Raw genomic sequence first — 144,179 nt, 5'->3', positions numbered from 1 at the left:
GCTTTGTTAAAGGGATGTTATGGTTAAGTTGAAGAATGATTATGACAACTTTCGGACAGCAGTGCATATGTCTAATTGCAGCAAGATCCAACATAAGCAATCAAAAAGGAACTAGAAGCAATACTAGATAGAGCTGTTGATGAAGAATGGATTACCAAAATAACAAGATCATATTTGCTCACCACTCACCCTAAAATGCCTCACCTATACACTCAACCTAAAATACATAAGTGACTTGACACTCCACCAGGGAGGCCGATTGTGGCCGCAACTGAAAGCATTCTGCAACCACTTGGGACTTGCATTGATTTATTTTTGCAACCCATCATCCAAGCCACTCCCACATGCGTCAAAGACACCACACATTTTCTCAAGATAGTTGACAGTATTGAATTAACAGCAAACGATATACACTATTCACATTGGAAGTTTGTACACCAGTATCCCTCATGATCTGGGACAAGAAGCGGTTACTGCTAGAAACAGGGACAATTGTGGCAAATAAAGAGTTTTTGATGATTCTTTTGGATTTAATTTCTAAGCATGCATGCTTTGAGTACAACCGGAAATATTACTCACAAGTATCTGAGACAGCTATGGGCGCAACCATGGCGCCAGCATATGCGAACTGCTCCAGGTACCAATTTGAAGCTGCACACATCCTTAACAACGAGAGAGGGAAACACCATTTTAAAATATGGGTGCGTTACATAGACGACATCTTTGGAGTGTGGACAGGAAATAGGAACGAACTGGAAGAATTCTTGATGCACCTTAATAGCATTGACAGACGGATACAATTCACATTGGAAATAGGTAATCCAGACATACATTACCTTGATGTACAAACAGTGATTGAGAACATCAGAATCAATACTACCCTCTATATGAAACAAACCGATCGGAACAATCTTCTACATCGGATGAGTTTTCATCCTCCTAATACCTTACGAAACCTTCCATATGGAAAGATGTTAAGGATAAAAAGGACCGTCAGCGATTCCAGAGATTGTCAAATACAGTTATAAAAACTGCAAGAGAGGCTACAACAGAGAGGGTACCCAGAGACTGATCTATCGGTGGCTCAGACCAAAACAGATTCACACGAGCATGATCCACTTCTAACCAAGAACACCAAACGCAAGAGTCCTGAGTTTGTTTTTTAACAACATTTTCTATTCAAAGCAGACAAATCAAGACAATCATACATAACAGATGGAATATACTCCCCAGCGATGCAAGAACAAAAGACTTATTCCCACAACCACCTGTGTTTGCATACCAGAAAAGTAACAATCTGTGCAATATGCTAGTTAACATCCGAGGTAAAGAACTCACAACAAAACCAGACAAACAGCCAGGAACCTAGCCATGCATGAGTTGTGGCAACTGCAACACTGTCATTAAATGTAATGTAGTGACGCATCCCAGAACAGCAGAAAGAATTAAACTCAAACATCACGCCACATGCTTATCTGAAAACACGATCTATACGATTAAATGCCCTTGTGGGAAGTTCTATGTGGGCGAGATTTCACGTAAGGTTCAAATATGCATGAATGAGCAATAATCATGCATTAGAAACAATAATCAGGCCTCAGCAGTTGCAAGACATTTTAAAGACAACAGACACTCAATTACGCAGCTACGGTTTCTAATATTGGAAGTGATACAAATCAAGGGACAGAACAGAGATATGAAGAAATGGCGAGCACAGAAGAAAGCCTTTTGGATTGAGAGATTAGACTCTTTGGTACCGAATGGAATGAACAAAGAACTAGACTTGAGCTGTTTCCTCTAACTAAGCAAGGGACACGCCAACCTACATTTGGAATTAATAAGGATTCAGCAATGTGTATATCAAAGTTTGTGTACCCGATTGCAAAAGTACATCAAAGTTTGTGCACCCTATTGCAAATGTGTTAAGATTAACGACAATGGGTATCGAACAATGGGTATGGGTAGAAAGGAGGGATCAAATAACAGTGAGTTGGATACAGTAACATGAGTATGTGAACACCAGTGAGGATGATGTCGACAGAAGGGGTTTTATTACAGACAGAGAACCAAGAACGTGAGCCTTTTTAGTAATCAGTTCCGTTTAACTGAGTTTATGCTACAGTATAGATATGGCCAACGGCGTATGATACCAAATGTCCATAAACAATCCAATATGACTTTGGGAACTACACAAGATTATGATTATAGTGGTAGCCTATCATATTTATCACTACATACCAGTATGATTTCTTTATGAGCATTAATGGCACAAATATCTTTATTAACCAGATTAAGCTTTCCAAGCAGTGCTCACCTACGATACAGTGCTGATGAAACCTGGTGACACAAACAGGATAGTATGCAATACGCATTACTTCCGAACTATGATCATACATTTTTCACTAAGTCCTGCCCAAATACAATAATAGATTTACTTTCATTGCAATACGAGGATGTTTTAATCCATAGAGTAGTACTGTAATCAGTTATTCTCACCAGTATGAATATATGCATTAGATAGCATTGTGTTAACTAGTTTAAGATGGCCGCTGTCTTTACATGCCCACAAGGGTACCCATGACACCCATCCAAACACTTTTTTCAATGCAGCGGCAAAGCACGCGCACCCGTGGCGTCTCTGCAGACAGCAACCAGTTGTTATGAGATAAGAGAGCAACACCGAACGATAGTACCATCGCAGCATAGAACGAAATTAGCATTCTCAATCCTATTTTTTACTATTTTTTTGCAGCGCCTGGTTCACGCTACTAACAAACAGAATCCCAATTTGAACAAATCCATGCTTGATACATACGGGTAAGACACTCCACATATCTATCAGCACATTGGTGTTACGCAAGTATAAGGTAGCAATCAGGATTCACTGTGTCGGGGGGAAATTCTGCCGGGGTCGGCCGGGCCGTCCGTAGACCTCCGGGCAGGGAGGCCCCAACTCCTCCCGTATATATCCCAAAAGAGATAGAGTATGAGACACACGCAAGAAGCAAGGTGACTCTGCTGTTTATTAGACAAACTGGCAGGGATGGGTCAAGGATCGTACGCGTCCGTCCTGACACACACACAATCGTGGGGCTCGCAGGCCCTTTTTACCTTAGTATGACGCGCTACCTACGTCACCTTAGAAAGTTTAGCAAAAAACCTATTTCCACTCTGGATTGGTTACTCGAGTGGTAGGGTTAGTATAGCATACATATAGAGAACGATGTTAGTGGTTGAGGGTTAGTCAGGTGGTATACCTGGGCTGTCCCTTCAATTTGATACATGAAAATTGTTACATGAAGACCTCTGAGGATTGGTCAATGTTAATGGCGTCAGTGATAAGAGCCCCATGTTCTGATTGGTCCGCTCGCGAGCCTCCCAGTCTGAGACTATCGCTGTTCCCAGCTCGCGGTGCACCTGTCATTTGCAACAATGTTTTACTATGGGTAGGTGTAAACAATGTGAGGATTTATTCATATGTGGGGAGGTCGACTACTCCCACTGCTGCAGATGTCCAATGAGTCTTTTAATTGTATGTGCCTGTGTCTTGAAACGTGGGATTCAGGCGTATCCTTCCTTCTGGGCTTGGCATCCTGTCAGGGTTGGCTTTGTCACGTGAGGTGGGACCGTGTTTGAGGCAAAATTCAGCCCAATTAATATTGTTTTTCCCACTGTGTGCCTGGTTTATCTTGCAGGTGCGACCTTGGCGTCGGCTTGCAGCGTGCGAGATTGCAACATCGTGCCCTTGGCGGTGTGCTTTCGCCGGGCTCATTCTGCAGGGTCAGCAACCAAGCTCTTGCTCATTCAATGTTCATGGAAGCTTTTGCTTGTGGCCTACTTGGGCCTGGTGCATAGGTGGAACCGTTTGATGCAGAGCGCTTTAGGTTACGGTATCATATTGCTCTATCCTCAGTATCGTGTCTCCGTTATATTCTTCATTATGATACATGGTTCTTAGAAGAAGCGTGAGAAAGCCTTTTTAGATAAGTTCATTATGCGTCTTGCGTTTCTGCATTTTGAGAGCCTATGTGGAAAATAATAAAGATGCACGTCCGTGGGTATGTCTGTCGCCTACGTCATAGCACTGAGTATGTTCTTCGTGTGGATTGGTGTGGGAGTGTCCGGTGTGCATGTTTGCACAGGTGTGCTGACTGTTGGCTAGGTCGTCATGGCATCTCTAACGACATGTAGGTTTAGTCGAGTTGATCCATGTCGCAGGCGTCGGCATGGACAGGGCGGACTGCTGGGCAGGTAGGTGGGCACATCCGTATGTTCCTGTACCAGGGTATTTGGTCATCTGGTAGATAGGCAAACTCCTCTCGTGGCGGGTGTCTAGGCCGTGATCCTCTAGGCCAAGCGCGAGAGGGGAAGGGCGGGAGCCTGTTCTTCCATTCTCCCACTTCAGTCCCCCCTCTGGTCGACTTGTCGACCACAAACAAATCCTTTTCGTTATCTCCTCTTACTCTCCATATTTTAGTTATTCCTCCCAAATGTCCATAGTGGTTAACATGGTCTTCAAATGACCAATACATATATGCACAGGTTCCTCCAGGAGTGCAGTATACCCATTTCCCTATGTAGCTCCTTGGGTTTCTTGGGTTTTCGAGCTTCACAGATGGTGGGTCCAGGTGGTTGGTGATAATCTGGTTGCGCAACTTCTCTCTCTTTTATGATTGTGCCTGTGTGTTTGCCGTCATCTGTTGGCATCAAGAGGTGCATACCAACCATTTCGATCATCTCGTCTGTGGTGCGTGCCTTCCGGGCCTTCCAAAATCTTATTATGATCAGTGTAGCTCCAGCCAAAATAGTACATCCAACTATATTGCCCACGCCTATACATTGCCTTTGTTGATTTAACTCAGGCTTTCGATAAGGTGGATCGGGAAAGACTATGGAAGAAACTGGTCCAATGGAAATGTCCCCCAGACATACTTAACCCCATCAAAGCCCTACATGCTAACACTTCTATGCGGGTACGCCTGAACAAACAAGGACTGTTAACAGAAGAGATAACAACAGCCAGAGGGGTCAAACAGGGCTGCCCCCTGGCCCCAGCCCTGTTTTGGTCCTATTTAGGTGACTTCCAAGACACAGAAAAAGAGATTCGAGCCTTCCCTCCTAAACTCGGAGGCGATCAGATCAGTCATCTCCTATATGCCGACGATTTGATTCTTCTGGACAATACCCCAATAGGCCTACAACGCCAACTCACAAACTTACAACAATACATGACGGTAAACAATCTGGAAATCAACCAAGCAAAAACCAAAATGATGGTCATAGAGAAATCTACGAAAAAGAAACCCACTCCACCCTTAAAACTAGGCTCAATAACTGTTGAGAAAGTTTTGACTTTCAAATATCTAGGGGTCATCCTAGACAGTTCACAAAGAGACAATGCGATGAAAGAGACACTACAGGGAAAAACCACAAAACTAGCTATACAAGGAAAAGCCATTGACATTAAATTCGGCAGATTCTCGATTATACCAGTACGAGACTTCTATAAAAAGAAAGTCATACCATCTTTGACATATGGCGTTGATGCAATGCCAAGCCTCTCCCAAGATCTGTGGCAAAACCTGGAAGCAACCTTTTGGAGAACAGTCCTAGGTCTCCCTAAATCCACGCCAATAATACTGATCAGACGTGAACTCACTCTCTCATCATTAAAATCAATTGTCGACTGCAACAGTGTCTTGCTCTATCGGAAGTGCATCCAGAAAGACGCTTTATACGCCTACAAGTTGATAAGTGAAGAACTTCGCCTCGGAACCTGCCAAATGCTCATTCGTTGGGAAACTAACATTTTATCCATCTTAGACTCAGTTGCCTGCAGCACGGAGGACCTCATCTGCAACCCAGTCAGAGTCACCAAAAAAATCAAGGAACTGGACTGGATTACCACCATCGATTCTGCTACCCGATATAAACTCACTAACCACCTTCCAGCGTTTTGCAAGAAACTTGACTCTGTCCAACCATACCTGAAACTATTCCCAACTAGGGCTGTGAGAAACTACTACTTAAGAATTCGACTTAACCTTCTGGAAACAAATGAAATCTTAGCGATCAGACACTTATCATCTACCAGCAGCTGCCGGCTCTGTAACACGGCCAAGGAAACTATACGTCACCTTCTTCTGTCTTGCCCGATAACGACGGACATCCGCCGCACTTACCTGAAAGAAATTTTCACAAACTTCACCTTGCAAGATGAAGATTCGTGCTGGAACAAACTGATAGACGGTGACAAACAGTCATGGCAGCTTGCAACAATAAACATTATGACCTACATCTTAAACGTGCTTCTTCCGCTGCAGGCCTTACGACAAGTTCCATCAACATGACCACCAAACATGCAGGACATTTCCCTTTTCTACTTCTAGACGCCCCTGACGCTCTGGAATTTTAAAGTCCAACCACCTTGAAACCTTTGTTAAAAAATCTTTTAGATTATAAAAACAAAACAAAAAAAAAAAATAATAAATAATCTTCAGTCCATCTGACAGCCAAGATGGCATCCATGACCATAATATTGAAAACCAGCTCTCGTCTTTTTCACACCTTTACTTTCATCCATCATTTTTGAGTGCATCTGGGCCAATTGTAAAACTGCTTCTGTTAGTGTACCATTGTCAGCATCGTTGGCAGGGATGAATGTGCAGCATGATTGTCCTATCTTAGCGCAAACTCCTCCTTCCATGGCTGTGAGGAGGTCCAGTACATATCTGTTCTGTAGTGCCACCATCCTCACTGCTCGCAGTTCCTCTTTTATTGCGTTGAATCCATTTACTGTAGAGTTAATTGTCATCATTAGTTCCCATCTATTTATCTGGAGCCATTTTGCGTTTGCGTAAGCCTGTAGTCCCGGATGTATTATTGAGGAGAAGAACATTGCTGCTCTGCTGAATAGTCTGTGTTCTGGCGGAATTGAAGTGAGTGCTGTTTCCGACCTTTCCCACAGGTAATTTCCTGTCAGAGGTTCTCCTTGTCTTTTCTTCCTATTCAGGACAGTGTTGTTGCTGTTGTTCTTGTTCTCTGGCCCCTTCTGAAGCTGTGCAGATCTCTTCTTCCTCTGGTTTCCTTCATCCATTTTGGGGAAATTCGCCATATTCACATGTTTCTGGGGCACCACTAGTGATGGTACATTAACGTGCACCATTGAGCATATACCATTCCACAGAGGGGGTAGTGTGTGGTATGCCTTTTCTCCACAGGCCCAGTAATGGTCCATTACTACTGCTGTTCCTGCTCCCCCCTCAGGTAACTCCATCACGCTTTCACAGTTGGTGTTGTATCCTACGTCCACTTCTCCTTTATGTTGGTAGCATACCTTAGGCGCAGTTAGCGGCAGTATTGTTATTGGGTCTTCATCCTTCTCCATCCACGTGAGCATGGGTACGTACTTGACCCAAGTCATCCAACATCTATGGTTGTGTCCATCAATAGTTGAAATATTTTCTCTTGTTACCATGTTGCTGCCAGCCACTCCTATGTCCCATTTGTTGTTCATGTACACCTTCCCTGTTATTATCACCAGTGGTCTTTCCCAACATCCGTTTTTACCAGGAACTTCAGTGGCGTACCAATCACATGGTAGGTACTGTAGTGTAACTTTCTTTGTTTCTCCTTTTTCAGGGCCACTTGTTATGTATCTGAATGCTTCAGCATGTAAACTGCTCTTGTGGTAACTCAAATAAGTCTTGAGGAAGTTGTTTTCATATGGATATGTATCTCGTGTTTTCCACACCAGTTGCACCACTGTCCCTTGAAATCTTCCTTTCGTCTGGAACAGTGCCAGGTATATTATACATCGTGCTATTTTTTCATCTATCTCCGTGGCAACAAATGTTCGAGAAGCGCTCATGGCGTATGGGATTAATGAGCAAACGTAGCAGCTGTCTTCTGTTGTCTGCTTACCTATGTGGGTCATGTGTTGGTACCATATGTTGTTTGAGATGTGTGCTGAATCTTGTATGTAGTTGTCAATACCTTCATTATCTGAGTATGTGCTGCGTTTAACTCTATTTTCCTTGTGTGGGATTTTACTAGTACCACCTGACGTAACACCTGTTGCAGCTGGGGGTGGGGGTGTATTAGGTTTGGGTACAGCAATAATATTGATAGCATAGCTGTACTGCCATACAGAAGCAGCCAAGAACCCGGTGATCATTAAAATCCCTATCAATTTTATTACAGATGCTAATTTCACCGGCATTTTGCTCTTACCTTGCTGCAGTCCGGCAGCTTATTCTTGCGACATTACAGTTGCCCGCCTGAAAATTCTTAATATGCTTGTTATTAGTGTTAGTTGTCGTTTTTAAGCTCTCCCTATCAAGTAGTCATTCAGTGCCCAGGCGAAGAGCTGTTCCCACGCCAATCTAAGCGATCTATCTCTTAGGGCAGGCAAGTATGGTTGGAGGTGGGGCATTGAATGTTCTATGGCCAAGAGGAATGCTGTGTAGTAGACACGTACCCTCCTTCTTTTCAGGTAGGTTGGCCTTTTTATTTCATATACAAATTGGTGTGACAATTCTTCCAGGTAATTATCGTCTAAGGGTACCATCTACTCCTGGGCAGTGAATTGGTTAGTTATCTACTTTCTTAGTAGTACAATAATACGCTGTACCTGCATGTGTGAGAGAAAAGAAAGAGTACATTCAGGTGTTTACATGTGTATATGTGCACGACAATGTCCTTCAGTTCAGTTATTACTACAGTGGGTAGGGGGTCAATGGGCAGAGGGTTTGGGGCTCAACTGGCGGAAGTCTCTTTACTCTTTGATCGTGTAACCATGGGGTGGGCGGTATGAGGATCACCCCTTTCCTTTCTAGTAGTTGTCTCTGGGGAATCTGAGGAGTGGCAGGGTATGGGGACACTTAGGCCGTTAGTTGTAGTAGAAGTCTCTTCCTCCGTTGGTGACGCTGTTGTTGTTCTTCCAGTGACCCTGTCGGTGGCGCTGGGGTGGGTCTGGAGTTTGTAGATCTTTACGTCGTGTAGGTGGTTCCAGGCACGTTTGTCCTGTAGCTTTACTGCTCTCGTTGATACCTCCTCTACCAGATGGGGGCCAGTGAAGCGTGGGCTGTTCCACTTTCTGTTGAAATTGCGAAGTAGTACGTGGTCACCTTTAGCAACTTTGCACAGTCTTTCCTTTTCCAATTCTTTATCCGCGTCTTCTTGTTGATCGATGTTAGACCTGCCCCGCGTGCGCTCGAGCTGTTGAGACACAAACACTACACTAGTAATCAAAGAAGACACATATTGGTACATTTCATCGCCAAGGACATTTGCAGTACTCTCGTGGTCGGTAAATGCTCTTGATGTTGGCGTTAGAGGAAGGCGCATTTGACGTCCGGTAACCACCTCGTGAGGGGTGAGTTGGTGGTCGGAACCTGGTCTATTCCTTAGCTCAAATAGGGCTAGTGGAAGGCAATACAACCAACTCTTCTTTGTTGTTTGCTGTATTTTTGCAATTGCCTCCTTTAATAGGCCATTCAGGAGTTCACAAATACCGTTGGCCTGTGGGTGGTATGCACATGCAAATTTATGCTTGATGTTCAGTAAGGATGTGATGTGCTGGAACATTTCGTTTGCGAAATGTGGGCCATTATCTGACCGCAGTACCTCGCACACTCCCCACCTGGGGAAGACCTCCCTCACTAGGAATTTAGCTGCTCTTAATGCATCTGGGTGTGAACAGGGCCCTGCTTCAATCCACCTCGAGAATGGGCATACTACTACAATCATATACCTATTTCCTTGACATACGTTGATCATATCAACATAGTCAATATGGAGATGTCAGAAGGGTCCCTCTGGCCGGGGTATAGTACCTCTTATTACCTTCAGAGTGTGACCGGCCGTAAACTGTTGACATGTGAGACAATTGCTGATAAAATTTGACACATGAGAATTTAACTCGGGGCAGAACCAGTCTTCCCTAATTCGTGCTGCAATTACTTCCTTGCCTGTGTGGGCTGGGTGGTGTAGTTGGCTCAGGGCGGTGTTCAATAGTGCCAGTGTTATTACAATCTTTCCAGTGTCACCCTGGCGTCATAGTGCGTCAGTTGGTGACATTGTGCATCCTCTTTTTACCCATATTTCTTTTTCTGCCATTGGTGCAGCTGCTTGTAGCTCCATTATTTGTGTGGCTGGGAGATGGGTGTACCCTTCTCTTATCAACATCTCCTTAGCCATTCCCCTCCCTCTCCCTCTCTTTGACTCTGGGGGGTTCCATATCTCACCAAAATATGCAGCATACTTCGCATGTGCGTCTGCTGCTGCATTCCCTTTTGAAATGTGGTCTTCACCATTGGTGTGTGCGATGCATTTGACCAAAGCTAATTCTTGGGGGTCATTTATTGCTTCAATTAGTTCAGCCAATAGGAGGGCATGTTGCACTGGAGTGCCATCAGCTCTCCTAAACCCTCTTCTTCTCCATTTCGACAGCCCTGAGTGGACAGTGGACGTAACATATGCGCTGTCGGAATATATGGTCACTCGTTTGTCAAAGCTTTCCTTCAATGCCAAGATTAGTGCAATTAATTCTGCTGCTTGAGCGGAATAATGCTGTGGTAGTTGTACACATTTCATTGCCACACACACCGGTACCTCCATCATTTTTACCACTGCTGCCCAGTCCTCCTTATACCATCCCTTTGGTCGATAGTTGATGACCCATCAATGAACAGGAGCTCACCTCCCTCTACTGCGTTCTCTTCAATCTTTCTAGTACATGAGTACATTTCAGTTATTTGCGTACAGTCGTGGGCATAATCTCCTTCCTCAATTACTTCTGCTACGAACCTTGCAGGGTTGACCGTGCTACATCTCACAATTGATAGTTCAGCTCTGGATAAGATGATCTCATAACCTGATGCCCTTTGCGTGGTTAGGGTGGACTTAGGTTTATTCAATATTGCAAATAGTGCATGTTCCACAAACAGTGTAGTTGGGCACCCCATGGTGATTGCTGATGCATTCTCTACCGCAAAAGCAGCTGCGGCGAGACCTTGTTCGCAAGGGAAATGACCTAACATCACAGGATCTAAGTGGCCGCTGTAGAATGCTACTGGTTTGTAGCCCATGCTTGTTTTTTGAGCCAACACCGCTTTCATTACTGCTGAGTCGCAATGTGAAAATATAAAGAATTGTCGCTCATAGTCTGGGGTTGCCAGTACCGGAGCAGTTGATATCGCATCTTTCAGTTCATCAAAAGCCTCTTTCATTTCCATTGTCCACCCCAACTTTTTCTCCCCCTTATTAGCTTCCTTTAACGCCTCAAGCAGGGGTCCTATGTATGAACTGTAATCAAATACCCATGCTCTACAATAGTTGCACAGACCCAGGAACTGCTGCAGTTCCCTCACTGTTTGTGGCACTGGCATTTTTGAAATGGCCTGTGCTCTTTGTGGTGCAATCTTTCTTCCATGTTGGGATATGAGCTGACCAATGTAAAGTACCTGTTCTTGACAGTACTGTAACTTTTCCATGTCTACCTTGTAACCTTTTTCAGCCAATATTGTCAGCATCTTTAATGAGTCCTCCCTGCATGTTCTTTCGTTTGTACTGCAAATTATTATGTCTTCGACATACTGTAACACTGTGCTTTCCACTTCAATGTTACCCAAATCCATCTGTATTACTCTGTTGAAAATTGAGGGTGATTTGCAGTACCCTTGTGGCAATCTGGTGTGTTTCCACTTTGTGTTTCTGTAAGTGAAGCTTGTCAGATCTTGTGAGTCTGGGTGCAATGGTATTGAGAAAAAAGCATTTTTAAGGTCGATCACTGTAAATCGTGATGCTTCTGCTGGAATGCCACACAATATTGTGGCCGGGTTTGCGGCTATGGGGTATTCTGCTTCTACTATGTTGTTCAAGGGCCTGAGATCCTGTATGAAGCGCCAAGACCCCCCTCTAGCCTTACGCACTGGGTATACAGCCGTGTTACATGGTGATTCTGAGGGGACCAATATGCCATTATCTATAAGTGCCGTTATGGTTTCATATATGCCCTCATCTGCCTCTTTTGATAGTGGGTACTGTTTCACTCTGGGGAGTATTGCACCTTTTTTCAATTTTATCCTTACTCCCCCTATACTTTTTATGCACCCCACGTCATAGGGGCTAGTAGTCCATAATGATGTGGGTACTTTTTTCATATACTCCTCAAAGAAGGGAACTGGTGTGTATGTGGGTGCCTCAAGTGCCATTGCAATTTTCTGTGCTACTTGTTTGTACGCCACTCTTAGCCATATTTCCACACTCATCATAAACACCATTTCACCTTCCTCCTTTTCTTCTGAGAACAGCTCCTCATCTGACACCTGGGTGAGTCTACATCCTTTTGCTAGTGCTATCACTGCTCTCCATGCTCTTCCTTCTCTGTCTTGGGCATGTACAGCAATGTAATCAGCTGTTGCTATAATTCTCTCAATGTCCACTGGAACCACCTTTCCTTCTGGTTCATTGACTGGTGTTTCTGGTCTGAACAAATAGGCTGCTGGCCTCCTCCAGATCTTTCCCTCTATCCCTGGCATCCATGCAAATGCCATGTCTGTCCCGTACTGGGAGAGTTCGCCATCTACTGGCTCAGCCCTAATCGCTGTCTGTCCGCAATATGCTTGCATAATCTGTCGTGCTGTGAGCATGTTAATTCCTGGAGTAGAGCAAATTATGCCGTCCTCTGTAAAGGAGATCGTCATATTCAACCTGTTCATTATGTCTCTCCCCAGTATATTTACTGGTGAGGCACTATAATATAAAAGTGGGACTGACATGTTATAATCTCCTATAGATAAGGGAATGTTATCAGTAAAAGGAACCAACCCTCTAGCCCCAGAGAATCCTTGGGTGTTCATGGCTTCGCCCGACATCTTAAATTTACCTTCCCTTATGCAAGACCGGGTCGCCCCGGTGTCAACAAGGAATGATAATTTTTTGTCACCTATCGTTACCTCTATGCGTGGTTCCTCCGCACTATTAGGTGTTACCGACAGGATGGGACACACCAAGGCCGTCTGTGGGCTGTCCTATTGAGGGTACAACGATTGACCATTTCCTGTGTAAGGGTTGTGTCCCAGGACCGTCACCCTACCCAGTTGTGTTTGTTGTGCTTGGGGTTGTTGTGTTATCGCTACCTGTTGTTGTGGCAGTGAATATGTCTGTGGCTGTTGCTGTGTTATTAGTTGTTGCTGTTCATTTCCCTGTTGCAACGTCTGCTGTTGCTGTATGCCCTGCTGTTCCTGTGTGGGCCTTGGTTGTCCCTGTTCGCTCCATGATGGTGTTCCTGGTCTTTCTCTACACGTGCGTGACATGTGCCCTACTAATCCACAACTCCAACACACCGGTGGTTCCCTACTCTGCCATGGAAAGCTTCCTGTGTTGTCCTGGTATACTGGTTGCCCGGTGGGGTAGGAATTTCTAAGTCCTCCCACCTGCTGTTGTGTGTTATATCTGTATCCTCTCCCTCTCATAATTCCTCCTCTTCCCCTGTTGTAATTATAATACCCAGCTCCTGGCATTGAGTATCCTCCTCCCATGTTGGTCGTGTATGGTTGGAGTGGCGGCACCTGTTGTGTTATAGTCTGTGAGGGTGGTATTTGGGAGGGATCTTGTGCAGCCACTACTTGTGTGGGGCTTTGGGTCATTGTTGTAGGGGTAGTTATTAGTGCCCCTTCCATTGTGTATTTAGTAAGTTTTTTCTGTACTAGTTTAGCCTCTTCCGTTTTCCTGTCCTCTTCCTTTTGTTTCATTTTTCCTTGCCATGTCCTGCAATGATGCACTATTGTCAGTTGTATTTCTGGCCATGCTTTTGCTTCCATTCCCACTACTTTCTTCAGTTGTTTCTGAACTCCTTCTGGGAGCCCTTGTACTAGTATATGATAAAATATTGCTGGTGTTTTGTCCCATGGTTCTCTAGTTTCCATGCGCCACTTCTCTTGGATTTCCTGGATATAATCAACAGGATCTTTGTTCTCACGCATCTTGTGTGAGGTAATTGCTCCTATGTCTGATGTGTCTGGGTACTGTACCCTCAGTGCCTGGCATAGTGCATGTCTGCAGTTTGCGAATGGTGCCCCATCGTGCAATGTGTTTGCTATTGTTACCCCAGGGAATCCCGCTCTCTTCCAAATGTCATCCGCTGCATCCCCTAATATCGATATTAGAAGGCCCTTTACATCTCCCACTGCCAGTTTCTGTCCTGCGGTGTGTTTTTCCATTTCATATATCCATTTACCCGCACCTCCACTTAATGATGGGAGCCTGCACTTTATATTCTCCTTGTCTGTATGCTTCCAAGGGACGTACTGTGGTCTAACCCCTCCCCTCTCCAGAAGTGGCATTAAGTTGTGTCTCGTTTTATCCCTTGGGTTCCATAAAATCGAGTCCTCACACCCCTCCTCTTCTTCCCTCTCTCCTACATCGTCAATTTCGTCCGTATTTCCCCTGCTCGTAACTCTTTCTTCTCCATCTTTTCCCCTTCTTCCATCATTTCCTGTATTTAATGTGGGCATGTGTATTCGTCCTTCCTGCCTGCGTCTAGGGAGGTCTCTAAGCCGACCTGCATAGGGTGTCAGTTCGTTTGTGAAGGGCGCAAGTTTAATTGTACGTAATGAGCGTGAGGTGGTTGAGCATGTAGGGTGGGATGGGAGAGGGTGTGATGGTGACGGTGTGGCTTCATGTGTCTGTCTTTCCGCTATTCCTTGCTCTTCCTCCTCACTTCTCTCCAGTTCATCCTTTCTCCTACAGATCCATGGTGAGTCTGTATTGGTCCGGGTGGTGTATAGTTTATCTATGCTTTCCCTTTCACTGTTTCTTCCTTCCTTCTCCATTCCTTCTTCTTCCTCACTACAAAAGTCATTCATAAACGGCAGCCCCCACTCTGTCTTTTTTCCCTTGATTGTTACTGTTTTTAAGTCTATTAGGTCCGGTTCTCCCTTTTCTCCTTTACCAACCGCTCCCCTTTGCGCTGATGTTGTTGCTACTTCTGCGTCTCTATATACATACCCCCTTACTTCACTCTCCCTTCTCCTATCTTCTCTTTCCCCTTCATTTCTCTCCTCCATCTCTCTACCAAGTTCCTCCCTTTTCCTTTTTAATTCCTCCATTACTTCACTACTCACCTTTTCCAATATCCTTTCATCCTCTTTCTTCCTTTCCCATCTCACCCTCTCCCTTTCTAATATACTCTCTATCACCTTCCCTTCTTCGTATTTTTTAGTCGTTTCTGATAGTAATCTCTTCTTCCACTTTGCCATTTCTTTTTCTTTCTCTTCTTCTTCCCTTTTCCTCTCTCGTAGCACTGCTCTTGATACCCTTTCTGCTGCTGCTTTTACCCTTTCAGCTTCTCTCCTTTGCTCCTCAGTTCGTTCCCTTATTCTTTCCAATTCGTTCTTACCTTCTTTCCTTTTCCTCGCTCTCTCTTTTTCCTCCCTCTCAAGCTGTTTGATCAGTTCATTCTGCTCATCCCTTAACTCTGCTAGTCGTTCCTCCAAAATCTCTTCCTTTTGTCGTAACAGCTCTTCCCCTCTCATTCCACTCTCCCTGGTATTATCCTCGTCTATTTTCCTTACTACCTCCTTCTCTTCTCCTGTTAATGAACCACGTAATTTTAATAGTATCTGCGCAGCTACCCACTCATCATGTCCTATATCCACAGTTTGTTCTTCTCCAGTCCTCCCCTCCCCTGCTGGCATCTTCCTATGAGCCACATATGGTGGCGGGCTGTATGCCGGGTTCGAGTACCCCTCAGCTGCCCTTAACTGTCCTCTTTCTATTTCTCCTAATTCTCTTAAAGGGTACAACCCCCCTCCCTCTGTTTTCACTACCTTTGCTAGGGGTATATCGTTGCTCTGTTCCTTTTTTATTTCATTTTCTTTTGAGTTATTATTCTTTTCTCCTCCCTCTTGTCCGTTCCCCGTGTTCTTTGGGTCTTCACTCCCCTTTTTCCCATTCTCTCCTTCCTCCTTAATCTCTTTTTCTTCCGGTATTTCCCCCACAGTGAACATTCCATTTGGTGTTGGTCGGGACCCCTGGAACATCCTCCATAAGTTAAACACCTCCACGTGGTTTGTCAACTTCTTCCCTTTGTATGTATTATGCAGATGGTTTAATAGTGAATGCTGGGTATATGGATCGAAGCTACCATTAGGCGGCCATGTTGTTATCATTTTGTTGTCCGTCCCCTGTGTCCATTCTATGCTATACTTGATCAGTTTCTCCCTATGGGGTGACAGTGTTGTACATATGTGTTGTAGTGGGGTAGTGAGGGTGTTCCCCCACCCTCCCGATCCTGTCCCGTGTGACATAGTAGCACTCCACTTGTTACCCTTCCCCTATTTGGTAGCGGTTATCTCACTAGCAGTTTACAATATACAGCCTTATATCTTTACCTGGCCCCGTAAGTTTGGGGACTTGCGATAGTCCACTAAGGAAAAATTAGTAAAATATAGTATTTACATTTGTATATTTTCGTCTTTCTTTCTTCCTTTACACAACACCCTTACGGCCCCCTGCGGCCGAGGCGCACGTAGCCCCCTGCGGCTGCGTGCCCCTTGTGACGTTCTTATACTGCCGTCCTATTTTCATTTGCTCCTCCTCCCTCTTCTACACCTGCCGTTGCCGGCGTTCTCCGCGCGCAGACACGTCCCCCGTTTCGCCTTTCCCCGATCAACTCATTACTGTTTATCTCCGTTTCCACTCCCTTACCACAGTTCTTTTCCCCACCACTCAAAAATAAGGATGCCTGGTTCTCGAGATGTCCTATGTAAGCCCTGCTGGTGACGTCACCGATCTCTTTGAACTACTGGTAAGTTCTTCATATATTCTTTAAGTCCAAAATACACTTGCAATCTACCCCCATTAACCCCACAGCTGTCTTCCTGTCACTCCTGGAACAAGGTAATCAATAATATAATTGGACTGCGCACACTGCGTCGCCTCGCGTGTGATACGCCCCTTGACAGGAGGGCTTAACCAGCCAATTATCTTCCGTATTGGGCAACTAGCTAGCTACCGTCTACAGGGAAACGTCATCTACCTATCGAGTTTCTTGCTCGAACAATAGGGATCCTCATCTACTCATTGATCAATAAATGCCAAATCGTAGGAAACCACACACACACACCCTTACACGTAGTCGCGACCAAGCCAATCAGTGTCTACGAGCGGCCGCACGTGATGTTTTCGTGCTCCACCTCCCTCTCTTGCGTAACGTAGCCGACTGCTCTCGCACTCGTTCGGCTACCATTCATTTCATTGCCAACACTAAATTGTCAAACCTTCGCCGCGCACCTGTGCAACACCTCCCACCTCCCGTATTTAATTCCTCCCCCCTCCCTCACAATTTCACATTGCTTGTTGTGCGTGGCATGCTCACCAAGTTCTCTTGATGCGGGGCCGCTCGACTGCGTGCACCCCTCCAAGCGGCTCGCCACCTCCCCTCGTCTGGACCACGTCTGGACACTCGCCAACCGCGGGCGGGATACTTCTCAACCGGCTCCCGAAGGCCAATATCCGGATTGCGCTGTCCGGTCTTCTCGCAGTTCCGCGATGGTCCTGTAGTCCTCAGAAGGGGGCAACGGCAGAGGGGGCCGCGCCGCCGGGCCTCCTCGCAATGGGAGTACCTGGAAAAAAATAAAAATAAAAAAGCAGATCTTAAACAGATCTCAGCAGTGCCTCCAACTTGTCGGGGGGAAATTCTGCCGGGGTCGGCCGGGCCGTCCATAGACCTCCGGGCAGGGAGGCCCCAACTCCTCCCGTATATCCCAAAAGAGATAGAGTATGAGACACACGCAAGAAGCAAGGTGACTCTGCTGTTTATTAGACAAAACGGCAGGGATGGGTCAAGGATCGTACGCGTCCGTCCTGACACACACACAATCGTGGGGCTCGCAGGCCCTTTTTACCTTAGTATGACGCGCTACCTGCGTCACCTTAGAAAGTTTAGCAAAAAACCTATTTCCACTCTGGATTGGTTACTCGAGTGGTAGGGTTAGTATAGCATACATATAGAGAACGATGTTAGTGGTTGAGGGTTAGTCAGGTGGTATACCTGGGCTGTCCCTTCAATTTGATACATGAAAATTGTTACATGAAGACCTCTGAGGATTGGTCAATGTTAATGGCGTCAGTGATAAGAGCCCCATGTTCTGATTGGTCCGCTAGCGAGCCTCCCAGTCTGAGACTATCGCTGTTCCCAGCTCGCGGTGCACCTGTCATTTGCAACAATGTTTTACTATGGGTAGGTGTAAACAATGTGAGGATTTATTCATATGTGGGGAGGTCAACTACTCCCACTGCTGCAGATGTCCAATGAGTCTTTTAATTGTATCTGCCTGTGTCTTGAAACGTGGGATTCAGGCGTATCCTTCCTTCTGGGCTTGGCATCCTGTCAGGGTTGGCTTTGTCACGTGAGGTGGGACCGTGTTTGAGGCAAAATTCAGCCCAATTAATATTGTTTTTCCCACTGTGTGCCTGGTTTATCTTGCAGGTGCGACCTTGGCGTCGGCTTGCAGCGTGCGAGATTGCAACATCGTGCCCTTGGCGGTGTGCTTTCGCCGGGCTCATTCTGCAGGGTCAGCAACCAAGCTCTTGCTCATTCAATGTTCATGGAAGCTTTTGCTTGCGGCCTACTTGGGCCTGGTGCATAGGTGGAACCGTTTGATGCAGAGCGCTTTAGGTTACGGTATCATATTGCTCTATCCTCAGTATCGTGTCTCCGTTATATTCTTCATTATGGTACATGGTTCTTAGAAGAAGCGTGAGCAAGCCTTTTTAGATAAGTTCATTATGCGTCTTGCGTTTCTGCATTTTGAGAGCCTATGTGGAAAATAATAAAGATGCACGTCTGTGGGTATGTCTGTCGCCTACGTCATAGCACTGAGTATGTTCTTCGTGTGGATTGGTGTGGGAGTGTCCGGTGTGCATGTTTGCACAGGTGTGCTGACCGTTGGCTAGGTCGTCATGGAATCTCTAACGACATGTAGGTTTAGTCGAGTTGATCCATGTCGCAGGCGTCGGCATGGACAGGGCGGGCTGCTGGGCAGGTAGGTGGGCACATCCGTATCTTCCTGTACCAGGGTATTTGGTCGTCTGGTAGATAGGCAAACTCCTCTCGTGGCGGGTGTCTAGGCCGTGATCCTCTAGGCCAAGCGCGAGAGGGGAAGGGCTGGAGCCTGTTCTTCCATTCTCCCACTTCAACTGCTTTCTATCTATATCTTTATTTATCTTTGTAGATTGTTCACCAGTTGAAATATATACAGGTTAGTACTTATATGGAGTATTGCAATGAGATGTTCTATACAAGGAAGCAATCTTGCTTATTTGGGTCAGCATTTCATTTCTGTCCAGCATTCGTGACACTACACGTGGCAATATGAAATACGTACATACATGTTTAATATACTTAATATGAATGTGAAATTACTGATACTGTATGTATATACAACACTATGATCATAATGAATCGGCTCTGTGTATAGCCCTCTGACTGCTATCAAATTTTGACAATGTGGGATTGCTAACCGGTGATAATAATGAACTGGCTCCATACATATCTCTTTGATTTCTAACTAATGAAATCTAGCAATGTGGGATTGACTGCCTCTAAATATGTGAATGATGCTTTTAATGAACATACGGGCATGGCATTCTATATCGTGTTATGAATACCCTGTGAAACTGTACTTATATGTAATTGCTGGTGTTTTACGAATGGTGGCACTTTCTAAAATTTGATAATTTGCTATGAAAGGTGTTGACCAGCATGAGCTGGCCCTGAGGAAGGTTAAAAAATCCGAGATGCATATGCCTTTGATAGCTCATCTGATGCATCTGCTTTAACAGTGATTCTTAACTGCTGAACTTGAAAATGTAAGTAAATAAGCATACTGTAAAAATACCACCCAGAATGGAATAGAGATATTTTTGTAAAAATCTAACTAAAAGAACATATTAAGATTATTATAACACATCTGTGGTATTTGGGAGTGCAGCCCACACTTCACAGCCAGCATCCTTTTTGCTCACGTTATGGTTAAGTTGCACTGATAAAAACCTATGAAATTCAATGAAAAATCTTCGTTAAAGGGACGTTATGGTTAAGTTGCACTAATAAAAACCTATGAAATTCAATGAAAAAACTTTGTTAAGGGGACATTATGGTTAAGTTGCACTAATAAAACCCTATGAAATTCAATGAAAAACCTTTGTTAAATGGACGTTATGGTTACAAGTAAAACCGAAAAACCCTAGAAATTCGGCAGTTAGGGTAAGCTAAGCAATCATAACTCGCGTCACCGCCGTGCACTGCGAAGACCAACACCCAGGACATCAAAGATGACATCACAAATGTCATTGATGACATCACTGATGACATCACATGTGAAATAAATGTTGATGAAAAGTCCCTACAAGGAGTTGTGTTTATATTGTTGGTAACAAGATGGCAGGGTGATCGGGAGACCTATCATGAACTACTTAATCTATTAAAGAATTTACTCATCTAAAATCATTGTATTGGAGTGTTCTTGTTGATACAGAAACCTAATCATATATAAACGTAGGCAATGACTGAAGCATGCACCATAGAAGTACACTATTTATTATCTTGTAATTTTGGATAGTACAATAATATATGCTACCTTATCAGAGTTTTGAGTAATGTTAAATATGTAATAACTAGCTAACAATTCAAGACTTACAACACTTGTTCTGGTAAAAACAATACATATGAAGAACCACAATGCATATAAATCAGAGGCACATACAGGGAAACTAAAGTAAGGAAGAAAGAAACATCATCATCAGAAAATGTCAAAGACATTAAAGTTTATCTTCATGTATACAAATGAATTGTGTGTTTGAGGCCTGCTCATTTCCCCATGTATTTGCACCATGAGCTGAGACCAAACCCTCAGATTAGTACTTAAAGAACATATGACAAGGTTAACGTCTATTAATATAGCACCTTTTTCAATTTTATTATTCTGACTGTCAGTGAACAAAACCACCTGGCCTATATATGTCAGTGAACAAAAACAAGTGGCCCCGATGTGTGATGTCATCAGTGATGTCATCAATGACATTTGTGATGTCATCTTTGATGTCCTGGGTGTTAGTCTTAGCAGTGCACGGTGGTGGAGCGAGTTATGGTTGCTTAGCTTACCATAACTGATGAATTTTTGGGGGGTTTCGGTTTTACTTGTAACCATAACGTCCCATTAACAAAGGTTTTTCATTGAATTTCATAGGTTTTTATTAGTGCAACTTAACCATAATATCCCTTTAACAAGGTTTTTTCATAAAATATATATATATATATATATATATATATAATCTTCCCACCCCTTTTATTTGACGCTTTTGATGTTTCTAGTCACATCCATTGATCAGTTCGAGCCCTTCATTATAGATGCTTCCCAAATTGACGACTTTGCCTTCAGTTCGTGGGGTGACCGTGAGGACCAGACAGGAAATTCTTCAAAGAGTCACCTGCAGACCGTCTCATTTTACATGTGTTTTTCTCCCGTACTCCAAGGGAAACTCTCTGGTCTTCCAGCTGATGGAGTCTGAATCTCAACCATCCACACCTCCACCAAAATGTTCAATAGCACCAGGAGTATTCCAAGTGCCAGATGGGATTACCAATAAATAATCTCAGCTCCAAAAAAACAGACAGACTCAAAGAACATAGCAACATCCTACTTTATTATCAGCTCAATAATGTAGGGAAACCTGGTGAATTAAAAGATTGTAGCTCACACACTCTCGAATACTTTTCCATTACACAAATGCTTTATACCTCAATGTACATCAGATCTGATGTCATCCTCAAAGGCAAACGGTAAAAAAAACTATTGAACGGTGTGATTGGTTAATGGATATAAGTATAGTTTGTTTAGGTGTTAGTAACATCATTGGCTGCTACTTCTAACTACATACAATACAGAAAATAGCAGACTAACAGCTGTATAATCCATCATTTCAAAGGCCCTCATGATTGGTTGGCATTCTCTTCCAACTTTGGCCATTTGGCTCGTTAGCAGCACGTGAGTAAAACGAAACCCAGGTGCGGGGGACAAACTCAGACAACCGCCCACTTGACAAATTGAACTACCATCTCCCATCAGTTAGGCCCTAAACCAAGGCTTCTTCTTTGTAGTTGACCTTGCTGACTGTTCTCTTCCTCTGAACTTTAAAGGGAGTGAAGGTACATAGCTATCTTTGTCCGGAGCTTTATGAATAGGCCCTGTTTCCTAGTCTTCCACCACGTATAGGGAGACCATGTTTTTGTCCATCCTGCCCTTTTATATAGTGCTATTTGATTCAATTATTCTGGGTGATATTACTCCTCTTGGCCTCCGAAGACTTGGGTGGTACGTCTTGCGTATGCTTTTTGCAACTTTGATTATTCAATACTTAGCAATTGTAAATGTTCACTCCTGTGCTTAATCTGAGAGAAATATGTTGTGCGTATTTAGCTTATCCTCTTTGACTCCTTCTGTACCTTGCAATTGCCTCTTGCTGTAGCATCCTTGATCCCAAGCCAAGCAAATGTTATTTGTTCTTGCTCAGAGCTGTATTCCAGTGCCTGTAAGCACTACAGCCTTGGCTTCTCTCCTTAAAGCTTCTCACTTACTCTTTATACCGAGTCGACAACAATGTTCTCATCATGGCTGCTTTACCCATGTTATATTTTCTACTGCAGAAAGCTTTTATATATATCATCTACCTAGCGTTTCTTTGTATATACATCTACTGCATCTCTTCTCACTTATCTTCTCAGTGTATATAATTTCTTCATATTTGCATAAAGGTTCACTTTGCTACTTCAGTCCCATCTTCATTCTTTAAGTATGCATATATCGTTTCAGTGCATTCTTGTGTCTTCTCTTTATAACATTACTTTACACTTGTCAGATTTCACTTATGGTATCTGCAGACATCCTTCTACCACATCAGTTTGAGATTACATTCAATATGGTTGTCTGAGCGCAAAACGGCTCTCATATCTTCGATGCAGTATTGGGATGATACCAGGTGCCACAGACAGTGTCTTCTAATTGTTCTTCCAATATGACGGAAGTGAGTGTGCGGGCACTCTAGATGATGTCTACATCTATCTCACTACATCTGCATACATGGGAATCAAATAAACTGATGTTAAATTCCGCTCTGGGAGTCAAAATAATACTGAAAATACCTTTCGGTGTTTGGCTCAAGACAATGCAGGTCTCACCGTGGGCTTGAAAGCTGAAGATAAACAGCACAACCCTGTTTTGTTACAGAGCGAGACTACAGGGTCAGTCACCCTTGAATGGAGAATAAGAAACATTTCACAGAGGCGAGCCTCTGATGTGAGCACATCATTGAGTGGTGGAGCCACTAAACACAGCCGAGCTGGCTGTGGCATGGAGAGAAGCAGCAGAAGGAGAGAGATGCCACCAACACAGGTAAGAGACGCACTGAGACGGTGAGGCAACGGCAGAGTAAAACAATCCTTTCGTGATGGTGTGGCAACACAGAGAATGTGATGGGCCCAGTGCCTGAGAGCCGACACTAAAACAAGACCTCGAGGGAGGAACAAATCCTCTGCTCACAACATAATAGCTAAGGAGCAGAGAGCTACTGAAATTAGCAGACCACAAAATGTGTTAGTGTCCAGACAGGAAGACCAGAAAGCTGTGGGGAACACCACTGCTACTGAGCCTACCCAATGTCACTGAAGCAGGCCCTGTGGCATAGACGGTATCTGGGTTGCCGAGAGTGGAGGGAGGTGGAGAGAAGAGAGAGAGCGAAATGGGAAGATAGAAGGATCGCCCTCTAACACCATTTAAGGGTCAGAGAATCCTAGAGAGGAAGAAAGAACCAGATGATAATAAGGGTTATTGAACCCTAAGAAACCCAAGTGGTGGAAAGAGGGATCATCTATATCCCAGAAAAATAAGTGAAACATTGAAAAAGAGGGAGTTCAGGAAACCTGATTATTGTAAACTTTCAGATGGCTCACAGAAACCCCTCAAGAGCTGAGAGAGCCACATAGAAAAAGTGGTTATCCATACCCCAGAAAAATAAGTGAGACATTGATACAGAAGAACTGCCGGGTTATGGGAGCTCAAGAAACCTGATTATTGTAATCATCCAGATGGCCCACAGAAACACCAACAAATCATGATGTTCATGTTTGCAGCAGAGAGACTGGGGTGGATAGTGTTGTCAGAGCATAGTGTTATTGGGGCTGCAGTCACCTTGTAACACCAACTGAGATTTTTCGAATTTGTGAGGATTTAGTGTATTGATAAAATGAACATACAGATACATTTTATGGATGCTAAATGATAGAAAAAGTACCCCTGTTATTTGAAAGGTGCTTCTGACATCCTACAAGACTCTTGTTTTAAGTGGCTCCTTCATGATATTTGCAAAGTGCAGCAAATAATGTTAGCGAGGGAGGGAAATGGTGCACAAGGGTCGGGCTTCATTGGGTGTAAGCATGAGGCATCAACACGTATATAATGACTACACTGTAATTAAGCCCCTCACAAACTGAGACCTTAGCCAGGTAGCACTAAGTGTTATTACCAATCAGTTACGCTCAGACAATCGCCTTCTTTTTACTCTGTGAGTATGCTTCCACGTTGTGTGAACCAGCCTGCTTTGTTTTTGCTGCTTTACAATTGGTGGATCGTGGTTAATGGTCCAACGGCAGGTAAGATAACCTTTATCCTTACTGGCCAAAACATGATGTCGTTGATACCCCGGTTCCTGGCTGAACCCCAGATTACCATCAATATCATGGCTGGTAAGGATGTTCTTAAACATTAAACATTACACCAAGGCATTGATGCAGACAGTGAATCTTACTCATATGGTAACATCATCAGAGTACTTGCCTTATGGTGACACATGACAGTGGTACACTAGAGCGAACACCTGCCCTTCTTATGTTCTGGATAAATCGCAGGGCCCACAGTCCTGTTTTGCAACTGGTGAGTATTTAGTTGTGGGCATTTCCCTGTTCTAAAAAGGAATCCGTGTCTGCATTTTGCACTGTCACTCACAAACAATTTTTTTGTGGCTAGATATTCCCATGTGGCCATTGTGTAATTTTCGGCTACCAATAATTGAGTGCGAAAACACATCGTGTGTCACAAAAGAAATTCAATGTCGTTTCAATAAGTCACTGGCAGGGAACCTTTCAATGAGATGAAGGAAATTAAGAATATATATTATAACAAAATGTACACGGAAGCTGAAGTAAAAAAATGCTCGAAGTGAAACTGTTAGAGTGAAAAATGTTTCTAAATAGTTGTGATAGTTCCTACAGATTTCATCGTGTCCAAAATCTAATTTAAACCAAGTTGGATCGGGTGCAAATTGTGACTCGGGAGAAAGGGAGTAAAGGAGTTGCTCAATTTTTGTGAATAAGCGTGTTCTTACAGTTTGTGCAGTTTTGTTTCTCATCACCAAGTCCTTTCCAATGCTGTAGCCCAGCGCCCCCTGTAAAACACTGTCAGAGGGCTGCCCGCAGGTACCAGAGCCTGCATCAACTATACCAAGAATATTGTTTTAAGGGAGGCTGTGCGGCTTCCATGTACTAAGCTCACGTGAGGCCACAGTGTCGCCTCCCAATGTCCTGTGGCTCACTAGAGACCAACACCCACTCCCAGCGGCCCAGCATTTGATGCAGGCCCCTTAATGACTACTTATCACATTCCTTCTTCAAGTAGAGCATTCAAAGTGGGGGCGATTTACAAGTTACAGCCCATTTAAGAGACCATTGGTTTGGAGGAGATGTGTGTAACGTTTATATGTTAAGAAATGCAAATAGTCATTTTCATTCTTAACATACACACAAAGCACCAGTTAGCTTCCTAAATCTACCCCGCTCTCCTCTAGGTCAATTACAATACATCACACAAAACAGTTTTAAATTAGATACATTATTTTGAGATGTTAATATTTAACGCACCAAAAAGTGTTCATTTACGGTAGAATGTGATGTTTTCATCACATCAATTATGAACCCTGCATTTGTAAAATACTGAAAAGACAAACATGTAACCTTTTCAAACATTACATTTTTTAATACGTCTTGAAAATACAAAGGCCTTTTGCTGAATTGCATTCTGGTATTTATAGTCTCCCAATCAAGATGGCAGAAAAATGCCACAATTGTACACTTTTTGCTTAACATATTTCGGTCAGGATTTATATATTTGAGTGGGTACCTTACTATGGTATGTGTACTTTTTATGTCATCTTCATAAAGCAGAGTATTGTTAAAAGCCAGACATGGGTTGAGGAGGGAAATAATGAGAGGGCAAGTGAGTCCTGAATATTTGCCCAGTATGAGAGGTTGCAATCCTGGAGACTGGTGAGTTATGTTTCCCTGATTCTGGCAATGTGCTGCTTTTCAGGGCAAAAATAAAGGATACATGTGGATGCAACCACAGTAACATTTTTCCGAGGGCAGATGCAAACCCCCGGGTGTTTTTGAGGTCGGCAAGCTTGCTCAAGCATTTGGCTACCAGGATTTCACCCAGGTTGTCATGTTTCCAGTGCAGATACATACAATCATCATCAAAGCACATGCTTGTATTGGGATTTTGTTCTCCGGGGAATATTTCACTACATATTGCTGGGTTAAAAAGGTGAGCACCTTTTATACTTTGCCAGCGTATTTATTGGAAAATGTCCTACATTTTTTGAAAGGCCAATGTTCTTTTTTCTAATGCACTTTCTTCTGAGGGGAATGGTCAATTGAACTAAATGTGTATCTTTCACTTTAAGATATGTCCACTTACTGTGCATATATTCTTGGGTGCCAGCTTTTGATTTTCGTTATGGGGGCAAAGGTTGCCACACTGTTCGAAGCAAGGGAGCCATACTCATCCTCATGTAAAAACATCACATTTTACAGCACATGTTGACGCTGGAATTGGAAAGAAGACATATGATTTACATAAAGGTCTAAACATAACATCTTAGCAACAGTCTCCTAACCCGCTTATTTGTCTTTGCAACTTCCTGCTATAGGATCCACTCCTATTGTACTCTGGCATACAGTTTTGTCTTGCTCACCCCCTCCTATCAAGTGTGAAGGGATACATAATAATAGTTTTTATTTTTTTATTTTGTTTAGTTGAATTAACAACTTTTCAAATGTTTTACATATCGGTTATCATTCACATATTACAAAAATACGTTTACAATATCAGAAAATGGTTGCACATAGGCCTTCATCTGCTTCCAACCATGCATACATTTTAAGGCCATGTTAATCTTCTGACCTTTCTACTTTTGTACATGTATGTACTCCACACCTATGAGGTGAATCCCAGCCGCCTATGTGATCATTCTATACAGGTAGGTAAAATAATTTCCAAGTTTTGCACTGTTGGACGAGGATTTGAGAATAAAAATTGCTATATTTGATTTCGACCTAGATACATTTGTGAGGTAAGTACTCTCTTAAAGCATCTTTCCCTGACCATTCCTAATGCAATATCAGTACACTACAAGATGCTAAAGGGTTTCCTTTTGATTTAGATTCAAACAATATATGCAATAGTTTTGTTCAAGCAACAACATTTTTCTTTTGCACAAGACATCACGTGTGTTCCATGGGTTTAATCTACACCTCAGATATTTTTCCCGTATGTTAGGGAAGGGAGATTTCACCAAATATTCCGCCATGGCTCCATACCTTTTAGAGCCAAACAGAAAACTATTGAAGTATTTGTATGAAGTACATTTTGTTAAAGTGTCCACCCAATCCTGTTGAAAGATTTTCGTTTTAGCTTGATCTGGATTAGTGATCAGGAGATCTATGGTGACAGCTGCATCAGCTAAACTGTTCAATACATGTTGGTGCCAAGTGACTGAAATCCTGTTGTTAGAGGTAACTAAGTAGTGCGCTATTACTGACATGATGGTGGTATTTTTTTAATCCCAACAAACATTTTCGAAGTAAAGCACATTGTTTCCAAGTTACCTCTGAGTATATTGACAGAACACCTAATTCATGACGTATCAGGTCTATCGGAGTGTTGCCAGGTAGATGTAATATCTGTTTCCAATAATTGGACTCAAGCAGATCCCAGAATGCACGCTTTTTTGGTATATTGCCTTCTGCACTGTACAACATGATGGGGATGACCTTCGTTTTATAGAACAAAACAATTTGTATCAAAGAGAATTTTCCAAATATTTTTATTAAGATTTTCATTTTAGAGATTGATGACTGAAGCTTATTTTTAAGTTCAAGTGCATCCCGCTGCACGGATTTTACATGCTGAATCATTACACCTAAGTATTTATATTGAGGGACAATGGATAGTTCGGAGTCCTGCAAATGCCATGTATACTTGAGTTTTGTAGAGCTCCGCGTGTTGTTACAGTCCACAATGTGTGTTTTGGTTGTGTTACTGTCTACGTTGTTCCGTTGCGCATATGAACCCAATTGCTGTAGCATTTGTTGAAGACCCTTTGGAGTTTGTGATAGGAGAACCAAATCATCCACATATAATATATAGGGGATTTCTTGCTCTCCTAGTCTCGGGGGATCACTATCACAATTTGTGAATGAAGCTCCGATGTCCAATATGAAGAAATTGAACAAAAAGGAAGCCAGTGCACAACACTGCGTCAGGCCTCTGTGCGCAGCGATTCTGGGGGGACAATTTGCCATCAAGTGTTACTCGCACTCCCATAGTAGTATTAATGTGAAATAGCATTAGCAAAGAGATCAAAGAGTTGGGGCATTCTTAATATTTCAACTTGCTGAATAACAATACCCCGTCTACAGAGTCAAATGCGGCTCTGAAGTCAATGAAAGCCAAATAAAGCGCCTGACCTCTAGTGGCATAATACGATTGAATCCTGGTTAGGGCTAATATGTTTTGAATGGTACCCAACTCCTTCACAAAGCCTGATTGTAAGGGGTCAGTGAGTTTTTTGGTTGTAGCCCGCATTTTTAGCTCTCCAAGGATTAAGTGGCAGAAATGTTTTCCCGGGGCATCCAGGAGTGAGATGGGTCGGTAACTAGCCAGAGATTGCCGATCTCCTTTTTTGTAAATGGGTACCGTGTTGGCTTGTGTCCACGTCCTGGGTAAGGTCTGTGTATAATTTACAGCTGAAAAAATCTTACACAGTATAGATGACCAAATCTCTGGGTGGGCTTTCAGTGCATAGTTCTAAAGACCATCTGGCCTGACTGCCTTAGAGTTGCTAGATGTTTTTTTTAAAAACATTTTATTTATTATTGATGTTAGATATCGGATTGATCAATTGCTAGATGGAAGTCAATTGGTAATTTTAATTGCTCTAGGGTCTTACTATCCTTGGCCGCCGCATAAAGCTGTGTAAAATGTGATACCCAAAGTTGTGAATTCACTGGGGTGGATTGCATTACTATTTGGGGACCTACTATTGAGTGATTTATGACAGTCCACATTTTCGAGATATTTTTACTTGCTAGAATCTTTAGCATATTAGCACCATCTTGTTGATAAAGGAGTGCTCTATGCCCCTTGATCCAATTTCTATAACTTGCTTTTATCGGTTTTGCTAAAGCCATCCTACTGGTCGGAGAACAAAGTGGGAGCTTTCTCAATTCAGAGTGATACTGTGATTTTCTTAATCTTACTGCATTATCATAACTATGCAAATGTCACACGGGCGGCTTACAATCCCCACATTTTCAACCTGAATGTCTTTACTTATCCCACCATGAATTAGAAGACAATTGAAATGCACCAAGTCGTCCTCCGACCATCAAAGACGAGTCCCGCCAGCATTCACCACCATACAGCCTTGTGGGGGTACAATTTAGACGACCTCACTTGCCACCCTGGCTCCCCACTCCGCCATAAGGATGTTATGATTGCTCAACTCAGATTTAACCACACAGAATGTTTTCATAGCAGGCCACAATGCAGTATTCATATATATGTAGTCTATTATTAATGTGCTATCACCTTTATGCCAGGTCGCACCACTGGCGGTATTTCAGAGGCGAAAGCAGCATTAAGCACATATGAACCTCTAGAATTCACCAAAAAGTTCCATCTGCAGCATCTCTCTTTGTTGCGCCACTCCATGTTAGCAATGCAATGTAGATTTAAATCCCCAGCCTGCACGAGGTACTTGATGTTTTGTTCTTCCGCCACCAAAGTATTCAAGTTTCTAAAAAACACATCATCTGATAACGCTACTGGGTTCTTGTATATGTTGACAATAGCATACTCATGCTTCAGGCACAACAAATTAATCAACAACAACATGTACTTGTAAGGTGCGGCCCAAAATGTAGATGACAACCCCTTCCCCAGTTTCACAGCCATCAGCAAGCCAGAGGTCGGTCTGCCTGACAAAGATTTGGAAGCAGGATTTAAGTGAATTTCATTATTGTCCCAAATTGGGGGAAGGGTGAGCCAGGTCTCTTGCAAGAGGACTATATTGCATTTGCTTAGATTACTTTGATCGTTATTAAGGAAATGTTTGAAACCTTGTGTGTTCCAGCTTAAAAGAGACATTTGACCCAAACCAATTTTTGAATCTAGTTAATATCGGTTGTGCTCAAGCTGACATTTACATTGCATATCGGTTTGTTGGGGCTTTTTTGCAATCATGGCCCCAATAGGATTCGGTCATCGCTCCTGGTTCTGTAGACAGTGTGAAGCTCAACCTGTATATAATAATAATAATAATTAATGGGGCTCCCTTCTCATTTTCTAGTGAGCAGCACTTGATAAACATAGTTATTATATGCTATTATTATGTTTTGACAGTCAAAATAATCATTATCTGTAGCTTGTGAAATAAAAGCATATTGCTAATGTGGACAATATTGATCTTTTAATTATTTATTTTAAAATGTGTAAAGCACACTAAGCCTGTAGGCAACTACGTGCTAGTAGTGCCCAAATATAAACACAATAAAAATAAAAACAGTCGTGAAACTTCTGCAAAAACAGCAGTTCGTTTCAGTTAGCAAAACACAATCACCACATTTTTGTAATGCCTTTCACAGAGAGTGTTTTCAAACAAAAATTTCGAAAAGACCTTTTGGTAACAGCATTTCTGACTATTGCATCTGGGAAGAGATGTGTTCAAGTTCGTAAATTGCAGACTGCTCTCAATTCCGGGCTTCGTCACTTAACCAGAGTGGGTCCTGCCGGGCAAATCCTTCTATCACACTATGCCTTATCTGCCAAAATTAGAAGTCTGTACAAGGTATTCAGCTGTCCGCTACTTCAAAAAGCAACACTCCTGATAGTGCCACATGGGTAAATAATATCATCAATTCAAAAGCTGGACGTCACAGTTTATTTGTCCACTACCTTACACATTGCAACATGTTTCTAATTTAACTTCCCATGATACCTTTGCATACGAAAGACTAATTCTGTGATGGCAATGATGTCACTATTTATGCAAATTAGGGGGGTCCACACACCTTTTGCCATCCTGGGCACTGCAAATCCTAGGGTTGGCCCTTTCAAGCCACACTCATTTTCCATATTCAGAACTGGTGTTAATGGAGCTACAATGGATTTCGAACAGCGTGGGCGGTCTGCAATGCAATTGCGTGAAATAACATCTTCCACTAGATATGATCAAATATATTTGTTTACCTAAAATATGATTTCTTTTAAATGAATCATACTTAGAAGGTAGCTAGTATCTGAAAGTTGCTTCTCTTCCTGGCTTGAGTGCTCTCACAGCGCACCTTGTGCTCCTCTCTTAGAATCGCTCGTTCCCCCACTTCGATGCCCTGACTCCCAGTGTTGTATTCCTTATTCTCTTCCATTATTAACGTGTATTCTTCGCCTCACTTATCGCTCACTTGCCTCTCACGCCCATTCTTTCTGACTGTCTCTCTCTGGGTCTGATTTACAAAAGCGTTTTTCAATGTGAAAATCCCATTGAAAAAATGATTTGTTATTCGGGCCCTCTATATCTAACGCTAGACTTTCCGTCCCAATTTAGATAAACTCCCCACCACATGCACACACACACGCACGCACGCACACACACACACACAGATACAGACACACATGCACGCGCGCGCACCCGCATACACACACACACACACTAACGTCTCTTTCATTGAGTCTCTCAGTCTTAACATCTTTTTAAAGCATAGTTCACACCTCCCAAAAGTTGTTTTATATGGGTGCATGTAATCCGCAATCTTAAATAATATTAGGTAATGGTTGCCCGGGGCCAGCGGTTCACATTTGAATATTGTGCCAGATTTCACGCCTTCCTGGGCTGCTTCGCCTTTTTTTAAGCAGTAAGTGCATTTTAATGTTTTATTTATAAGTGGTGGGAAAATCTTGGGTTTTAATCTTTGCTTTCCACTTCCTTTCCAGCTGAAAATCGTTTTGCCTCCCCATGAAACATTCAGTTCCTCTGTTTTTCTTTGCACTCCCATCTGCGCCTTATGTGTGCAAATGAACGCGCCTCTTTAGAAATCGTCTTCAAAACCAAACCCATATTGTGCCCTAAACATTTGTTAAGGTGCTCTTTCTCCTGTTCAATCCAGAAGCGAAAATGGAAGAGAGGAGGGCGTGGGGGTGGGGGGCTAGGAGGGAGCTGAGATGGGACTAGGGGGTTTCTTACAGAAGTGTGTTATTCACTCCACTGAGCCTCCCTATTCAAGACCCTCTACGTTGGGCAAACTCAAAGGGAAAACAATAATTAGAGATAATTGCTTGTGTCCAAACACAGCCATCAAAGCTTCTGGAACTCGTTTGTGGCAGACCGTGGTGTGTGATCCAAAGGGGTGACCCTTTTTTAGCCATTGAGTGGCAGTACATAGAAAGTGGCAGATGGGGGGGGAGGCTCGGGGCCCTGCAGTGTCTCAACCTGGCCTGTGAAAGCGAATAGACAGAGGGGCCGGAATAAAGGAGACAAAAAGGGAGGTCGAAGAAGGTTGCATAATAACCAGGGTGCAGGGAGGGGAGGAAAACACGGGGCATTAACCCCCCTGAGCCGACCTCGCTCTTTAAGCTCAGCCAAAGCAAACCTTGTGGGGCCAAACACGCTAAATGCATTGTATGTTTCTGTATTAAATTTTTACTATTGCACTGGGGGGCTTAAGTAACAGTTCCTAGAAAGGCAAGGGGGAGGTTTGTGTGGGGAGCGGGGGGGGGGGGGTGCGTGTGTCCGCGTTTTAGAGGCTGCGGTGTACGACAATGGATCCCAGTGCTTGGTTTTGATGTACTGCCTTCTGCACAGGATAGGGAACATCTGTATGCACTTTGAACAAGGTGTGTGATGTTTACTGCACACCCACCTGCCCTTCTCACTCGGTGTAAGGACAAAGGCAGTGAAACGCGTGCACACTGTGGTTTAGACACAACTACTGAAATTTTGAGTCTACTTAAGAATGACATCTGTGCGATCGAATGCGCGTGGATCCGTCCTGTCTCAATGCCCCACGCTTCAAAGCACGTGCACTGTACTTCAAAATAAATGTATTCTTGACACTGAAGGAGAAAGGGCAGCATAGATGCCCGAAAGCTGGTGCGTCTGATTTCCTGAGTTATTTACAAAAGCGTTTGTCAATGGGAAAATCAGGTTGGTAAATTAAAAGTCTTAAAAAGGTGTCATCCTGTCGCGATTGTTTGCTTTCTCGTGGCCAGATTGCTTGTTTTATAAACTTATGCTTTTAGAGGGATAAAAACAAATGTATTCTATCTGGGTTTTGAAAGAAAAATTCGAATTTGGTCGATTGTTTGTGAATGTATTGATGTCTGTACTCGTGAGCCTGTCATACCAATGGCAGCCACGAAAACTCATGCCCATATCTGCACCAAATATGAAAGAAAATCAAGTTTACTTTATTTCCTTCATTGTTTGGGAGACCGTGGAGCAGATTGACCAATGATAAAGTCCATATGAACAGTGACTTTGTTTTATGGTCCAATATCTGTATCAATGAGTTCGAGTAGTAATAAACCACTGAGCCAGTGGCGTCACTAGGGTTGGTGTCACCCAGTGCGGCACCTCATAGTGTCACCCCCTCCTGACTTCCGCCATTTATTTTGTCATGATGTCACCCTCTGATATGGTGTCACCGGTGTAAAGAAGTTAGATCATATGCCCCCATCTGCCACTCCTCCACTGTCTCTGAAGATAGCACCTTGCATATTTGAAGGGTTAACCGCCCCCTGAAATGTAGCTTTTGTTGTGCCCCTGGTACTGCCCGTTGTACTGCAACTAGTTGGTGTGCCCTTTTCACCACGAACTTGTCCTGCAGCTCCCGCTGGATCCTCTTGTTTTGCCATCCCAACATGCAGGGGGCAGCCTGGCTTGTTGCCGGTGTGTGCGGTGAGGTGGTTTCTTTCTCCGTGCCATCAGAAGCCGCCTCTGGTGTTTTGTGTTCCGACATGCTGTGTTGCAGTATTTTTCATTGGTAACATTGCACTCGTGTTGGAGCACCTGGGTTGTATTTTGTGCACCAAAGCCTTCATTTTCTCTAGTGTCTTCTGATTTTAACATTATGGACTAGCGGGATATCTGGGTTGAAGTATGCTGTTGCGGCTTCTGCAGCTGGGGGAGTCTGAGAGTGGTGAGCTGGAGAGGCTGGAGCCCACATGCTGCTGACTAGCAATGGTGACTGCATTGCTCCAAAAGAAGGAGGGATTGGGGTGAAATGCCATATAACTGCTGCCAATCCCAACTGGGCCACCGTATTACACAGAAGCGAGATAGATGAGACACTGCCCTCTCTGGGTCAATCCAAATTTTGTCAAATGTTGCTGTGCATCCAGAAGCAGGAGCAGGTTTCGGCCGGTCTGCGCTTGTCGTGCAACTCTCCAGTGGTAGATGAGGCTTCACCCTGTCTGGAGTTCTCAAATGTTACCAAATGATGATATACGTCCAGAAGCAGGAGCAGGTATCGGCTGGGTTGCGCGCGACGTGCAACTCTAGTGGTTGAGACGCTGCCCTATCTGGAGCTCTCCAAATGTTGCCAAACGATGATCTGCATCCAGAAAACGGATCAGGTCTCGGCCGGTCTGCTCTCGGCGTGCAACTCTAGTGGTAGATGAGGCGTTGTCCTGTCTGAAGCTCTCAAATGTAGCCAAATGATGATCTGCATCCAGAAGCAGGAGCAGGGCTGGGCCGTACTGCACTATGCGTGTAGCTCCAGTGGTAGATTAGGCACCACCCTGTCTGGAGCTCTAATCTTTATTGTCAGCGACTGCGACGCTACATTCAATCCCAAACAAAGGTTGGCAAATGTTGCTCTGAATCCAGAAGCGGGAGCAGGGCTCGGGCGGGCCACGCTCCATGTGCAGTTCTAGTATCGGCTGCAAGCAGACACCTCAGACTTGCACCCCTCCTCTTCGACTTCAGCACTTGCTCCGGTTTGCACAAGGTGTACAAAGTAAACCCCCTCCTGACTTCTTACATTCTGTTATGGTGCCTCCCCCTAAAATGGTGTCACGCGTTGCGGTCCACACCCCCCGCATCCCCGTAGTGATGCCACTACACTGAGCCAAAGGATAAGTCGCTTTTAAACATTACTGAACCTCAAGGTGTCATCATTAGAACATAATGAACTTGTTGCTGTTTATGCACTTTTCCAAATTACATGTTCGGACATATTATTGCTCTGCAATTGCCAAGTGCTGCTCCTGATGCCACACTTGTCATCACAGAGGACATAACCGATGACATCGCCAGGCACGTGACTCCTCCAAGCACCCCAATGAGCCCACTGGTTAGGGCTTGTAGCCAAGCCAAGTGGCCACATTGCAGAGGGCATGGCATTTGGGAATGATTCTAGCAACTTCTATCAATCACTGGGTCCACTGGATCTGGTGCATAACCTTCAGCCATGCCCTGGCTCCTTGATTATCACCAATGTGGTCCCAGGTATTGGTTCCTTTGCCTGATCATTGCCTTCTGTCATGTAACAGACAACACCTAGACCATCAATATGTTCACTGTGCTTGCCTTTGGCCATGCTCATTGACCGCTTTGACTATGACCTGGGCATCAGCAATGCCCCAGGCATCTGCACCATATTCACTTGCTATTAAAGCCGCCAAAACTGTGTATTTTACTAACAAAATCCAGCCCTCCATAAGCCAACCTAACACCCTTTTTTTGGCAGTCAAATCCCTCTCCTCCTCTGCCAGTATTACTCCCAACATTACTCCTACTCAGGAATTATATGACGCCCTAGCCAATTATTTTGTCACGAAGATCAACATTATCCGGAATAACATATCTATGCCAGCGAACTCCGCTCACATTAGTGACAACAATGTTCCGGAATCCTTTGACCAGGCTAGTCATTGCGGTTGGTTATATTTGTCGAGGTTCTCTGAGGAGATGGTCTGTGGTGCCATTCACAGGATGAATTCCTGCTCCCCGTCGGATGCTGTCCCCTTGAATATTATGAGAAAGCTTTCATCTGAGCTCCTCCTGGCGATCACAGCCACCATTGACCACTCCTGTCAATTCGGGCTGGTCCTGCTGGAACTCAAAGCTGCTGGGGACATTTCCCTCCTGAGAAAACCCTCACTTGATCCCTCTGTCTTGTCCAATTTCCGTCCCATTTCTATTCTTCCTTTTCTCACTAAACTTCTGGAATCCCTGGTGTCCCCTTTGCTCCCTTCATTTCTAGAATCTTCTCACTTTCTGGACCCGGTCCAATCTGGTTTCAGGCCTGGCAGGGGTACGGAGAGTGTTCTGGTCTCCGGCAAGGATGACATGACCAGGCTAGTGGACTCAGGTGGTGTGGGTGCCTTGATTTTATTAGATCTGTCAGCAGCTTCCGACACTGTCAACCATTCCATTTTGTTGCACCGCCTTGCCCAATGGGGATATCTGGGCAGATATTGGCCTGGTTCACGTCATTCCTGGCGGACCGCACCCAATCCCTTGCCATGCCTCCTTTTCTCTTTGCCTCATGGTACCTCACTTGTGGATTGCCACAGGGTTCCTCCTTGTCTCCAATCCTACTTAATATTTACATCTGGGCACTTGTGGTTCTTATCCGCTCCTTCGGCGTCAGATGATACTCGTATGCAAACGACACCCACATCCTGATTCGTTTAGACCTTGAACGGACTGAGGCGTCGTCCTGCCAACGGGAGTGTCTAGCAGGCGTGGGGGTATGGATGAACCGCAACTAGCTAAAGTTGAATGGAGACAAGACAGAGGTTTCGGTGGTTGGCTATCCTCCTGACCCCTCACTCTGGGTGTCCTCTTTCTGGCCCGTTTCTCTTGGCCCTTTGCCGGGACCGGTGATGAAAGTAAATAATGTGGGCGTAGTCCTGTCCGCTACTTTGGCCATGGATAATCAAGTGTCGGCTGTCTGTCAGTCAAGGCATTTCCTGCTCAAATTGCTTAAGAAAGTGCTGCCCATGATTCCAGCTTCTCTTTGTCCTCTGGTGGTGGCATCCATGGTGTTATCCCAGCTGGACTACTGCAATTCGCTCTCTCTGGCACAGCCTAAAGGGCTGATGCAGCGGTTTCAGTGCCTCCAGAATCTTGCTGCCTGGGTGGCTACTGGCACGCCTTATGGAGCTCATGTCTCCCCAGTGCTTTGATCTCTCAATTGGCTTTCTGTGGCACATCACATTGATTTCAAGGCTCTCTGTATTGTTCACCGGGCACTCTACGACCAGGGAGCAGAATTTCTCAGAGCTAAGTTCACCCACTACTCTCCCACGTGCAGCCTACGATTGGCATCTGCCGATCGTCAATGCATGCCCTCTTTTCGTCGGGCGCGGATTGGAGGCCGTGCCTTTTCTGTAGCAGCGGCTGTACTCAGGAATGAACTCCCAATTGCTTTAAAAAAATCCTAATCACAGGGCTTTTAGGAAGGCCATTAAGACTTAACTGTTTTAAGTGGAGTTCTTATTTCAGGGCTTCCTCACCCTCTAGCGCCAAGATACGCTAAGGTGACCGTGCACTCTAAAAGTTCCTATAAAATAACATACCATCTCTGATCCACCCATAGTGTTTTCTGTGCCTTTCGGCATGCACAGTTCACCTTGTGTTCAGAGCGCATGGCATAGCTGTTGACCATACCCAGGTGCTCCTCCCGGAGCACCAATGTGGCTAACTCTATCCCCTTGTCAAGTAGAAATATTGCCTGGGGCAAGACCTTAGGCATTGCATTGGACCAGGCAAAGTGGACACAGCCCATGCACCCAATCATGGCCTTTGAAATACTTTGAGGTGTAGGTTCCTTGCTGGGCCCCAATGCAACCACTGGCAATGGTTATAGACTAGTGGCCATGGCCATAGCCCATAACCAGTCATAATCAGTCAACACAATGGGCAGCCCCATTCGTTTCTTTGTCCATGCACCTCTTAGAATCCCAATGCACCCGCTTGTCATGCCCTGCGGCGGTCATGATTATAGAACATGTGTTTGCACCCAGTGCACCCCCAGGACACCTAGTGAGAACCTGAAAATGGTATTTATCCCTCCCCGGTCAAGAAAGCACCTAAGCCATGAACAAATTTGCTGGATGGCTTACGCTGTTGATTTTGGCCAATTGATTGCACTCAAACAGGGCTATGCCATCTATTGGAAGCCTTAGACATTTACACAAGGGAAAATAATTGAAGGATTAACCCCCAAAAAACGTATATTATCTCTATGGTGTCAAGAAAACATAAGCAACCTTGAGTTGTTCTTTAAATGGAATAGCCTTAACAATGGTTCACTCCATTATTTATTTGGGCTTTCCATTTTTTAGTTCTCCTGATAAAGCATCTCTTAAGAATCGCTTGAGAGCAAAAGCAGATTTCTACATTCTCCAAATGAAACACATTAAGAATCAATTATGCACATTTTGATTCAAACCAATCATGCATTTTTTGAAGGAAAAATGTGCTCCCAACTCTGGTATGATATTGAGTTGTTGGGCGTGTGGGCCATAGACTATCTCTCTTTAATTGAAGGTGTGATTTGGTGCATTATGCTAAGTGTCTCAAACTCAGTACCAGTAGCTGTCATCAGACATCAATTTGGCCTTTCCTAACTTAAAGCAAAGGGTAAATGGTGACTTTTATCACCATTTGGGAAATGTATTCAACCTTGAAGAAAGACCTGAGAGCTTGCCGGTCATGATATTTCATGAATTATGAACAAGATCAGACTCTGGGGAAATTTAAAGTACAATGTGAAAAAATACTGAATGACCTTGATCTTAAGTCTGACAAACTGTTGTCTAATCCAAATAGGACGAAACACAAGTTGAAGGATCAAGATTGGTCCGACTACACAGAAAGATTGTATGGTTATACCTCCCTGTCACATCTACAATTTGATCACAGTCGCAGAGGGATTCTTCCTTCTTACTTGGTTAGGTTCCCATGGGTCAAAACGAAAAATGTATTTATTTGTTTCAGATGGAACCAACTTTTGACCAAGGAAGTAAGTACTCTATAGAAGGAGGGTGATATCTGTTAATGAGGTCCAAAGTAGGTTCCAGCAACAGGAAGATAGTGTTAAACATTGAGGCACCCGCTGGTGGAATACCCACAACTGAGTTATCGGAGGTATCACCACGTTAAAAGCTTTGTTGATGCCTGTGAGACCATTGATCAGGATTTGTTTTGGGAAAAATGCATTACTGTTTCTAAAACATCAACTGTGGTATCAGTTCTAAACTTGTACAGCCTAAAATTGAATGAGATGTAGATCTTCTTTACTAAGCTTGGGTGTTGATTTAATGTATGTTTACTTAGCGAATTAGTGATTTTAATGTTTCACTTTGGCCTTTGCCTTTTTATATATTGTGTTGTATTGATTTGCATCGTTAAGGTTGAATTTATTTTTAACTAATAAACAATTAAAAAAACAAAAAAAAGATTAGCTCCCTCACTTCAACATTTCAGAAAGGAGCTTGAGACCCTCCTGTTCAAGGAATGGCTCTTCCCTAACACCTAGGTCCAAACACCCTCTACTCTCAACCCTACCTGATATTGGGTTATCTGCTCCCCACTGGTTGCTTGTAGATTCCTTGCTGTCAAACGTTCCACTCCCCTTCACTGTTGTTAGCTCCCTTGTATCTCTTCTTTCCTCACTGTATCCTTCCCTCTATGAACTGCGAAGCGCTCTAGTGCTTCCCCAATCTAGGACCATGCTTACTAAATATTAAAATAATAATTATTATTATTATTATTATTATTATTGTTGTTGTTGTTATTATTATAATTATTATAATAATAATAATCTGGTGATCTATCACTGGATCTTGGGATTTTGGAACTGGTTCTCCAACATAAACAAAACAACGTTGTAGGAGGATCCCCAAACTCTGTATAGGATCCTGGCACCTGGTGCTGGCACTTGATTTTGGAAAAACAAAGAGAAGAAAGAACAAACCAGTGATGTGTCTCTGGATCGTGTGCTGGTTCCCCAGAGCCAGTGACGGGTTTACCTCACTTGATGGCTCAAGACCAGACTCAGACCTAGTTCATAGGCTGTGTGCTTGGTCCATGGGCTTGAGCTCATTCTCAGACTTGTCTTGGGCTTGCAAATCAGATCCTACACCTAGTTTGAGCGGCAAACCAGCTGAACGGGTGACTATGGGGACCAAAGACCTGTCAGGACCATGTAAATCCCAAGCAAGGTCTAGTTTTGGTCTGAGCAGGGCCTATGAACCCAGTTTCCAATGCCCTGAGATTGGAAAAAAATAACATGCCCTGGGCACCGAGTCCACTGTAAAAAGACAGGCTGTCTCGAATGGATGCAGCAGTTTGGTAGGAGATGCAAGGGGGTTGACTGAATACCTTGATGTGGATAAAGTGCCTACTGGTTATGGCAGCGGTTGTTGTCTATGTTCCTGGGATCTGCCCAATTGCCACACTAAGGAACATTTCTCAATGGACATGGCTATTGAAAGAGTGATCTTGCTTCCACCTCCACTTTTGTAACTGATGTTAGAAAGTTAAAGTAATTGTATTATAACATTTTGCTGTATATTATCACCACACTGGTGATTGCTGCCCTACATTTCATTTGTTTGATTTTGCCTTTGCATTTAAAAATAAATACATTTTTCTTTATTACACACTGGCCTGGTTGATGGTCCATTGCGACACGGGGTGTTTGTCAAGGAGGGTGTGAGATGGGTTTGGGTGCCTTCTCAAAGCTGAGTCCGAAATCAATAAAATTAAAAGTGTTTTTATCCCTTGCCAGTGGAAAGAGTCCTGGTCTGGGGTGTGCTGTGTCTTTAAATCTGTTACATTGCAATGGGCTATGACCCAGGTTGTGTCTTATGGGGCAGGCCATGGCCAGTGGACACAAACATGCCTTCACTGAGACAGTAGTATGGATAGAAGACATGCCCCAAAAAAACCAACCCATTGGTCAGATTTGGCATGTTGAAGGTGGCTAGTTCATAACCTGCCACCATGTAAAGTGCAGTGTTTACTGGGCACATTGGGCATCTATCGGGTTCATAGAGCATGGAAAAATGCCATTTAGCAAGCAAATGATTCACTGTTGGAAACATTGGTAACATAAATATGCCATGTCATGGACCGGGTCATAGGGGTAGACCATGTCACCGGAAAATTGTTTGGTGTACATTTACCACCCCAGCAGAACTCCCCTGCACCACCAAACTGCATTTGCAGCAGTTACATGAAGAGGTGCAGCGCTGGCTCTGCTGAGTGCTATTCCCTTGCATTAAAACTGATTTTGCAGTAAAATAAATAATGGCCTTGATTAGCAACGGAAGAGCTTCACATTGTTGGGTGGTTGGGGTGGGGAGGGGTGGGAGGGGGATGTGTAGTTGCTCTCTTTGTTGTTTATGTAGTTAATATTGGTTAACTGATGACTCGACATTAAGGTTTTATCCACAATTGCCAGTATTCTGTTTCATGCAGCACTCAGCGCTTCTGTCTTAACCCTTCATTACTGCTTGCACAATGTACCTGATTACGAAATGCCAATAAACAAAATTTAAAAAAAATAATAAATAAATAATGGCTGCGCTATCTTTGCCAAGCACATATGCCAGTGTTTTCTTCATGTGCACCAAAGAAAATAATTTTAAAGCAGGGCTACTATGCTGCCAGCTCAAAACTTCCACTGAAAAAGAAAATTTTCTGCATTTAAAATGACTGTGAAGTGCGCACTGATGACCTTTTCAACTTTTCAACATTACCCAGTTTGGTTCCAGTAAGACACATTCATGTACACCCATTTTCAGGGTGTACACCAGCAAATGCAGGCATTCCTCACTGAATGGCATGTTATGTCAGGCAAAATCTGTGAAATAGCAGAGAACTTCACTCCAAGCCATACAGCAAACACTTTATTTTTTACAACAAAATAACACAGGCAAACCCTTCACAAGAAGCCCTCTCTCTCTTTGCTTATGTCAGTTTCAAAGGACTCTTGCATTGAACATATTCCTGTGTAGTAGAAATTGACTAGGGCCATGGAAATGCTCAGAATACAGATGCGAGGAAAAAAATAACGCATTCAAAGGAACATTCGAGGAATATTAACCCAGGTGTAAAATGATGCTTTTGCTAAACAGGAAAATGCCTTTTTAAAAGTGAAATGTTAAACTAAGGCTTTGTACTTGCATAGAAATGTGATGGGGGTCTGCTTTAAAATATATATAGGATATTTATTGCCAGAATACTTGCTTTTTGGTTAAGAGAAAGACAAAATAAATAAATAAATAAAATTACTGTGAGGTCAGCAGAACAGGTTTGGCAGGCTTCAAAGGGCCCTGCCTTTTCTGGGAAAAGAATCACTTTCCCCCAAGTGGACCAGCCCCCTGGAAACTATGAATGGCCCAAGGGGGAGAATCTAGCATCCTCGTCAGACGAAGTGGCATAGCTCCAGCATGAGACGATGGACTGCCAGGGCACATAGGTGTTAATTCCTGGTGACACTTCCCCTCAACTCAAACTGAAGGACTTCAAAGGCGAGTCCATGGCATCACTGGGCTAAACTGACCATAGCCTGACATTTGGCTGTGGCCTGGAAAGGAATGCCCATATTTGGAACACAAAGCCAGTCCAGTTGTTTTCAGAGACGATTCAGTTTGACATTTATTTCAGTAATCAAAAGACATATTAACGTGAAATTATGACAGTTTAAATGTCATGTTTGCGCCATTAAAATAAGATGTAGATTTTCCTAGCATGATGGAGACGCAAACACCAGGAAAATGTGAATTCAGAGGAAAACATACATGGTACAACTTTGAAAATTAATGAGAACATGACCAGTGATAATATGTATACATACAGGAAATTGTAGAATTTTAGGTGAAATATTTTCCATGGAAATGGGGAAAGCTTGCCAGAATGACTAAACAGCATTGCACCGTCTTGGGATTTGGATCAGCATGAGTCTTGTAAAATATATAGTCTGCCCGTATAAGATTCCTGATGATGACATTTGTAAATATGAGTGTTTTGTTCCATAACTGATTTTGGCAAAAGTAACTTTGGTAGAACAAAGCACCTTGTAAAAAACACCCACCATAAAACTGAGTAACCTCGTTCAGTCCAATCTGCTTCCAGAGAAGAGGCGACATTGCAGCCTGACCTATCCAATTTAGAGGTGTGTCTAGCTTGAGTCAGCCCCATAGTAAAATCCTCTTATGTCATGCTCCTTATATAAAGGGGAGGCATAGGGGCCTTTGGACTCTCTTCTGACTTTTCCTACTCCCGCGCATCCAGAGATCCAGACATTCCAGATTCACCCTGAAAGATTCCAGATTCCACTGCCAGGCCAGGGCTAGCTGACCCTATCCAGGCAGAACCATTGATCTAGAAAAAAATACAAAAATCCCAATAATTCAAGGAGAGAGCAGCTGATGCACCTTGCTATCCAGTGTCCAGACAAGGCCCAGCTGCCCCCTTCTAGGAGAGCCCGCTGCTGTTTGCAGTGACCAGATCTTGCCTCGACGTCCAGAAACCCAGTCCGCTGTCCAAGCTACCCCATTCAAGTGCTTGTTGTGAGTATTTCCGCTCCCACAGCAACCACAAACTGCATTACCTTGTATTAGGTCCAATTCCATAGAGATCCAATAACTGCACTAGCAAAATCTGTAAAATTGTTAAAAACCTCTGTGTACAATGTTCTTAGGAAAATCTGTAGTAATATCCATGTGTTAGCGCCATTCTTTCCAATCATTTTAGTCCATTGTGTAAGTCCCTAGTACTATTTTGAATAAATTAATTAATTCCCACATAAAGAGACACACGGCGTGAGGGGGTTAAAACTGCAGCTTAACCCTTTTCACGGGGAGCATTTCTCTTTTTGACAACCTAGTCACTAAAATATTGTTCCAGTAAAAGAAATCACTTTACTAAAAGAAAACGAGTTGTCCCGTGACATTATTCCCGTTTAAAAACTGAGTTGACTTTCCCGTTAAGAATCTCATACTGTTATTCCTCCAGAGTAACCCTTTCACTTACATATTATACCTGTGATGTGCCTTGGTACCTTAGCATCATAACCGCATTACGATTTTGTGTGGTTAACTCATTTTCTAAGCCGTTTTGCTATTTTTCACCCATGAAACTAAGCAAATACAATTTCTCCATGTGTGATTTGGCTGCACTGTGTTTTTCCTTCCAAAGTCGATTTTCTGAACTGTATGTCCGTTGTTAGTACATTGGCTAGTAGTTTGCTAGTGTTCTTACATCTCTGATACTGCTATACATATTTCTACCTCATACATTCACCGCACATGTAAAACAAGTATTTAGTAATTCTAGGTGCTATTTTGCTCAATTTTAAAGGTTTTCAATCCGATGTTACCTCCCATTCAGAGGGGGAAGATCGGATTTGCATTCTGTGTGTTGCCTAGTATACCTGACTCCTTGCTACTCCTTTCTACCCACAAACAGGGACTTGAGGGAGCGTTGCAGGGTAAAATACTAACTGTGGTGCTATCAGAAAATACCTCTTAGTGACTGTTTTAAATCCAAAAGCACATGTGATCAATGTCTCATAGGAGTCCTTAATAGGTTTGTTGCCTATTGTTCTCTTTCCTGTTACAATAAACCATTTTTTCGAGATTCATTGCATAGTTCCTAACGGATGATCTTCTTATTGTAGGGATCCTTGTATTCACAACGCGGTTTTTTTGCTTGTGACTCCCTTCTTCAGGTGTGGATAAGTGTCTTTTTCAATAAAAGATTTTCTGCAAATTAAATCATGTTGATATTCCTATTAGTTTTGTTACACCGCTTCTTTACTTTAAATCAATTTCTTAATTTTACAAGAGATAGTGGTAATGATCTGTTCCTCGGACCTGTAAACCTGTGATTGTAGAGTTTCCTCTGTTTGCCGAGATACTACTTTTGTTGAGTATTCATATAGGTCCTTAACCTATATCTTGACTTCAAATGGAGCACCATATGGAACAAATCTGAAAGTGAATTTGAGGTAAATTGAATCGTTGTTGTTGTGGCACAGTGGTTTTTGCACCGGGACCAGTCGATACAATAATAGTGCTGTGTCCCAGTGCAAAAACCTATAAAAGCTGACACGCAAAATGTTACTTTTTAGAAGTATGATTTTGCAATATTAGATGCCCAAAAGTGTGCACAGAGCATTGGTCATTTTTTTTGTTTGAAGTGACTCTATATATTGCCTGTTGAATGGCCAATGGACATGTTCCCGGTGCAGTATCCACTGTCTATGGCCACAGTCCAAGCACAATGGGCACAACAGATGGTTTGGTGTTGATGTGGCAGGATTCTTATGCTATGTTATGTTATTCTGTGTTATGATATGGTATGCTACATTATGCTCTCTCATACATTTCATTTAAGCCTCAGATCCTCCAGTTTGCCTTTGCCTGGGGCCTCCCTCTGAACTCTGCTCCTCTGACGTGCCCACACCCTGCCTGGGGCAGATTAGACCAAGACCTTGTAACAAAGCAAAGGGACACGTCAGACCTTGCTCTGTACACATTTAGCATTAGCACCATATATGGTAAATAACAATAGTGTTTCTGTGAATGCTGCTTCTCCATATTGCCACACAATGTACCCAGCCCATGTACGTCACAAGGTCACAAGTCAGATGCTGACATTTATTGCCAAATGGCTAAAATGTCACCCCCCATTGTGAAAATGCTATAATATATTAGTGATTTGCTATGGGTATACTATATAATCTGTGCCCTAAGGGCAGTCTCTTCAGAGCTCCGAGTGCTGACTGCCCGCCACTTGTCCTTCTGCATTTTCCTGCTTCTCCGCTGATCATTTCTCTATATGCTGTTTATTTTCTATCTAATACAAGAAGCTTGTTTTATACATCAGTCCAATGTCTCGTCCCCTTATTGCTTCAAGCTGCAGCTGATGTCTAGATGACCCTTGGGAAGGGCCAGCCTTGACTACCACAGTGCTATCGGCAGTCATTCCCTGAATAAAGTGACCAATGGTCATAATGGGGATCTCGGAAGATCCTGTTACATGGCCTTCGGCAGAGGCATTGGTCAGGGCACACAATTGGTTGATGGGAGGTGCCCAGGACTCGGGGGAGTGGTTAGTGTATGTTAGTTTTTCATTAAAAAAAAGTCACCGGTAAATCTTTGTTAAGTACCCTTATGGTTAAACTTGTATAATAGGAACCACAAAAACGCACTGACAAATGCTTGGGTTGAAGAGCATTTATGGTTGCAGTGCAAAACTACGAAAACACTAACACCCGAGAAAGTCATCCGTTTTGGTTCATAACGCAACCTTGACTGAGCCATCGCTTTGACCCATGCATGGCGATGATGTCAAAAATTAAATGCACATCACGAGGCGCATAGAGAGCTGAAGAAAGCAGCAGTATCCCACACTGGTTATGATCTGTTTTCATTTTCATCAGAGGTCCAATGCGGAGTAAAGCCCCACTGGACTATAAGGATTACTTTCAAGAGCCGACTTTCCTGTTTAATGATCACTTGTGACGTCATGAGGAGTGCAAGGCAGTAGCCAAGTTATATTTGCATATATTTATGGTTTCGATGTTTTGTACTACAATATCAAAGTCCCCAAACCTAAGATTTTTTTTATTTGTGAGTGTTTGTGGTTTTTTTTAATCAAGCATCAAAACATCATCCATATTATAATGCCTCAATAATATACACAAACATCCTTCTGCTATATCATGTCGAAGTAGACATCTGTAATTCACAATGTTTTTAAATATATATATATTTTTTTTTTTTATTTTTTTTTTCAAAAGGAAAAGTATGCCCTGAGACAGGGCAAATCCAACGGATAGCACTCCGAGAGCAGCGGGGAAAGGAAGTCCAGTCCCAGCAATGAAGAGGCAAGACAGCAGGTCAGGACAGCAGCACAAGTATTATTTATTTAGTAAAAGTGCATCAAAAGGAAAAGCATGGCAAGGCTGGCAAATATATATATATATATATATACATGTAAAGTATTCTACAATGACTGACTATCAGAGTTGTCATTATTGACAGCTTAGTGGTCTACAGTCTTTGTTTAATGTGGAAGTTAAGAGACATATTTTCAGACAATAAAGTAATTATTGAAAGGGTGGAGTTATTTATTTTCTTAGTATTTGTAGACTATGGAAAAATGCATTTCTCGTGTATGCTAATCATTAGGTGGAGATGTTACTAAAAAATGCCCTTCCGTTTTCAAACTGTAGATTTTAAAGCATGTTGTTGATCGGGACGGTGGAGTTGTTGTACAGCTGTTTTCTGCAGTGTGCAGCTAACAATAGAAGTATGTTGTCTCATCGGCTGGTTTATTTGATATGGCACGGTCTGCTGCTGATTAAACAAAGGGGATGGATTCAATTGATCGGCATTGTCTCTTTGAAAAGTCCGATTGACAATGCGTAGAAATGGACAGCCATTTGCAAGTAGCGCTAATCCCCTGCTGCGTTCTCATTATTTAGCTGTTTAACCACAGTCAAAGGAAACGCAGCCGTTTGGGCCTGCAATTAAAGTTGGTACGGAGTGGAGTCTGCGGTCAACATCCACTGTAACTGGTTGGCCTAGTGGACTATGCGGACTGCAATGTCCTCTTGACGTTAAGTGGTTCATTTGATTGTCATGCTTAGAGGACAATAGGTCAAAGTGACCAAGTTGATAGTCCAAACTTACCATTGGTTGGAATTCATAATTCTCGGGAATGGTGTTAGTCCACTGAATTGTGGAAAGCAATTCCTTGTCCACAGATGCATTGTCCACGAGATGAATTATGGGTGTTGAAGTATTTTCTGTGCGCTCACAAAACCAATATTTGGATTCGTAAACTGCTATTAGAATGTATGCCTGGAGCAACAATGAAAGCAACAATAACATGTGTAAATATTACTTAAGCCTTTTGGGGCGTTTTGGGGGAATTAATATGTGTGTGTGTTGGCAAAACGTTAGTAATCAACTGGTTCCTACTGGCAAAACGACATTTTACAGCATGTATGCTCTCGCCTATCGCTACACGACGGTCCGTTTCTAGCAGATCTCCGGTTTCTTCCAGAATCTTCACGAACGGACTCACCTCGCTCACCGCCCTGACTCCATTTCCTTTCTTAACTGGTTCCCGTTGAGCACGCGCGAAACACTGCGACATAAAAGCACACAGTGGAGACTCGAAGGGTCACCATCCTGGTCTAAAGGTGGGCGGTTGGTGCTGCAGTGAATCCCGGTAACCTTCAAGGTGGCGCTGGTACGAAATTCGGCAACAAATCATTTTAAGAGGACTTGTTTTCATTGCATTCTTAGAACAAGTGTTTCTTGCTGACGCACGTTAAACACCTCTTAGTTAAGATTTTTTTAAAAAAAATTATTATTATGTTATCAACAGGGAACTCCGACTGTCACGTGTTGATAATGCGCGGTTTCCTGGCGTTGCTGCATTAACTTTGTACGTTTCCCGCAACAAAACACGCACTTGCGGTTATATTACGATTATAGAGGTTGCTCATCAAGTTTAGAACTTTACATTAGCTAAACATGCGAAAGACTTAGAGTTTGGCAGTATACTAATATATAAGGTATGTTTTTTTCTGTGCTATACCATCACACGATATAGATAGATTTCGGCGGTCCAGTAAAAAAAGGTATTAGCCGTTGCAGAATTCCGAATATTTGGCTGGACGAACAGTGACGCACCTCATACCAAGCGGGTAATAGTTAACAGCTATCCCCCGGGGCCAAAAGTTGAACAACTGCACATGCCCCCCTCCTTTGTTGCAGTGCTGGCGGTGAGATGCGGAGCGTCTAATTAGCCAAGGATGCTACAGTGTTTGTGGCTTGTTGGCAAGCACGCACAGTTTCACACATTGAGCGCTGGCACCCTGGGGGTTGGGGCGGAGGGGGCTCCAGACACTGGGGCCGCCCCAGCTCCTCCGAGCATTATCCGAGGCGGTCTTCGTCGCCGTGTAGACACGCAGCTCAGCTGCGAACAGAAAGGGACCGGTTGAAAGGGGGAGCGGCGGGGAGCCCGTCGCATCATTTGGGAGGCACTGGGTCGTGTGATAAGACAGGGCCTGTGTCCCTGCTTCTTCCAGCCTATCCCCCAGTAATGGGATTGTAACGACCTAAACGATCGACCACGCAGGACAATGAACGCACCCCTCCAGCCCGCCCATCTGCAAATGTTTTCTTTAGAAAAAAAATAAATAGTCCCACGTGCAAAGGCCACATTCACACATCAAAGCCGCCGAAGAGATGTGCGTTAACCCATCATACATGCACGCATTACATCACAAAAGCAAATTGCCCGTCGCCTTTTTAAAAGAAAAGAATTGTGTTTCTGGCAACTTAGAAACAGGGAGGTCAAAACAGGTTTCGTTGAGAAATAGTCCTAGTTTGCTTTCAGTACTGTGGTATGCAAGTTGTTGAACCATGTAATGTTTTTTTCTCCATGTAACCTGTATATAAGTACATCTTCTGTAACAGCGCCACGATGCCTCAGGGCTGCTGTGCGCTTTATAAATTCAAATAAATAAATACAAATAAATAAATAAAGTCAATTTAAAGAAAGTCCACGACGTCAGTAGCAGTGTCTCTGGACCGTGGGGCAGAAAGGTGGTTAAGGATAGATAGATCCATATGGAGGGATGGACAGACATAGACGGTTCAAATTACCCATCTGTTATTTTGTTGCAAGCTCCACGTGTGTCCATTTAACACAAAACATATGTATTGTTGTCTGTACGTGTGTATGTATGTGTGCATACGAGAGATAAATAAATATACAGACACATACATATATAATACCTATGTAAAGACAATGCATATGTTTTGTGTTAAAAGAACACACACGCGTAGCTCGCATTACGATACATGCTTTCGTAAACAGAGCTTGTTTCGGGAAAAGAAAAGTACATTTACGTGTATTCCCGTTTCCATTTCATAGTGTCTTCGACAGGCCTCCCTTGCAGCTAACATGTGTATACGCTGGCCTGAGGGGGCTTATAGTTATGTAATAGATGTTATAGCCCGCTTGAGCTCGGCCTGCCTGCGTCCTGCCACCCACCTGAGCTCGGCATGTGTGGTGACAGTGATTCGCGGACTATAACACGGGGTTCGGGTGTTCTTTTGGTGCTTTTTCATGCCGTGTAACTTGTCCCCGGACGTGCCCCCTTTTGTGGCCCGTGCCAGGCAGATGCATTCAAACAAACACCAACATCCAGACATGGGTCGTACATGTTCTTTTCCGGGTTGAATGAAACCTATATGTTTATAGTAAGTTGGCCCCTATAGCCGTATTCCCTGGTGGAGCCCCTGAAAAATGCAAGAAAAATAAAATAAAGTGTCACCAACACGTGATGCAAAGCTATATTTTTCACGGAAACCCTGCACGAGTCCGCGGCGGGCGTTAAATGCAAGACGTATTGTGAACACCAACCGAAAAACGCCCAACAGTTCAGCGAAGTGTTTCCGCGGGCGAAGCACCCCGGCAACGACTTCCGGGTTGCATTTTCACATTTCACTAGGGTCAGCTCTGCCTTTCACCCTTCCGAGACCATTGCCGCCACGCTAAATGCGTGAGCTATAGCGCTATATAGGGAATGCGTTGTAGGCACTGCGGACTCGATAGGTTGCGTGGTGGTAGGCTGGTGGAGTGCATACACCCCCCCCAGCTAGTCATCATAATCACCCTGGAACGTTCTCAGCACAATGCGCTTCTAAGGTGTTCCATACACCTAGGCGCCACTTGGCTGTATTCTGTTTTGTGCATTCATTATTCAGAGTGCCCCATCGTTTGCAGGGTGCTGGGCGCACGGGGGCTATGCGGTTCAGTTGGGCAAAGCTGCCATCTGCAGGCCAAAAGCACGCCAGTAAAATCCCGGTGTGCCCGCTTTTCCATATGACAGCTGGAATATCGTGTTTGTTTACCCGCGGAACGGACCTGCGTGCAGAAAATGTCTTAACACTGGCAGTGCGACGCGCCACAATCGACAGAATAACCCTGTAAAACCGCTTATGGGCGATTTCCATTTCAAGAAAATTCATAAAGCGTGCTTTAATGGGATTGCGCCATTTTTAACCACTTAGTGAGCTAGGCCCATGACGTATTAATTTGTAGTCGCCCCGTGTAGTCACGTCTCTCCCTAAAACAGGGCTGCTGTCGTGTTTGCCGAATCGGCTGCTGTGCTGCTGTTAAGAGAACTGTTGTGTTTTTTTGGACTGTGCAAGATGGATTTTTTTTTAAATCGTTGTATACTGCCCCTGTTTTGTGAAATCACGTTGCAGATCTGACCATTTCCGTTTCTGAGTTATGACACTGCGTTTGCAGTGATGCATTTCGAGCGACACCTCACCGATGAGGTGCGGGTTGCGTTGAAACAATCCGCATTAAACACACAATTATCCTGGCGCGCCGCATCACGTTCAGGGAAAGCAAAAGTTCCACAAACTGAAATAACGCCTGCCTCCCCTTCACAGGGCGGAATTGGAATCAGCCATTCGGCATATATGCGTATGTATGTGGGTGCATGTATTTACTGGGATGATTACAGAGGGGAGTGGGGCTCTCCCTGTGAACCCCTGCGCCTGATTTACAAAATCATGTTTCAAGGTCCGGTCCCATTGAAAAAAAACGATGTGTAAATCAACCCCTCTGTGTTTTATCTCAGTGGCATAGACGGCGATGTTTTACCATGACGATATTTTTTTTTAGCGTTAATATGTTTTAGTGTGTTATGCATAGTTTATTTTTTGTATATTATTTTGCTCCGCACTGTATTTTCTTTCCACGAAAGACTCAATGAATCGAAAGTGTAACTAACACCTAAACTAATGCAATCCCAGCGGTGTATCCGAAGAAGGGGTCGAGGTAGCAGCGAACGCTCATGACTCCATTTCATCCTCATTTTGTCATTCAGGAGTCGTGTTTCGCCGCCCACAACACACCCTTCAATGGATCAGGGGACGGGCGTTTGTTTTAGGGATTAAATGTGAGCGCACAATGCGCCTTGCATGTTCTAGGCGCGCAGCGTGGCGAGGGAGGGCTCTGCTTGTGCTCCCCTTTAGTGTTTCTGCGGACAAAGAAGTGAGGTGCCTATTTAGGCTAGTCTCTGCCTACAGCCGCATCTTATTTTTTCTTCTGTACAACGAGCCCAGTTAATGGGGGAGGGCGCCGGTTCAATGACAGGGGATTATGGCATATGAAAAGGTCAATGCCCACCCGTGTGTCAATGAGCTGCTGTGATGGGAGTGGGTGTGTCCATCAGTGAGGGGCGTAGGAGGCAATCAAACACGGGGGGGGGGGGGGGGGGCACACAGGGGAACATACACATGTTCTGCAATCTGTAGTAGTATTGGTGCAAGCACAGTGATTGTGCCCGGACCGATTTCAGGGACTGAGAATGGGTAAGGAGGACAGGACTTTCCCAGAGAGAATTTTTTTAAAGCTATTTGTTGGAATGGTGCATTTTACAGCACACATGTAAACAACTTTGAGTAGAAAGGCGATGCAATTTACAACTGGTTCTGCAGTGGAACACATTATGAATTCAAATGGATGCCAGCTCACCACATTAACAGTACACAGGAGAATATTTTTAAACATGTTCATGCTGGGATGGCAGCATCAATAGAAACAGCCTAGCTCAACAATATGCCAACATTTCCATGTAAAAGAAATGTTCATACTGACAGTGGCCAAAAATGTATCCCAGCATTGCCACTTTAAGAATATATCTTGAGGTTGGCTTTGACCAATATTTACCAACATACCAAAGCGAGAATCATTTTCCTGCTATCTGTGCCCAGTATTTAACAGCATGCAACTGTCAGAATACATTTGTGGTGGCAGTGACCAATACATGGAAGTGTGTCCATTTTATGAAACTTAATTCTGGCTCGACCCACTGTATGTTATCATGCCACTGTACGAACACATTCAAGTTGGATGTGCCCAAAATAGACCACCATGCCATTGTAAGAACATATTTAAGAGGACTGTGCACAATAAATAACAGCACAAGCTTAAGAAAACATTTGCATTTTGGATGGCCCACAATATATGCCAACATTTCCCAAGTAAACCATTGGCGTGTTGCGTCTCTTGCCTGCCCCAACAATATATGCCCACATTGCCCTATAATCATGATGCATGCTTAGACCTGCTCTCTCATACTTTCATGACTTTGATATACGTATTGTGCTTCAGCTTCTAACCAGTCACTCATTTATTTCACCATTTCCAACTTCCTGCTTGCATGTATCTCCCTTTCATCCACTAAAATGGAAATTCAAGCACAACTCCATGGCCCACTACCCTGAGGAAGCGAGGACCTCCTACCAAACCCTCTCTCCACTACATCATCAAACTTGCCTTTGTCAAATTAAATACTGCTTTAGCTTCTCACTTTGATAGTTGCTATCCAGCCTGTTCTTTCACTCCCGCTCAGTCCCACCCATAACTATGGACCACCCCATGGTAAAACCCATGTTTTTCTTTCATCTTATTAAAATATGATACATTCCTTTGTACACAAAGTGCTAATGTTTTTAAATATAAGGTGGTTATGGGTTTCGAGGAGAGAAAAATAGACACATAGCCTAATGATTAGTGTGTCACCAAGTCACCCTATTACTGTCCAGGCTGGCTGCTTTTCATTTGTACAATTGACACGTGGGAAAATGACAAGTCAGATCGACTCTAGTTGCATCTCTATTCTGGACCTTGAGCACAAGCAATGGCAGTAGTCAATACCGTTTTTGTTTAATTTTTGAACATTCAACTGCCTTTATTTGTTTAAGGTGAACAAAATGTGCCTTCTCCAGCCCATACACCTCTTTCACTCTCTAGTCTTCAAGTTCAGCACTTTGAGGCTGGCTGACGGTAAAGTAAAGTGCTATCCAAGCAACCAACATAACAAGAAATATATGGCTATGGAAGCTTTCTGCAGCATGACATTATGAGAAGATGTGTTCAAACATGGACAGATAGCAAATGGTGAGGCAGCATTGGGCTGGCTGTCATGTATGACATGATATGGTATGATAGGTTATTTATAACGTGCTTAATACCCAGAGGTTTCTAAGTGTGGACCCGGGAATCAAACCTATTTTGATCCATGTCGTCTTTGCTTCCAAGGCGAGCACATTGCCCCTGAGCTATCCTCCCTGAGGTAGACTCAGTACCATACAATGCTATTTTATGTTTCAGTGTGTAGTTCAATTTGCAAATAGAGCCTACTAAAAAACTGAAATTGTCTCTTGATGTTTGGATATTATCTGCAACTACTACATAGCACATTACAGCGCACCCCCAGAGTGACAGATTCGCAGCAGGCCAGGCCAACTGGCCAGAAAATTGCCCAACCAGGCTGGTGTCCTTAATCACCAACGATAAGCAGTGTGTTGGGTGTCCTGACCCACGTTTGAGCTATCATGCTGCAACATTTGGTGCTGTGGGCTTAGAAAATCCAAGATGGCCAAAAAGCCCACATGTGCGCCAGAATCCAGGAGAACCACGCAGTTTTTGCGTACACCAAAATGGCTGCCTAACTTGCCACCCACCAGTGCGAGCATGATGGGCCAGGGTGCCATGAGTGGAATGGGTGCCAAAGGTAAAACAGCAGCGCCTGTTAGCTCAAAAACGCTTTAAAATTACCTTTGGTTTCTCTGAATGCCAGCTCAAAATGCCTATTTTCAAACATTGCAACACATCCAAAAATCTCACTGAACACCAGCGGACATCTGGCAGAATGAAGTATGTGTGCATACAAAATCTGGGAGGATGAAGAGCCCAAAACAATGTTCATAACAAAACTGGCTGAGCTATGCATGTCAGCAGCCGATTAAAAGCACCAGAATCGAAATGTTCAAATTAACTGAGTGACCTACTTTTGAGTGTCACATAGTTTGTAACTGTTAAAATGTCATAGTTTTGAACTTAGAATCAGCATTCTAGCTGCATATGTAAAAATTGTTTTGATTTAAACTGGGGAACAAAAAGTGACATTTTAGCTGAAACCTGGCTTAATGAAACTGAATTCTGCCTGACATCTACCCCCACAGGAGTTAAAACCTGCTCAGCCACTCTTCCCCTTGCCAAAAGGAGTTGTCACCTCTCTGATTAGATTAGGGGTGGAGCAGCTGGGGACTACAGGGAGGTGAACAAAGGCCTGTCCTGGACTCAGGCAAATGTTATATTGTGGGCGTCGTAAAAGTGGCTTCCTCTTGGGAGAAGTGGGAGGAGAAGTGCCTCTGGGAGCCACCCGAGCTGGAGGCGGGGACAGGCAGAAGCTTCCCCCATGTGCTTTGGAACCTAAACCACACGCATCTGGGCCAGAGCATAATTTTAAAAAGATAGATAACTCATAGTGCGGACTTGTCAGAATTATATAAGTAATATCATTATTTTTGTGATTTTTCTGTGAACATTTTGAGATGCGTTAGGACCCTGTGGTGTATTCTGGGGGGTTGCTAGCGGAAAATAGGGTCTCACTCCAAATTCATGTCCATACTCCTTGCGCACATGTCTGTAAATTTGGGTAAATGTCCGATATTGCAAAACCAGTTAAAAAGCGCAAAATGTTGCCATTTCTGAATGCAAGCCCCCAGGAAGAGCAGAGTTGGAACAGAGCATACCTCATGTGATATGTGATGGGTACATGTAATTTCAACAAATTGTATATCTGGGAAGGATGTATTTGAATCAAATATAGATTTGTGGGCAAACTGACCAGGGGAGGATCCTCTGACCCATAAAACCTACAGCATCACTCTGACTCACATTTCCTTCCCCCAATCATGGGAGAGGGGAGAATTGGGCCAATGACAAGGAGAGAGGGGCAGGCTTAGCTAGGCCCAGGCACACACCCATTTTCAAAACACATAAAAAGAGACTGCTGGGACAGGTAGAGACATTCAAATCCAGTTGCTGCGGAGCGTTTTGCCGGACCACACAACATCCAGAAGATACCAGTTCCAGACTGACTCCAGCTACATATTCCAGAACCTAGAACGTATACTTTAGAACCTAAACCAGAGGCCTAAAACCACAAGCTGAGTTCTCTGCAGCAGGCCTCAAATCACTGCAAGCTACTCACAGCCGGGTGAGCTGCTTGAATCCCTTGCCAAGAACTTTTGCCAGGACCAGTGCAGAGATCCAGAAGCCGTGCAGAGACCGCTGTATCCGGACAGACCAGACCAGTGCCAGACCCGACCAGACCAGACCGTGCAGAACCGCAGACCCAGAGACCAGATCGCCGTGAAGTGCCGCTAGCCTGATTGATCAGATCTGTGACGAGACCCAGACCTTCCAAATATATTGTGAGTACAGCTAGGACGGGGCAAAACCAAATCTCTTAGTTTAAAGTAATATAATTCTATCTATTTAACCTAAGTAGAACTGCCTCCTAACTGTCACTTGTCATTTTGTAAAGCTGCACCACTGTCACTTGTCAATTCTGCAGCTGCAAAGCTGTCACCTGTCATTTTGAGTTTACTTTAAATCCGAAAAACGACCTTTACAAAATCGTTCATATCTCTGGAACCGTTTGGGCTACGAACTTGGTTTAACTTTCCTCTGAAAGCTTAGGATGTCAGCTTTTCAACAACCGACTTGCTACTCCTTATACTTTTGCCGTAATCACAATTCACGCATTCGCGAATTTTACCGCGATTTGCGATTTGGTTAAAAATCCAGCCACGTGTAACCATCAGCAGTCATTTCTTTCCTTGCTAAAAATTCGTTTGCCTCTTAATCACCATCTCTGAATCATTGCTAAAGTGAGCCTGAACTCATCCCAAGTATGTCTCACTCACCCTGACCCTCCTAAAGGGAATTAAAAGCATTTTCAGCATATTTTTCATCCATTGCCATCACATTTAAAAAGCACTTGGGCCTGTGTTTTAAAACTCATATCGGTTTTCTCTAAGCTTGCTGGGGGGGAACTGAATTTCGTATTGTATTTGATTGCATTCCTGAGAACTGTGTGCTCCTCTTTCCATCTCCTTCCATTTCTTACATTGCATAGGGGAGGGGGTGAATTGCCAGAGAAAAAGTGATTATCTTATCTTTTGCTAAAATCATATCAAGTATTTCTGTACTGCATTTTATTCCTCATTGCTTTTCCCTTGAAATCATAAAAGTATTTTTGCTACTTTATCCATCCTACACCAACTCCTCATTGATTATAAAGAAGTGTGCTAGTGTCAGATTACCCATTGTTGATTAACATTATATTTATAAGGGCGATATCGATTATTAATTATAAAAGCGTGGTATCTATATTTTGTTTTATTTCTCAAATAAACCTTTTAAACTTGCAAAACAGAACTACTTCTTGGCTCAGTGGGGTCAGGGGGATTCTAAGAAAGGGGTGTTATATAGGGGTAGTCATCCAGAACTCATGAACTGGACATAAAGATATATCAATAAGGGTTTCCATTCAGTATCCGAGACTAGGCATTGACTTAGCTGTAGTGTTGAATTGAATCTTCTTACAAGTGAAAGATGACCACCATCACAGAACCGCCAACAGGCTACAGGATTCCACGTACTAGCCTGGATAAAGACTTGGAGAGGTCGAAACACGTGTCGCCTGACCACTTAAATCACGCAAATAAAAATACACGTAATCCACTACAAACTTAAATGTGAAGAGTAATTGTTTAAGCTCAAGGTATCCAGGCCCAACTACATTCAAGTCCAAGCACGAGGTGTGGGCAACACCTCCCCTTTCTGTGACCTTGCTGCAAATGAACTCATTAACACACTAGAAATATCCAAGTGCTGTGCAAAGTCGAGTTAAAGCCTAGTTCCCCTACATCTCTACTTACTACCCAACTAGTACTCATTGGGCCTTATTCCGAATGTGGCGGAAAGGCACTACCGGCACCGTTGTTACCTCTCCGTCACATTACGAGTTCTGCTTGCCGGTGCCGGACTGCACACGTGGTCTGACCAGGCATGCAGACCGGCACCCGCGAGCAGAACTCGTGATTGCACCGGCACCGTCATTAACGGTGCCGGTGCAACCGTGCTTCCGACCCCCATTCTGCCCTGTGGGGCCGAATGGGGATCGGGAGGCCGGCCATACCGGCACCCGCAAATGGGCAATTACCAGCCCATTCATCTCGTAATGGGCCGGTAATGGCCCATTCACGGGTGCCGGGGCCGGTAGCGAGTTTGGCAGTTGCCAAGCCCTTAATAAGGGCACGGTGACCACCAAATTCGCAATGATGCCCATTTTATTCAAAGAAGTCTTAATGGAAGGACAAAAGGGACCCTTGCCCCAGGCGCCCACCTTGAAGGGAGCCCAAGGAAGCAGCCTGATTAAAATAAGTCAGTTCCCATTAGTCACCAAAAATAAACATCAAACGTCAGGATTTTTATGGTGTGTTGCTGAGGCTCTACACCTATTTCCTGTCTATTGTTGACAAGTACATTCTGCTCTGATCTTTTTATCCTGTAAAGCTTTCTATGTTCACTGTGCTATAGATATTTTGTGTGTTACAACACCTGTAGCATTCTCAGCTTTCTGTGGTGATTATATTGATCATGGGCAATAGCCAAAGTTGAAATTAATACTAATAAATGTGGGTGTTGCGATGGTTTAGAGGAGAGCTCAGTGCTTTAAGCACTCATTACAGATATCTGCGTTTGCATGCAACATTACAATACCAAATTCCAGCAAGGCGGGCTCTGCCCTTCCAAAGTATGAAGTTGATAAGTCTTCATGTATATGTACTTTGTGTTTTAGCACACCGGGTGTTATTGTCACCAATGTACCTGCATCAGACTGGGCATGCTATAGAAACACTATCAGTATCGTGAAGGTCTAGAAATTGGTTTGTGCAAATGGGGAATTGTAAAACCTAGGCAGGCATCTCTAATGATGAAAATAAAGTGTTAGTCCAGAGAGGTGATTATGTATCCAAATTCCAGACTGTGCAATCAAAGTGTTCATGCTTGGATCCTGGCTTTGCCAGGAGGCGATACAGTGATCCTGGGCAAATCTTATTTCACCGACAGTAATGTTCTGTCTTCAATGAAAAGGTTTACCTTCTAACATACTGGTGACATTGTTTAGCCAATTACCTGATTGCTCCTATTATGTAGGCCATTTGAGTGGAAGGTGTCTTAGACAAGTGAGCAGACCTGATATCTCAGGCTTCTGACAAGTATATGTTAAGGGTTGCTTGTGTGTTAACAACACAGTTTGCTTGTTTGTGCAATTCAAAGGGCACGTTTTTAAATATAATTGAACAAGCCTGTGTTATGTGTGTATTTAAAGCTTTAAAATTCAAAAGAAAAGCCTATATGAAATCTTTTAAGATTTCATCAATTAGTATGCTGGTACTTCTTCTATACTTCCCTTGATGATGGAGACAATGAAGCTAGAAGTATTGTTATCTTGCATAATATGCTTTATAATGTTTTGTTTTTAAAAATGTTTATTGGGTTATGTGATTTCCATATTTTCCAAGTCAGTTCTGTAAAATGGGATTATTTTAGTTCAGGTTAAGTGCTAGAAAATAAAGTGGCAAAGTGAAGAAATTGTAAAGTGGGTGCGAATCCCAGCTTTTCCTCTTAACCTACGTGTGATACTGGCCATCTCATTTCAACTTGTAGTGCCTCACGTGTCAAAACTGACAGTCCCAAAAACCTTTCAAAATTGTCAGTCCTTCAGGATGTTTTTGTTCTCAGGGTATGGACTTGAAAAAAGACCCATTCAAAGTTTCACTGGCTATGCATAGTTTGCTTTTTCTATAACAATAGTGAGCATTGATATATTTGCATATACTGTCTATGATATGTGTAGCTTTCTCCTTTCTTTGCATTGGTTGCCTGTATCCATGCTTGAGCACTTTTGCACTCAGCGAGTTAGCTAATCTGAGTCATTTATCTAATCTGGATTATGTGCACCTTTTTCATACGATCTGTGTTCTGCAGTGATACTATGTCCGAGAAAAACCTGCCTCGTGGGTACTATTGATGAAATGTTTGCTACACCTGTGCTAGAACACAAGTACCCTTATTGTGGACTGCTAATGTTGCACTTGAAATGCTATTTGTTTATCATTTTTATTAAAGCAAAAGAGACTGAAAGGGAGCGCACCAAGCTTATTTTGATCTTGGCGAGGCAGCATATCAAGCTATGGCTTGTAATCGTTTCGAGGGGGGGGGGCACACAAGCATACATTTTTGGGTATGACGTCCTTTCATCGCCTGCATGTTCATCCCCAGGCACTTTAACGTGCACATTCCATCGAATGTGGTCATCAAATGGTTTAGGGGGGGTGGGAAAGGGCAGATAAGGGTTTGGGCGGGTAGGCAATAGCAAAAATAAGTGTGGGAGGGCGGCTTGGGGGGAGAAAACCCTCAAAAATAAACAAAAAAATCACAGGGGATGAAATTACAGGCGATGAAATGACAACCCATTTTAGATCCCTTAGTTCGAATGGTCCGGTGGAGGGGGGCCCACACGTGTCCATGCCCCAGGCCCTAAAAGAGCTTAAAATGGCCTTGTTTGTATCAGCCTTAAAAGGAGGAACCCCCTAAAAACATCTGTAGAGATTCACCTTATGAACGGACATGCACACTCATACACTCTTGTGCTCAAACACGCTCACACATCCACATTCACTAATACACACTTACTCACATGATCACACACTCACAGTCTAGGTGAGGTATATTGCACTACACACCATAAACTGACCTGTGTGTTACAAGCAGATGTCTGCAGCAGGTACTTTCAAAGTTGTGGTTTGGACATATTTTGTTTTAATCAACAGTTTGTAAATTAGCCGGCTCATATTTCCTGAACCGATTAATAAAAGTGGCTTCATGGGCAAAATGCCAAGAACACATACAAATAACAAGTCACTTTGGGAACCATTTAAAGGTGATCATGGCGCCCAGCACTGCCAAGATCATCGGTATTCCCTAATAGTATGGAGCATCTGACAGGTGTATGCAAGGAGAACTCAAAGATCTATTGTATTTACTAACCTGGCAATGGGTTACGGGGTGGTGTAAAAAGTAGGCATGCTCGGTGGGTCTGTCTATAGGGTGCCACTTTCTATTCAATGATCTGTGAGCAGGCTGGTGCAGCCTCTGCCCTACCGTGGCACATGGCATGCATGCTCAGAGCCCGGCGCAGGTTGGCCAGTGGAAAACTAATACCCTTGAAATGGATTATAGAGGGGGACACGATGGGCAGGATTCTGAGCAGTCAGGCTCGCGATGCATGCTGGCATCCAGAAAATGCTTGGATTATTACTTTTCTGTTCATCCATCATTTACAAGAGTACAATTTGCAAAAGCACATTGGAATTTTATCTGCATTGTTTACTTTTGCAATTGCTGTAGTGCGGTAGGACTGGGTTTCTTTTCCTCAGACCCCCAGTTATGGGGAAATAGTTGATACTGTATCCCATCCTCTCGGGCATGTGTGGGGTGTAACCCTCCTAGTACCCCACAGTTCCTACACCCATTACTCCCAGCACACAGACCATTACTCACTTATCAACGCCCAGCACCCATTATAGCCTCTGTCTCACTTAGCCTTCAATTCACAGAGAAAAAAGAGTCACTATTAAAGTGCAGGCACTTTGGGGAGTGCAGAGATAGATATGAGGGATGAAAGAACTGAATTAGGTAAGCAGAGTTTGAGCTGGAGCTAAAATACGTTTTTCTTTCCTGGAACTCGTACTATCTGCTGAAGTCTTTCCTCACTGTTTACTGCTTGTGAGGAAGAGGAGGGCACACTGCTCAAAAACACGCTCCTTGGCGGAGTGGGCGGAGTGTTAGGTGTTCGGGATTGAGCGCACCCCTGTGTCTGCATCCCCATTTCCTCCTCCCGCACATGGATTGGTGAGTACATTGAGGTTGCATTTTAAAAGTAATAAAGAGGCTGTGCTTATACACAACAGTGAAGCAGTTGGTAGCTCAGAAGTGCTTTACGAAGACCAAAATAAAGACAAAGACATATCTCAATGAGACCACAAGGGTGAGACTTTGTTTAATATTTTGACATAGGAGATCCAGCAGTTTGTGCGTTATAACCATCTCCTTGGTGAATGTTGAGGTGAGCTCTTTGAGCCAAGTGGACGGGACGTGAGTGAAAGCAGACAAGCTGTAAAACGACCAAAAAGGTCTGATCTGTTGGCAAAGTACTTGTAGAAAGTATAGTTTGTAGTGAGTTGAATATCAAATATGATGGGGGAAAAAGCAATACAATCTTAGAAGCAGTGAGAAGACTCCTCTTGATAAACAAGTTCTATTGAACATTTAAGCGGAAACACTCAAAGTACTGTCAGGATGAGAAAAAATCACTGTTTTTATCCGCGGCTGCAAAATAACACGTATCCCCTTTAGAGAGCTTTAAATGAGATAATAGGATTTATTGAAAAGAATAGCCTAACATTGAATCCTCAGAAATCTAAGATAATGATGATTTCAAATAAGAAGGGTAGAACAAAGTTCAAATGGTTTGTTAACAATGCAATAATTCAGGAAATAAATTAGTTCTGTTATTTAGGCTTTCTTTTTACTAACAGAAAACCACAAGAACCGCAAAGAGAGAGGTTGTTGGGTAAGATGAGAATGTGTACTGCTCCAATAAAGACTATTTATAGGTGGTTGTGTACCTACTTTCTCAAACCTTTTTTAGAATTGTATGGATTTAAGGTTACGTCAAATGTTTTATATGGTATAAAATTGATGTATTGGCCCAATAGATTTTTAATTTTATTTATTAGAAGGGCGGTTATTGAAGGAATCCCTACACATTCCCAAGTCTGTTCCCATCAGTGTGATAAGGTTAGAACTATGATTATAATCTTGGTGGTCAATATACATATACAGGTATATTTCTTTGTATTGGAAGATCTGTGAAAGTGATGAATCTGGAATATTAGTCCATCTAAAACAAATGATGAGCTCAGAAACCAATACTTTTATTAGAAGCTTCAGAAAGAGATGTTTAAAATGTATCTCCCATATGGACATTCACAAGATGATTTAGCTGACTGCTTTGAAAAAGATCACCAAAAATTCCATCATCTTCGGCTCGCAGATTGTATCTTAAGTTTCGCTTGAATTCTTTGCCAAGACTAGTGATTTTAGGTCCTCCACTTCACGTACCTTATGAATTGAGAACTTGCACACTGCTCTGATTCCAGTACTGAAAAACTTTATCATTTGGTCATTGAGTGTAATGCACTGGTCTAACAAAGGATAGCCTTTTTAGACGTCATGTTATTTGCACTTCTACTGTTATTGGGAGCCATCTTTGGCAGAGGCTAATGAATGGCACACATTCTCTCTCCTTTAAGCTTTGGTTACATTTTTAAAACAGATTTTTGTTGAATTGAAAAATGTGAATGCATTAGGACATGCGGTTTTAAAGGCAGTGTTATAATAATATTTGATAGCATTTTTTTTAATTGGTTAAATTGTATTACTGCAACTTTTTACATTTTTATGTCTTATTATTGATTGATTTAATTGTTCTTTGTTTAATGTTTATAGTAATGATGTATACAGTTGTGTAAGGTAAAGTGTTTACCAAAAACACATAATAGAAATATTTTTATTAAAAAGAACACCTACAAAATAACAGTAGAGCAACATGTCTTATCATTTTGCTGGCAAAGTACACAATGAGCACAACTTTTAAATGCATGATCCTGCAGAGTACATCCCTACAAGCAATTCCAAAGTCATCGCCATCAGATCTTCATGTGGTCTCACAATAAGAGATCCATGTCTGGTTCTAAAGAAGTGCATTGATGCTACAGCTTTGGCACGGTTTACAATACACTAAACACTGCGTGTGCAGGAATTCAGGAGATGGGGGATCCAGAAACTCCTGTGCCTTTCCAGCACTGGATGCAATGATGGTAGTGCCATAACACTAGCACAGGAATTGGGCCAGAACAATACTGGAGCAGTGCCCCGGCAAGACAAGTCTTGACAGAGCAATGTCTTGTCCCCAGACGCAGGGGCTTGCCCACAACACATGATCTCACAGACGTACTCGGCAAGCAAAAGTGAATACAGAAACAGCCAAAGCCTCACATACTTGTTGCAGCTGTCCAAACTGTTATATATGTCCTGCAATGTACAGATGTTGTTTTCTTAGGGTGAGCAGTGTGACCAATCAAAACTGCAGAGCCCAACTTCCATTCCTGGTTTTCTGATTTGAAAATGTTTAAGCTGGGCCCAGGTGCCATCACTAAAATAAACTCACCAGCAGGCAGAACTCTGCTGATTCTGACACATTTAAACGTGAAGCCTCTGTCTAAAAGGTTGAGCTGGATACAGATTTCAGGTAAATCTGATGTAATACAGGGTTGCATGAAGACATAGTCAATTTTCTCCTCACCTGTCCATGCTACCATGATTAGAGGAAGGAGTTGTTAAAACTATATTTTAGGAGCAATCATATCACGGTTATTAAGGTAGTTATGGCCACTGTTTTAAATTCAGAGGATTTTTCTTTTTGGCTGCATTTTTAACAATATAGCTAAACCTGAGAATGCACATTTTGTACAATATGGACGCATACATCCATGCTTTTACCCGTCTTGAAGTATATCAGATTACCTGTTTTAATTGTTCATGCTTGAAGCTGAATGATTATAAAGTGGGTTTTGGAAGGTTGTAATTGCATTTAAAATTGTTTTGTCTGAATATGTGTTTTCTTTGTAATGTTAATGGAGAAATGGAAACATATAACTGCTGAATTAACTTCTATTTATTCGCGCAAAAGGGATTCTTAATGAATCACTTTAAGACATGTTTCAAATTTAAAATGGTGGAAATGTTTATGTTCCCATAACGCCCTTCGCTTTTATGCAAATCACAAGGATTGGGTTGTATGAAGAGATGCTGCATTGTATGGCCGAGCCTGGGGCCGCGCCCCTCTGCCCGCCTCTTCCTCCCATGGCCCAGCCCCCTCCAAGGATGAGAGGGCTCCCCCAGTACATCTTTTCCATTTCCATCACTGCTAGCACCACCATCCATTCAATAATGTCTCTTCCCAGTTATACCTCTGGCAAATAGGCTCCTCATCTGCTTTTTTTCTCTGTGTCATGGCAGAAGGATATGAAAGCCGTGGCAGTATGACGTCAATATATGAGCTGCAGCAAATTCATTGCCTTGCTGTCCCAGAGCCCATCTCTGCCTAATCACAGGTTAACATCTGTTTCCAGGTGCATGGCTACTGTGTAAAATGTCTCCTTTGAATTACAAGTGCAGGCCTCATACTGAGAAGGTTAATAGAGGGTCTCGGAGGCATGTCGTGCCTTTTAGAGCTCGACTTCTGGCCTGCCCCGGAAAAACAATTCACACCGCAAAGAACACAGGGGTGTCGAATGCTTTTAAAGCACCACAAACATGACAGTACAGCCGTGAATATGAAGACCTTTAAGCAAAATTCACTATTAGAGGCGACGATATGTTAGTGATGCCCGCCGAGCATTGAAGACCATCCTATTTAAGTACTCATCTGTCTACAGACCTGTCTTCATACTTTAATCCTTGTTTGTTCTGATTCATTTTTGTTGTCCTTTTGTCTTTATGTTGGCACCCCCATGCCTGCGGGCTGCGGCACCTTATAAAACAATCAATCATTAAATACAAATGTCTTATTTCAATAACAGTATTGCACACATAGGAGTTCATGGGGAGGGAATTCGTTTTAGGGACAATGCGTGTAAGTAAAAGGCGATTTCTGCAAATGGCTCGGTATACCTACATTATCAAATTATGGGGTTATGTTTTGTTTAGTCTAATAATAGTCAGAACATGTGGGGGTGTTCTTAATAACCTTGTACTATGTGGACATTAGGGGTGTCACGGTATTAGTTTTATGACGGTACGATAACCTTCTTGCCAAATGAAGGTATATCATGGTTATCGCGGTATTGAAGGTGGAGTTAACTAATTTTAACAAACATTTTCTAAAAGGTCATAAATTGTCAGATTTATCATCACAAACAAAACCAGGCACCCAGGGCCAGAATTGGGCTTTTCAACATACTTTCCACTGAAATGCCACCCCTTTCCATCAAACACAAACACACGCATGGAGAATAGCTTTTCTTAAGTGTTCATTTAGGCTTTTAGCTTCCCCACTGGCTACTGGTGAAGATGAACATGTTGCCATCTTGATAGCCTGCATGCCACAGATCAATGGAGGCTGATTGAAGTATACGCTTGTGCGCATACACACACACACACACACATGCACACTCTTTATGTTACAGCCTTTCCAACTCAGATTGAAAAGCACACTTAACGGTATAAATGGTATACCAGTATAAACAATGTGAAGCACCGCAAGGACTGTTTGCTGTGCGGGGGACTTGCTCGTGGATTCAGCGCTGGGATTTTGCACGGCTTCCCTGTGGCCCTCGCTCTCGTCGACCTCGTTTCTCCTGGCATTTGTATTGCCGTGGATAAGGAGGAAGTCTTTGGAAGTGACACCGTCGTGCCTGACCTGCGTCCGAGAAGGAAACAGGTGTTGTGGAGCTAATCACGCCCCCTCTTGTTTGTGCAACGCCCCATCCGTCTCCATAAATTCATTGGCCTCCAGCGCACCCGCGCTGCGCACCGCGAAGCACCGCAAAGAACTGTTTGCTGTGTGGGGGACTTGCTCGTGGATTCGGCGCTGGGATTTTGCACGGCTGCCCTGTGGCCCTCGCTCTCGTCGACCTCGTTTCTCCTGGCATTTGTATTGCCGTGGATAAGGAGGAAGTCTTTGGAAGTGACACCGTCGTGCCTGACCTGCGTCCGAGAAGGAAACAGGTGATTTGCAGCGTACCTCGTCCTCCACCCTTAGGGTCCTCCGCCCTTAGGGTTTTGAGGCTGTTTGAATAGTAATGGACTTGCAAAATATACTGGACAGTGAATATGAGGCAAGCAGTCACTAAAATGTATTTATTTTCTCATTTTTTATAAAGGTGTTGTGGAGCTAATCATGCCCCCTCTTGTTTGTGCAACGCCCAATCCGTCTCCATAAATTCATTGGCCTCCAGCGCACCCGCGCTGCGCACCACGAAGCACCGCAAAGGACTGTTTGCTGTTCGCGGTGCGCGGCGCGTGGTACTGGGCTGGTTCTATGGTGCAACTCTTATGTTTTAGGTAAGCCTTGCTTGGCTTTGTTTTCCTTTTTGTTTTGTTTCTCCCTTGTTTTTGACTGTTTAAAAACTTCACATGTCCTCTTTGTGAATTTTTATTGGTAAGAGGTCATAGCATGTGAGGTATTGTACTTTCAAGAACCCAACTTTATGGATTCCCCCTTACTTACTTTAAGGAACGGGAAGCGCTTGAGGGAATCCATTAAAAAATCGGGAATTAAACCATTCCCTAAAATAAAAATGGAGGGACCGGTTATATCTAAAACTAGCCAACAGTCCGGTCTATCTGCTGCTACTCAAACAGTCTCCATCTCGAACTCTGTAGAGCAGTTGACTTCTCAGAATGCTTGCGAACACCACATAGACATTGAATTGTCTGCCTCTTTATCAGAAGCACAAGAAAATACATCTTTCAGTCTCCAAACAGCTAATGATATAGATATTCAAACTAGTGTTGTTCTGGATGTGACCGGTAATGCTCCCATGCCCATTTCTGACACCTCTATGCTTGCACCAGGCATACTCTCTGCCCTAGAAAGGCGAATTAGCCTTTCACTAGGTCCATCCACTCCAGCTGCATCCTCATGTGGACTGCGAGAACAAGTGCATTTCCATCCGACGCCTTGCCCGCCTTTGGCTTCTTCGAATCAGCCCGCAACAGCTAGTAGCCCCTCGAGGGAAGTGTTTGCGTCGAGTAAAATGAGAAGTTCTCCCACTTTTGAATTTCAGTCCCTTAGGAAACTTCAGTTAGATGATCCTACTCGTTCTGGCCCTTTGAATAATCAACTGCCACAAGTGGCGACTTTTGACCCGATTTCCTCCCACTCTCCTCTGTCCCCAATACCGATTAATGAAAATTCCTCACATTCACTAGAGCAGCAACTACATTCATTTCCTGTACTTACTCGCATCCTCAATCTACTTGATAGGGGCCACGAATTTACACATGTGCTACTAAAGTATATAAAAGACTCCATTGTAACTAATTCGATCAAACTTTCAAAAATTGAAGGATTTATGTTAGCTCAAGAATCATGCCACAACTTTCATACTACTTGTCCTGAACGCACGGCTGAGCTTGTAAAGAGGGGCCTGCCAGCTACTCTTGCAATGCATGCTTTGACCTCGCAAAGCACTCAAACGACTGAAGTTACTTATTTGTTAAATGGCATGCCCACTTCTTTTGCTAATGCCGCTGCCAAAGCTCACTTGATGGAGTCTTCTACGACTAGTCCAGAATCAATAGACATAGTCGAAGTGGCGAAACCTCAACACGAGCGAATTCTTCAAATTGAACAATTGCTATTTAAATCTGAGCTGTTCTCTGCCGAATTGTTAAATAATCATACAATAACTTCGGCTGTTATTCTGGCCGAGCCAGCTCCAGACAGTCCTTCTGCGTTTACGAACCTACTTGAGGAGTCTACCTCTCCAGATTCAATTGAGATGTCGACTAATATTTACCATCCTTCTCGCAGGATGAAAAAATCCTATCAGAGAGCACTGAAACGCAGAAATAAATCAAAGAGGAACAATCCCTCTATTCCTAATAGTAGCAAAGCAGCTCCCTCAATACAATGCTCAGCCAAAAATTGTAACAATGTTGATGTGACACTGAACACTTCGCAAATTGGAAGCGAAGATTTCAGGTTTAACTCGAGCCAATTGAATGAAGAGAGTTTAAATGCTCTTCAAATAAAATCCTCTAAAAAAACTTTAAAAAAAGGGAAGAAAGGTATGCAGCTAACCTCTCTTAAACCAATTGCTGAGAATGTCTCTGCGGATCTCACTCACAATGGCGAACTAGCTGGTTGTGAAGGTATTGGTTCTTCCAATATATTGGTTCAGGCAAACTTAAATACCTTTTTTCCTTTAGTTGAAAATAAAAAAACATCATGTTGTGGTGGGTCCAACAATATTAACAAAGAGGCTCCGGAAGCGATTACCTTATCTTCTATGAGTGTTCCAGCTGTGATTCATCAACCGCTGTCTGTTATACCATTGCTGGAACCCCAGATAACTACCTCGCAGCACATGGTTCCTCAGATGCCTCCTCCAATTACAAGGCTAGACAGCTCTAATTTTTCAGGAGTAGATTTAGCAAAGCAATCCGGTTCATCTTTGAACAACTTCCCCTTTGCTGGAGATAATCAAGTTCCGGCTGCAATATCTTCGATAGAAATTAAAGATATTCATGGAAAGTCAACTTCTGAATGCATTCCCTCCGCTCCACGGATCATAATTAATCACGAGTTACGATCTTTTAATGAAATTCCTGAGGAAATGCACACCTTAATTGGCTGGGCCAGTAACCAACATACCAATGGAGTGGCCCCTATCAACCATTCCTTTTTGATGAACACCCTATATAAAATTCCTTCCTTGCGTAACCTAATTTCCCAAGATATAGATTGGATAAAGTTACCATTAATCAATAACAATCGTATGCTCTGCAAGGTAATTTCGCCCATTATTGCGAAGTTGATTTGGGAATATAAGTCTGACTTAATCTTTTTGGGATTTGAATTACAAGCATTTGCTTCCTTTGAAAAGGCTATACAATTTTTAGAATCCACGCCTCCACCAATTTTGACAAAGTGTCCTGCTGCAATTAACTCCACCGCAGCTTCTTCTGAGAATGAAAAAATACTAGGACAGTTGGCTTCCCTTACATCTGCTTTGAATGAATTCTTGGGAATCTTACCGCTTTTGCAAAACTCCTCCCAAACAGCGGGCATGAATTCTACTGCTACGCTAACATCATAATGTAACAAGCTCATTATTCAATCCTGGAATTGTTGCGGTCTGAACAATCTTCTAACTTGGTTCGCAAATAGAAACTTAAAAGATCTTCCTGCTATTCTATTTTTGCAAGAAACCATGTGTTATAAAGAATTTTGTCTCGACGGTTTCACAGCCGTTCATAACACCGCAACTCAGCCCGGGTCTGGTCGTCCAGTTGGAGGTATCTCTATTCTATTGAACAACGATCTGGCTTTTGTAATAAATTCAACGCTGTACTCTCAATTATTCTTAATGACAAATATTGACATTAACATTTTAGGGCTAAAAAAAGTGGTATTGATATCTATTTATTGGAATCCCGCTATGCTTGATATTGATGAAGCCATCTATATCTTAAACGAAGCATTAACAGAAAGCTTCTGCAAATATCCGGCCGCAGAAGCGCTGATCTGCAGCAACTTTAACGCTTACTTATTTGCATCCGTAAAGATGCCTCCTTCTCATGTATCTTCACATCATTTCAAAACAGCTTATGTAAATGTGATAAAATGGACACAGTTCTTCCTCTCGTGGGATTTAGTAGTCTTAGAACCCCTTCACTCACAATCCTTTTTAACTTGGCGTAGGGGAAAGGCACGTTCTACCATTGATTACATAGTGGCTTCCCAATATCTTTCTGGTATCATCTCTCCAATTACTTCCTTTTTTCCATCGTATGGTGATCATGCCATCCTTTTGGGTGTCATATTTGCAGAAATTAAGTCCTTTGGTAACTTACAGACTTTGAATTTAGTTCAGAGCGATAGACAACTTTTGTCTATTCGCTGGAATACATCTACTTGTCGCCGATTGACATTTTCAGTCAATCGGGACTGGTGTCCTGACTATGATTATGGGGCGCAATCTGCCCAGTTTATTCTTTCATGGAATTTACAAATGATCAATAACCACTTAATTACCCTTGCTGAACGGGCGCAGATATACCCCAAAATCAAAGACCCGGCTCATATTTTGACCTGTCGAATTACGAAATTAAAATCGGAAAGAAACTGTGAGTTAAGAACTCTGAAATAAATTTTTGCTCTAATTCTTGTAATAGTTACCTAACAGCGAAAAAAAGCTATTGCTACGTAACTATAAAAATAATATAAGAGCAACCAGAGCCTCTTTCCATTTAATAGGTAATCAAAACATGGTACGCCTAATTTGTAAGCACAATATTCGCGATATTTGGAAATTACTTAGGACAGCAAACAAAAATACTATGCCTCCATTCGAATCAGCTATAGATGGCACTGCATGGCTTAAATTCTACGAACAAAAATATCTGTTACCACCACGCTTTCTCCCAGTTGATATCGAGGACCTAGTCATCCACATTCCTATGCTATGTCCATGGTCCAGCGAGGACATTCTGTTTGCTATTTCCAAACTCAAACCCTCGAAATGTGCAGGCCCTGATGGCCTACCGCCCTGTATAATTAAGGATGACCCTTTGTTTTGGGCCAATATTCTTCTGAAGATATTTCAATCCATCTTTACCCTAAAATATCTTCCGCCCTCTTGGGTTAGTTCAATCATTATCCCGTTACATAAACAGGGCCCTCTAAATGATCCCCTTAATTTCAGACCGATTGCCCTTATGGATTTAGCATCCAAAATGTTTTCTCTCCTCCTATTGAAAGAGGTTGAAACTCATATTACTGTCAATCACATTTTAAATAAAGTCCAGACTGGTTTTCGAAAAAATATGGGGACACAGCTAAATGCTACGATTCTTGCACATCTAAAAGCTGAGGCGCTTCGTCCTCATCATGGTCCAATATTTATCGCATCCCTAGATTTATCCTCCGCTTTCGATTGCGTTATTCGCAGTAGACTTTGGGACAAAATGCTTAAACTGAAATTTCCACCATACTTAGTAGCACTTATTGCGCTGTTACATCATAAGACATCTTTCAGAGTACGCATTTCGAGTAAAGGCAGTTTGACTGCTGACCCAATTCCCACAGCAATTGGGGTTAAGCAAGGATGTAATCTAGCGGCAGTCCTATTTAACTTATACTTATCAGACATCGAAGGCTTATGGGACTCTTCCAAATCTTACTCGGTCCGACTTGGCAAACTTCAGCTGTCTTGGCTGGCGTATGCCGACGATGTGTTTTTATTCGATAGTACCCAACCAGGTTTGCAGAACAAATTAGAAACCTTTCAGAACTTTTGTAGAGCAAATAATTTGACCATAAATTTCTTAAAATCTAACATCCAGAACAACACTAGTTTGAATATCTATATCATTAGCTGTTTGGAGACTGAAAGATGTATTTTCTTGTGCTTCTGATAAAGAGGCAGACAATTCAATGTCTATGTGGTGTTCGCAAGCATTCTGAGAAGTCAACTGCTCTACAGAGTTCGAGATGGAGACTGTTTGAGTAGCAGCAGATAGACCGGACTGTTGGCTAGTTTTAGATATAACCGGTCCCTCCATTTTTATTTTTAAATGCTTAAACTGAAATTTGCACCATACTTAGTAGCACTTATTGCGCAGTTACATCATAAGACATCTTTCAGAGTACGCGTTTCGAGTAAAGGCAGTTTGACTGACCCAATTCCCACAGCAATTGGGGTTAAGCAAGGATGTAATCTAGCGGCAGTCCTATTTAATTTATACTTATCAGACATCGAAGGCTTATGGGACTCTTCCAAATCTTACTCGGTCCGACTTTGCAAACTTCAGCTGTCTTGGCTGGCGTATGCCGACAATGTGTTTTTATTCGATAGTACCCAATCAGGTTTGCTGAACAAATTAGAAACCTTTCAGAACGTTTGTAGAGCAAATAATTTTACCATAAATTTCTTAAAATCTAACATCCTCGTGCTTTCGTCAAATAAAAATTCGTAAATTCCGATGGCAATTGGACTCTGTTGACATTCAAATTGTAACACAGACTACCTATCTCGGCTACAATCTTGCAAACAACTCTTCTGCCATCTTCTGGCAAAGAACACTGGCAGAAAAAACCTTACCTCTACAAAATCAATTGAAAATTATTTTCCGTAAATATTGCAAATTCTCCTTACTTCCGCTGTTTGAATTTTACTCTAAAAAGATAGAGGCAATCATTCTGTATAGCTTAGACCTATGTTTATTAGATATGTCTAGCTTCTTAAACAAACTTCAAGCAAAACTGTGGAAAGTCACTCTTGGTCTTCCTACTTATCTGCCCAATGCAATATTACTCCATGAATTAGGACTAAACTCCCTAGCAGTGCGTCATAATTGGCGCATTCTAAAGAACTTCACAAAAATGTGTTCTCCGATTGAAAACTCTATTTATGAGGACCTTTTTATCATGTTGAAGGAATCCAATCCAACATCTATTAGAACCTTCCACAAGCGCATACTTGCTATATTAGAGGGGATTAACATCTCTTCCGTAGTATTACCATCTAAACTAATCATAGCTCAGAAACGCCTGTTTTGGAATGATGGGGCTGCTACCTGTTCCAAAATAGCATCTTTTGCTTCATTTACTGAATATGCAAAATTCAGACACAAGCAATTGCCAAGATTACCTTATCTTATGCTTTGCCCCAGTGCTGAAATCAGGGCCTTATATATGCGATTTCGATTAGATCTATTGCACACTAAATCGAGAACGAAATATTGGAACAGTACTGCTATTAGTACTTATGATACCATCTGCAAATTTTGCAACAAGGCCGAATCATATGAAACTTTAAAACATCTTTTTCTTTTATGTCTATTTTTTTAAATTGAAAGAGTGAACACGATCACTGCTTTTAGCTTGACGCATTCAATCTTTGGAAGAGAATTAATCTGGTCGCGTTGTATATGGGGCTCTTCGAACTCTATAATCATGGCGACAGTACGCCTAGTGAAGATTATTGTTACAGCGTTATCAGCTATTTCAGAGACTGAAAATTGTGAAATTACAACTTTTACTATTTAAGTCTTGTTTGTGTTTTATAGAATATATTGCTTTTTCTTTTTCGTTTGATTCTATCACAAGTAATGAAGTGTAAATAGTGAATTGTCTTTTTCTACTTTTTTTAATTTGATGTGTTAAGTAAGCGTTAATTATGTATTATACACCACAACGTAGGTTAGATGTTTTGTTTATCTGGCTCATTTTTAATTTTCGTTAGTGTAATGTACGAGCGCTGAACTGTTTTAAATGTATAAGGGAATGAATGTAAAGATATAAAGATGTAAAGATGTAATGATGTTTATTGAATGTAATTCTTACGAACAAGGTTATAGTTTTGTAAAGATGCATATGCATCAAAAACAAAATTTCAATCAATAAACTTAATTGAAAAAAATAAACAATGTGTTGGTTATTATTGTTCAATTAAGTGGTTCACGGTATATTTAACGGTATGCCATTATACATTTACATCCCTAGTGGACATATATATTGCATTATCATTTTTTTAATTGATAGATGTTTTTCTGCTATATTTACTGTAACAGAGGCCAAATGGGGATGAGATCATAAAGTATAGTAAACGGGTCTATACATAATGGGTATAAAGCATAGCATCCGGTGGCTATATTTATCGTGTATGGCATCAGACATATTGAAACGTGTTTGTTATATAATAGACTTCTTGGAAACATATATGGAGATATATTTATCATAATACTCCAGTATGTGGATGCATCTTGTGCAGTGTTGTTTTTATATTGTTATAAGTGTTTTCCAACTATAGTATATTATTATGGGAACATTCATATAGTAGGCACATGTTAAGGGTTGTATAGTTTACATTTCTTAGCATATCAATGCGACATATGTGTCAGAGTTGATAATCGTATCATTTTTTTCAAACATTTTTTGTTAATGTTTTTGGTTTGCATTTAAACCTTTTCACTATACAAAAGATAAAAGAACACAATTATATTTCCATAACATAGATGTAAAAGCAAATACAAGAAAAGACATTCTTAAAAGGAAAATGTCCAAGCAAAACTAAACCATGTCTTAGTACAGCATAACATTCAGCATTTTTAACACGTCTCCTATCATTCAATATAGATGGGGAACCTTTCCTATACAGTTGTCCCAAATTAGATCTGCCCAGTGAGTGAGGTCGCCTACTGTGGTATTGAAGGATTGGATAAAAGTAAAGTCACAGTACTTTAGATGGGTTATTGCTTCACAGAACAAGACTAGACCCTTAAATGTTGAGCTCTATGCAATTCTATGCAAGTAGGACGAGCATGCTAGTCCTTAGCACTTAAGGGGTTAAGGGGTTCATGGTCTATTTGTGTGTGGAATTCTCACACAATCTATATGTTTGGTTTGGTTCCTTTGTTGCTAACCCCACTGACATGATTTCCAAGTTAGGCAATAGGTTCCGTTTGAATCTTATACATATATTGCACTTGCTTCTTGCTTTAGTGCAAGAAATCAAAGATATATATTATGGAGGAAGCCTTTCCTTCCTCGTGAAGCAGCCATATTCTTTGTATAGGGAGTGTGCCTCCACACCGTCAACAGTTAAGCACCAATCTAAATCAAAGAGTTTTCTCTTTATTAATTCTGGGGTTTCTCTGAAGTTGCTTTCTTACACAGATAAGGTTTTAGTATAGTTGTCATCCCTTTTGCAAAACCATACAGAGATGGAATGGGCTTTTCATTTAACAGAAGATGTAGGGACTAAAAAAGAGAATTAGAAGGCAGCAATAATAGCTTGCAGTAAAGACGCAATTTAGACCATGCAACTCTGACTGCTAAAGAAATCAAACCAAACTTGTGTTGAATTGCACAATTTGAAACACAACAGATCAAACCTAATCCCATCATCCAAATAGTGCCCTTAATGGAGTTCAAAAATGGGCAATGATCGTATAAGAAATATTCAAGAGCATAGATTAGGCATGGCACCACTTTGGCCATATAGCATTCATTTAGCGGCAGCAAAGAAAAGCTGCACATCCACAGGCGAAGTCTCTTGAGCTGGTCAATAAGGGGTTTAGATTTCACTCTCAGATGATCTTCAACAGTTTCCCAGGGCTCCCTATATGATAAATTGAAACCCAGGTACCTTGTGGAATGGGTACAAGAAATACTTGCATTACCCACTCCTACTTGTCATTACCAATGGATAAGCAGCATTTTAATTTACAAAAATAGGAGGAATCAAACATCTCTGTCACATGGAAACCAGGATTTTTAAACATTGGAAACAAAAATGGCCTGCACCTGTGTGTGCAAATAAAACAGTTTTTGAAAAAGTAAAAAGTGAAAAAAATATGACTGCTCACAGAAAAATGTCAGGAAAACAAAACATGATGTGTGGGTTGACAAAGAGCAATGTATATTAGGATTCACCTGCAAAACTCCAGTGACATTTGAAGAGCCACTTTGTCTTCATGAGAAAAATGTCAGCCCAAGGCAGACCCTTTTGCTGGCTTTGGGCAAAACTTCACAAGGACATCTCCCACTTCAGGCCTGGATGGCACATCTCCCATCTAATGAACAACCGCGATAAAAATGTCTTGCTAAAGGTGTCAAAATTCAGTGTTCTCCAGACCTGCTGGCTCTTAAAGCAGGGACTTAAAGAAAAGTCATCTTTGGCTTGCCTGGAGCATGACTAATATGTGTGAACATGGGGTACCCATTTCAAACAGCAAGCTTCCTACACAAAGGAGATTGATAAACATACAGGCTGACCCATTGGAAACAAATGACCAGAAGCAGGGGTGGGACCATGTGTCCCACATGAAGACTCACCATTTATTTAAAAGGACTATTATCATTTAGGCCTTTTTCTCAGACATCATAAGACGAATGGATTTCATCTATGTACCAATTGTTATGTAATTTCCAGGCAATTTTGGGGATATACAATTCATCTTCCTGTGAGTCTAGGAACTGGAATGGCCAGTTAAACTAGGTTTCCGGCTGATCTGAACATGTTCCAAATTTGAGAGTTGGTGAGCAGATGGAAAATGAAATTAGGGATTTGCTTAATAACTTACATTTCATAACTGTTGTGCTTTGTATGGAAACTGCAGAAAGGTGACACATGGCCATGCTACATGATATGGATTTGGTGGTCAGCTTTCTAATTCCCCATGATTAGCGGTAACAGAAACCATGTTTCATCTGGCAGTTGCTAATAAAATTATGAAGTTGTGATACATAACTCGTTTTTGGCAAAATGTTGAAAGGAGAACAAAGGATGGTGATGAATGGGAATTGCCAGACATAGCTCCAGACCCCTAAACCAATCCTGACTTGGAGGCTGGGTTTGGGCGAGGAGAGAAGGGCAACTGTCCAATCTTAGTGGCAGGGATTATTGCAGGGTACTTCCCCAAGATTGTGGAATTGGTGGTGTCATTGCTGCTATATATGGGGGACTGCACTAGGACAGGGAACAGAGAAAGAAGTAAGAGAGGAAGAAAGAGAGAAGAGAGAGACCATCCGGAAGGCTGCTGAAACTTACCATCTGACAGCTGTAAGGAGACCTCAGAGGAAATTGGAGACCTCAGAGGAGATTGCTGAGAGTGCATCTGGGTGGAGCTGTATATCTCTAGAAAGGCCTCAAAGTTGACTGGGTCCTATGGTGGAAAGCGAGAGGCCATCTTTGAGAGTGGAGTAACGAGACCCATGCCCTATCTTTCCAGAGTGTCCTGAGATGCAGCTGGTTTTCCTGAACCTTAAACAGAGGCTTGCTATGTAATAGAAAAGGACACTGGGAAACCAAAAGGTGGGGGAGTCTGCTGGCCCTGAATCCTTTCCCTTTATAGCGGATGGAGGGTCAAAACTGTGTTAGCCTACGTAACCAACAATATTAATTTAATTAATTCCTCATTTGGCAGAACAATACAGGGTTGATTTTGTTAAAATTAGAAATGAACAAAGCTCACCTCCCAGTGTGCGCTGAAAACCTAGCCTATAGTTTAATTGGGTAATGCTTGTTTTCCAGCTGACCCTGCCTTCGTTTAGGGAGAGGGGTGTTTTTCTTCTTAAATCAATCCAACCTTTTTATCCAGCTTCTCCAACAGATGCCTTTCAGTAAGGGGGATCTGAAATCCAAAATTCCCCAAATCATTCCATTTATTTCTGTCTGACTTCCCAACATAGACCAAAGCAAGGGGGTTAGGGGGTGGTCTGAAAAACAAACTGCTAAATCACCCTGTATTTATTTTAAACCAAAACTGTAGGCAAAATCATGATTGCCATATGTGTTTGAACCAATCTTTTAATCCTACTGCTAGCTTTTTAAGCCTGGAGGAAAATCAAAATCGGACAACATTGCATACGTGCCTTATTTATTGGATCAGTGTTATTATTTTGTGAAGTGAAATTTAGAGAAAAGGAAGAATTGTGGTGGGGTTTTTTTTAACTCACTCTTCTGATTTGTTTATGCTGAGAGAAGTTGCTGGTGTTGTGCCATGGATAAAGTGGTGTTTTGACCTTTTCGTGCTCATTTCTATTACTTTTAATTTAAATAAATACCAATATATTTCCTGTACACTGTTCTGGTTCTTGGCTCATTGTTAGCTCAGGGGAGAGGGATCCAAGGGGCCTTATATGTGTCTAAGATACAGCTAAAAAAAGACTCTGTTAAACAGTGTGTTGCATAAACACATGAGTGGGGAGGGGAGGAACTCCCTGTGTTGAGGGTGGCTGCTCAATAAACTATTACAGCTGGTGACTTCATATGTGTGGATATTCACTTATTATTATTATTATTATTATTATTATTATTATTATTATTATTATTATTATTATTATTATTATTATTATTATTATTATTATCTAAGCCTGCCTTCTGTACCAGCCACGTGTCTTTAACACACTAAGTGCCCTGCCCCCAGTCTCCAATCTCATTCATGACAACATGACCCATTCCATTTAGGAGATGCTAGTCCAGTCCCGGTGTTAACTTTGTATTCTGGGACTTGTAGTCCAGAGTTTCCCCCTATAAACCAAGCACTATAATTCCCAGAATGCAAAGTTAAACCAGGACTGGACCAACATCTCACATGTTGGCATGCATGATCCAATGCTGCCTATTGTGTCGCCCACTGAAGGATGCCAGTGCTTCAACGCCATGAAATATGGCGCTATACAAATTCAAGATAACTTAACATAACATCATGAGCCAGTCTTCCATGCTTGGTTTCCAACATAAGGAAAAGTCCGAACAGTACCCAGATCAGGAGAGAAATTCACTAACGAAAATGTGAATACACAAAAAAGAGGGCACCTTTTGAAATCAAAAGAGGGCACCTTTTACAATCAAACTATTGTTCCCATGGGCCAAAATGGTGTCCAAGAAATAAACGCACGCTCTGTGATCCGATCCGAGACTAGAGAAACACGTGACCTACAAACACTGCTCCTTTAGACACCTAGACACCTTACGTGCTTGGTGTGTTTACCTACTTGTTATCATTGGGGAAATAAACTTGACAAAAGGCACAGCATAGAATATTGCGCGTCAGTTCGCCCCGGGATGTACATGTCGTGTCGGCCTGAAGTGGACATTGTTAGAGTATGCTGATGCACAGGGCCCGCCTTAGGGCAGGGCACCCGGGTGACTGCCTGTGGTGCCATTAGCCAACCGACACACCAGCTCACGGGAGTCTTTCAAGGGCTATTGAAATTAAATGCGCCCCGTGCTTGAGCGGGGCTTTCCAAGGCAGGAGCAGGGCGCATCTAATAACATTAAAGCTCTGATTGCATCAGCTCCTATTGAACATTGATTATCTCCCCACTCCGGCGCAGGAGCAGGGCGCATCTAATTACATTAAAGCTCTGATTGCATCAGCACCTATTGCACATTGATTATCTCCCCACTCCGGCGCAGGAGCAGGGCGGGTTTAATTAGAATAGGCCGCTGATGCATTAGTATTGGTGCCCTATTCCAACGATTAACTACTCCCTGCTGCGGCAAAATGTGGTTCCTCCGCCCAGCATTGACCAAGGGCACGCTGGGGAGTTGCAGCACAGTTTTGTATCACTGCCCTGGCCGCTGCCGCCACTAAGGCCGCCCTGTCGATGCACACACACGAAGCCACTCATAAAATACATGCGATATTGACCATTGCGATTGCATGTCCCGTATCTCTTTTCCACTTGATATTGGCTGTTGCACTTTTACGTGTTGTTTGTCTACAAAGCACTGCAGTTACATATGCCCTCTGCTGCTTTTCACCACTTCCTGTGTACTGCGAATGGGGGCACTACCCGCTAAACAGTCCCAGGTGACGTGCACATTACTGACCCACCATGTGTGTTTGAGTTTTGTGGAAAGAGGTCGACGTGGACATCTCCAAGGGTATTACCAAGGATATTACCGGCAGCCCTACTCCCCTTCTCCCCCAACCTAGGAACAAAAAAGAGTAGACTCCACTTAACATCCCTATCAGTGCAAAGACTGCAGACTTGTTGCACAACACGCAGCAGAGACCCCACGTGGTCCGTTTAAACCTATGTGAATACCACTTCTCCCTGACGACAGAAACACCCATATTGCCGATATGTTCGAACTACCTGCACTTATCTACGTATCATTAAGGTTTCACGTAGTTATCCGGCAGTCCTTTGCACCCCTGCCAGGACCCACACACCAGACTCACCCAGGACTTGAATCGCTCATCACGGCGCACTATGCACTGGTGTCAGTTTATTTGACACGTTCAAGCTGTGCCCCGCACACGCCCAAGGTGCCCTTTGTGGCCGCCGCCCGCTGACTGGATCCAGGAATCGGACCTGCCGTTTTATTCATGGCCGGTATTTAATGCGACTTTCTACCGTGGAAATTGCAAATGCAGAACGTGTAAGCTTTAACGTGCATTTTTGTTATGGCGACGGCAGGTGTTCCAAGAACATGTTCTAACTATGGAGCGATATTTAATATAATTTCGCTGTAACATGTACATTACAAAGCACGACCTCAGAACTGCCTCTGTTGGGGAGTGTGTTGGTGTGTGTGTTGGGGGAGGCGGTGAGGGGTCTGAAAACGAATCCCGAAACGTCTGTACCCCGGGGACTGTTTCCTTACCCCCTCCTTCGACACTTGATACTCTGAAATGCATGGGATCGCTTGGTCGCCCGGGCACCAAGCAATAATTATGTTTAAGATAGAACACACATCTACGTATGAAACTGTTCTGATCATATGGCGCCACGCCATACTGTCCTAGAGGCTGTGACCCGGCCACGTCCGCACTACACATACCCTGCTGCTATCTGAGATGCGCCTGCCACAAATAATGTTTTAGATTTCCTTGTAGAGCCCATCGCTGATCAAGGCCCGCAATAGTTTCTACTCTGCTGTCTTGGAGGAAGGAGGTCGTCTTCTCACCTTTGTACATTTTGATGCAAGTATCAGATGGTTTTCTCCCGTAGTGTCCACCCCCTCACAACCCACTCCCCCCATAGAAATTATGCTTTTTCGACTAGAAAACGGGCGCTCTTATTTTTAGTGCCTAAGTAACTATTATAAACGTCGACAGTTTGTTCGCTTGACTTTTTTTTCTTTTCTTTTCATTACGTAATCTTCATTGCTGCAAGTGGATTGCGAGGTATAGCTAGTTTATTAAACGGAAGGTTTGTTGGAGGTAGGACAGCGCCACCTATTGGACATTTAAATTAACAGCATTTGCAGGATTTCTTTTGTCTTTCCCTTTTTAAGCCTTTGATCGCCAATGCGTCAAAATACACGAGGTCCTGCACTACTTCTTATCTAGGCTTAGGTTTTGCAAAGGTCGATCACTCCGTATGATGCAGCATGCATAGAATTCGAATTTATAAAACAAAATAAACACTTGCATTCCCAACGGAACTGTCTTTCGTATGTCAATGATTTTTTTGTTGTCGTGTATTTTTTGTTATTTTAGGTATGTGCTTGTTTCATTCATTTTTTAATTGATGTTGTTACATAATAACGTTCCGAAATGAAATACGGCCATGTTTCATATATTTTCAATCCCCAAAACATCGCACAACATGTGAAGGTACTAAGGCACACTGAATCCATATTTTTAAAACACACCAAAGAAACCTTCCGTTTGTCAAATTGTCTAAGGGACTAACTTATAAAATATTTTATCACAGTGCAAAGTCACATTTTGCGTAAAAGACCCTTGCGCTGTGCTAAAACTAATTTCCAGTTCATGGATCGAACTTTGCGCTGGGCCTTCTCACTTTGCGCTGTGCTTCAGTGCTTTGCATGACACAAAACGCTAAGCGTGGGAAGGGCCAGCGCAAAGAAATAAATAGGGGAAGTAACATGCAAAATCCCCACTCCATTCAGAAAATGAGGAAGAACATGGACATGGAGAGGGATGCACTGTGCAAACAACAAATATACCCTATCATGCACTAAGGAAACCCTATTCACAGAATATATCACGCAATTTCCTCTAGTCAAAAAGAGAATGCACATCTCGCGATCTTACCGCTAGCTGATACACGTCGCAAAGTACAAAGCACAAAGCACAATGAGTGCTCAAGTATAAATGAGCAATGCCACGCTGTTGAACATAGGACTTCCACAATGTCGAACCCTGCTTTACTATCACTGATCCAGTGGCGTAACACAAAATGTGGGGGCCCCCCTGCGAGCCATGCTGAGGGGGCCCCCCAACTCGGCAACAAATCACGGGTTGCGCCACACTCTGGGCCGGCCTAGACTGTCACGCTTGCACAATACGCATGAACGTGCTGCTGAAGGGGTATGCCGCACACTGCACTAGGAAAAAGATATAAATATGTGTTTTAATGCAATATACAGCACACTTTCTGAGATAAATTGGCTATAAAGCCAGAGTGTTTGCAATTGTTTTGTAGGGTAACACAATCCAATACATGCAAGTCACCAACAGTGCACAGGAACATTAATGCTTCCAACTGGCTGCACAATGTAGACCAGTGTAAACACGTAATAACATTATAGTACAGAATGCCAGGCCACATTTAGACATACCTAGACTGTTTTCAGCAAAATGCCAGTCAAAGCAATAACACTCATCAAGAAGAGAGCACACAATAAAGCATGTGTCTCCATGGCTTCGAACAACACGGCCAAACTCTTTAAAATCTGCAAGGAACTGGTCAATCCTGTTGTGGTCTATACCTCTTCTGTTCCCTCCCATGCCCTCTGTACAGCTCTGGCCTCTCATTTCTCTGCTAAATCTCAGGACATCCTGTCCTCTATGTCCTCTTCCTCTCTCAGCCCATTTTGGCCATCTCTTCTCTCCTCCTCCTTTTTCCTCTTTCTCTCTGACAATACCTGACGAGGTTTCTAGACAAGTCCGATCTATGAAAGTGTCGTCCAAACAGGTGCTCCGCTGCTCCTCCAGAACCATCAAAGCCCATATTGACACCCTCGCTCCAGCCTTGGCCGATTTCTGTAATCACTCTTTCGCCACTGCAATGTTCCCCTCTCCCTTTGAGCACTCCCTTGTGCACCCACTCCTCAAGAAGCAGTCTGCTGATCCTACCTGCCCGGAAAACTATCGCTCAATCTCCACCTTTCCTGAGAAAACTCTTGGAAAAGCTTGCTATCTCCCAGCTTACTCTCCACACTGAATCTGTTGGTTGTCTCCATGCCCATCAGTCTGGCTTCAGAGCTGCCAGAGGCATGGAAACTGCTCTCCTTAACACCTGTGCTGCTCTCTAACCTTGATTCCAGCATTCCTTCTATTCTCATCCTTCATCTTTCCTCTGCTTTCGACAGGGTCAACATCGCCATCCTGATCAATCGACTCTGTGAGAACCTGGGCATCACAGATCAGACCCTAGAGTGACTGACCTACTTCCACTTGGACCGCCACTCCGCTCCCAGGTCGATCGTGGTCCCATTCTCTCCGCCACCTCTCTCTACCTGTGGCATTCCCCAGTGCTCTATCCTCTCACGCTGGTTTTTCAACCTCTACTTGGCCACTTTGGCCTCCCTGATCTCTACCTTATCCTCTAACTTTCAGTGTTGTGCGGATGACTCAGCTTTCCTTCAGGCTCCCCTCATCCTCCTCTCCTCTCTTGCTCATTCCTGACTGTCTATCCACGATTCAGGATTGGTGCGCCTCCAATGATCTCTGCCTTAATGCCAGTAAGACAGAGATCCTTCTCATTGGGACCCTTGCCACTGCGTTTCCTCTCTCACTATAGCAGACCACCTTGGGCCCTCTTCCTTTGCCTTCCTGCGAGGCAAAAAACCTTGGTGTCATCTTCAACGCCACACTCTCTTTCTCTCCTAACATCTCGGACATCACCAAGAAGTCCCACTACCAGCTGCTCCTCCTCAAAGGGACTCTTCCCTTTCTCACTCTCCACCAGAAGCTCACTGTCTCTAGGCTGGACTACTGCAACAGCCACTTTCTCAATCTGTCTTCCTCTAGTCTCCGTAATCTGCAAATAATCCAGAACAGGACTGCAAGACTTAGCCTTGGCCTCAAGCCCTGGGATTGTATTTCTCCAGCCCTGAAATCTCTCCACTGGCTGCAAGGATCAAGTTCAAGAACCTTTGCATTGCCCACAAGGCTTTCTGGGGCCAGTGCCCACACTAAATCCAATGCTCTCTTCCAAAATACCTTCTTTCTCTAACCCTTCACTCAGCTACCTCCAACTCTCTAAGGCTTAGACATTTCTCCAGGCAGAGAGTGGGGGTAGACCTCTCTCCTCTGCTGGTGCCTCCAACTGGAATGGCCTCCCTGCCCCTCTCAAACGTGAGGCGGACAACCTGAAGTTTCGGAAGCAGCTAAAAGCTTTCCTGTTCTCTGCTGCTTTCGCTCTCTCTCCCCCCCTGCTGACCTACCTGTCTGCTGTACTGACTGGCTGCTTGGCTACCCTCAGAGTCTCTCTGAGTTCAGGCTCTTTCTTGATTGGTCACCCTTGCACTGCCTCCGGGCCTACCATGCACTTAGGGGCTGTAACTGTAACCCTGCAGTCCATTGTTCTCCTTGCACAACCAATAGCTGCTCTGCCCTGGCTGCACTTACTGAGAGCATTGCTGCCCTGTTTTCCCCTCCCCTCTCACTTGCACTTCCCTTCTCCCTTTTCCCTTGCACTTCTCGTTCTCGCAATGACACAAGGCCTAGTGAGATCGTTTGTCTTGTCCTCCCTCTATCATCCCTCCCTTGTGTACACTTGTGTACAGGCGCGTTATAAATGACTTGAATTACATCATATCATTTTATCACAGATGCCCAGAAAAATATACAATGCCGCAGTAAGAAATGGCTAGACTGGCAGCACCCAAATGCCAATCTAGCCAGGTAATTAAAGTTAGCAGGACTACTTTATCAGAAATGTCCAGTTAAAAGAAAGTCATACCAAACTGAGGAATGACTAGACTGGCTGCATCAAAATGCCTCTCTAGCCACTAATACCACATATCATGCCTGCTTAGCCTGGACATGGACAACCATTATGATTTATCACACAATCCTGCCCCCCCACACATCCACTCTCCCTCCCACCCACTACCCCAACCTCCACAATCAGCTCCTTGGCCCAGAATTACCTCTGCGTCCCTCTTCCTTGTCCCAGAGCTTACGTATGAGGCTCCTTGCCTCATAGGTAAGTACTGGGATGAGGAACAGTGGGACTAGGAGTGATGAAGATTACAGGTAGCTAAATCAGGCATTACCTCCATGTACCTCTACCTCTTCCCAGTACTTTTGTATGAGGCAGAGTGCCTCAAACACACGTACTGCCTCGTATATAAGTACTGGGACGAGGAAGAATAGGGCTAGGAGTAAGCAAGGCATTAAACACAAGTAGTAGCGCAACACCATTGAGTTAACTGGGCTTCAGCACTACCCCCCCTGACATTTTGGGCTATATTGACTCAACTTGGCTAACCTTTAGAGCAGTTGCCAGACCGAACAGGACACAGATTTTAAACGGCACCTGGTTTTTGCTGTTAACAAGAACCCAGCAATTACCAACGTAAAGCATTTCACTGTTAGTAGCTGCATTCAAATGCCACATTGTTTAGGCAATTGAAATCGTGATGTGGGTTTAGTACTTGCATGCCAGGGGAGTGATTGGAAGGGTAGAGAGGGAACAGGAGACTTATAAGAGAGAGTTAACTGCTTGTAACATTGAATCTGCACTAGAATAGTCTCATTAAAATGCGTAAATAATTTTGATGCGCCCACACAAATAATTTTCCCCCTCCCCACCGCATGTGAAGTTAGCGCCTCTCCCAACATTTGAAGAGGTAGCCCCCCCGAAATGAAGGTTTTCTTGTGCCCCTGTACACAAGCACACACACCATTCACCTTATACACACCCAGTCATCCACACATTTAAGTGTGCACCCTTTCACCATACACGCACACAGGTAGCCACCTATACATTTAAGTGTACACCCTTTCACCATGCAGGCACACCCACACAGCCACCCATCCATTTAAGTGTGCACCCTTTCACCATACACACACAGGCAGCAAGCTATACATTTGAGTGTGCACCCTTTCACCATAGACTAATACACGCACACCTCATGGAGTTGAGGGGGGCCCTATTACTTAAAAAAGAAATTGGGGCTCATTACGGGTCCAGCGGTAACCGTGCCGGTGCTACCGGCGGGTTGCCGCCGGACCCATAAAACATTACTATGGCCTGACTTCCCGGTGCCACCGTGCTATTTCAAGTCCGGCGGCTGGGAAATCAGGTGCTGGTAATTTCGTTAAACCCCAGACTCCACGGGAATGGGGACACAGAAGCACCTGCACCATTGTTAACGGTGCCGGTGCTTCCGTGACAGGTCTGCCTACCGTGGCTGCTGTGCCTGGCAGAGTCAGACCTGTCGGGCACGGCAGCCCCACCAGGCAGACCTGTAATATGCCGGTCCGGAAACAACAGTGCCTGTAAGCTTACCAGCACCGTTGTTTCCGGACCGGCATGGTCAGAATGAGCCCCATTGTTTCTTTTTTAAGTCACTATAACTTCATTAAGAAATTATTTCAGTTAAGGACCGAACCATAATCAAAATAATTTCTTTATGATGGCTGAGTGGCTTCAGAAACAAACAATTTATTTTTGAAGGCATAGGGCTCCTCCCCCACCCCATGACATGGAGGCCTCCATCCTAGGGTCTTCCATGTCATGGGGTACGGGGGCCCTCAGACTTCAAAAAGGAAGTTTCTTTTTGTAGTCACTCTGCCTTCATAAAGAAATTATTTCTGTTACAGAAATGTTCTTTATGAATGCAGAGTGAATTTCAAAAGAAACTTTTTTTTTTTTTAGAAAAAAATATTTCCATTTTTTTTTTTTTTTTTTTTTTTACTGGGGCCCCCTCCCAGCCATGTGCTGGTGGGGCCCCCCACACCACGGGCCCCCCCGCACCGCGGGGGCTGCGGGGGCCCCTGTTACGCCAGTGCACTGATCCTACTACATGGAAGGAGGAGACGGAGGATGAGGAGGAAGGCCAGTATCTTCCATTCACCAACCACATTATTTGGGATTCTAGACGAGGAGGTGTATGGAAGATACCAAATCCCTCCCCATGTCATCCTAGACCTGGTTAGGGAGTTGGAGAATGACCAGTTATTTCCCACCGAGTGCTTGCATGCACCGACACTCTTGGTGAAAGTACCGTCAAATGTTGGGATGCAAGTTCAGCTCCCATGCCCACCCAAATGATTTAGGCAGCAAAAAAGATACGACTGCACAGAAAAGTGAATGTGCGCGACTCAAGGGTGGTGGAATCTGTGAAGTGGCAATGACAATCCGAGTTGTTTGTAGTAGTCATTAGAATAGATATATAGGTCCAGGTAGATGTAAACGTGTGGCTTGGTCCCTGACGTGAGAAATACTGAAGAATCACCATATTTGAAGCGTGGCCTAGTATGTTGCAGGCCCCATTGAAAGTTGCAGAATAGGACAGCAATGCATTTTGAATAACCTTCCCATCCCAAGACCCATCACTGAAACCGAGCACAGAAGCATTCACAAATATAATTGTATCAAGCTATGGGCCTGCAAAACCACAAAAAGGTTGTGAATGGCTGAGCAAGGGCAGGGCTTTGCCCGCCCTGAAGGACAAACTCATGGGAGCCAAGGTAAATACCTTGTGCTGCCAAAACATTTTTTCCCCCAGAAAAACTGCCCATCCAGTTTGAAATGCCACTTGCCCATAAAACAGAATATCTATATCCATCGGAATTCAGCTAATTAGTGTGGTCCTCGAGAGGCTGAGGAGAAGCTCTGGGGAGGGGTAGCTGATAAGTGGGGAGCCAGGAGTGAAGCATCCCATGATTTGTTGGATGAGGAGCATAAGGTGATGCCAACAAAGGTATTCCTAAAACGGGAGAGTAACATTCTAGGAGGCCCACCAATCAGGTTTCAGGAACTCAAGGTAACTGAGTAGTGGACCATGTGGTAGAGGGTATGGGTGATTAGGATGTGGTCAATTGGCAGTGGGTCTATAGGGGACTGGTAGCATGTACACAGGTTGTTGCCAGTCAGGTTGTGGGATGAACACTTTATACTGCGTGCGTCAACAATGATGATGTCTCTCCATAGAACACTGTGGTTGCTTTGAACTAACCGAGTGCTCCATGGCAGTTGCGTCTGATGGGATCCCCTGACACATTTTCCCTTTTTGTTTACAAAATAAACTTGTTTTCCTTGCAAAGATGTCCACCAAGCCTTTTTCCATAGAGGATTGTTTTTTCTTGTCTGGTTGTCAGGAGGTCTTGCCTTCCAAATTTAGTGATCCCCGACGTGATCCCAGAGTCTCCATGTGGATGGAGGATTCATGGCCGCAAATCCAGAAGGGCCGTGCCCATCTGCAGTGACCCGTCCCACTGTGCCCAAACTGGAGAGGTTCACAGGAGTAGTGTTGCCTGAATTCCTGTGTGCATTTAGGAGCGGAGTGCCCCTCCTGGATTGTGCAGACAATTGATGGGACCCAGTGACAGAGGAACTCAGGAAAGCATGTAGATGTAAGTACACCTTTTGCTGGAGAAAGTAATATGGGTGTGGGTTGTGGGATGTTTAAGGGTTGTAACGTGATGATAGAGTGGAAAGACCAAGTGGCACTATCAATATTGTTTTGATTTTTTTATTGTATCGAGAAAGAGGATACAAGGAATAATGGGATCCTCTCCAATTGGGTGGAGAAGACAGTGCTCTACAATTAAAAAGGAAAAGAGGAATAAGGGTAGAGGCCCCATCTATTGAGATGGCCTGGGATCCCTTTGCCTCATATTAAGAGGGCATGAGGACAAACAGTATTTTTTTTTTATTGGTGTTTTTATTGTGGTGGTGCGGACTGACGCAGGGCCTGGTATAGTTGTATAGGTATATATATTGTGTTGAAGTGAGGTGTAGGTGGGGATGGGTGGTGCAAGCATGTGTGGGATATAATGGTGTGAGATAATAGTGAGATAGTGAGGTGTGGGTGTGAAGTGTGAAGTAGGGGAAGGACGGGTTTTGTACTGGCTTTTATATTTCAATGGAACGCCACATTAGCCAGCTTCACTGTCACAATAGGGGCCTAGCATGGCCTCTCCATCGCTGTCACTCTGGCGCTGTATTTTCACCCACAATTCGTACACCGACCTTACAATTGCCTTGGTAGGCTTCAGCCTTGCAATAAACCTGAAAGCAATAAGTAATTTGGAATAACAGTTATGGCCGTAAATTGTGGGAACAGCCCAGCCAATCCTAAAGAATTGCAGGGTAGTAGCCACGCCAATGTAAACACATTGTTGACAAAGGCTACACTTAGCACACTAGGGATCTGTCTTGGGACAGCTGCTCTTCACGCCAATTGGGATGTGGTTGCAGTCAGGCCCCGGTGCAACAGATAATTGATGCACGCATGACAGATGGCCATGGCAATCCCAATGATATGTTTGCTAAATATTTTGCGTAGTTGGTTTAATGTCAACAGAATAAAAAGGTTCTGTCAATTCACAATCCACAATGAACATGCAATTTCCTTGCGAATATGTGTGGGTCTGCTTTGTTGAGTAGTTTATTGTGTTTATGTTCGTATCTGTCATTTTGTTTAGCTGATGAGGCCCGCTAGTGCAGGTTCATGTCTATTTTATTGTTGTGTTGTTTTACCTGTTCATATGGGACATGGCTTAGTGTTTGGGCAGAGCTGTTCACGTTTCCCATGTCCTCGAGTCTGACTTGAATGCAGCATGGTTGGTTTCTTTCCGTCAAGACACAGACCAACTAAAAGCGAAATTATTGACTCAAGTGCTGCCCTCAGGAATTTCTTGTGCTGACGAAAAGTTGGCTCAAGTGTTCCTATCTTTGTTTGTGTTTTTGCAAGCTTTTTTAGCTTCTTATGATTAGGGCTTATTTTAAAATGTTTAAATAGCTTCTTCCTCGCAATACAGAGCCTTTATTTTCCAGTTCTCTGTGTCTTTTTCATGACTCAATGGGCGTGATTCACAGAGGTGTTTTATAATGGCGCCAACCCATTGAAAAACGCTATGTGAATCAGACCCTATAAGACATATTAACATATTGATTACTTCTGATACTACAAACCATTACCTACGAATTTCTATCAGTGAAAGGAGGCTTCTCTAAGCAAAATCCAGCAGCATGCTCTGGCGGAATTGTTGGAAGATGTAGTTCTGCATCGAGAAAGAAAAATCCTGATGGAGGAGGGGCATGCCATGCTGTCATATGGGCACTGGTAGAAGTTCTCGGGGTTCTTAGCACGCTGTGAATCCGGGAATGGGAAGGGATACAAATGACACACAAGGTGGGGGTGCTGTAGGGAAATGTAATAGGGAAATACTATTCCCTATTCTGAATTTAAACAGGGGTATCTCCACATTTCATTATCCACATTATAGCAGCGGTCTGCATTTTAACTAGGGCTAACGGTGTGAGACTCATGTGTGAGCCTCAAGCTGTGCCTAATGGATGTCAGTATTATAACGCATAAAACACATGCCAGCCAATTTGAATTTGACCCTGCACAGCAGGTGTTATCATTTGCACCACACCATAGCAATGGACTAAATGCAATGAAAGTTAAATTAACATATTAATCACACTAACCTCTGAGGACCCAATAACCTACTCCCCTACTAATATTCAATGCAATTCAGACCATTGCTTATGAGTGCAATACATAGGTGCATTCGGGTAAAGTGGCCTATTTCATAAAATGTAAACAAATTTGAGCTGTGCAAATTCAACTGGAAATGTAGGAAATGTAGAATTAGATTTGTTTTGCAGTGAATACGTTACAGGGTTGAGATGCAAGTTGATTTATTTAAACTGGCTCCATTGTTCATTTATGAGAAAGGAGGAAATTGCGCTGGATTAGTGTAACATTTTTATTCAGTGCTGCAGCTTGAATCTCGGTCAAAGGCACAAAGTAAATCATATGCTATTTAATGGGCTGATTTGTCAAGGGGAGGTTCTTTGAATGACACATGAGTTTTTGAAAAAGGACTGGAGCAGAAAGGGCTGGGGCATGTAAGGTTATTTAGCGTGTTACAACACAGAGTACAGCACTACTGCACTACTGCACAGGATCAATGTGTAGCATGTATTTTTTTTTAAAAAAAATTTTTATGCAGTACCACTGCATGGGTTTGGTGCATTGCTATGATGCAATTGTTTCAAGCTATGTGTTGCCAGTGTAACATGGACATATAAGTGAGGGCAGGTTATTCAGTCAAAAACGATTTTTACATATAAAATGCAAATCATTTTTTTTTCACAGTTAAAAGCACACATTTGTACATTCAAAATGCGCACTATTTTTCACCTGAAATGCCTATGTTGCAAGAGACACATTTGAAAATTAATAAACTAATCTCATTAACAACTAACCTGATCATAACCCACTAATAATAATGTGTTCTTCAGTGCAACATGAATGGAAAATGACAGGCTCTGAAAGTCATTATTTAAATGCACATTCAGTTTTTTTTTCTTTTTGCTCTGCTGTTCTGTCCACAGTAACTGCAGGAAGCAAAGACCTCGAATAAGCAGGAAATCAGTTTGGTTACAGTTGCAACTGTATAAGCCAAGCCATTGTGTACAGAGGTTGGTTAGGGCATTATAGAATTTTATTGGTTAGTATCCTTTGGTAGGAGGTAACCAGAGTTTTCTTGTATAATCTCGAGGAAGAAGCTAGGGAGAGACATCTTGACACAGCTCGGAGAGACATCTTGACACAGCTCGAAGAAGGACTGGGTTGATAGCTGGGGATGCCTGATTCCTAAAGCAGATTCAACTTGGTTGCAGAGACTGGGATTTCCAGTCAACAAGTCCCAGTTTGAGTGACAGCAGATGCTTGTCCTTGCTGGGTGAACCCCTCCAGAAGGCGACCAGCCAAAGAAGTTACATACTGAATAAGCCTGGTAATTATCTCGCTGAAGTGTGGGGGCTGAGTGTGCAAAAATATTCAGTCAGTGTAGGAAAGGAGATTCCTGTGCTTTACCCACGTGTTTAATGTTGCAAATTGAATTCTTGTTCTCCGCCACTCTCTTTTCAGTGTATCACAAATAATGCTGTTACTGTGCTATTTCATTTATTTCTGTAAAGAGTGAGATCGTGTTTAAATGCATCTTTTATAATACACAAAAATATCTGAAAGCAGACGGGTGGTGTGTTTTATATTTACCAATACAGTGCTGATGATGTGGGGAGATGTTTAGACAGTGCAATTGTCATTTTTAAGGTAGCTAAAAATAAGATTTGGCTGCAGCGGTGAGCACAATGTCATTCAGTATGAGCTATTATAACTAACTGTGTGTGTCGTAGTCTGCCGGAGGTCTATGAGTCGGCAGAAAGGGAGGCCCTGGACATAGCTCACCAGACGTAAATAAGTTGGTGATAAATACCGCATGATAGCTCGCTGCCGTAGATAAGACAGCGAGAAATTGCCCATGGTGGCACACTAAAAATGAAAATGTGGTGTTCCTGAAATGCAAGCCTGAGGTCTCTCTAGTGATTACACGAAAAATCTAAACAAAAATAAGGGGTTCTGGATATTGGGGCCACAAATAAAACAAAGGAATTATGCTCACCAAAAATACCATCAACCACGCATACCAACCACGCATGTCTGTGTTCTGAAATAATGCATAGCCACTGTATCATTATTATACATAACCCAATCTGAATACAAGGAGTGATTGTTGCTAAATTATTTTTTGGCGGTAAGAAAATACCGCCAGGCCCCAAATCTACACAAAATACCCAACATATTTATGGTGCGTTGCAGGCCAGGAAAGTGATCACAGAGCACCTACTGGGCATGGCAAGTGTGTCTCACACTGCCATCTGTACATTAAAGGGAACCCATTTCATAATAGCAGTGTGTTACTAAAAACAAATTTCAGAATGTCACAAAGGGAAACCACATTCTCAGACCTAGTGCAATATTTAGAGGCAAAGTTGTTTGCACATGGGACGTGGGCTTTCGAACAGTACTTTAGAATGGCATGACCGCATTCAGGATGAGGTGCAGAAAGAAAAACTAGACAATATTTTTGCAGAAGGCAGCATAATTCAGGTCTGCCTTACAAGATTATTGAATGCAGCCGATAAAACTGCAGCGAAAGACTGTTTAATACGGTTATGCGGCAAAATATGGTTTATTTTGAATAGGTTCCTGCGAATGCAGGAAAATGATACCCAGCTAATTAACAGGTTAAAGACTGAATTAGATGGGGCAAGTAAAAATCAGGAAATGTTAAGAGCAGAATTGGATGTATGCCAAAAAGACATGCAATTAAAATGCAGAGACTTTGATGCTCAGTTATCCAAAAGCAAGAAACAATTTGAGGATAGTGAGCAAGAATTGGTACACTTAAAAGCTTTAGTGGACCACATTAGACAGGATAAAGATGAGATTGTTTCAGAAATGCAGATTTTACAAAAAGAAAATTTTGAAAAAGAAAGTGATCTCCAAGGTGCAAAGCAAGAAATGGTTAAAATGATTCAAGAAAAAGACAAGAGAAACAAAGAATTCAATGAATGCCAAATGCAAATGTGCGACATCCAGGAGGTAATAAATAAAATGAGTGATGAAAACAACTATCTGCAAAATGAAGCACGCAGGCTCCTTAAAAAGTGCAAAGACTTAGAACAACAAATGTGCATTCCCAGGTCCCAGGAGAGGCGGCAGGGTACCACATTCAATGGAGTGGAGGTGAATCCTAGTTCTGCCCAAAGAGCTAGTGCTCCAGTGACTGGGCCGGTGACTGAACTTGGTTGCAGCGCCCTTGGGGGATTTGATACTCCCATTGGGGGCAGCCACCAATCCCATACACCTGAAACCAGGATTGAATCACAAAGTAGTGCAATTCCATGCATTGCAATAAGTAGCCCCATAAAAATAATTAAATCCATTAAAGCCCTGATCAAACCATTTAAAAAGGGAGGTGAATACTGCATTGAGGATCACTTAGAAGCGGTTCATGACATTTTTAAAGCACTCCAGATGCCTAAGGAACAGTACAGACAATATTTGCATTTAACTTTAGATGCACCGATGGCCAGCATCATAAGGGGATTAAATGAACAGCAGAATATGACATGGGTGGAGTTTGAAAAAGAAATTAGGCGTCATTTTTCTCCTTTTCAGTCATTGCAGGAGGCAAAGAAAGTCGCTTACACAATCACTGCTGGGCCTAATACATTCCCTCGCCAATTTTTACAAGACTTAAAAAGAGCATTTTCTCGCTTTGATGTATCTTTTGACCCAAATTCCAATGAGTTTAAAACTGCATACTTCTATGGGCTACAGAAAGACATCATATCCCAATTGGTCTGTGAATTTGACCGTGACAAGTCCCTTGAATGGATTGTACATCAAAGCACGAAACTATATGAGGTACTCTATTGTCAGGGTAGAGAAAGTGATAAAATGAAAGACACTAGACCTAAATCTAAAGAAAACTCAGCCACAGTAATGGAAATCAGGTCAGCCAAAATGTCCCTTGAGTCTGCTCAAAGCCCAGGTAAAAATAATGTGACACCTGAACAAAGGGGTAATCAACAAAGATCGCCCTTTCCTGTACCAATGTTCCAATCACATGATCCTAGTAATAGGGAGAGCTACATCAGCCCTAGGTATTTAGGGGACAGACCCCAGGTAGGATATCGGCCTGATATGTCAGGTATGAACAATAACCAGAGACAAAATCAAGATCAAAGAAATGATGGTCCCTACCAGACATTGGGGACACAGAGCAGATTTGATCCCAACACCATGATATATGGTAATCAGGATAGACCCCGATATGTGAATCGATTTACTGATAATGGAAACCAACATAAGGGCCAGTACCCACAATCTGAGAGACAGGACATGAGGCAAAACATGAATTACAATCCACGTCAGTACAATGATTCCCCACCAGGGGACTATAATCAAAGGATGGGTGCACCCCGCTCCCCTCCAAAAATGAATCAAGAGTTCAGAAACCATCCCAACAGACATCAATCACCTGAGAGGTATCAGAATAGATCCAATCAGGGGGAAAACAACCAATATCGACCTAGGCCACAGAAAGAGGATTCTAGAGAGATGGAAAGGTTCCAGTGCCTTGAGGCCCAAGTGAAAATGTTAGCTGAGCAAATAGGAAAGCTCTATACAGCGCAAAAACAACCATCTAAAGAGGAGGCTGATGGCCATAGCAATGACCGGGGGGCTTCTGAGAAGTGACTAAGTACTTATGACACCTGCAGTGCCAAAAAGACAGATTGCCCTGGTATAATTTTGCATAATGACTCTGAGATGCCTAATGATTTAAAAGTGAAAGCACCAATAAATGAACATGTAACAGAAAATGCAAATACTTCTAAAAAAGAGGTATGGTTTAACCTAGAACTAAATCAAACATTGAAGATTTGTGCAAATAAAAAAGAAACACCGGAAATTCCAAAAGAACAAAGAGACAGATTTAAGAAAAATGACTCATGCATGGGGAATACCAGTGAACAGGGAGTAAGTGGGGATGCTATAGCTCCTTCCCAGGGCAAGCAAAACAATGAATGACCAAACACAGGCAGAAAAAGGAAATACTCAAAAGGAGGGTACAGGTCAATCACCTGAAGAATTCTTTGAGCCACATATTTTTGAAGAGGCTGAAAGGGTTGGTATCACACTAAATGATCACAAATGCACAGAATTAAACAATGACAAATTGCTGAAGGTTGTAATGTGGTCCCTGATGTTATCCAGATGGAAGGGCAAACAGTGGCCACACTCCAAAAAACCTCTGATCATGGAGAAATGAATAAAGTCTCTCGCGCAGAAATGGGTAAGAATGAGGGAAAAATGTCTTTCCATTTACCAATGTGCTTAGCTAAAAGTGAAAAAGGCCTGAGAAAGGTGAGCCCTGAAATCAGTAAGAATTCACACTTCTTATGTGTATTAGAGGAAGTTGAGGACAGGTATTATGCACCCATCACTGTAGAAGAAAAATGCCAAACATTTGCTATGATTGACACTGATGCACAGGCCACAATTATGTCCAAGGAGCTGGTAAAGAGTATCAATGAAGGGAGACCCCCACAGAATCAGATCACAGTGAAGGAAAATCAAGGTCCAATGCAGAACTTTAATGGGGAGGAGGTGCCCATCATAGGTGTAACTGAGGTTGACATAAAAATAGGAAAGCACAGAATGAAACAAGAGGTGTTGATCACATCTATTTGTGAAATTCCATTTCTGATGGGGACAGATTGCCTAAAAAGATTGTCTCCTCTCATAGATGGGGTGAATGGAGTGCTGTGGTCCTTAACCAAAAAACCAATGATGCTGTGGAGGTATATCTCCAGAATAGTTGCATACCTAGTGTCACTGTTATATTAATGTGTCAAGACAAAATGCAGAGCGACAATGAAGGACTACCTGTACAAATATACTTGGACCCAAGGAAAAATTGGCAGACTGCCAAAGATGAGCACACATTAAGTTTTTATTTAAAAGAGAAAACAATCAAACAGAATATTGCTCCTAAAACAGATTCAGAAAAACACATTACCACTCTTGCTGAAATACACATGGAAGATGAGCAACCATGGGTTCATGTTGGTATAAATTACTGTTTTAAAACAATAAAAGCCACTTTAGCGCTTGAACAGGAGAGGAGCTTCATTAATGAGAAATTGTTGCAAAAAATAATGGAGAGGGAGGAAATCCCGAAATTTAGGATTAAAAACCAATATGTTTCTGGGTTGGACAGTCCAGACTTTGAAAACCGAATTGCAGGCAGATGCATGCTTAAAATTAGCATTGGGCAGAAAACAATTTACCATAATGTATGGATAGTGAGTGGAGCACAAAATGACTTTTTCATGGGCAATGACATCATGCACAGAATGTGTATGGTTTTAGATTTCCTTAATCAAAAAATATGGTCACGCCTAGGTGGCCCGGCACCTGAATTTGAAGACAAAAGAAGGGCTTATCATTGTGCCCAACTGGTTCCTTATGCAATCGAATTACAAATGAGGAAAGATACTATTATTACTGCATTTACAAAACAGTTTGCAATAACACTGAAATGCAAAAATGGTCAGCAGATGAAAGACTCTGATGCATTTGTATGCCTGAATGAATCCATAAAACAGCAAGGCCTGGATTATGAATACATTCCATTGGTAGATATTGGTGAAGGATCTGTAAAAATTATGGTAAATAATAAAGGTTGTCAGGATATTCATTTAGAGGAAAACTCCCCATTAGGAATGGCCATACAAAAATCACATTATACGGCAGATTTAAATAACATGGTGATTGGAAATATCCCTGAAAAGTATGTAGATGCCAAGGGTGAGTTGCCAGAACACCTGGACTCTCAGCCCAAAGGAATATTTAAAATTCATTCTGTGTATCCTTATGATTCAAATGAGACAGTGTGCTGCCATCAAGAGGATTGCATAATATTTAATTTAAATGAAAATGAAACAGAAAATCAGCCCATTGAAGTGGAAGCTGATATGCCAAAATATTTAAAAGTGGCAGCTTTACAAAAAGACACAGCCACACAGTTAGAGGAAAGTGCAGAGATTCCCTTACCAGAAGATTTTCCAGAATTTTCCAAAATGGTAGAAGAACAGATATCCTTAGCGGATGCGTGTGACAGCGATGAAGATAGAAAAAATCTGAGGGAGATATTTATGGAGTTTAAGGATGTATTTGCAAAAGATGCTTATTATTGCGGTTTAACTGATTTACATGTGGCCACACTACCAGAAGGGTGTAGCAGAAGTCCAGTATTTGAACGCCAGTATAGACTACCGCTGGCATGTTTAGAATCATTAGCAGAGATTATAAAGAATTTGGAAGCTCGGGGAATCATCAGGCCCATTCATAGCACATCTAATACACCTATTTTAGGTGTGTTAAAGCCAAATGGTCAATGGTGGCTATGTGCAGACTTGAGGGAGTTAAATAAAAGAGTGCCAGTATCCAGATGGCCACTGCCATTCGTTGATCAGGGACTAGCTCAGGTACATGGTTCAAAAGTGTTTACCACATTAGATCTCACCTCTGGATATTGGTGCGTGCCATTGGCAGAGGAGATACAGAATTTATTTTCCTTTACATTTGACAGGACTCAGTACGCCTGGCTTAGAGCTCCGTTCGGGTACATCAATAGTGGGAGTGAATTTGGCATATTTTTGAGAAAGGCCATGCCAGATGCAGCGGAAAGAGGAACCATAGTTTATGTGGATGATGTACTGATAAAAAATGAAAGCCTGAAAAGCCATTTTGATGAAATAAGACATGTGCTTGGCCAATTGCAGAAAGCAGGCGCCAAAGTGTCTTTACAAAAAGCACAATGGTGCAAGAAAAAAGTGAACTTTCTAGGTCATGAAGTGACTGAACATGGGCTAAATCCACAAAAGAAAAAAATAGAGGCCATACAAAAACTAAAGGACCCTAAAAATGTGAAAGAGGTAAAAAGTTTATTAGGGATGACAGGCTATAACAGAAAGTTCATTGAAAATTATGCTGAAATTACTCAACCGGTGACTAAACTGCTTAAACTGAATACACCCTGGATATGGGAAAAAGAGCAGTCTGAGGCAGTAGCTAAATTGAAGAAATGTCTTGTAAAGGCACCATGTTTAGCATATCCCATAAAGGGTAGGGATTTCATTGTAGAAATAGGGTTCTCTGAACATTGTATGTCAGCAGTGTTATCACAAAAACATGATGTGAATCACAAAACTATTGCATATGCAAGTAAAGCATTTTCCCAAGTTGAAATGAAATTCAATGAATGTGAAACGGCCCTATTAACCACTGTGTGGGTGCTACAACATTTCTGCCCTATTGTTCAGGGAGAAAAGGTGATTATTGAAACAAATCATCAACCTTTGCAGTTTTTAGAGAGTAAAAGAATTAGGTCAGGTAATCTAGCGCAGTCCAGAATCACTTCATGGACGCTGGCATTACAAGGTTTTCCTGTAGAAGTGAGATATGGACAAAATAAAAAGAGCCCAATTGCTCAAGGGTTAGCTGACTTACATGACTGTGTAGCTGAACAAGTATCAAACGAAATGGAAGTGGAACCTAGTTTGCAGGAATTTGAACAATCACCACACAAAGCTTTTGATGAAAAAACATGCAAGGATCTGCCAACTGTATATGTGGATATTTGTGCTTTTCACATTGAAAATGACAGTAATAAATAATTAGTGTCAGGAATAGGGAATGTCTGGTTGAAATGTGAAGGCGTCCCCAGTGTAGGGATGAGGAATGGAGCTAGAAGCAGTCAAGTGGCGGAATTGGCGGCCATTTATAAAGCAATTGCTACTGCAGTTGATAATAAATTCAGTGAAATTGTCCTGGTGACTCATTCTGACTATGCACGAAATAGCTTTGTGGAGTATTTACCTGGCTGGAAAGTGAGAGGCATGGTTACATACAACAAAAAGCCACTTAAACATGGAAAAATGATACAAGCTATAGACAAATTGGTGTCAGAAAATGATTTGACAATATACTGGAGAAAAATTTGTGGACATTTAAAAACACCAGGAGAGGATAAGGAGGGAAATGATAAGGCAGACCACCTGGCTAAAATTGGGGCTGTGATGGGAGAATTGCTACCTATTGATGATTTACTGGGTGAAATACAAATTGATGCAGTAACACGTTCTAAAGCACCAAAGGAGGTAGATCAACCAGTGGTGCAATGGGGCCATGACACGCCAAACCAAGATTTGATTGAGGCACAAAAGAATGATCGAATTTTGGGAATCTATTATAATCTTTTGATAGATCCTGAACAAAACCCTTCAACAGAAAATGATTGTATGGAAAAAGAAGAGTTGAGGGTACTATTAAAGAATAAAAAACAAATTAGATTACAAGATGGACTCATGATTAGAGAGTCCATAACAGGACAGATACAGTGGGTGGTACCCCTTTCATTCAGAGGGCTAATGCTACAACATGCACATGATGCAATAACTGCAGGCCACAGAGGTTCACAAAAAACATTGGAAATACTAAAAGATTATGCTTACTGGCCACATATGTCCCAAGATGTGGAATTATATACTAGAGGGTGTCTAGTATGCGCCCAATTTAAACCTGCTTCACCAATGCATAGAGCCCCATTGATGAAAAGAGGCCTAACTCTCCCATGGTCAGATTTGCAAATAGACTATGTAGGCCCTTTAAAAAGGTCGAGCAGAGGACACCGTTACATTTTAAGTGTGATATGTTTGATGTCGAAGTGGATTGAATGTATTCCTGCACCAGATTGTAGTGCGCAAACAGCAGCCACATTGCTGGTGAACAATGTGTTCTCAAGGTTTGGGTTGCCACAAAGAATTGAGTCAGACAGAGGAAGTCATTTCACAAGTACTCTAATGAGTAAGGTATGGCAAATACTGGGTGTGAAAAGGAAACTACATATCGCATTTGGGCAACCTCTTCAGGTGGAGTTGAACGGAGCAATAGGTCTGTTGTGGATATTTTAAAGAAATTCGTGGCAGAAGCAGGTTCCAGCTGGGATTTACGTTTACCGTTGGTTTTGATGGCAATCAGATCAACTCCCGCCAAAGCAACAGGTGGTAGCCCCCATGAGGTCTTGACAGGTAGGAAAATGGTGTTACCACAACACCTGCTATACAGAACACATGAGCAGACACTTGTGAGTGCATCCACAGTTCATGAGTACATTGATGAACTGAGGAAACATTTGCAACATGCATTTGCGTTTGTGCAGAGAAATCTGGAAAGGGCTGCTGACAGTGCTAAGACATACTATGATAAAAGAACATCAGTGAGAGAATACAGTGTAGGGGATCAGGTGTACAAGTTTCATTTTGGAAAAAGTAAACAGAAAAATTCAAAATTTCTAGCAGCCTGGCAGGGGCCATTTCGAATTATAGATAAGATCTTTCCTGTAGTTTATAAAATTTTGAAGAATGAAGGTAAAACAGCGATAGAGCAGTTTGTCCATGTAAATCAGATCAAGCCATGCCATCCCAGACAAGAGATCAGGCAGCTTGAGCATGTAGAAACAGAAAGCCCTGGGGCTACTGCCCACTGATGTACACAATACAACAGAAAGTCCCTTGAACACAAAAAGATAAAATAAATGGGTACAGTCAGGAGGCAGTGACAGAGGAGTATATAAAAACAGATGGTTGAAATGGTACATAAACACTATAATATATGTAAATATATATAAAGTATAAATAATATAACAATTAAAAAAAAATATATATATATATTATGGAAGCTTATGGGATTGGTATGCAGAATAAAAATGCATTGAATTTAAAATGTTGTTTCATGTATGCTTATTTTCTTTTTAACCTGTGTTTAATTTCAGAAAAAAAAAAGAATAATGTTTTATTTTTGGCAAAAGGGTGAGGTTAGTATTGTGCTATATACTTAATCTGTTTCTTTTCTATTTTGGTTTAGAACATTAACTATTTATACCGGAGGTCACGGGAGACGATGGAGTCCTGGAACCCACGTGACGGATTCCGGGAAAGCCCCGAGGGGGGGCGAAGACCAAGGCTGCAAAGCGATCAGCATTCAAGATGACACCAACAATATGTTTAATGATGATGATATTTGGAGGGATATTCAAGAATTCAGAAGCACAGGTCGTCATTGAACCTGGAACAGCATCTGGTATCGCGGTGGAAGAGGCACCAGGATTCATCATGAGTGATAGAAGGATGATTTTCCAAAATATCTACATACCATTGAATCCTGAGATTTTGATTGAAAAACATTTGAACAATACCGGCATTAAAATTGAACAGACTAAAGAGTGGCTGGAAATAAGCAGTCGATAAGAGATATATTGATGCAATTGGAGAAAACATTTGTGAATTCAGCAGACATTAAGAAGAAGAGAGGAAAGAGAGGTGCGGTGATGCTCGCGATATCATTGGTAATGTCTATAGTTGGAGCCATAATAAGTACCACAATATCAACAGCCAATGCTATTTCGGTAGGAACACTGAGTACTAAAGCGCAACAACTGAGTACTGACCTAGAAATAATACAAAAAAACATTAGATGGGATTAGAGGGGGACTGGATGAACAAGTAAGATTCATAAATGAAACTGCAATCATTCTAAATGAACAAGCGGATGTGATGCAATGGGCAATGAAGCTAATTATTAAGCATGACAGAACTTTAAATGAAATATTGAACATAATGAGTCCTGTTGATAGACTATTGACGAATTATATGAGAGAAGTTCAAACTGCAGTTTCACAATTGATTCAAGGACATATCCCCTTGTATTTTGTTTCGCAGGATATTGTTCATCAAATGATAAAAAGACTGACCAGGAGGGAAATTGATGTAGTACAGGTAAAAATTGCATTTGAAATGGGTAATGCGATGCCATTATATGTGGACCTGGAAAGGTTGGAAATTGGATTTCTGCTATGCATACCATATGTAGCTCCTGAACTTATTTATCAAACGAAGTGGGTACACAACGTAGGATTTTGGCAAGAGGACAAATTTATTAAGATTAAGACTCCAGAAGTGGTGGCATTTCAGTCATGGGAGACTGAAGTTTATTTAATACCAAATTTGGAAATATGTGTCAAATTTAAAGAACAAAATTATATGTGTTCAGGTAAACCGTTTGTTCCTGATACCACAGATGCTATTTGTGGTTTGAAATCTGACCCAAGTATATCAGAAGGATGTGAGGTGATTATTAGCAATATGGGGAGTGAAGAACTGGCACAGGCTAAGATGGTCAGAGTTAAATGGTTGGTCAGCGCCTGCTTAAAGAACATGACAATAGTACATTTGAACCATGGAACATACGTTGTTAAACAGGTGAAATATAATGTTTTTTATTTACAGGTTCCAAAGGATACAATTGTGTCAATTGGGGGGTTAACATTGTTTCATGTAACAAACGATATTTGGGAAAGCCAAGTGGAAAATATCGATTTTTTTCAAAGGGACACTTTTCCAATAGATCCGGATGTGGAGTTTTTATTGAATCACAAAGAAAAACATGTTATAAAAATGAATCTGAGAAAAAACAATATTACAGTTAGTAATCTGGGGATAATAGAAGTGGAAAGATTTAATTGGGGAACCTGGGGGGAACGCTCAATAGTGGGTTTGGCTGTCCTGGTGCTAATCATGGGTGGTTGGTTGATTGTGCTATCAGTAAAAATGAAAATGTTGCTGATTTTGGTAGCTACGTCAGGAAGAGAAAGATATCCCAATACACATGGATTTTAAAAGAAGGATGGGTTGGCAAACTTGTTTTTTTAAAAATTGGCTTGGATCGTAGCCAAGTTCTAAAAAAAAAGGAGGGTATGTAAGGTTATTTAGCGTGTTACAACACAGAGTACAGCACTACTGCACAGGATCAATGTGTAGCATGTTTTTTTAATTTTTTTATGCAGTACCACTGCATGGGTTTGGTGCATTGCTATGATGCAATTGTTTCAAGCTATGTGTTGCCAGTGTAACATGGACATATAAGTGAGGGCAGGTTATTCAGTCAAAAACGATTTTTACATATAAAATGCAAATCATTTCTTTTCACAGTTAAAAGCACACATTTGTACATTCAAAATGCACACTATTTTTCTCCTGAAATGCCTATGTTGCAAGAGACACATTTGAAAATTAATAAACTAATCTCATTAACAACTAACCTGATCATAACCCACTAATAATAATGTGTTCTTCAGTGCAACATGAATGGAAAATGACAGGCTCTGAAAGTCATTATTTAAATGCACATTCAGTTTTTTTTTTCTTTTTGACCTCGAATAAGCAGGAAATCAGTTTGGTTACAGTTGCAACTGTATAAGCCAAGCCATTGTGTGCAGAGGGTGGTTATGGCATGATAGAATTTTATTGGTTAGGATCCTTTGGTAGGAGGTAACCAGAGTTATCTTGTATAATCTCGAGGAAGAAGCTAGGGAGAGACATCTTGACACAGCTCGGAGAGACATCTTGACACAGCTCGGAGAGCCATCTTGACACAGCTGGAAGAAGGACTGGGTTGATAGCTGGGGATGCCTGATTCCTAAAGCAGATTCAACTTGGTTGCAGAGACTGGGATTTCCAGTCAACAAGTCCCAGTTTGAGTGACAGCAGATGCTTGTCCTTGCTGGGTGAACCCCTCCAGAAGGCGACCAGCCAAAGAAGTTACATACTGAATAAGCCTGGTAATTATCTCGCTGAAGTGTGGGGGCTGAGTGTGCGAAAATATTCAGTCAGTGTAGGAAAGGAGATTCCTGTGCTTTACCCACGTGTTTAATGTTGCAAATTGAATTCTTGTTCTCCGCCACTCTCTTTTCAGTGTATCACAAATAATGCTGTTACTGTGCTATTTCATTTATTTCTGTAAAGAGTGAGATCGTGTTTAAATGCAACTTTTATAATATACAAAAATATCTGAAAGCAGGCGGGTGGTGTGTTTTATATTTAACAATACAGTGCTGATGATGTGGGGAGATGTTTAGACAGTGCAATTGTCATTTTTAAGGTAGCTAAAAATAAGATTTGGCTGCAGCTGTGTGCACAATGTCATTCAGTATGAGCAATTATAACTAACTGTGTGTATCGTAGTCTGCCGGAGGTCTATGAGTCGGCAGAAAGGGAGGCCCTGGACATAGCTCACCAGACGTAAATAAGTTGGTGATAAATACCGCATGATAGCTCGCTGCCGTAGATAAGACAGCGAGAAATTGCCCATGGTGGCACACTAAAAATGAAAATGTGGTGTTCCTGAAATGCAAGCCTGAGGTCTCTCTAGTGATTACACAAAAAATCTAAACAAAAATAAGGGGTTCTGGATATTGGTGCCACAAATAAAACAAAGGAATTATGCTCACCAAAAATACCACCAACCACGCATACCAACCACACATGTCTGTGTTCTGAAATAATGCATAGCCACTGTATTATTATTATAAATAACCCAATCTGAATACAAGGAGTGATTGTTGCTAAATTATTTTTTGGCGGTTAGAAAATACCGCCAGGCCCCAAATCTACACAAAACACCCAACAGGCATTCACTGACTCACTGGCAAAGCGAACAGCAAGACATGCAGAGAGCTGATTCCAGAGCTCTTTACCTCTTGCTGAATTTGGGAGCAGAAAAACTGGCGTGTTTGTTCCAAGCGAAAAGGGGAGTGGACAGGATAAGCGTTCTCCTCTTCTGTCTTGTCCAGCAGACGAAAAAGGGGGGATATTGCCAGCTAGATCTAGCTAAGTATACAGTAATTGCACAGCGTGTAGTGCATGTGAGAAATGTTTTGCAGGCTCTTGTGAGATAGAAATATGTTTGTTTTCGTAAAGTGATTCACAATCTATATTTCACGTAAATTCCCATTTATGAAGCAGTTTTTTGTCAAGATAAGAAGATCATAGCTACCAAGAATTGTGAGAGAACCATTCAAGGTTACATTAGACTGTGTGTTAGCCAGCTAGCAAAACATGTGTAATTGAAGCTAATTACTAAAAATGCAATCTGATGGGTGCAAGCCTTTTAATGAAATGCATGTTATCCATGTTCAAGCATAAGTTACTGCAAAGTAGCACAGCACAATGCACCTGTTTGTTAATTTTCTGAATTTTAACGTTTTATAAAGCCACAAAAGAAAAATAAAAAACAAATTAGCCTCAGCATTCTCATTATGTGTCTCAGTTATTTTATTAGCACATAGATTGAGGTCCAACAGGTTGTAAGTTCATCTTAATGCAGGCAGTAATTTACATTAGCACATGTGGTAAAACTCAAGATAAATTGTTTTTTTTTTGTGAGTTGAGTTTTTCTGAAGTGTTATGCGTGTGTGTACAACTATTTTGTGATGTGAAATGATCAACGTACATTGAAACAAAGCCAAAAGGGCATACAAGAGTGGTATTGTACATAGATTTTGCAAGCAGATAAGAGTGTACTAAGTCCAGTTATTTCTTACTGTTAGTGACCCTGATAAAATAATTATTACTCAATGTTCTGAAGTTAGTCACACCACTAAAATAAATATCCCAATAAATACACCACAATATATTACCAAGAGCTAACAAAAATACCACTATACCAACATTCCGCAAAATAACACGAGATACTAAATAAAGACCAGAAATATCTCAAATATGTTGGTGCATTGGCCGGGAAGCGGTAAAATAATTATTGGTCGTGGCCTTGCATCATCAAGCATAACCATATTGTGCACTCATTCTCTGAATTAGGGCTGTGAGGTAGTGCAGTACTGTGTGTTCACTTTTCTCTTGTTATAGTGTTATTGGCAATAGTACCGCTATGTCCCAGATTCAGGCTGAATTTTCTGAATTGTCAGAATACCTCGTGGCAAAGTTTTACCCTTTGAAGGTATTTTTGATGAAGAAAGTATTGTGCCGGTGTGTCTCCTTAGACTGCTCCGAGCACCAAAACACACAGAGGAGAAGACTTGCATCATCAGACTCTGCACAGAACATTGGTTTCTGCTGCACAGATCCATAAAGATGCAAGACAGTGAAGTCATCAGCAAATTACAGTGCATTTAATACAATGAATGTGATCAGGTGCAGCAATTGAAAGCAGAACTAAAGCAGAGCGAGCTAGGCACATAACCACAAGCCATATGAAGCAACCTTGATACTCAATTGGCTCATAGAGAGAAATAACTTATTGGAAGTGAGCATGTATTAACCCTTTTAAAAACAATATTGGATGATATAAGGCAAGATAAAGATGTTTCAGTTTCCGAAATACAAACCATTAGAGAAGATAACAGGGAGAAAGATAAGGAATCCTATGCTATGGAACAGGAGATATTGAAATAACTGGATGAAAATGAAAATGAAAAAAAGCCAAAGCTCTTGATCATTGTCTGAAACAGATCATTGAATTGCAAGCAATAATCACTACAGTAAGGGATGACAAGTGAGCTGTCTGTCATGAAGCAGAACAGCTTCATGGACAGTGCAAGAACCTCAAGCAGTAAATATGTAATCTCAAGTCTCAGGAAAAGCCACATTCACGGGAGCTGAACTCAATCACAGCCCTAGCCAAGGAATTGTACTAGCAGCTATCCACATGGACAGACCTGGTTACAAACCAATGTTAGGGTCTGAGTCACCTGCAAATACTCACACACATTCTTGCCCACAAGAGAATTGGAATGAACAACAAAATGACACATATCAGAATGCACCATGTAGTTCTTTAAAGATTATGAAATCTATCAAGACTTTGATTAAACCATTCAAAAAGGGAGAGGATTGTTGTATGGAAGACCATTTAGTGGCAGTTCATGATATATTCAAAGCCCTTCAAATTCCTAGGGAACAATATAGACAGTACTTTCACCCACCTCAATCTAGATGCAGCATCTGCTAGTACCATTCGTGGTCTCAATGAACAGGACAATTTGTCATGAGCAGACTTTGAGAAGGAGATTAGACATCAATTCTCACCTTATTAGTCTATACAGCAATCCAAGAAAGCCACTTATACTATGACGGCACAGCAAAATGAGTCCCCTTGCCAATTTGTTCAAAACTTAAAAAGTGTATTTACATGCTTTGATGTGACCTTTAACCCTAACTCTGTAGAAATTAAAACTGCATACTTTTAGGGTCTCCAAAAAGAAATTGTCTCCAAATTAATTTGTTAATTTGACAGGGAAAAACCATTAGAATGGATAATAGAACAGGGGAACAAAAGGAATGAAGTAACATTTGGTCAGAAGAGGAAGGGCCTAAGAATAAAGAGGCAAAATCCAAGTCTAAGGAATTTTGGAGGTAAAGTTGTAAAGATTCCGCTATAATCAGCCCAAACTCAGACAAAGAACGACATGACACCTAATCATCACCCCAAACGCCCATGTTCCAATCTGTTGATCCCAGCGATAGAAGTTCTTACATTAGTCCTAGATATTTTGCTAGTTCTCCCAGAATGGGATTTTGCCATGATATACCAGGCCTAAATAGTAATCAAAATCAAATGTGCAACAGCCCATACCAGACACTAGGGGCCCAGAGTAGATTTCACACTAATACAATGGTATAAGGTCACCAAGAAAGACCAAGATATGTGGACAGATTAATTGAAAATGGAAACCAGAATAGGGGACAATTCCCACCAAACGAAAAACAAAATATGAATTATGTGCCTTTGCCAATATGATCAGTCTCCACCACTGGTCGACCATGGTCAAAGGATGGTCACTCCACTTTCTCCAGCCCCTGTGTAACGTGAATTCAGAGGTAAAACAAATAAAAATCAATCTCCTGAAAGATATCAGAACAGGCCTAATCAGGGCAAATGTTATCATTACCGGCCTATAACACAAAGAGAGGAATCCAGAGACATGGACAGGTTTCAATGCCTAGAGGTCCAAGTCAAAGTTTTGCCTGAACAGACAGGAAATGTATGTTCAGTTAAAAAACAACAGCCAAGTGAAGGTGCGGCAGGTCATAGGAGTGATCTCGTGTGTAGCGACAACAAGTGACTAGCTAATCACCGCTGCCCTGATAAAAACACAGGTGCCCATGAATCGCATTTGAATATAAATACTGAATTACTCGCTGATTTAAAAATAAGAAAACAAACAAATGAATGTGAGACAGGGACTTATAACACACACAAAAAAGGAGTGTGGTTCAATTTGGAGTTCAATCAGACAATTTGGGTGTTTGAAAAGCAAAACAGGGAACATTAACAAGAAAAAAACAAAGAACAGAGAAGCAGCAGATTTAAAATGAATATCCAATTTGAAAATGAAACACAAAATGAAGAATTAGGATCAACAGATAGATTATCCTTACTTGATAATCAAAATACTGTTGATACCCACACAGAGGACACAAATGCCCAAAAGGTGGGCGCAGGTCAGTCACCTGAGAAGTATTTTGAGCCACAGATGTTCTAAGGGACAGAAATTGCATGCTCTGTACAAAATGCAGATAAGGGTTACACACCAAAAACTGACATGCTTTGAGACTGTCAGAATCTGCAAAGTGGAACTAAGTAGAGAGGACCCAGACAGTGGGAAAGGCACAATGAGAAGTTAGGATGAGAACGCTAGTGGTCCCAAATCAGAGGGGCAGTCCGTGGCTACAATCCAAATGGGTTCTGAGCCCAAGAGAATAGACAAATAAAAAAAAGGGAGGGTAAAATGTCTTTTCATATGCCCATTCGCCTAGCAAAAAGTAAAAATGAGCTAAGAAAAGTATGTCCGGAAACTAGTAAAAATTCACATTCTGTATGCGTACTAGAAGAGGTTGAAGATAGGTACTATGCTGGTACACTATTGAAGTAAAATGCAATGCATTTGCAATGATTGACACAGGAGATAAATCAGGAAAAACACATTTCAACAATTGTTTCATTAGTGAAAAGGTACTCCTGCAAAAACTTGACAGCAAGGAGATCCCAAAGTTTAAAATAAAGAAGCAACACATCTTTGGCCTAGATGACCCCAAATTGGGACAAAGAATTGTAAAAAGATGTATGTTGAATTGAATTGAATTGATTGTTTATTTGTATAGCGCCTATACAAATTACAATCGGGTCAAAGTGCATTCATTACAATGTGTGGGTCATGAGTGGGACACGAAGCACATTTTATTTGGGAAATTACATAATGCACAGAATGGGCCTCATTACGGGTCTGGCGGTAACCCTGCCGGTGATATCGGTTGGTTGTCGCCAGACCCCATAAAAAATTACCATCTCCTGACCTCCCGGTAACATCGGGTTATTATAACCACAGCGGCTGGGAAGTCAGCCGTTGGTAATTCTGTTAATCCCCATTCCCATAGAATCCCATAGGACTCTATGGGAGTGGGGACCACGGAAGCACCGGCACCTTTATTAACGGTGCTGATGCTTCCTTGACGGTCTGCCTACTTTGGCCGCTATGCCCAGCAGGGTCAGATCTCCCGGGCACAGCAACTCTGGCCGGCACTACCGTAGTGTGCCGGTTCAGTATCAACGGTGCTGATAGGCTTACCGGCACCATTGTTGCTGGACCAGCACACTTGTAATGAGGCCCAATGTGCATGGTATTAGACTTTCTAAATCAAATGGTCTGGTCCAGGTTGGGTGGAGCCGCACCTGAATTTGAAGACAAAAGATAAGCTTACCATTGTGCCCAAATAACGCCATATGCAATTGAGCTTCAGGTGAAAAAGGAAGTTACCATTCCCGCATTTACCAGACAATTTACAGTACCATTAAAATACAGGAAGGGACAACAGATAAAAGATTATGATGTATTTGTATGCCTAAATGAATCCATAAAGCAACAAAGGGTATAATGTGAATATACACCACTGATAGAGATTGGGAATGGACCTATTCAAAACCTGGTGGACAATAAAGGGTGTTAAGACATTCATTTGGAAGAGAATGCAGCATTAGGAATTGCAGTTCAGAAGTCTTGCTACACTGCTGGTTTCAGTAACCCAGTGATTGGGAAAATTCCTGAAAGCTATGCGACTACACAGGGTGAATTACCAGAACCTTTGGAGTCTAAGCCTAAAGGAATCTTTAAAGGTCAGTCTGTGTACCCATATGTGCCAAGTGAAATGGTATGCTGCCATCAGGATTATCGTATTCTATTCGAATTAGGTGAATCTGCACGAGAAAAAGAGCATATTGAAATGGAGGTCAATATTCCAAAATATTTGAGTATAGCGACTCTTTAAAAAACACCGCTACACAGTTAGAGGAACGTACAGAAGTTCCTCCTTTGGAGGATTTCCCAGAGTTTTCTAAAATGGTAGTGGAGCAGATTCAAGCAGCAGAGGCTTGCACAAATGAAGAACAAAAAGACCAATTGAGGTAAATATTTGTGGAGTTCAAATAGGTTTTTGCCAAAGATGCCTATGACTGTGGGCTGACAGAGTTGCTAGTTGTCACACTACCAGAAGGATATGGTAGGGATTTGTGTGACAATATAGGTTGCCCTTGGCCTGTCTGGAGTGACTGGCTGAACTAATCAAAAATGTAGAATCTAGAGGAATCATTAGGCCTATGCATAGTACATCAAATACTCCTATATTTGGTGTGCTAAAACCCATAGGCGCTTGTGTACAGATCTATGAGAATTAAACAAAAAGGTACCTGTTTCAAAGTGGACCCTTCCATTTATTGATCAGGGCCTTGCACAGGTTGATATGTGAAAGGTACTTACCACTTTAGACCATACAGCCGGATACTTGTGTGTGCCACTAGCTAAAGACATTCAAAATGTATTCGCATTTTCATTTGTCAAATCACAAAATGCTTCATCCGGGACCCCTTTTGGGGATGTCAATTGTGGGAGTGAGTTTGGGATATTCCTAAGCGAGGCACTCGCGGATGTAGCTGAAAGAGGGAAATCAGTCTATGTGGATGATGTGCTAATAAAAAATGAAGATTTGAAAACTTCAATGGGGTTAGACATGTACTCAGTCATCTACAGAAGGCTGAGGCAAAAGTATCTTTACAGAAAGCACAGTGGTGCAGAAAAAAGGTAAACGTCCTATGCCATGAAATAACAAAGCATGGAGTAAACCCACAAAAGAAAAAAGTGGAAGCAATTCAGAAACTTAAAGATCCCACTTGCTTGAAAAGTTTAAAGAGTTTGTTAGGAATAACAAGTTACAATAGAAGTTTATTGAAAATGATGCAGAGATTACACAACCTTTGACAAGATTACTGAAGCAGGTTGTACCCTAGAAATGGGAAAAGGAACAAAGTGAGGCAGTGGCCATGCAAAACAGGTGCCTAATGAAAGCGCTATGTTTGGCATATCCAATGAAAAGCCAGGGTGTCTTTGTAGAAATAGGATTCACAATCAATGTATGTCAGCAGTGTTATGTCAAAATACGATGCAAATAACAAAACCATTGCATATGCTAGCAAAGCATTGTCACAGGTAGATATCAAATTCAGTAATGTGAAAAAGCACCTCTGACCACTATCTGGGCATTACAACTTTTCCTTCCTATAATTCAAGGAGAGCAGGTGATTGTTGAAACAAATAACCAGCCTCTGCAATTTATGCAAAGTAAGTGGATCAGCTCAGGGAATTTGGCCCAGTCAAAAATCACTTCATGGACATTAGCACATCAAGGATTTCCAGAAGTAAGTTATGGACAAAAAAAAGAGAGCCCAGTTGTTCAATGGCTAGCAGAGTTGCATGATTGTGCAGCTGTCTGTGCACCGGATGACACAGAGCTAGAGACAAGTTTAAATGCATTTGAGCAATCTCCAGACAAGGCTTTCAACGAAGAAACATGTACGTATTTATCAACTGTGTATAATGATGGATGTGCATATCATGTAGAAAAATGATGATGAAAAAGAACCTGTGGCAGGAATAGCAAATATGTGGTTCAAATGTCACAGCATTCCAAGAGTAAGCATGAGGGTAGGCTGCAAAAGCTGTCAGGTGGCAGAATTGGCCACTATTTATAAGGCAATATCTACAGCAGTAGAAAATAGACTCAAAGAAAAAGTTCTAGTCACCAATTCTGATTATGAGCGACATAGTTTTGTGGAGTATTTGCCTGGCTGGAAGGTGAAAGGCATGCTCGCATATAACAAGAAGCCACTTAAACATGGCAAAATGTTTCAAGCTATAGATAAACCTGTGTCAAAAAATGACCTGATAATCCATTGGAGGAAAATACGTGGTCATTTGAAGACACAAGGTGAGGATAAGAAGGAAATGATAAGGCAGATCAATTACCCAAAATTGGAGCTGTAATGGGGGAGTTGTTTTCTATTGAACATCTGTTTGGTTAAATACAGGTGAATATGATAATATGCTCCAAAACCCTGAAGGCAGTTGAAAAGCCCATGGCACAATGGAGTTTTGAAGCTCCAGATCAAGACTTTATTAAGGCACAGAAGGAGGATCTTCTTCTAGGCTAGGTCCCTAGATGCAGAACAAAATTCACTGACTGAAGAGGACTTCAATGGGGAAGAGGAATTGAGGGTGTTTTAAAAAAATTATTACAGAATTAAGTTACAAGATGGACTGATGATTAGAGAATCTGTGACAGGTCAAATCCAGCGGGTAGAGCCTTTGTCATTTTCGGGGATTGATGTTACATCATGCCTACGATGCCATCACTGCAGGCCACAAAGGTTCACCGAAAACACATTGAACATTTTAAAAGATTATACCTATTGGCCACACATGTGTCAAGATTCTGAGCTCTGCACCAGAGGGTGTTTAGTTTGTGCACAGTTTCAGCCTGCATCACCAGCTAATAGAGCATCATTAATGAGAATGGGGTTGACACTCCCATGGCCTGATTTCCAAGTAGATTATGTAGGGCCTGTGAGGAGATCAGCAATGAGAAACAGGTAAATGCTGATGGTTGCTTGTTTAATGTCTGAATGGGTGGAGTGCATTCCAGCTCCAGACTGTGTTGCACAAACGGTGGCCACTTTACTTGTGAATCGTATGTTCTCAAGATTTGGTTTACCTCAAAGAATAGAATCAGACTGTGGAAGTCATTTCACTAGTGCATTAAGGACAACAATATGGCAAATCTTGGTTGTGAAGATGAAGCTATACATTTCTTACCGGCTCTCCTCTTCAGAGGGAGTGGAACGGTGTAACAGATCAATGGTAGACATGTTGAAAAAGTTTGTTGCTAAAGCGGTATCCAGCTGGGATGCGCAGCTTCTATTGGTACTAATGGCTCTCAGGTCGACCCCCTCTAAATCAACAAATCTCAGCCCCCACAACATTTTGACAGGTAGGAAAATGTTTTTGCCACAACACTTGCTCTACAGAACAAATGCACAGGTTCTTGTAAATGCGTGCACTATTCATGAATGTGTGGAAGAACTCAGAAAGCACTTGAAATATGCGTTTGCATTTGCACAGCAAAATTCAGAAAAGCTGCTGACAGTGCAAATTCATATTACGATAGTAAGACATCTGTGAAAGAATATGAGATAGGAGACCAGGTATATAAATTCAACTTTTGGAAAGATAAGCATAAAAACGATACATTTGTGGCAGCATGGCAAGGGCCATATAGAATTGTAGATAAGGTTTCATCTGTGGTCTACAGAATGGCTAAAAAGGAGGGAGAATTAACAGTGCAACAGTTTGTCCATGTTAATCAGATTAAGCCCTTCCACCTGAAACATGTGGTGAAAAGGCAGGAGCAAATTGAGACTAGCAGGGAGTGAAACATGTGATGGTATGAAAGTAAATCTTTTACCTATTAAATACAATTACCATTGCAGGTGAATAGGGTGAAATTAGTCACAAAGGAAGGAGGAGCTGCCAAAGCAGCAACCTGCACTCTGAGCAGTATAACAAGCAGTATAACATGCTGAGAAATCCCACAATAAAAGAAAAAACTATGGAGCCAATTGACAACAAGTTTATTTGCAAAATAAATAAAAAAGCAACAAAAAAAAACAAAGGCAAGACACCAGTAGGACATGTCCTGTTTCTCCACGTTTCGCACTTTACATAGCTCTTGTTTAGGGTGTAAATAGTGTAAAGGTATCAAAATGGGGTTTGAAGTGATAAAAAGGGAAAGATATATCAAATTAGTGAACAAAGATATAAATAAGTAACTAAGAGAATGGGGTATTGTAAATCGGTAAAGGCTTATTTAATTTGCATTGGTTTGTTAGATGTTGTGTTAAGCTTGGTTGTGTTTGAAACAGTTGCCTGCAAAGGTACGGTGTTGTATTAGTGTGTTTAAATTATGTTATTTTAGATGGCCCTAAAGAGATGTCCTTGCTGCATTATATGGTATTTTATGCATAATTTGCATTTTTATGCATAATTAAATTTGATTTCCGATATCTAGCTGAAAAAGGAAGAGTAAATGGATTGATGTACTTGATTCTTAAAGTGTCTTTTCTTTTTACTCTAGAAAAATAATTGTTTTCCCCATCAGTGCACTGGATCCTTGGCGTGCGCCGTGTCCCTAGAGGATGCCACTGGAATGGAGTCCCAGGGAAAAAACCCTGCATGCAAAAGAGTGTGAAGATGATGACCCCGAAAGAAGTCCCACCTACAGAGGATGGAATTCACTTCACCAAGGACAGTTTTCTGAACAATTTCAGACCTACAAAGGATGGAAGTTCATTTCACTAAGAACCGTTTCCAGAACCATTTTTGACTTTGCCATTAAACATCAAAATTTATAATATATTCCTCTAATATTTTATTAAAAAAACAAATCAAAAAACAAATAGGAGCTCGCCAATTAAAAGAAGGTAACATATTAAGGTTATTAGAAGATGAATATATATATAGAAAATTAAAATTCTAAAATAGCAACAGAAAAAGAGAATTTTCTGAAAAGGGATTTTTCAAAAATAGCGATATATACATAATATTTTTTGTGAATGAATATTACCAATTGCATGTTATTTGGTTTTTGACTATTAAGATCAAGGTAAAATCATGCCCAAGATCACGCCTTGATTATATGGTGAAGCTGGGATTATTGCATGTTTGTTTTTCCTGCAGTGATTTTGGTTGTGTCCCAGCAATGAAACAAAAAGAGGGTGTGAAGGGAAATCTAATAGGGAAACACCTATTCTGAATTTCAACAGGGGTAGCTCTGCATTTCATCATCCACATTTTAACAAAGGTCTACATTTTAACCAGGCCAAGGGTGTGAGACTCATGTGTGAGCCTCAAGCTGTGCCTAATAGATGTCAGTATTTTAACACATACATCAAATGCCAGCCAATTTGAATTTGACCCTGCACAACAGATTTTATCATTTGCACCACACCTCAGCAATGGACTAAATGCAATGAAAGTTAAATTAACATATTAATTATGCTAACATTCAGGACCCAATAACCTACTCCGTAATATTAAATGCAATTTAGACTATTGCTCATGAGTGCAAAACATTGGTGCATTGGGGTAAAGTGGGCCATTTCAGAAACAGTAAAAATATTTTAGCTGTACAAAGTTAACTGGAAAGGTAGGAAATGTTGAATTAAGTTTGTTTTGCAGTGAATACGTGGCAGGGTTGCAGTGCAAGTTGATTTATTTAAACTGGCTCCATTGTTCATTTATGAAAATGGAGGAAATAGCGCTGGATGAATGTAACATTTTTGTTCAGTGCTGCAGATTTAATCTCGGCCAAAGGCACAAAGGAAATAATGTGCTATTCAATGGGTTGATTTTTCAACGGGAGGTTCTTTGAATGAAACATGAGTTTTTGTATTTATTTTTATTTTATTTTATTCGGTTTACAAAAGAAAAACTTTAAAAAAGAAAGAAAGATTAAATATTCACAGTTACGTCGCTTCGTACGAATCCACACCACTTGTCGATGGTACACTCCTCAAGAGTTCCTTGTGGATGTGGGATTCGATTCAGCCAAATGAGATTTTAGTTCCTTCAAAAACAGAACCAGACCAAAAAAGACTTTGCCATGAAATCCATCGAACATGGCTTTCCACCAATAATTAGCTGAATAAGTTCGACGGGCCTCGAAAAGAGGTCTGAACAGTTATGTTTGTAATGAGCAAAATTTTGGACAGAACAAGATCAAATGTTTTAAATTCTCTATGGGATGTTCACAGAAACGGCAGATGAGGTTGGAGGTTTCTTTGGATGCCCAGGTGCTTGTTCGATCTTTGGTCAAAAAAAGGGTTAGGCAGAAGTGTAAGTATAGTAGTCTCGAGTTCTGATCAGGAGATTGTAACACGTAAGATTGTAGTTTGTCCAACGCTTTTGCTTCATGTGGTGCATCTTTTATAAGGCGGGAGAATGTTCTGTCAACGCACATGAGTTTTAAAAAAGGGCTGGAGCAGAAAGGGCTGTGGCATTCACTGCCTCACTGGCAAAGGGAGCATCAGGTCTGGCAGAGAGCTGATTCCAGGGCTCTTTCCTTCTTGCTGACATTGGGACCAGAAAGGCTGGCTCATTCTTTCAAGGTGAAAATGGGAGTGGACGGGATAAGATTTCTCCTATTCTGTCCTATCCAGCAGACGAAAAAGGTAGAATATCGCCAGCTAGATCTACGCATTGAGGAACGTGTAGTGTATGTGAGAAATGTTTTACAGGCTGTTGTGAGATAGAACTATGTTTTTTTTCATAAAATAATAAAATAATTCACAAACTACATTTTACGTGGATCCCCATTAACAAAGCAGGGTTTTGTCAAGATAAGAAGCTCATAGCTGCCAAGAATTGTGAGAGAACCATTCAAAGTTACATTAGACTTTGTGTTAGCCAGCCAGCAACAAATATGTAGTTGAAGCTTATTACTAGAAAAGCTATCTGATGTGTGTAAGCTCTCTAATGAAATTCATTTTATCGATGTTCAAGCATACGTTACTCTAAAGTAGCACAGCACAATGCACCTGTTAGTTACATTTCTGAATTTTAAGATTTTATAAAGCCACACAAGAAAAAAAAACAGATTAGCCTCAGCATTCTCATTATGTGTCTGAGTTATTGTGTTAGCACACAGATTGAGATCCAACAGGTGGTAAGCTCATTTTATTGCAGGCGGTAATGCACATTACCACATGTGTAAAACACAAGATAAATTGTTTCTTTTGTGAGTTGAGTTTTTCAGAAGTGCTATATGTGCGTGTGTGTGTGTACACCTATTTTGTATATTGAAACACAGCCAAGAGGGAATAAAAGAGTGATAGTGTACATAAGATACTGCAAGCAGGTAAGAATGTACTAAGTCCAGTAATTGCTTACCATTAGTGACCCTGGTAAAATACTTATTAGGCAGTGTTCTGAAGTTAGTCTCTCAACTAAAACAATTCCCCAATAAGTTTAGCACAAACTATATCACCAAGAGCTAACAAAAATACCACTATACCAAAATACCACAAAATAATATAGACCAAAAAGATCTCTAACAGTGCCCATTTATCCTGGTGCGTCTGCAGTACCAGGCTTGGTGAATGCTGCAGGGAGAATTTGTTTATCTACTCACCTATACCTCATTTAGGTTGGATTAATTGATGTGTGACCTGGGATCACCAGGGTGGCAGTATTTTGGGAGATACTTCTAAGTATTGTATGCTGGACCCCAGAATATTTAGCACAGTTGGGGTGCTATCCTTGCCCATAGTAGTGTACTGGTGCTCAGATGTGCTGTGCTCGGATGTGCTGAGCATGTTGTCATGTGGGTGCTCACCAGTTGTTGCAGTGCTGGTAGTTACGCAAGGGCAGGGGGAACGGGTCTGTAGGATGCCCAACTACAATCAGTCATACTACTTCTTGTCACAAGAACTTCAGTTGAGACGAGGGGGCTGTACAGCATCATGCCCTCCTCCCTAGACAACTGTTGCTGACATTTTAACTGTTTAAAAAAATGATACAACTACTGAAATGTAATGAGCAACTTTACTCATTCCTGTAAGATATGATTTGTTCAATTTTCCCCCGTAATAAATGTGGCCAAATGCCTTCCAATGAAAGAATTGACCGGGTGTGCTTCTTTTGAACACCCCAGTGACCTTAATGCTCATTATTTTGGATATTAATCACTTTTAATGAGACTGTGATTTACTTTTATGAACACTTATATTGATTGGCCTTTCCCCGCCTCTTATCTATTTCTCCTGTGCCACTATTCCTGCAGTCCAAAGCACATCCAAAGATTGCACCCTGATGGGATGAAGTTGAGTTGCAGGAAGATTGGATAACTGTGGGATTAAATGACTACTGCTCTGCAGGAGTACAGGTATGAGTAGTGTCTAAATTGCTTCCTTAACCCCACACCACAGCTAAACCAGCAATGATTCTAATCATAAGGTGAAACAGGGAGAGCCCAACATGCATTCCTCCTTCACCTACTTTAATAGATCAGGGCAAGATCAAGTTAAATATCTTCACTAGGGGTGTGAGATGACGCAGTTGCAACACAAACAACAATACTGCTATGGTACCAAAATAACAGTGTGTCCAATCTAGGTTATATAGGTTTAATAGAAACACGCAATACAATCAATTAATTGAAAACATTATAGTCCCACCACTCTAAGAGAAACACAGAGAATGTGGACTGTTAATGAGAAAATGCACTCTGAGTTCATCATAAGGGCTGTTCAGGCAGCAGGATTTCAGCAACAAGGCCAGAATTCAAGTATTTATCTTAAAAAAGGTAGAGAATGGGGGGTTTAGTGTCTCAATGGTCCTTTACAATGGACCAGATGGAACCGGCCATCTTGAAATACAGCATCAAGCTGTGCTTGTAGGCCCATTGCTGACATCAATTCGGTGTTGAGACGATTGAGTTATATGATCCCAATAGCTAGTCAGAATTGAATCAGTTCCCCGGCACACATCTCCTTTGAATCAAGTCGGCATTCGAGACAGTTGAGTCAGTGTCTTATAAAAATTTGGTTCAGTGGTCATGTTTGCGGGAAAACAATTTCTGTGGGTCGAGTCGACAGTGAAGACATCGAGTCAAAGGCCTCCAACAGATTGAGTCATGGCAGAGCAATTTGTGTGCAGTCGAGTTGTCATTCACGACAGTAGCACCCATGAAGTTGAGCCAGCAATTGGGTTAAGGCCATGCAGACCACTGCAATGGATCAAGCCAGTGACTGAGTGGCTTGAAAAGCAGGTCAACAGTTAGAAGAATACATAGAGAATGAAAATGAGCACCTCTGTTTCTGTAGCACCTTGAAGTGAGTTGAGCATAATCAGCCTGCTCAAACAAATCTCAAGACAGTAAAACAGGATTCCAGCTGCGTCTGTTTTGGGTTCTTTGATGCCCAATTCAGGGTCTCCAAGTACAAGGGGAGTTCTTAGTTCAGCACTTCCAGTCAAGCAAGTTCTCTGGAACCCACATGGGGTGTGGTGTTTCATCTCCAATGGTCATGACTCTGGTTCCAGTGCAGAGAAAACAGAGCGGCCTTGGTCCAACAGCAATTTCATCCCCACTGTTCCTTAGGGGATGGCAAGGGAGCAGGGCTTTATGCTGCCTGGAACTCTAGAACAGAATAGACTGTATGTCCAATAGGGTTCCATATTAATACTTTTTTCTTTGACAATCCAAATATGAATCAGCCAAGGTGAGAGTTTCCTTAACATATAAAGGCAACATGTTAGAGGGGAATGATCCAAAGCAGGCCTGATGTCAGATGTCCAATCCAGGCTGCTGTAACATGTGACCTTTGCCTTCTGTCATAATACCCCGAGTCATTAACCTGCAGGAATTGGGGAGGGGCAAGAAGTTGTAGAGCAGGTTATAAGACGGAGGAACACCTCTCTCAGCCTACCTCTCTCCTCTGGATACTCTAACTCTGATCCCTTCGCATGTATGCTGACTTCAAAGGCACTCCAGGTAACAGCAACCTACTGTGAGTGTGGCTGTATTATGTCAGGACTAAGTTTGAAGCAAAGACTTCCATGGGACCCCCAAGGGAAATTTCCTGTTCCCTGGGAGGAAAGTACTGGTCTCCTTCAGGGGGATCAAAGAGACAGCTGCCTGGGCATTGCCCCATGTGGTGTTGGTGGTGACATCCAGACCAAAGTGATACAATGTGATATCCAAATGTGGTGGAAGAGTAATTGTGTGACATCAGTAGTCACTATATCATAATCAGGTGGATTATATTTACAGATTAATGCACCACCAGTCTGACAAATGTACCTAATTCATATAGTTTGATCAGCGTTGCAGAAGATTAAAAAGCAACCTCTGCCCATTGGAACTTTGTGTTCCTGCAGCTGTCAGGAATGTAAATGTGAAAATTTGCACCGGCACAGCTGTCATTACAGAGCAGTGGCTGGAGATGTTAGGAAACAGGTCTCAGTTAAGTTACATGAGTGCACAGTGATTTTGGCATAGACCATTATGCAAGAGTGTCTCAAAAGAAGGCTGTCTTTTCAGAGACCGAACAACTCACATCTTTTTATCCTCAGTCTATTCTACCCTCACCGGATGGCATTTTGTCACAAGCAGAAAGACACGTTTCAGAATGAAAGGTCACAACTCAACTAAGCAAGTATAAAACATGGTTTTAGATTCTACAAACAGGCAGCATATAAAGGAGGTGGCATAAACAAGACACTGACCATTTGAACTCATATGTTCTGATTAATTTAGTTAACTCTTTGTTCTTATATAGCCTCTGGCTATTCCTTCAAAACCCTCTTTAATATACCAGTGATTTTGGTATTTTTCTTTATGAATAATGGTGTATTCATACTACAACTCAAAACTAATAAACCTGATTTTCCTTATAAATAATCAACCACTGACCCCTATCTAAGCAACTGCAAAATAAATATTATATTTTAAATAAAGTGCACTCTTAAAAAAATAAGTCGGAAAACCTTTTCTGGCAGCCTGAGGTAGTGTCCCTTTTAAAGTATCCTCTGGACACTTTGTGGTGGTAATCCAATGTGAATATTAGTTTGGGTTAGCCCATAAATGCCTATGTGTGAGCCAACCAAGATGTTTTTCTTACCTGTGCTGTGGAGGTTTGTGGCATGAGTGAAGCTGCAGAAGACAAGGGGCTGACGAAGATCAGAGTCCAGGGTCACAATTGCCAGGTGTGGCCTGAGTGAAGATGACAGGATGCAGAGCCGGTTGAAAATGAGGTGGTCCAGTGGCAGAATCCAGTGGTAGAATCACCAGCAGTGCTCCCATTCTCAGAGGAAGCGTGACACTAAATACTCAAAACCGCAGCCTGCGTTGGAGACTCTTGTGGCACGTCCACTGTGATTGGGCATTACTAAAAACCACTCAGACAAGGGCCCCTCTTCCAAGAGTGTTTAGTATTTAGTATTTATTTTATTTATATTGCGCACCTAACCGAGAGGTAGCAAGGCGCAGAGGCATCAAGAGGATTGCAAAGCTTGGTTACATACAAAGGTACGCGGTCCAGCTGTGGTTACAGTGCTGGACGCGTAAAATAGAAACAATACACGCCAAGGAGGCATAAATTACAGCGATAAACAATATAGGCAATATTATATACAAGATGCAGGTTGTCTCATGAAAGATATCTATGCCAAACAGATGACAACCTAAATGTAGATATTTACAAATATGGTGGTGTGGGGCATCAGGGCAACAAGAGAGCTGGCGGTCGTTATGTGTCGTGAGCCTTGAGCCAATGGATGGTCTTAGATCTAAATTGGCGGTGGGGAATCTTTAGTAAGAGCTTTAGAAATCAGTGGGCTTAAGTAGAATCACCAAACGTGTATTTGACTTCTTCCTGCTGTTCAGGGCATGACTCATTTCTTTTCAATGCGTTTAGTTTTCTTGTTGACAGTTCTATGGGAAAGGATGGCAAATTATGCTTCTTGCAACAATGAAGACATGACTAATGTTGGCACCATATTGCACCCTATCATGGACACTGGCTGCATGGTTCAGCTCTCTTTGAATACAGCAGAATTTTCTGGCTGAAGATGAAGTGAATGTGGTGTTTAGCTAAATGACACAACATACATCTTTATCCAATGAAAGATGGTTGCACTTTTAATGTAATTTTAAGAGTATTTTGGAGATCAATAAATAATGTAGTTTTCTGTTTTGCTTTCTATTATGTATTTGGCAACATGAACCTCACAAGTGTGTGGGCATAATTAAATATAACTCAGTAATAAACAAAACACTGTGAAGTTATAATGTTATAACTTCTGACTAATGAAATGTAGGCAGTTTTTACTTATGTCTACTTTCAGAGAGTCATGTTTGCTCTTCTAAATAATGTCGCCCTTTTTGAACTGCTTCATTATTGGCACTGCTAATTTTTCATTTGTAAGTACTACACATGCATTTACCTTTTGAATTCAGGTGGAGCCAATCAATCAGAACGGATTACATTTTCACTTGTAAGGGTGCAGATGAATCTGCCAGTACCAGCTTTTACCGCCAGTACTTACCAGTACCGAGCAGATGAAAAAGATACAAGCTGAGACATCCTTACTCCATTCCTGAGATATAAAATTGACACATGCAATTGAGACTGCAGATTGTAAAAGTGACAACAAAGATTAGCACACCTGCATAGAAGCAGATGACTCAAAAGTAGCCTGCAATTCGCAGGCATGACATTGGGCCTCATTACAAGTTTGCTGGTCTGGGAACTACGGTACCGGTAATCTTACCGGTCTTGTTGTTCCCAGACTGGTAAACTACGAGTTGTGCTCACGGGCGCCTTTCTGCCCACCAGGTCTGGCCTGGCGGGCAGAGCGGCACCCGCAAGCACCGCATGTCGGATGCACCGGCACCATTCTGAATGGGGCCGGTGCATCCAACCTCCCCATGGTCCTATGGGGCTCCAAGGGAATGGGGAGCATTTAATTCCAGCACCAGCAAAAGGGCAATTACTGTGTCCACCTGGGCCGTAATGACCCGGTAATTGCCCATTTGCCGGTGCCATTTGCCGGTGGTGGAAAAAATTGCAAGTTTGCTGGCAGCCTGACAGTTTTAACGGCAAGGCAACCGCCAAACTTGTAATGAGGCCCATTGAGATAGCTTGTAGTCATTTGCAAATTATAAGTGGTACACTGATCTCTCTATCTTCATTATAACAACTTATATTTCACACTTGGTCAATACAAGGTTCAGTATAGCCTGTGCACACCAATAGGAATACACATTACCTCAGTGTACTGCTACCATATGAAATGAAAGAAAAGTGATGCAAGTGCATGTGATACCTAAAATGGGTAAGCCAGTAAGAGGAACCCTCGGATCCTGAGTATTGCACCTATAGGAAATATATGTATCCTAGGGATGCAAACCAATGGAAGATAGACATAGGCTTTTCAGTGTGCTTGTCATGATAACATCATGGATGATGAGTTCTGTCTTTAAAATCAATTATCCAGCAATGGAGCAGTTGGGGAAACTGGGTGATGGCGTTACTGTGGATTGTTGTGTTTCCCTCCCAGCTCCTTGTGTACTTTTAATAAATTGCAGTGATTGCCTAGCATTTAACATATTTCCACCTTTCTGTCACCTCTTTATTGGGAACTGCTAGGTAGTGGGCTGAGTTATTCTTTTTGGCCCAGATTACACAGTCTATTAATATGAACCCCAGCAAGTGATAGAATCAATCCCATGGTTTCATTTGTATTGTGATTAAACTCACATTTCATAAATTAAGCAACTGTTGGAGAATGGCCTATATATGTTTTAAATGGTCCTGTGAATTTTGAGAATGAATACGTATTTTGTTTATGTAAACTATTGCATTACAGCAAGATACTCTCATAAGACTACATCCATGATGTGCTGAAAGGCTGCAGGTGCATTGCATAGGCTGAATGGCATGACTTGAAATACATATAAACCAAATCCCATTCTAAATACAGTATTGCATTCATCCCATTCATGCACTCAATCCAGCTGGTATTGATTTGTGGTTCTGTCCGTGGGTACCCAGCCTTCCTAGAAACAAAGATCAAAGGTGATGAAACTGGTGATGGTGATTGTCTCATAACACCATTCACTTTCCTCAGTGAAATCTATCAAATGCTTTGTATCTGGTAGTGTGTAAATACAACTAAAGGGCGGGGAAACTTCTGTCTCCAAATCAATACACCATTCAAATGGTAGCTGTTCAGATTGGGTTTTTGCAGGCCCTTTACTTAATATATTCTGATGTTCTTCACATTCAGATGGTAATTCTACTGTATTAGTCACACTTCCTATAGAATGAGTAAAACATATTTAATGGTGACACCTCAGAATATTGTGTGCTTTGCTTCCTTAAGCTTTTACTGCTGCAATCTTCAAATGTAAATAATACCATTCCTTCTAACAAATCGATGGCTGGATTATATTTAGCCAACCAAGGCAATCCTAGTGTGAGGCCAAACAGAGGTTCTGCTATCAAATCTAAACACATCTTTTCAAACGCTTTTGGACTAATTAATTATATTTCTGCAATCTGTGTTGTAAATGATCCCCAAGTCAAAATTTAACTATACACAGAACGGAAATGTAAATTGTTGTCCTTCGTGTCCTTCCTCTAATATTTTCTTGCATATGTGATATCAAAAACGTTTCCGGTAGCCCCAGAATGGCATTGGTATCTTTCACTTGACTACTTTGAAATCAGCTGACATGGCCAAATGTGGTCTTGAGTGGTGTCTGTAAATCTCTGGGATGAGGAAAAATGGGCATTTATTTTTTCAATAAATGTAACCTTCATTGATGCAGAGCTGAAGTGTTTCCATAAGAACTCTGTTTGTTTTAACAATATATTCACACACACTTTGGGGATCATTCTGCATTGGGCGGTAAGGATGCCGGTGCCGGTAAACCCTTACCGCCCTATTCCGAGGTCCCTTAGCGGGACCCGCAAAGGATGTGTGGTCAGACCACATGTTCTTAGCTATTTGCGGGCCCGTAATTTACCGCCTTCCCCATTCCCATTGAGCCCTATCAGGGCTCAATGGGAATGGGGAATGGTTTACTGAATGGCGACTTACCGGGTCCTCCAAGGTCAGAATGACCCAGTAAGTCCCCATTCAGCCAGACCAGAACCGGACCCGGGTTAGCACCATGGCTGCCTCCAAACTCGGAATGACCCCCATTGTGTCTGACCTTACCGCTGTTTCGCTGAGCTCCGTTTCTCTTTTTCTTCCTTTGACAATGTTCAATTAAGTGTACCAATTTGCATTGGTTGTACATCATTTGTTGTTTTTGTGATCCTGGTGGCAGAAGATCATTGTTGATGCAAATATAACATACACTGATGGGTTTCCCATGGTTTTATGTGTGTATGCCACTCACTTAAACTATAGTCTAATTGTCATGCTAAATCTATCATAGAAGAACACATTTCTGGCTAGGTGTCCACTTGTGCTATGAAACTTTCAATTTTGTAAAATGTGACTGAATAGTCCTATCTGATTTTAATGGCTATACTTACTACACTAAAATGGTAGTCTAGTCACGTAAAGCACTTATCATGCTTGCTTTAAAAGCATGACAAAGCAAACATGATGAGTGTTATTATGTGGCTGGACTGGCATTTTGATAGAATTAGTCTAGCCATTTCTTACTATGGCATGGCATCAATGATACATTATGCTAGATGGCCAATACAAAATAAAAGTCATGCCACAATAAGAAATGGCTAGAGTTAATACACCAAATTGCCAGTCTAGTCATTTAATAACACATATTATCCTTGCTTTAAAAGCATGATAAAGCATGCATGAAACATGTTATCACGTGGTGTGGTGGGTCAGAAGACTGGCACAGACTCTGGTCTGTCCTATTCAATTGCTTTTCTAAAATAAAAATGCAAAAACTCCTAACTTTCCTTCTACTAAGTTGTTCTCGATGTAACCAAACTAACTAATGTTCTCCTAAGTGGTCTGTGATAGTCCAAAAGTAAGATATGTCCACTGTCCAAAAACCACCCTACGCTGACCCTACCACAATATATAATAAAATAAAGCACAGGAGAATGACTCCCTTGTACTGTGAATTGGTTCTTTGCAGTTTTCAGTACAGTATTGGATATTTAAGTAGTTCTTAGTAGCTACTCTTATCAAGTTCCAGAGTTTTGATACTGGATTGTATATGATTCACGTGTCCTTTCTCTTGGGTGGTTCCTTTTCTCGTTTTACCTTCCTCTGTTTTGTCTCTTGGTTGTCTACACATGTCTTACTAGTCAGTTTCAAAGGTATATTTGTACTCAAAGTCCATTCTTTTTCCTAGTTTAATATATTCAAACAACAACTCACAACCCCTTTGCTTATTCTCAACACCTTGTCTTTATTGGGATGATAGGAATGTTCATATACGGATTTCCACTCTATTCACTTATTCTTGGTACTTGGTCTCCACTGAGATGAGTATTAGCATTCAAATAAGGATCTTCACTTGCTTCTCTCATTGATACTCATTCTCCACTAAGATGAGTATGAGCATTCAAATAAGGATCTTCACTTGCTTCTCTCATTGATACTCATTCTCCACTAAGATGAGTATTAGCATTCAAATAAGGATCTTCACTTGCTTCTCTCATTGATACTCATTCTCCACTAAGATGAGTATTAGCATTCAAATAAGGATCTTCACTTGCTTCTCTCATTGATACTCATTCTCCACTAAGATGAGTATTAGCATTCAAATAAGGATCTTCACTTGCTTCTCTCATTGATACTCATTCTCCACTAAGATGAGTATTAGCATTCAAATAATGAGCTCCACTTGCTTCACTTATTCTTGATACATGTTTTTTACTGGTTTGAGCACCACTGGTATGACTCTCTTCCTTCTCATACACTCTTGATATCTGATTGGTACTGGGATGAGTATGAATGTTCCACACTTTCACTGTTACCTGTGCTCCTCATGGAAAATATCACTGGGTTGTATGCACATGAGAGACCCAAAGTATGAATTGGCAAGCCGTCTCTCTGGTCTCCCTATGGTTTCTCACACAGGCTCTCTCACATTTCTTCCGTTATCCCGGTTAGCTCCTCCTTTGTCAAAATGGTGTTGGTGTAGTTCATGGACTTCCGCGTCCACAACAGCCTGTTTGTGGTCATGCCACTGTGTGTTCCTCTTTCCAGGCAGTGATGTCTTATGTCCTTCTCAGGACTCGATTTCTCGTTCTCTTTCTGACTCCAAGCGTACACAGCTGTGTCTGTCCTTTCGCTCCATCTTAGAGGCTGCATGCCCTAGCTTCCTTCAGTGCGTCTTTGTTAGCCTGTTTGAAACTCGCTGGCATTCTCCTCTCTCCACAGGTCTTCCACTCCTCTCTTTATTATGCTGTTGTTGCTCTTCCCCAGCGGAACATGGAAGTCCTTCTTTTCTGTCTGAATTATGATCATTATGTTGAAACTGTTTTTCTTTTTCTCAGTACATTTCAAGTTTCTATTCAGAGGTATACAGGACTCTGTTTACAATAACACACTCTAAATGTTTTTGCCTGATGTTCGTCATGGTATGTCTTAGAATGGAGAAGTGGGTGATGTCATTTAGGGAGTTCTTCCCCAGAATGGGAACCCTTGTCCACAAGCGGGGAGTCTCTCCCAGTGAGGTACTGCTTGCCTCTCACCCTAGAGAGGGTATTGCACAGAGGGGTCACCTCCCTAGCCTCACAGGAAAAGACTCCCCCCTTAGGAGAATTGACAGAATCCTGTGATTCGTCACAGTGGCTACACTGGCATTTTGATGCAATCAGTCTTGCCATTGCATATTGTGGGAATGACATTGTGTACTGGACATCTATGATAAAGCAGGCATGAAACACATTATTACATGACTAAACTGGCATTTTGGTGCAGCCAGTCTAGCTTTAATATCTTACTATGGCATGGCATTTTTTACTGATCATCTATGATAGAGCGAACATGATTAGTGTTATTATGTTTCTGGACTGGTCTGCATTGCACCAACCAGTTGAAACTTGTTTTCTTTTTGTGGCATAGCAAAACAGAGAGATGGTGGCTGGAATGTTTATAATTAATCTTAAACCTCTGACAATTGCTCTAGGCAGTCCTCTAGACCATTGTTCTTCACCTGCCAAGTCATTACAGAAAGGGAAAACACCAGATGCAAACCAGGCTTGGTCCCACCCCCAAGGGGCAGTCCAGCCCAAACTACCAGGTCACATCGATTTTCCACAGGACCAAAAGCATCCCCAGGCATGTTTTGGCTGCGTTGGGCATCATCAGTGAGGAGTACCTTGGGTCTCCAGGCCAGCAGGCATGGGACCCACGTCTGGGCATACCGTTCCACTCGGGCTGACAAAGCAAAACAATTATACAATGGCTGCAAGGTTTAGAAATAATCTTAAAACTCTGGTAATTGGCCTGGGCAACCCTCCAGACCATTGTTCTTCACCTGCCAACACATTATTGAAATGGGAAAGATTGTTGCATGGCATCTTCAATGGCAAATCCAAAAGGAATATGTTCTTATTGTCATGTACTAGCAAATAATGGCAGAGGCAGTCTCAACATGTTTTCTTATGGTAACATTACCAACATTATACACAACATCAGTATGTACTTATATGGGAATACTGTCATCTATAGGTGCAGTTAGCATGGAATTGTATGGGCACAGGCAGTGTGAAAATGTTTTGTATACTGGCATATATTGTGGGAAAGGCATAATAAAAATGTGCAGGTAAATGCTCTTCTGCACAGTTGGTGACTTGCATATATTTGATTTTTTCACGGATTGCCCTACAAAACTGATTGAAAACTGGCTGGCTTTTAAACCAATTTTAACCTATTAATTAAAACATTTTCTCGTGGGGAGCTCCTCAACCATCCTTGATCCTTGATTGATTCAGACTCACTCGACACACTCGGTCAGTGTTGACAATATTTGGCAAACACTTATGCCCCACCGATTAAAAAATTCACTAGCCGCCACTGGCAGTGTGGAAACAAACCTAAAATGGACACTAAAACCTGCAAACGTGCTCCACGATCTGAAGTAACTGTGGCCTAGATTTTTCCATATCCAAGTAAAATGGTATTACATCTTATTTTTAGGTAAATCACTTCATGTCTGGCTCTTGATAGCGCCAGCTTTTAATTGTTGTAAAAATAGGGGTTATTAGTATGAATCTTAATATTACTTAGTATCAACCTTAGAAGAATGAAGGACTGATTCAGCTCTGCTGAAATATGAACATGGAAAGAGCATGCGGGAACTTGTCGGAGATGAGCTTTTTAATTCACTGAGGAATCCAATTGTGGCACATAATGCTGTTTAATCAATTGTGCAGTTAAAAACATTTATCACGATATCTACCCATAACCTCCCCCTGTCTCCTATAGTCATTTCGAAAAGAAAACATAGCACTACTATTATCAGGTTTACTTGTGGGCCATGACATTATTATAGTACTTAGAAGAAGTTTGAATATACGTATTGTGTTAATAAGACATGTAGCCACCAGAGCCAATGATTTACCAAATGCTGTGGTATTCACATTTAAGAAGGAATAGCTGATAAGATATCCCAGCTGGTTGAATGATCACTGCTGGTATTTATGTGTGTTCTGCAGGTTACAGGTATGAATCGTAGCATGGTCTAGTCAACCGTAAATGCCACTCACCATACTGCTCAAGAATGTATGGTCAATAACATTTATTGTCAGTGCCATATAAGATTACACAGCTGTAGGGTCACCCAATGGTCCTCCTGATGAAGAATCATGTACGGATCAAAGTGTCATGGGATCCCATTCAGTTTGTTTTTTATAAACCTTTTAATTAAAATTTGATTGATGGTTTTGCTGCACTTATGGGCGATTTAGGTTGCTGAATACACAGGCATATGTAGCTGAACAGGGTATACATGAGGACATTAGTTTTGCTTTTAACATTGAGCAAGAATATTGCCATTTCGAGACAAGGCCCCATTCGAAGCTGATCATTTTATTCACTTTATTAAAAGTTTTCCTTTTCATTTCTGCTTGGAAAATACAAGACAGCCAAGGCCAGGGAATAATGGAGGATAGGATGGTGTTAGCTGAAGCTGTGTGAATCGGCTTTTTCCAGGACTCAAAACTAGATATGCAACAAATTAATTCCAGAAAATAACTACTTGAATACACCGAGCTTTGATAGCCAGTTGCATGATGTTGGGTGTCCTGACCCACGTTTAAGCTATCATGCCACAACATTTGGTGCTGTGGGCTTAGAAAATTCAAGATGGCGGAAAACCCACATGTGCGCCGAAATCCAGGAAAGCTGCGCAGTTTGTGCGCACACCAAAATGGTTGCCTCACTTGCCACCCACCAGTGCGAGAATGAAAGGCCGGGTTGCCATGAGGGAAATGGGTTGCCAAAGGAAAAACAGTAGCGCCGGTTAGCTTCAAAGCGCTTTAAAACCACCATTGGACTACCCGCACAGTAGTCTGAAACCATTGGGAATGGAAATGCTGATTGCCAAATGCAACCTAGAATGGTGGGGAATTCATTTGTTAAATCCCAAAAATGGGTGCAGTACCAGTACTCACCACTATCCAAAAGCCGGCAGTTTAAAACCACCCTGTGTTTCTCTGAAGGCAGGCTCAAACTGTCTATTTTAAACATTGCAACACATCTAAAAACTCCCTGGACACCAGCAGACATTTGGTAGAATGGAGTGTTGTGTGCCTACAAAATCTGGGAAATGAAGAGCCCAAAACAATGCTTATAACAAAACTGCTATGGAGTCAGCAGTTTAAGTTGCACTGGATTTAAAGACACTAAAATCGAAAATGTTTAGATTAAATGAGTGACCTATGTTTGGTGTCACATGCCTTTGTAACTGTTTAAATGTCATAGTTTTAAACTTAGAATCAGCCTTCTAGCTGCATATGTGAAAATGTTTAGTTTTATTTGAATGCAGAAACTGGGGAACAGAAATGACAGCTTAAAGAGATTCCAATTTGCCTGGCAACTACCCCCATCAGGAGTGAAACTTGAGTCACAGCTGTGTTCCCAGGCCTAGCTGCCCTTTTGCTGCTCACACTAAGGATATGCCATCTATCTGATAATTGAATTACCTGTGCTCTGCAGGAGAGTGAACAATGCAACTCCCTTCACCCAGGCAGAGGGTTTATTGAGAGGATCATAAATGGCTTCCTCTTGAACAATGAGCCTCTCCTGACTCAGGCAAAGGTTTTATTACAGCAGTCGTAAAATGTAGCTTCCTCTTGGCAGAAGCTGGGAGGAGCACTGCCTGTGAGAGCAAGCTGGCTTGGCAGAACTGGATAAACCAGTATTTCTACCTTGTGCTGAGAGGAAACCACACCCCTTTGTAGCCAGAATATTGTTTAGAAAAAGATGGATCATTCATAGAGCGGACATGTGAACATTTTATAAATGATACCATAATTCTTGTGATTTTTCTGCCCACAGTTTAAGAGGTTTTTCGACCCGGTGGCGTGTTCAGGGGGGTTTTAGCGGAAAAGTGGATATTACTCTAAATGTATGCATGTTAAAAATCTGAAACTTCATCAGTTAATGTCCATACTCCCTGCACACATGTATGTAAAGTTGGGTCAATGTCAGAAAGTGAAAAATCAGTTAAAAAGTCAATTATGTGCCATTTCTGAATGCAAGCTCTTAGAAACAGCAGATTTGGACAGAGACATGGCTAAATTCAGCCACACCATGTATATGTAATTTGAAGCAACTGTGTAACTGTGAAATATGTCTTTTATTATCAAATATAGAATGTGTGCAATCTGACAGAGGAGTGTCCTATCTGCAAGCGGTAAAATGACATCCCTCTGACTCACAGTTCATTCCCCAATCAAATGATAAATGGAAGTTTGACCAATTAGAAGCTGAGAGAGAGGTAGGGTCAGTGATGCTAGAACACACCCACATTCTAAACACATAAAAGCAGACAGACAGGACAGATAGGGACCTTCAATTCCATCTGCAGCGGGACGCTCTGCCGGAAAAATCCATACGTTACCTCCATCAAACCTCCAGAGAGCCAAACTAGAGACTTCAAGCTATCCAGAACTAGAGACCCAGACCAGAGAACCAGAGAGAGCTGACCCAGATCACTGTGAAGTGCAGAGACCAGAGGCGAATTTAAAACCTGACCAGATCCATGGCGAGGCCCATTTCACTCAAGAATATAGTGTGAGTACCTAGAAAACTGTGCAGAACCAATCTCCTAGTTAAAATAATATAATTCAATCTATTTAATCTAAGTAGAACTGCCTCCTAACTGTCACCTGTCATTTGTAAAGCTGTCACTTGTCATTTCCTAGTTGCAAGCTGCACTTGTCTTTTTGAACTTTAAAATTTCAAATCTGAAAAACGACCTTCACAAAATCGCTCATATCTCCGCAACCGTTTGTGCTAGACTTGCAATAACTTTCATCTGAAAGGTTAGAATCGTGGCTTTCCTACGAACCTAGAACCGCATTCCTACCCCTTATAGTTTTACCGCAATCGCGGAACACGCATTCGCGAATTTTACCGCGATTTGCAAATTTCTTCACATGTAAAAACTGCTGCTGCTTGCCTTCCATTTGCCAGAAATTCGTGTAACCTGCTAACTATCCCTGCATCATTGCTAGTGTGAGCCTGGACTAATATTAACTAGATACCACTCACCCTGAACCTCTGAAAGGGAATTAAAAGCATTTCCAGCATATTTCTCATCCATTGCTAGCACATATCAAAGCATTTTGCCTGTGTTTTCAAAACTCCTATCTGTTTTCTGTAGTGTAAGCTTGCTGGGGTGAACTGAATCACATTGATTGCATTTCTGAGAACTGTGTGTTTTCCTTCCATTTCCTTGCCTTGCATCAAGGGGGGGAGGGGATTGCCAGAGAAAAGTGATTACATTGTTTGGTTGAAATCATATGGAGTATTTTCTGTACTGCATTCATTGAATATTGCATCCACCTGAGCTTACATAAAGCATCCTCTACCACATTATACTTTTGTTCCTATTTACCAGTGTGCTACCTTATCCATTTCATGTCAACTCATTAGTGATTATAAGAAGTGTGCTAGTGCCAGATTCTCCGTTGTTGATCTTTATCATATCAGATTAAGTGTGCTATTCAATTATTAATTTATTATAAAGTGTGATATATATATATTTTAAATTATCAAATAAACCTTTTAAACTTGCAAAACAGAACTACTTCTTGGCTCAGTGGGGTCAGGGGGATTCCAAGAGAGGGGTGTTATATAGGGGTAGTCATCCAGAACGCATGAACTGGACATAAAGATATATCAATAAGGGTTTTCATTCAGTATCCCAGACTAGGCATTGACTTAGCTGTAGTGTTGAATTGAATCCTCTTACAAATTGGGGGCTCGTGCCGAGACGTTTGGGTTAGAATACCACTTGTGCAGCTTAATACAGTGTGATAACTGACGGGATACATACATCCAGTCGGATCACCACGCTGCATTACGCTGTGAAGCATTCCTCAAAAGGGACACTCCAAGAAAAGTTCTGTTCTGCAAAAATAAAATACAAACTTCTGTAAGTCAGGACAGAGACCAATCTCTAGAATGACGACCTTAGTAGACATGAAAATAGCCAGAGAGCACCTCTTGCATAAGCTATTTGTGAGAGGTGAATGGACTGAACAGGGCCAGGATGCGTGGTTGCCGGCCATTACACAACAGGTCACTGAAACAGGGTCAGATATATATAGAGATCAGGGTCCCTTACATGTGGCCCTGAGTGAACTATATATGGCTCCTAAAGCCAAAGAGGAACACAATAGGATTGCCAGGATAGCAGCATACCTGTACCTATATATGGGAGACATGCAGGATAGATGTGCTGAAAGCCAAAATCTGGCAAATAGGCAACAGATGGCATTACAGAAGGTCCAATCTGACCTGGTCTCTTCTGAGCAGAGGCTGCAGAGGAGCCAGGAGTCAGAAGATGATAGTAGGCAGTACATCATTAAAATAAAAGAGGATATGGGCATCCTACAACAGGAAAAGACAGACCAGGATACCAGATTTCTGGCCTTGCAGAAGGAGCACCAAGACAGTTTGAACTCCCTACTGCAGAGCCAGAAAAAGCTGGAGCAACAGATCAATTTCAACAGGGCATGCACAGAGCAGGTAGCCACCCTGCAAATCCAACTAGACAGAGAGAAAGAGGAGAGCAATAAACTGATCCTGAAAGACCTGGATACCCAGGCAGAGTTTGATCAGGAGCGCCAGAAAGCTGGTGCCTTCCAAAGGCAAAGGGACGACCTGGCGGCACAAATGCAGGCTCTTAGTCAGGAAAGAGACGCCTTAGGCCAGGAAGTCTGCCATTTAAAAAGAAAAATGGAAGAAAATCACCTGGCCCACCAGGGACTGGGTGACCTCCAAAAAGAACACCAGAACTTGTTAGAGCACACCAGGAGGGTGGAGGATGCTCTAGCAAGAAAGGAGCAGGCCAATAGGGACACCGCTCAGGAGGTAAACCTCCTGCAGCAAAGACTGGCCCAGTTCTCCAGGACCAACCAGGAAGCACAGAGGGAAAACGAGGCCCTCTGTCAACACAATGATAGGCTCCAACAACAGGTAGCGATGCAGGAGAGACTGAAAGAGTCTAGTAAGGCCTTAACTGAGGAACTGAAGGCACAAATGCAGGCTCTTGCATTGCAACAGGGAGCAGGGGCGGATAGAGATGAGGTTCGCTGGGAAATGGAAACTCCGGAGCATAACCTCAGGAGCCCTAGTACCAGAGGCCCTCATACCTCTCAGTCCCTGGACTCTGCCACCCCCATGTCCCCTGGCACACATGAGCACAGGGCCACAGGGATGGCAGATTACTATCCAGCTAAAAGTATGGGGCTCATAGGCCAGTACCACTCAGGAATGGAGGGGTGGGCATCCGGGTATGGGCACCCAAGTACAGTACAGTTCAATGGGGAACCCCAGGAGAGTAGGCCCTGAAACCCTCTGCCCAGTTAGGTCAGTGGAGGGGGTACCCATCAAATCCTGGCAGCAAGGAGGAATCTGAAGACTCCTCTGAACTGCGCAGGACACAGGAGACCAGGTCCCCACATTCTGCCAGCCATTCCCAGGCTAGCAGAATCCGGGAAAACCTGGAAGAACAGACGGGAACCTCTGGGAGCAGTGCCTCTGAGTCCGAGGACGAATGGACAAGGGTTACCCGAACCAAAAAGGCCAATAAGGCAAAAAGGGCCTTGCTTAAGGACCCCTTAAAGCAGATTAAGGCGATCAGGAGCGTCATCACGCCTTACCATAAGAACACTAAGTATTCTGTTTGGGAGCACTTAGAGTTGTTTGAACAAATGATGGAGACTTTCCATTTGAAGGACAGCCAAAGCTGTATTCAATATGTAAAGTGGACCTTCTCCCCGGAATACTCCACTTTCTTTGCGGGGCTGGAGGACCAAAATCATTTAAGATGGTCCACCTATAAGGCGGCCATCTTGAAACATTTTTCTGTTCACAGAAATCCTCAAGAGGCTCGCAAGGCAGCCTACAATTTGCAATTTGGGGAGGATCAGGCCCCACAAGAATTTGTGCAGGAGTTAAAACGTGCTTTTGCACAGACCACAAGAAGGGTGCGCACGGATAGCAGAGAATTTATAAATACGTTTTTCCATGCCTTGCCCAAATATATCATGACCCAGCTCGTGAGGGATTTTCACGAGAAAAGATCTTTAGACTGGGTCATTGAACAGGCTACCCGGATCTATGAGGTGCAGAAACCGATAGATAGCAAAAGTAATGCCCAGAAAAACCCCAAAGCCAACAGCACCCCTGCTGCTGCCAAGGTGGCAGAGGTAAAGGTCACCCCCGTTTTGGATTTGGAGATGGGGGGGCCTAAAAACCTACCTGTCCCTAATAATACTAGGCCCAGGAGGTCCTCGGGTCAGTCACAGACAGTGTGCCAAGGAGGCAGCCCCACAAATGGGGTCCCTCGCTCTCCTGATTATGTAAGTCCCCGTTACAAGGGAAATCGACCCATCCTGGGTTATGTGTGGACTCCTCCAGCCCAAGGGGGGGGATCCAGCCAAGCACCTAACCCAGGGAACTTCCCTCCAAACTTCCCACAGGAGGGCAGAAATTTACCAAACCCTGGGCAGAACTTTTTCCCCAGATATCCACCCGACTTTCAGCCCCAAAACCATCCATCCTTCTTTCCCCAATTCCCTGAGCCCAGACCACTGAATCCGGGAGAGGGGAGGCCAAGGGTGGAGGGGTACCCAAATCTTCCCAACCCGGGGTATTACCAGAGGAGGGACAGCTACCCTTCCCGGGAGCAGCCCAGGGGAGAAAACAGGGCCCTGTATCAGCCTGAGCGGGTTTCCCAGTTAGAGCGCCAGGTTCAAAACATGGCGCGGGATCTGGGCCACATACTGAGGGCTCAGCAGAACCCTCAGATGGGCGTGCCGGCGCAGAACGCACCCAACTCTGGACCTGGTGCTCCAGAACAATGACGGGGGCAGCACCCCGATAACTCACCGGTTCCCAGGGAGGAGGCACAAAGGGAAGGGGGGTGTAAAGCCTTGGAGGAAGCTTCCTTCCTCACTTGTAAACAGCCCCTGGAAACCCAGGAACCGGAAACAAAATCTCTTGCCCCTGAAAGTCTGCCTCCTAAGGACCAGAGGGGGGGGTAGGAGAAACAAAAGACCCAAACAGACTCAGTTTGAGGAGGAGGTACAGATCTTCCAATTTGAGGGAGAGGGATCCTCGAGGATCCTGGGAAAAGGATCTTCTCCTTCAGAGAGGGGGGAACTCCTCCCAAAGAAAAATGGGTCCCTAGGGATGCAAATCCAGACTGGGGAGATGTGGAGACTGAGCTACCGCCGCCCACCATCTCATCCCAGAACCAACAGCAAGAAAACCCCCTGGTTCAAACCCATCCTGGTGACTGCCTCCAAAAAGGGGGGGGCGGCCCAGAACCGGAGCCAGGGGAACCCACAATGGCTCTGATCTCCAGTTGCCAACTTTTTCTTTCAGATTCCCAAGGCTCTCCACAGAATTCTGCCCAAAATTCTTCTCTCGCGATGTCCAAAACCAGAAAATTAGCCCACCAGTTGTCCAAAAATGTACATTATCTGTGCCCCCTTGAGGAGAAGGAGGGAAGATATTATGCCCCGGTACAAGTACAGGGGCAGGGTACAATCTCGGCACTGGTGGACACTGGATCTCAAGCTACCCTTCTGTCCAGAAGGGCCTTTGACGAACTGAATGCAGGAAGGGGAGAGAATTACCAAATTCCTCTCACCTCTCTTCCTGGACAACTGCAGAACTTCCCGTTGAGGGGACTGCAGACTTGGACATTAAGATCGGGCGACACAAGTTGAAACACCCGGTCATAGTTGTGACCCCAGAGGGCACCCCTTGTTTACTAGGGAATGACCTCCTGAGAAGGTTGTCACCCCTAATAGATTGCGTAAACAAGGTCCTCTGGACCCAGACTAGCCGACCAATAAAATTAAAACAGAGTGTCAACCATGTTAGTTTAAACGGCACCTGCCACATGGTTGAACAAAAATCTGACCAAGTAGAATTTCACTTCCAGAATAGCCAAATTCCAGACGTGACAGTAATAGCAGTAGGACAACAGACTGGTGATGGGGGGTCCTCTCTATTCCTGAAAATCAACCTTCCTTCCAGTCTAAAGTGGTACTCCACGCTGGAAGGAAACACCCTGAAATTCTTTACTAATCCACAATCAGAAACTCCCACTCCTACAGTCCAGAAAGATGTGAAATCAGCTCAGAGCCTGGCTGATATTCAGCAAATTGGAGAGCAGTTGTTCATCCCTGTTCAGTTAAATGATGGGAAGGACTCTGTTCTCGCTCAAGTGTGTGTGAACAACGGGAAGAGCTTCATCAGCGAAGCCATGTTCCGCCAACTCCCAAAAGATCCAGCCATTCCCACATTCAAACTGATAGACAAATGGGAAATGGACCTGGAAGCACCTAATTCCAAACATCTCCTGCCAAGCAGGTGTATGCTCAAAATCTCCATTGGCAACAAGAGCATAGTTCACAATTGTTGGGTCGTGCGAGACGTCCCTGCCGCCTTTTACTTAGGCAGTGACATTCTCAATCGCTTTGCCATTAGTTTGGACCTAATAAACTTCAAAGCTTGGTCCCGATTAGCGGATAATCCCATGGGCTTTGATGATCCAGAAAAAGCCTTTAGGTCAGCTCAATTGCTACCTTATGCAGTTGAAATTCAGATTAAAGAGGAAGTCACCATCCCAGAAAGGACCCGACAATTCTCCCTGGAAGTGAAAGTTAAAAGGGGACAAGAGTTGAAAAACCCTGATGCTTACATACATCTAAACGCTTCTCTCCAACAGCAAGGGTTGGGGGTAAACCCAACTCCATTAGTCAACATAGAACATGACACCATTCCAATAGAGGTGGATAACAGCGACTTAAAGAGTATTACTCTAGCCGCAGGCACCATTATTGGAATGGCGGTTGATGACCGACATTTTTCCATTGATTTAGGTAATGAACTGTTAGGACCAATCCCCAAGGACTGTTTTGACAGTGACAGTGAGGACAACACAACACCAGACAGGATTTTTACCCGGCATGGGGGGAACTTCCTGGTGTACACTTCCTGCCCCTATGGTAAGGAAGATGTGACTTGTGACTTCAGAAGGGATGAGGTGATTTTCCAGGTCCATGAGGGCTGCCTTTCCCACCTGAAGCCTCCAGTCCAAATCAGCACTCTGACCAGGGACTTCTCCACCCAGCTGGAAGAGGCCGCTGAAATAGCCAAACCAGAAGTCTTTCCAGGCTTCAAGCAGATGGTGGAAGAGAGAGTCAACCTAGCTGATGCCTGTGTGACTCTGGAACAAAAGCAAAAGTTGAAACAAGTTTTCTTGGATTTCCAAGATCTCTTTGCGGTAGACTCATATGACTGTGGTCGCACTGACATCCACACAACAACAATCCCCACGGACCCTGGCATGACTCCTGTGTTTGTGAAGCAATATCGCTTGCCTCTCGCATCAATGGAGTCCCTTACTGAAATAAATAAGAACCTTGAGTCCTGGGGAATAATCCGTCCAGTCCACAGCACCTTCAATAATCCGGTGCTGGGAATATTGAAGCCAAACGGCCAGTGGAGTCTCTGTGCCGACCTCAGGGAGCTCAACAAACGGGTCCATACTTCCCGATGGCCTCTGCCCTACATTGACCAAGGGCTGGCCCAGATCCAGGGGTCACAGGTATTCACTGCAATAGACCTGACCAATGGATACTGGACTGTGCCTGTCAGTAGGGAGGACCAATACAAGCTGGCTTTTACCTTTGGGGGCCAGCAGTACACCTGGACCCGGACTCCCTTCGGATACCTCAACTCCGGCAATGAATTCAACATTTTTCTACACAAGGCCATGCCTGACTTGGGTGCAAGGGGTAACCTGGCTTATGTAGATGATGTCCTCATCAAAAGTTCATCTGTGGAGGAACACATAGCGGAGATCCGTTATGTTCTGACACAGTTGAGGGCTGCTGGAGCAAAACTTTCCTTTCAGAAAGCACAGTGGTGTAGAACCCGTGTTAATTTCTTGGGGCATGAGATTACTCCTCAGGGTCTCTGTCCCCAGGAAAAGAAAGTGGAAGCACTTCAGAAACTGAAAGACCCCACAACTCTGCGGGAACTAAGGAGCCTCCTTGGACTGACTAATTACAGCAGAAAGTTCATTGAGGGCTACGCAGAGATCACCAGACCCCTGATTCATCTCCTGAAGGGGGGGGTCAAGTGGGAATGGGGTCCAGAACAAGCCGAGGCGGTAAAACAACTCAAAAGAAGCCTCTCACAAGCGCCTTGCCTAGCTTACCCTGTCAGAAACAAGGAGTTCTTCCTGGAGACGGGGTTCTCTGATACGTGCTTGACGGCAGTATTATACCAAAAGCATGACAAGGTCAATAAAGTAATCTCCTATGCGAGCAAAACTTTATCCTCTGTGGAGGAAAAATTCAACGATTGTGAGAAGGCACTCCTGGCAACGGTGTGGGCATTGAAGAATTACCGCCCGTTTATCCAGGGGGAACACATCATCGTGGAGACTCCACACCAGCCTCTTCAATATCTCCAAAGTGACAGAATCCGGGCCGGAAATGTGAGTAATTCCCGAATTACTTCCTGGATTCTGTCAATGCAAGGCTTTCCTGTGGAGGTCAGATATGGCCAAAACAAGAAGAGTCCCCTCGCGCAAGGTCTGGCTGACTTGCATGATTGTGCCAGAGAAAACTGTCTCGAGGACGAAAGTCTGAAAATCAAGGACAACATGGAGGCATACCTTAATTCCCCACACAAAGTCTTTGAAGAAGACAAGTGTGAGGGAATGCCCACTGTGTATGTGGATGGATGCTCTTACCATGTTGACAACAACGGGGAGAAAGAACTGGTGGCCGGCGTAGGGAATGCATGGGTGAATGAGTCCCCAGAACCCTCTGCTGGATACAAAATTGGTCCCCGAAGTAGTCAGGTGGCAGAATTGATGGCTGTGCATCAGGCCATCCTCACTTCTGTCCAGCATCAACTCCACGAACTGGTCATAATCACAGATTCGGATTATGTACGGAACGGGTTCGTGGAACACCTGGTTAATTGGAAAACCAGAGGCATGTTATGTGCTAACAACAAACCCTTGAAACATGGGGAGTTGATCCAAAACATTGATGATCTGGTCACATCGAATGGGATGACCATCTACTGGAAAAAGATCAAGGGTCATTCCAAAGTAGAGGGACCAGACAAAACTGGAAATGACTTAGCTGATCAGCTGGCCAAAACCGGGGCCATCCAAGGGGATCTAATTGAGATTGAGTCCCTGTTGGGGGAAATCCAGGTCACTGCTATCACTAGGTCCCAGACAAATGCTCACAACGACCTTTCAATTGCACAATGGAGTAAGGAGACCCCTGATGATGATTTGATTACTGCTCAGAAGGGGGATCCAATTATTGGTAAATTTTACCAGCACCTTGAGGACCCTGAGAACTTTCCCCTGACGGATACCGATTACATTGGGAAAGAGGACCTAAGAGTGTTGATGAAATGTCCAAAAATGTTCCGGATCCAAGACGGTTTGCTGGTAAGGAAATCCAAAGCTGGCCACGATCAGTGGGTGGTTCCTACCTCATTCCGAAGCCTGATGTTAAGTCACGCCCATGATGCGGCCACCGCCGGTCATAGGGGGTTTCACACAACATTGGAAATCTTAAGAGAGGTTGCATACTGGCCACACATGGGGCAGGACCTCGACCAATACTTGAAGGGGTGTCTTGTGTGTGCACAATTTCAGCCATCATCCCTCACGCACCGTGCACCTCTCCAAAAGAGGGGGATGACACTGCCATGGTCAGATTTACAAATCGACTTTGTAGGCCCTGTGATTCGCTCGGCTAGGGGGAATAAGTACATGTTGACTGTGACATGCTTGTTTACCAAGTGGGTGGAATGTCTCCCAGCCCCAAATTGCAAGGCAGAAACTGCAGCTGCCTTGATGATTAACCACATCTTTTCCCGTTTTGGTCTACCTCAAAGGATTGAGTCAGACAGAGGTAGCCACTTCACCAGTGAAGTAATGACAAAGATGTGGGAGATACTGGGGGTCAAAAGGAAGTTGCATATTGCTTATCGGCCAGCTTCTTCTGGGGCAGTAGAGAGATATAACCAGACAATTGTGAGCATATTAAAGAAGTTTGTGGCAGATTCTGGGCCAAGTTGGGATATCCGATTACCTCTGGTCCTAATGGCCATCAGATCTACCCCTTCATCTGCAACCAAAATGTCACCATTTGAGTTGATGACTGGGCGCAAGATGGTGCTTCCTCAGCATTTGCTCTACAGGACCCAAGAGCAGACACTGATAAATGCCTCCACTACTCATGAGTATGTAGAGAATTTAAGGAAACACCTCCAACATGCTTTTGCTTATGCTCAGCGGAATCTAGAAAGATCAGCTGATAGCATGAAGACCCATTATGACCTGAAAACTTCCAAAAGGAATATCAGGTGGGAGACCGGGTCTATCTATACAACTTCCAAAGGAACCAGGCCAAGCAGCGCAAATTTTTGCCTACATGGAAGGGACCCTTTGAGATCGTCGATAAGATCTCCCCTGTGGCCTACAAGATCCGCATCCCCAAAAGCGGTTCGGCAGAGGGGGAAGACAAGTGGGTCCACATAAACCAGTTGAAATGTTGCCATCCCAGGCACACTCTGCAACAACTGGAGGAATCCTCTGGAATCCTAGCGGGTACTGTATCAGACTAATTCAGTTCCAATCATAAAACATACCACATCTAGTCTCTAACATACTGTGATTTGTATGAAACTGTCTCTTAGTTATACTGTTTTTATTGTTTCAAAATAAGAATGTAATGTGTCGTGATGATGAAATGCATATGCTGCCCCACTATCTCCACAGTGGTGGAAAAACGTCTATGAGTAGGTATTGCCGCTCTTCCTTTGTCGTCCTAGGAGAAAGAAAACCTGAAGACGGGCCAAGGAGGGTGATCCGGAGACCGGGAACGAAGATCCAATGGGCCCAGTGGACCGCCCAATATTCCCATCAGGACCGGCGAGGAGAACCGATCGATCAGTACCGGATGGAGAAGAAGATGCTGAACTATGCCATCTACAGAAGAGGAAGAAGATTATGCGGACAGACCGGTGCGTGGGTCAAAACCCTTGGGCACGCGACTCCCCATCGACTCAAATTCAAAGTGCAGTCGCGTGGGGGCTATCATGCCACGTTTAAGCTATCATGCCACAACATTTGGTGCTGTGGGCTTAGAAAATTCAAGATGGCGGAAAACCCACATGTGCGCCGAAATCCAGGAAAGCTGCGCAGTTTGTGCGCACACCAAAATGGTTGCCTCACTTGCCACCCACCAGTGCGAGAATGAAAGGCCGGGTTGCCATGAGGGAAATGGGTTGCCAAAGGAAAAACAGTAGCGCCGGTTAGCTTCAAAACGCTTTAAAACCACCATTGGACTACC

The 144,179-nt window shown here is 42.6% G+C and overlaps 1 long non-coding RNA gene across 1 annotated transcript; it reads left to right on the top strand.

Annotated features, from left to right (window-relative positions):
* Positions 1 to 43,725: 43,725 nt before the first annotated feature.
* Positions 43,726 to 118,058, top strand: LOC138522328 (uncharacterized). Its single transcript, XR_011283309.1, has 3 exons — positions 43,726 to 43,985; positions 47,222 to 47,320; positions 115,664 to 118,058. It is a non-coding gene; the product is annotated as an uncharacterized lncRNA (long non-coding RNA).
* The last annotated feature ends 26,121 nt before the right edge of the window (positions 118,059 to 144,179 follow it).

This window comes from Ambystoma mexicanum, chromosome 1q (genome assembly GCF_040938575.1).
Source record: "Ambystoma mexicanum isolate Mex_15411 chromosome 1q, UKY_AmexF1_1, whole genome shotgun sequence".
Lineage (NCBI taxonomy): Eukaryota > Metazoa > Chordata > Amphibia > Caudata > Ambystomatidae > Ambystoma > Ambystoma mexicanum.
The sequence above is the reverse complement of the archived record's forward strand: the minus strand, read 5'-3'. Positions and strand labels throughout refer to the sequence as shown.